The sequence below is a fragment of the Triticum urartu genome, chromosome 5A (genome assembly GCF_056163025.1).
Source record: "Triticum urartu cultivar PI428250 chromosome 5A, HENAU_Tu73, whole genome shotgun sequence".
Taxonomy (NCBI): domain Eukaryota; kingdom Viridiplantae; phylum Streptophyta; class Magnoliopsida; order Poales; family Poaceae; genus Triticum; species Triticum urartu.
The window spans coordinates 494,155,590-494,299,768 of NC_141877.1; positions in this window are offsets into that span (position 1 = coordinate 494,155,590).

The window sequence follows — 144,179 nt, forward strand, 5'->3', positions numbered from 1 at the left end:
TTTTCTTCGAAACCCTAAAATAGGCAAAAAAAACAACAATTCTAGGTTGGGCCTCCGGTTAATAGGTTAGTCCCAAAAATAATATAAAAGTGGATAATAAAGCTCAATAATGTCCAAAACAGTAGATAATATAGCATGGAGCAATCAAAAATTATAGATATTGGAGATGTATCAGATTATTAAACTCGTAAGCAACAAAACGTAAGCTTAACTCATTCACTTATCGGTGTTCTCAAGTGACTAATAACTCGGAACTCGGGGGAAATCTGAAATCGGTGAGAGGCAATACTAGATGAAGACTCATAGGAAGCAACACAGCTCTTTGATATTCTCGAGATACCGGAGGGTAATACCCGAGGAAGATCAGAAATAGAGGTTGTGGTGATGTATTGATCTGGAAAAGACAGAGGCTTTTACTTGTCTGAGAAATGAAAACAAGGGAGAAAATATGATCGGAACCACGATTGCAAAGGATCAATTCACAGATACCAAATGATATTATATCAAGGGAATAGTTATTATTACAAGAAGCTTCCATGATAGGATATACATCATGTCCATGGGCATGAACACAAAGTTCAAGGTCGACTCCCACTTCTTCAATGTATAACCTTCCATTCACCTCTCGTATTTCGAAAATGATATTAGTTGTTGAAAGTTTTTACCTGGCGCAATACAAGATAAGTATGACCCATGAAATCTTTCGTGTTCACACGGATTAGGGAAGGCGTAGGTTCAACCCATCAGGGCATCTTAGGAACATATACTACAAACTTTGGAGTAGATAGTACAAGTTCGAAAGTAGAGCATGGTTTACAAAGCAGAGGATACAATTTACCAAAGGCATTATATATCCAAGGAGAGGCTCACAAGTTTAATGAATATGAAGGACGGTGTCGGACAAAATCCAACAAAGGATCTGGTGGTCCATAAGGGATCTGATGTGAGCATCGGTACTCAACCAGAGGAAGAAAGAATGCAAGGAGATCAGATTATAGAAACAACTGACTAACTCCAAGCTCAAAGGCAAATGAATTATGAATTCCAAGACAAAGGATCAGAAGCAATGCTCTGATTAGGAACGGATAAGTTGAATAGCCTTAGAGGTACAATCGATGGCAATTTAGTTGGTCGAGATCCAGCTCATGTTCACAATGGTGTCTGAGTCGGAAGGATGAATTCTAGCATCTGGTTGTGGATTGCGAGCATTCGCACTTATTGAATCAATGGGATCAAAATGATAGTGGCAAAGAATGCAAATAAGATTATACTATACTTATGGGATTAACCATAATGCAAGCAAGCAAGAATTTCAAGAGCAGTAAGCTGCTGAGGATTTTCGGAAGATCAAATAGTATTTCGAAGACTTTGGTGAAACACATGAACAACTGGGGAGAAACAAATCCTCGGTGTGTGTGAGTATTAATTTGTAGGTGTATTTAGGTGACAAGGAACTGCAAGGCAGTAGGCACAAGGATTCTCGGAACAACAACGTGTATTTCGGGGTATCTTGTAATAACAAGAGCAACTGGGTACGAAGGTACAAGTGACAAGCGTAAGTAGTTATCCTTAAGGGTTTATCGGTGGTCGAGAATAGCAAAAGCGGTGGTCACAAAGTCTCGATATAACACCAGAGAGTATCTTTAAAATCTTATGGTGCAGTAGGCGATCATCTGTGATAAGGGGCTCCCCGAGAGAAAGTAGTTACGAGAACCTAGAGTCAGAGTTAGTAAATTCATTTTAACCCGAATAGAAGAGAGATCAGAGTGCCAGAGTATAGTTCGAGGAATAAAAGATCCTAATACCACCCAATGGCGACGTGGGCCCATGGGCCGCACAGCCATGTTAGTAAAACAATTTTCATCGACTAGACTCAACTTCGGCCAAGGAGTGTGGAAAGGGGATTCCTACAGGCAGTCGGCTCTGATACCAACTTGTGACACACCCGATTCAATCGTATACTAATCATACACGCAAACGTATACGATCAAGATCAGGGACTCACGGGAAGATATCACAACACAACTCTACAAAAAAAATAAGTCATACAAGCATCATATTACAAGCCAGGGGCCTTGAAGGCTCGATTCAAGAGCTCGATCATAGACGAGTCAGCGGAAGCAACAATATCTGAGTACAAACATAAGTTAAACAAGTTTGCCTTAAGAAGGCTAGCACAAACTGGGATGCAGATCGAAAGAGGTGCATGCCTCCTGCCTGGGATCCTCCTAAACTACTCCTGGTCGTCGTCAGCGGCCTGCACGTAGTAGTAGGCACCTCCCGAGTAGTAGGAGTCATCGTCGACAGTGGCGTCTGGCTCCTGGACTCCAACGTCTGGTTGCGACAACCGGATATAGAAAGGGGGAAAAGTGGGAGCAAAGCAACCATGAGTACTCATGCAAAGTACTCGCAAGCAAGGAGCTACACTACATACGTATGCATTGGTATCAAATGGAAAAGGGTAGCATATGTGGACTGAATTGCAGAATGCCAGAATAAGAGGGGGATAGCTAGTCCTATCGAAGACTACGCTTTTGGCCACATCCATCTTGCAGCATGTAGAAGAGAGTAGATGATAAGTTCACCAAGTAACATCGCATAGCATAACCCTACACGGTGATCCTCCCCTCGTCGCCCTGTGAGAGAGCGACCACCAGTTGTATCTGGCACTTGGAAGGGTGTGTTTTATTAAGTATCCGGTTCTAGTTGTCATAAGGTCAAGGTACAACTTTGGGTCATCCTTTTACCGAGGGACACGACTATTCAAATAGGTCAACTTCCCTACAAGGGTGCACCACATTTCTCAACACGCTCGATCCCCTTTGTCCGGACACACTTTCCTGGGTCATGCCCGACCTAGGAAGATCAACACGTCGCAGCCCCACCTAGGCACAATAGAGAGGTCAGCACGCCAATCTAAATCCTATGGCGCAGGGGTCTGGAGCCATCGCCCATTGCACACCTGCACGTTGCGTACGCGGCCGGCGAGCAGACCTAGCCTCCCTTATACAAGAGCAGGCATTCCAGTCCAACCCGGCGCGCGCCGCTCAGTCGCTGACGTCACGAAGGCTTCGGCTGATACCACGACGTCAAGTGCCCATAACTGTTCCCGCGTAGTTGGTTAGTGCGTATAGGCCAGTGGCCAGACTCAGATCATATACCAAGATCTCGTTAAGCGTGTTATTTTGAAGTAACCACGAACGCCGACCAGGGCCAGGCCCACCTCTCTCCTGGGTGGTCTCAACCTGCCCTGTCGCTCCGCCACAAAAATCCACCCAGAGGGCCGTCGGGACAAAGGTCCTTTGAGCCCCCAATCCGTGAATCACTCGCGGGTACTCCACGAGCCGACCCGACTTTAGTCACCACATGTATCATGTGTAATATGTATAGTATATACCCGTGATCAACACCCGACGTGATCACGACCCGATAGTATAGCATGGCAGACTGACAAGAATGTAGGGCCACTTATGATAAACTAGCATCCTATGCTAAGCATTTAGGATGCAGGTAAGGTATCAACAACTGTAGCAACAATGACATGCTATGCAACAGAATAGGATTAACGGTAAGCAGTAACATGCTACACTACTCTAATGCAAGCAGTAAGGAGAAGAATAGGTGATATCTGGTGATCAAGGGGGGGGGGGCTTGCCTGGTTGCTCTGGCAAGAAGGGTTCGTCGTTGATGTAGTCGATCACAAGGGTACCGACAACCAAGGTTGTCAGAATCGCGATTTTGAATCGAATCGGACCTTCGATGGTAGGATCGCAAATCGTAGAATCTTCACTATCAGAATCGTAGAAACGTAGATTATAAGAACTAAAATCATAGAATCATAGTGGTTAGTTTGGATCGTAAAGTCGTAGAATCTTATAACAGAATCGCGATTCTGACAACCTTGTCGACAGCGGTCTCGGGGTTTACCGGAAAGAAGTAACGGAGGGGGAACACAATAAATAATAGAGCAATCAAATGTAACACAAAGTAAGACGTGGGAATATGTTGTGCTAGGGGTGACCTAACGTAGGTATAGGTGATACCGGTGAAGGGGAAATATCCGGGAAATTATTCCCGGTGTTTCGTGTTTTCGGACATATGGACCGGAGGGGGGAAGGTTGCAGGTTTTGTAAGTGCATCTAGTGCCACCCCTAGTTGGTTTTGGAGTATTGACGACAAACCTAGTTGAGGGACTAATGTGTTTGTGAGAATTGCAGGATAACACAGGTAGAAGTCCCTCATGATTCGGTTTTACTACCAGAGATGACCCCTAAAAATGTATGAAGACATTGAAGTCAAAGGTGGTATATGAAGATATTCACATTGAAGACTATGACAAGAGAAGACACGATATGAAGCCTATGGAGCTCGAAGACTTAGATCTTTCGTAGGTCCTTTTCTTTTGTGTTGAGTCATAGGAACCACCGTACTGTTAAGTGGGGTCCAAGAGAACCAGTCAGAATGACTGAAGTGATGCCTAAACCAAAAACCTATGTCTTCGAGTGAAGACTATGAGAGCGAATCTTGTCCAGAGTCGGACAAGTCAGTTTTGCTTGTAGCCCAAGTAAAGTTGTCGTGTGAGTTTGAAATCTAACCGTTGGAACATGTGTCAGTTCCTTAGTGACCCAGGGTCATTTCGGACAAATCAGGTCGGGTTGCCAAGTGGCTATAAATAGCCCACCCCCTACAACCATAAACGGTTGGCTGCTCAGATTGGAAGTACGGCTTTTGTCGTTTGAGAGCAACCCACCTCGAAGCCTTTGAGAGAGAATTCCTTGCGAGGATAAAAGCCCTAACCACCAGAGCCAGAGAGAATTGGGCATCACTTAAGTCTTCTTGTCTGTGTGATCTGAAGACTTATTACACTTGAGGACTGTGCATCCTCCAGCCGGTTAGGCGTCGCGTTCTGAGCATCCAAGAGACATTGTGGATTGCCGGTGAACGAAGTCTGTGAAGGTTTGGGAGTCTACCTTGAAGACTTACCAGAGTGATTGGGCAAGGTCTATGTGACCTTAGCTCAAGGAGAATACGGTGAGGACTGGGTGTCCTGAGCTGCGTGTTCAGGACTGGGTGTCTGGGACTGTGTGTCCTAAGGTTTAAATACCTAGCCGCTCCAACTAGACGTACAGTTGTCACAGCAACTGGAACTGGTTCAACAAATCATTGTCTTCAACGAGTCACTGGTTTCATCTTCACTTCACTTTACTTACTGTTCCTCCTTGTGAAGTCATTGTATGCTTGCTCTATCATTTGTCTTCACTGAGTGACTGCGTGTTCTGTTTGGCTTCACAATATCTTCCTACCTGATCCTTACTACCTAGCTGCTATTAGTCTTTGTGCTTTCACTTCATTGAATACTTGACTATGGTTTGCCTAGTGTAGTCTACCTTCCGCTGCATGGTAATAGGTTTAATTTTATCGTTTGTCTTCAAAACTCCCATGTTCTGAAGACTTTCATAAAAATCGCCTATTCACCCCCCTCTAGTCGATATAATGCACTTTCAATTGGTAGCAGAGCAAGGTGCTCCCTTGTTCTATGTGATTCGGTTTAACCACCTGAAGTTTTAGCTATGTCGACTGCAGGGATAATTAAAGTCTCCGCTGCGTGCCCCGTCTTCGATGGAACTGAATATCCCTACTGGAAGAATAAGATGCGCATGCATCTTGAAGCCATTGACGTCGACCTATGGTATGTCGTCGAGAACGGCGTTCCCAAGGCTGGAGAAGGTGTCACTGCTGCTGATGTCAAGAAATTCGTTCAACTGGACTCTACTGCCAAGAATATCATCTGTGGTCATCTGACCAAAGGACAGTATGGCCGTGTGAGTGCTTTGAAGACATCCAAGCTGGTCTGGGACTGGATCTCCAAGGTCAATGAAGGCATCTCAACCCAGAGAGATCAGAGAATCAGTGTCCTTCGCAACCTCTTCAATCGCTTCAAGCGAAATGACAATGAGAATGTCCAGCACACATTTGACCGACTCACTGACATCACAAATGAGCTTCAAGCCCTCGGCGCCACTGAGATTACCAAACACGAAGTCGTCAAGACGCTGCTGAGATCACTTGATAGTTCGTTTGACATCCTGGCCCTAATGATTCAAGAACGTTCTGATTTCAAGACACTCGATCCGTCTGACATACTTGAGAGGCTCAACACACATGAGTTTCAGCTTTCGGAGAAAAGAGATATCTACGGTCCAAACTATGGGCGAACTCGTGCCTTGAAGGCAAAAGCTGTCTCCTCATCTGAAGAAGAATCAGACAGCAGTTCTGATGATCCCGAAGACATTGGAAGGGAACTTGCTATGCTTGTCAAGAAGTTCCAAAAATTCACCAAGAAGAAAGGCTTCAGAAAGTCTTCCCGATCAAGTTCAAGGAATGATGAAGCTCCTGCTCATGACTAAAAGAGGAAAACATGTCACAAGTGCAAGAAACTTGGCCACTTCATCTCTGAGTGTCCACAGTGGGACAATGAGAACAAAAAGAAGAAGAAGAGCAAGGAATATGACTCTGACGACAAGAAAAAGAAGAAGAAATACTCAAAGTCTTCTTCCAAGTCTTCCTCAAAGTCTTCATCACACAAGAAGAGTTCATCTGGCAAGGCACGTGCGTCGGTTGGCAAGGAAATGGATTCAGAGGAGGAGTCTGCTTCTGAGGAGGCGGAGGTGGAGTCTGAGGAGGAATCCGACTCAGGCGTCGCAAGTCTGGCTACAGCATATGTTGCCAAGTCCATCTTCAACGCTGAAGACAATGACTTCATCACCGACACCGATGCAAATGACAAGGACTACTCCGCTTCTACCTACTGCTTCATGGCACGCGGTGCCAAGGGTACGACACCAGCGTCTTCAGAATGGATTATTGACAGTGGGTGTACAAATCACATGACTGGCAAAAGAAGTCTTCTTATGGAGTCAACCTTACGTCCATCCGACAAGAGCCACATCACATTTGCTGACACTGGTAAAGTAAGGTATTGGGTCTAGTTAGAGTTGCAATCTCAAGGGATCAACACATGGATAAATTCATGCTTGTTGAATCCCTTGGCTTCAACTTAATGTTTGTCTCAATGCTTTGCGGTTTGAACATGATCGTAATGTTTGGAAAATATCGTTGCCTTGTACTAATGGAATCTGACAAGTCTCTAGTGTTTGAAGGGTATCGAAAAGATGATTTGTACGTGGTAGATTTCTCAGCAGGGCCACAGCTTGCAGTATGTCTTCTAGCAAAGGCTTCAGAATGCTGGCTCTGGCATCGGAGGCTTGGACATGCTGGCATGAGAAACCTCCACACCCTTCCGAAGAAGAAGCATGTCATAGGCATCGAGGGTGTCAAGTTCAAGAAAGACCACTTATGCGGTGCCTGTGAAGCAGGGAAGATGACGAGGGCCAAACATCCCTCGAAGACAATCATGGCCACTACTCGACCCTTCGAACTGCTTCACATGGATCTTTTCGGTCCCACTCATTACTCAACTCTAACTACTACTGCTTGCCTCTATGGCTTCGTTATTGTTGATGATTATTCTAGATATACTTGGGTGCACATAATCCTTTACAAGACTGAAGTGCAGGATGTCTTCAGACGCTTCGTCAATCGAGCTATGAACAATTTTGGCGCCAAGATAAAGCACATCAGAAGTGACAATGGCACTGAATTCAAGAACACTGGCCTTGATACATATCTTGATACCTTGGGCATCACACATGAATTCTCAGCCCCGTACACGCCACAGCAGAATGGCGTCATCGAACGCAAGAACAGAACACTAATTGAGATGGCCAGAACGATGCTAGATGAATACAAAACCCCAAGAAAATTCTGGCCCGAAGCCATTGATACTGCATGCCATACAATCAATCGTGTTTATCTTCACAAGCTACTAAACAAGACATCTTATGAGCTCCTTACTGGCAAGAAGCCAAATGTCAGTTACTTCAGAGTATTTGGCGCAAGGTGCTGGATCAAGGACCCACATCACACCTCAAAATTTGCACCAAAAGCACATGAGGGTTTTATGCTCGGATATGGAAAGGATTCGCACTCCTACAGAGTCTTCAATCTCTTTCATTACAAAGTGGTTGAAACAGTGGATGTGCGGTTCGATGAGACCAACGGTTCACAAAGAGAGCAGCTGCCAAATGTGCTAGATGAAGTTCCATCCAGTGAATCAATCAAGCTAATGGGAACTGGAGAAATTATACCTTCTGAAGCTCATCCTGAAAAAGAACTTATCATTTCAGCACCTGATCAACATGAAGACAATGCTCAGCCTGAAGACATTCCTTCCAACAACGACAATGAACAGCAAGAGCAAAGTCTTCGCCCTGTACATCCTCGCATTGCCAATGAAGTGCAGATTGAAAGAATAATTGATAGCATCAATGCACCTGGTCCACTCACTCGTTCAAGGGCAACTCAGCTAGCAAATTTCTATGGGCACTTCGCATTCGTCTCAATAGCAGAACCCAAGAAAGTTGAAGAAGTCTTCATGGAACCTGAATGGATTCAAGTTATGCAAGAAGAGCTTCAACAGTTTGAGCTGAATAATGTATGGGAACTGGTTAAGCGTCCTGATCCACAGAAGCACAATATAATAGGCACCAAATGGATATACCGCAACAAGCAAGATGAGCATGGTCAAGTTGTCAGAAACAAAGCTCGTCTCGTTGCTCAAGGATATACTCAAGTGGAAGGCATTGACTTCGATGAAACATTTGCTCCTGTGACTAGACTTGAAGCCATACGCATACTGCTGGCCTATGCAAATCATCATAACATACTTCTATATCAAATGGATGTGAAGAGTGCCTTTCTCAATGGCAAGATTGAAGAAGAAGTGTATGTTGCACAACCACCTGACTTTGAAAATCCAAAACATCCTGACATGGTATACAAGCTCAACAAGGCACTGTATGGCCTCAAACAAGCCCCTCGGGCCTGGTATGACACACTCAAATACTTCCTGAAGAGCAAAGGCTTCATACCTGGTTCCCTAGATCCCACTCTTTTCACGAAGACATATGATGGTGAACTGTTTGTGTGCCAAATATATGTGGATGACATTATCTTCGGCTGCACCAATGAGAAGTACAGTGAAGAGTTTGGATATATGATGCAAGAGCAATATCAGATGTCCATGATGGGGGAGCTGAAGTTCTTCCTTGGTCTTCAAATACGACAACAACGCAATGGCATCTTCATATCTCAAGAGAAGTATCTCAAAGATTGCCTGAAGAAGTTCGGTATGCAAGACTGCAAAGGCTTCACAACACCAATGCCAGCCAAACATCATCTGGGTCCTGACGACAATGGTAAAGAGTTCGATCAAAAGGTATACCGCTCCATGATTGGTTCTTTACTTTATCTATGTGCATCTAGGCCAGATATTATGCTTAGTATTTGCATGTGTGCTCGATTTCAAGCGGCACCAAAGGAGTCGCATCACTTAGCTGTGAAGCGAATTCTTCGATATTTGGCTCACACCCCAACTCTAGGATTATGGTATCCAAAGGGTTCAGAGTTTGATCTGGTTGGATTCTCGGATGCTGATTATGCTGGTGACAAAGTTGATCGCAAGTCTACATCAGGCACATGTCACTTTCTGGGACGATCACTTGTATGTTGGTCTTCAAAGAAGCAGAACTGTGTATCTCTCTCCACTGCTGAATCTGAATACATTGCTGCTGGATCTTGCTGCGCTCAGCTTCTGTGGATGAAGCAAACACTCAAGGACTATGGCATTCATCTGAAGCAAGTGCCACTTTACTGCGACAATGAAAGCGCCATCAAGATTGCGAACAACCCAGTTCAACACTCGAAGACAAAGCACATTGAAATTCGTCATCACTTTCTCAGAGATCATGTTGTGAAGGAAGACATTGATATCATACACGTCAACACTGAAGAGCAATTGGCAGATATCTTCACCAAGCCCTTGGATGAGAAGAGGTTTTGCAAGTTACGGTGTGAGCTAAATATTCTGGAATCCTCAAATGTCCTGTGATCAGGCACACATCCTAACCCTTATGCATATTGATGACTTAGATGTGCAACACACAAAATAAAGTATATCTTCAATCAATGAAGACATACATTCTAAGTGTGAATACATTAATGTGGAATTTGACTTCGGAGCGCCACGATAATTGTGCGCCATGTCTGGGTCTAATACTTCCTATACGGTGGGTAACGCCACCACCAAACGTTCTATTTTGAAGTGTTTCACTCACGGCGTTACCTTGCAATGTCTTCACATTTGGTTTGGCTTCGATCTCAACATATTTTCATGATTATCTTCACTATGTTGATTATATATATATATATATATATATATACTAGTGTCCTGTCCTCTACAACATTCACTTATAGCTATGTCTTCGTGTTGAATCTTTTGAACTAAGTGAATGTGATCGGACCCTAATCTCTCTATGCTTTCTATCTCAAACTCTATCTCTCCAAGTCATATGCATTCTATTGAAACTGTCGAATGTCTTCTCTGCGTCCTTGTCAGCAGAAGATACAGAGACAACCATTAAGTCCGTTTTCAATGCTCATTCCTCCACATGAAATCCGGAGAAGTAGGAACGACCACCCGACAATCCAGGCGTGCGTGGGACGTGGAACAAACCGCAAAATTCCGCATAATGGCCACGTGTTCCTCAGATGCGAATTGCCAGGGGCACCTGTGTAATAGCACAGTGCCGCCTCTGTACCTATAAATACACACTCACAGCGGTCATTATCTCTTCTTCCACCCTCGCACGAACCCTAGCGCCACCGCTAGCTCTCGACGACGTCGGCGACGAAGCGCTTCGCTGCTGCAACCTCTCCGACGCCGTCTTCACGCCGACCGCGGACATCGTCCTCTCCGCCGTCGCCGTAGGTGTCCTTCGTCGCCAAGTTAGGGCACGGAAGAGTGAACTGCTCGGCCTCATCTCCCACTCCATCTAGCAGTTCTCAGTGTGGTAAATAAAACTCCCTTTTTACAACACCATTGATCCTATTGATCTATCACTTTCTACCACAAGCAGTTTCTGTTCACACAAGCTAGATCTCTCTCATACTGCATCTCATAACATGCCTAGTATATTCACTTGTGCTTCACAAATTAGTTAGATTCCTCACTTGTACTGATCTGTGGATTCGTACAAATCTGGAACCAACTTCTTATCTATGAGTGAATGTCTTCGCACGATGAGGTCAATGTCTTCTAAACTGATTTATCTTCAAAATCTTCTGAGAATGCATATGACCTCTTCCCCTTCCCTCGCACCTTAATGCTGTCACAGGTACATGTCCGTGGGAGAATCCTTTGGTTCTCATAGTCTGCATTCATTTGCAGAATTCTTACAGCATCACATAAATTCTTTCGAAGCCAGTTCCTGTTGGTCCAGCAAACGAAAACCTTTGAAGCCTTTGAACGTCTTGAAGCCTTTCAAGTTAAAGTTTATGGCTTCAAAGAAAGCAGCAAGGAAGGGTGGCAGAAAGCGTCGTGGTGAGACCTCTAGATATCTGCCAGATGAACTCTCAGAAATGTACAAGACAGATCCTGAAGAGGATTACAGTCAGCGCAAGACCCGAATCCAATGGATTCGAAGATATTGGGCAGAACAATGGTTCAAATACAGATTTGTGACCCAGGAGTATGCTGAGAAAAATGCCATCAAGAGACCGTGGGGAGACATCCTATTCAAGAATCTTCTACCCAGGTCCAGAGATGAAGCCATTGCTCAAGGCTTCTATCCATGCATGGTCCGTGGACCACAGCCTGCTGATGCGCACTCGTCGTCACTGCTATGGTGTCGTGACGACAATCTGTTCAAGCGCAACTTCCAGTTTGCTCAGAACTCAGCGAAGCAGAACAAGAAGACTTTTGGGTTAGACTTCAACCCTGGTCCCTCATCTCCAAGGGCAGATGGCACACGACATGCAGAACCCAATGTCATCGGTCCTTTCGCCAACCTTGAAGGCCTCATCACCTACATCTTGGTTCAAGGGACTGCAGTGAATGAGCCTGCAGCTGACACTGAGTCTGATGACGCGCCTGCAGTGCCGAAGCCAAAGCAGTTGAAGAAGCCAAAAGCTTCAAAGCCGGCCCCTTCACCAAAAATCTCAAGGGCGAAGCCATTGGCAACTGCACCTCCTGAAGACAGTGTGCAGTCTGAAGACTTATCACGCGTCTCCAAACCCCAGAAGGCCAAGATGCCTCTGTCTCACACTGGCAAAGAGCTAACAGCTGCTGCCATTCTGCGCAATGACGACATTGATCTGTCAAGTGATGAAGATCTTGCAGATGACGCTCTTGAGCAACTCATCAAGAGCAAAGAAGAAGCAGAAATCTTCAATGATCTGCCTCTCTTTGATGTCACTATCATCCACAACTTCATTGACGAGTGGTTTGACACACCAAACATTAGCTTTGAAGATCTGCAGCTACCCATTGGCCTCAATGTCGCCTTCCAAGGCATCATTGCTTCAGAACTTGCAATTGCCCAGCGCATTGTTGAACTGAAGCAGAAGATTGACTATGAAAAGGCTCAGTTCAAGAAGCATATGGCCAAGCTCAGCGTGCAAGAAGTGAAGAACTTCAAGACAATGATGCACGAGCTCAAGGAAGCCTTTGTGAAGAAGCGTGCAGAAGCTCAGGGTTCGCGTGAGCGCATGAAGACTCTGGCTGACAGATGTGTGCAAGCCTATAATGAGGCTGAGAAGCGCAAGGCACTTGGGCGTCCTGGCATCGACCCCAGGATGGCCGCAAAGAAGAAGAAGAAGCCTGCTACGGCTGAATCTGATGCACCAAGGCAAGAAGCAGTTCCGATTGTCTTCCCAACAAGAATGACTGACTCAAAGCCAAGGAGCCGATCAACAGCTTCAGAGCTCAAGAAGACAAGAACTGCTGAGGCTGAAGCCAGGAAGAGGAAACACTCTGAAGACTCTCCTACTGCCCCCACCAAGAAAAAGCAAAAGACCAAGAAAGCTCGGGCTGCTCCCACAGAGCCCTTGATAGTTGAACCAATTTCTATGGTTCATCCTGACGCAGAACGTCAACTGACAGTTCATGAGCCTGCTTCCACAGAGGCTCCTGAAGCTGAAGACATTCCAGCAGCTGATCCCATCGCTGCTGAAAACATTGGTCATCATGACAATGTAGAAGATGATGCAGTTCTTCCTCAGTTAGAAAACAGCGAACTCATCAGAATTGGTCGTCCACTGACGCCAATTGCACAGGATGCTTCATGGGCGGATCGCCCACAAGAGGAAGAAGACTATGAGGCCCAGCCCACTCCAACTCCACAGGCGTCGTCTGCGTTCCGCAGGCTTCGTAAAGGTCCAAGGCCTCAAGTCTCTGCTGAAGACATTCCGGCTGCATCAGCCGCAGAAGAAGAAGTACCACAAGATCCCACTCCCCTGCTCCACCAAGAAGCAGTTCTCCAGGAGAACGTGCCCGTGACCAACCCTCCAGCTATTCAAGTGGAGGATGAAAATCTTGAGGCTGCCACAATCAACAACGAAGCTAATGTGGAGCCCTCCCCAGCAAAAGCTTCAGAAGACAGCAAAGCCACTGATCCCGCCACTTCTGTTCCTGAGTCTGCTGCCGGTCCCCAATTCAACTATCATGTTGAGCACAGGCCTCAGGTCCAGAAGCCAATCCCAAGACTGCCAAGGTTTTCAGGTCCTGCATCAGCACCTGGCTCCTTCAACATCAATGGCTTCAGGGCAGACAACACGTTCTTCAATAGCTCCAGGAACCCCTACTCAAGGGAAAGGATATCATCTGATCGGTTATGGAGCTATCCTCAGCGAAGCTATTACTCTTGCATTCTTTACAACCAAGGTCGCATCTTCCCACACAAGCGCCTTGACGTTGAAGCTATAGCTGGTCTGCCCTGTCTAGAAGAAGCGTTGGATTGCTTCAAGCAAGTGGGTCTGTTGCAGTTTGTTACAGATGAAGAGCATTGGAATGAAGAGCTGTTGCTACAATTCTATGCCACACTTCACATCAAAGGGTACATCAGAGATCCGAAGACTTGGGTCCTGGAGTGGATGACTGGCAACGTTCATCACGAAGCCAATGCATTTGACATCATTGAGCTCACTAGCTTGCCCACTCCTGGCGATCTCTTCGAGCAAGGCTGTCAGCTGCATGCTGAAGCTATTGAGAGCATCTTTCAGCGGCCAGAACCTGATATGAGTCAAATGCTCAGCATGATGAAGCCATTGCCCCAAGATGCTGCATATCCCACAGAGTTCTTCGTTGAAGACCTTGAGTACCTTCCCAGAATCATCTATCACATCATCAGGCGAACTCTCTGGCCTATCAAAGAGCACTCTCCAAATGCCAAGCTTCAGGGTGCAATGAAGACTTTGGTCTTCTATATACTTCATGGCAAATGCTTCAATGCACATGACTTCTTCATACGCCAACTTGCTGCATCAGGCATTGATCTGTTTGGTTTGAAGTTCTACGCCCCTTGGGTCATGCGGCTTATCAAGCTACACTCCGCCATCTCTTATCAGCCCTCAGCTCGCAACCATTGGATCTTCTTGCCTGACGTGGACATGTCTACTGAAGCCATATATTCTGAGCCTGCCAAGCAACCTCTAAGTCTTCAGAATGCATAATATCAGAGTTTTACACAGAACGTTGAAGGCGTTGAAGCAGTTTCTCGGGTGTATCCTTTGGCTGGCACTACACGTGCACCACACCCTGCTTCCACTGAAGCCACTGACAGTGCCACTGCTCCAAGACCCAAGAAGCGCGCTCGTGTTCTCAACGACCAAGAGCTTCTTGTGGCTCTACATCAGAAACAAGATAGGCATCATAACTGGCTGAAGCGTCAGATGAAAAGCCTCTTGGTGGATGTTAATCGCACTCGAAATCTTGCCACCAAGAATGCTTTCATTGTCCATGAAACCTGTCGCCGCACATGGAAAGGGCTAACGATGATGCTTTCTGAAGCTGATCTTCAAGAGGATGGCTTCACTGAGAGATTCAAGTTTGACTCCACACCTCCTCGAAGGGCTGTGCTGCTAGGAACTCCATCCCTTGAAGACTCTGAGTTCTCTTCCTCTGCTGCCACAGTGACTGCCAGAATTATTGAGGAAGAAAGACGATGCTACTTCACCGCCACCTCCTTCAGCACCTCCGAGCTCTTCTGCACCGCCAAACAACACCAACAACCCTGCTACTTCACCTACTCCTCATGGGAACGAGTAGAGGCTCCATGTCTTCAAACCTTTTTGGTCATTACTGACAAAAGGGGGAGAAGCATATGAGATTGATAGTCTTCAAGCGGGTCCATATGGGCGGGTGCCTTATATTTTGCTTCGTGCTTAAAACTCTCGTGTTTTGATACATTTGGTTCTTATGAGTTGTAACACTTAAACTAGATGGTCGTCTGCTACTTATTTGCCACCTTGTTTTGCGAAGATAAATTCCGCATGTGCGACGATAAATTCCGCACTTAGCTCATTCTGCAGACGTCCATTTTCCATTATGCATGGCATTATCTTCATATACTTTCACATGCATAGTGGATTGTCATCATAAGTTGAAGTGGATCTCCACAAGTACCACCTGCCATGTGCATTTGCATTCCAAAAGCAAATTAACTTATATGCACATCTTCAGGGGGAGCCCTTGCAACTTATGAAGACAATTCCTTATCCTTTACAATTTCACAAATTACATTCCCCGTTGAAAACTTCAACTAGTTTGTCATCAATCACCAAAAAGGGGGAGATTGTAAGTGCATCTAGTGCCACCTCTAGTTGGTTTTGGAGTATTGACGACAAACCTAGTTGTGGGACTAATGTGTTTGTGAGAATTGCGGGATAACACAGGTAGAAGTCCCTCATGATTCGGTTTTATTACCAGAAATGACCCCTAAAAATGTATGAAGACATTGAAGTCAAAGGTGGTATATGAAGATATTCACATTGAAGACTATGACAAGAAAAGACACGATATGAAGCCTATGGAGCTCGAAGACTTAGATCTTTCGTAGGTCTTTTTCTTTTGTGTTGAGTCATAGGAACCACCGTACTGTTAAGTGGGGTCCAAGAGAACCAGTCAGAATGACTGAAGTGATGCCTAAACCAAAAATCTATGTCTTCGAGTGAAGACTATGAGAGCGAATCTTGTCCAGAGTCGGACAAGTCAGCTTTGCTTGTAGCCCAAGTAAAGTTGCCGTGTGAGTTTGAAATCTGACCGTTGGAACGCGTGTCAGTTCCTTAGTGACCCAGGGTCATTTCGGACAAATCAGGTCGGGTTGCCAAGTGGCTATAAATAGCCCACCCCCTACAATCATAAACGGTTGGCTGCTCAGATTGAAAGTACGGCTTTTGTCATTTGAGAGCAACCCACCTCGAAGCCTTTGAGAGAGAATTCCTTGCGAGGATAAAAGCCCTAACCACCAGAGCCAGAGAGAAATTGGGCATCACTTAAGTCTTCTTGTCTGTGTGATCTGAAGACTTATTACACTTGAGGACTGTGCATCCTCCAGCCGGTTAGGCATCGCGTTCTGAGCATCCAAGAGACATTGTGGATTGCCGGTGAACGAAGTCTGTGAAGGTTTGGGAGTCTACCTTGAAGACTTACCAGAGTGATTGGGCAAGGTCTATGTGACCTTAGCTCAAGGAGAATACGGTGAGGACTGGGTGTCCTGAGCTGCGTGTTCAGGACTGGGTGTCCGGGACTGTGTGTCCTAAGGTTTAAATACCTAGCCGCTCCAACCAGACGTACAGTTGTCACAGCAATTGGAACTGGTTCAACAAATCATTGTCTTCAACGAGTCACTAGTTTCATCTTCACTTCACTTTACTTACTGTTCCTCCTTGTGAAGTCATTGTATATTTGCTCTATCATTTGTCTTCACTGAGTGACTGCGTGTTCTGTTTGGCTTCACAATATCTTCCTACCTGATCCTTACTACCTAGCTGCTATTAGTCTTTGTGCTTTCACTTCATTGAATACTTGACTATGGTTTGCCTAGTGTAGTCTACCTTCCGCTACATGGTAATAGGTTTAATTTTATCGTTTTTCTTCAAAACTCCCATGTTCTGAAGACTTTCATAAAATTCGCCTATTCACCCCCCCTCTAGTCGATATAACGCACTTTCAGGTTTGCTATGATAGGGACGCGTGGCGAACGAACGGACTGCGTATTCGGATTCGCCTCGAAATTCTGAGCAACTTTCATGTACAAAGTATTTTCATCCGAGTTATAGATTATTTTATATTAATTTTTAAAGCTTTAAACATTTTCAAAAATTCTTTGAAATTTTGCTAAGTTTGAGAATTCGACAGTTTTAAACATCACTTAGCTGTTTTTCAAAGGGAGGTAAATATACTAGAAGTCACATAACTTGCGCGTAGCGGTCAGTTTGGTATTTAAATTTGCAAAATACGTGTTTTTAGTCCGTGAACTTGCATGAAAGTGCAAATATGGTCATGTTTCACGTACGCACATGTATCCGTTGCCTGCATGGCATGTCAGCTTGGCCAGGACCTGCTGTCAACCACTGTGATAGTTTTCGCATGGTAGATTTGCACAAAAGGCATGGGCTTTTTATTCACGTACTGAGCTCCTCAAATAAAATTAAAACACATTGGCTCTGATGGGTTTCGAACACAAGACCTTCGGCTAAATAACTAGAAAGGTAATGATACAACATTGGCTCTGGTGTGGACAGCCACCAGAAAGGTAATGATACAACAAGACTAGATAGCATGACTATAACTTATATTCTATTAAGACAGACCAATTTTTTTTAAAAAAAAAACAATCTATCCGAACCTATGACCTCCTAATAAAGAGATAAACATTATTTATGTTGTTACTTCTGTAGTTCTATGTATAAGAAAACAACTTATATAATAGTGTTTCTGACATTTAAAAAAAAGTTCATGTGTTAGAAAAAAACATGTGACATTTAAAATAATATTTAAACATTGTTAAAAAACATACGTTGCATTTAAAAATGTTTACACATTTCAAAACAATTTTCATGAATTTTTTTAAATATTTATAAAATGTAAAATAATGCTCGTGTAGTTTACAAAATACTTCCTACCATCCCAAAAATGTTTAACATGTATTTGGACTTTTTTAACCTGTATTTGAAAAAAAGTTAATAATATGTTTAAAAAATATTAAACATGTATAAAAATGTTTTTAGATATATACCTAAAACGGATAATGTGCATGAAAAAATACATCAAAACATATATTTTTAAAACTGTCAATCATGTATTTGGGAAATGTGAAAGGTGAATAAAATTGTTTCTGCTGTATACAAAAGATGTAGAATGTGTATGTAAAAGTAGACATCAAAACATATATGAAAAAAATTAATTATGTATTTGAAAAATGCTAAACATCTATAGAAATAATGTTTGGCTATATAGTATTGTACTACCTCCGCCCTAGTTTATTGGTCTTTTTGTATTTTGTGGCAAAATTTGGCCATAGATTTAACTGATAAAATGCTAATACATGTCATCATGAATTGTATCGTTGGATTCATATTTGAACATAGTTTCCAATGATACTATTTTTTGTGACATGCATTAACATTTCATTAATTTATAATCAAATTTTAGCACAAAATACTAAGAGGACCAGTAAATCAGGACGGAGGTAGTAGTACGTACTGGTGGACTGGGCCCGTATATATACTTACGTAATTAAGTACGTCGCCATCATTATATACTTAGAAATGTAAGTATATACCCTCCATTCCTTGATATAAGGTGTATAGATTTTTAAGAAAAACCCGAAATATAAGGTGTATTGCGTTGCACCACTCGTATGGATAAGTTTTTTAGGAATTTGATTACATTTCCTTATATTAGGCAAGCTCCTTTATTTTCTCATGCCAATTAATCAGGTGTAATCTCACCCAAAACTTATGAAATTTTCCTTTCATGTGCGTTCTTTAATTTCCATGCCAAAAACTGTACACCCTATATTTAGGAACGGAGGGAGTATTATAACTATGTTGGTTAGTACATTGGCTGACAATCACATGTAGGGCGCACTGTAAAGCTGGCACGATGTTGCTAAAAAGGATAAGAAAGGTTATCATCAGAAACTAAAATTAACCAAAGCCATTGTTTTTAAATTTTATATTTGAGGGGGCCAATACATGAATAAAAAAAGGCAAGGGCTTTTCTGCAAATCTACGATGCGGGAACTGTCACAATGGCTGACCGCGGGCCCCGGACACGCTGGCATGCCATACAGGCAACAGATACGTCGGCATACGCAAAATGTGACCGTATTTGCACCTCTTTGCAAGTTCGGGGACCAGAAACACGTATTTTACAAGTTTGTGCATTAAACTGACCGTCACGCGCAAGTTTTATGACTCCTTGTGTATTTACCTCTTTCAAAGGCTATAACTATTGATCTGCCCATCCTATAGATTAGTGCTTTATATCAATATTGACCACCTTCTTGATATCTATAAGAAGGTAACAATTGCATCACTGTTAGAGTTCATTTGCTTAATCAAAACTTTGCTTGAAAAGTGCCACTTGTTGTTAATTCCAGAAACTGTTAAAATATACGAACATAGGATTTTGTGATTTTCACATGATTTTTTTTTGAACGTTGGCAGTAGAGCTGCTAAATTCATTGATCAAAAGAAGCGTTACAAGAACCCTCCGAGAAGGAAAGCACAGCGAAAGGCTAGTGCAAAAAGAAAAGAAAGAAAAAAGGTCCAATGGGGTAACTTTGAGCTTGTCAAGTGTACTAACTGCCCATATTATTCTTACCCATGTTAACACTTGTTTAGCAGCAGATTAGGGGCTGCCTAGGGGGTTAGTCAATGTAGAATTAGAAAAGCTAGCTACTGCTACAGTAACATTCAGTTACTGTAGCACAGCAGCAGTGGGCGCGCACACACTACACACACTGCACGGACACACTACACAGGGCCGGCCAGAGGCACACAGCCGTGCCACAGCCGGCCACACACGGCGCACACACACACACTGGACACACTCACACACACATCACACGCCACACATGGCCATGGCCAGGCAGCAGCCGGCATAGCAAGAAGCAGTAGCAGTACGGGGCATGCGGGGGTGATAGCGGCAGCGGCTCTAGGCAGCAGCAGAGCAGCGGTAGCAAGCAGCAAGCAGACAGCATGCAACGACAGGCACGCGGGCAACGGGCAGCAGTAGCAGCAAGCATCAGCGCAGCGGCATGCACACAAGATGGACGCGGGGCGCGGCGCTGCACGGCGTGCGCGTGGGCGCGGCCAAATGCAGAGAGCCGGGAGCGCGGGAGAGCAGTGCCGCGGCCGGTAGCGGTGGGCAAGTGCGGTGCACGGCGAAAGTAAGTTGAGCGGCGGCGGCGCTCGGATGCAAGCGGCAGCGGCGCTACGGTGCACTAGCGGGAGGGAAAAAGAGCGCTACGGCCTCCTGCGAGCTCCAGGATGTCGTGCGCATCATTGCCGAGGTCTGGGCAGCACGGCAACATCGGGTTCAATTAACATGATGGACGGCAAGCTACGGTGGTTGCAGAGGAACACGCTCGAGCTCGAATTTGGGTACAAGGCAAGAGGGGTTCGATGCGGGTGCTCACAACGGTCACGACGGAGTGGTCGGTGGGGCCGGGGACGGTCGAAGTGGCGGCAATCGACGGCGGCGACGATGATGTACGCAGTGACGACGAGCTCGATGGCGAGCGTACGGGCCTTCCCGGCTTGATTCACTGGTCGAGGACGAAGGATACGACAACGAGGATGCTTCTGGACATCTTGGCGCGACGAAGGGAGGCTGGTGGCCGCGGGATCGACGCGACGATGGTGGCGTCGGGTGGGTGTGGGGGAGAGAGCAACGGCACGGGGAAGGGGAGGAAAAAGGGCTAGGGTTTGTCCCGGGGTCACGGGGGTCGGTCTTATAACCCAAGGGAGCCGGGGGATGGTGGACACGGCGCCATCGTTGGCCGATGGCCGCCATGATCTCTTCTCTGTAGCAAGGGATGGCTGGTTGTGGGTTGGGCCTTGTACTGTAGGAGTAGGCCAAGTGCATAATAGCTTTTTAGGCCTTTTCTCTTATCTCTTTTTCTTTTCTGTCAAATATTTGAGTCATTGTTTTGCATTTCCTTTTAGTACCAAATGAGTTTTTTTCTGAACATAGCTTCACACATAGTTCTAACACAAAATCTTGAGATGGAACAAAAAGTTTGGGGTCAATTGGAACAGTTCAAATTAGTTTTGAATTTAAATGGGCTTACTTAACGCTGTTGGTCCACTGTTTTAATATCCAGGAGCATTTTATATTTTGAAAAAGATGTCACTTCATACATGACAATTAGCTAGTGATTATTTTCAACCCATTGAACATTTTAGTTTTTACATTTGAAAAATTTTACCGCTTGACTTTATTTTAAATTTGAATTTTGACAGGGTTTCGAAGTAACGCGAGATTAGCAACAGTAATTGAGATGACGTGACATCATTAGTGGAGGGTTACTGTAGCTTAATTATCCGGGCATCACACGTCAAGCCGGAGCCGAGGCTCCCCGTCGTGAAGACGGAGCCCGTCAAGGAGGAGGCGCTCGACGACGAAGCGGCCCTCAAATGGGCGCGCGACGACTAGGTGCAGACGGAGAAGGAGCGCCAGCGCGCTGCCTTCGCGTGGTTCGAAGCTCGTCGCCGTGGCCGGGACGAGGGAGGCATTGTCGTCCTCGACGACAGCGACGACGACGATGACGCGCCACCACCGCCTGTCCACCATGGAGACGTCGGGCAGGGGTCCAGCAGGGGCGGCCGCGCCATCAGGAAGGAGAAGGCCGATGACGACGAGGAGGACGGCGGCGACGTCGGCGACTTCGCTGCGCTGATCGAGTTCTTCGCCCCGTAGATTTTTTTTAAAATAATTTATGTAAAACGCCGAACATGTTGAATATGAATATCAAATTTGCCGAATTTTAGCCGAACTTTACCGAATTCAGTTTTTTTAAATAAAAAAACACGTCTGGGGCGACCCTGGGGCGAGCGGCTGGGAACCCGCTCGCCCCGGCGCCGATTTTAGCGCCGGCTCGCCCCCGGGGCGCGTAAAATCGCCGCCTAGGGGACCAACGGCTGGAGATGCTCTTAGCAGGTGGCACCCATTGCATATAGCATGTTTCACGGATATATAATTCCTTCGTTTTCTATTTTATTTTTATTTTTTAACGCATTACATACGCAAGCACACTTATCCCTATAAATGCACGCACACATACCTATCCCTATAAGCACCTGCGAGAGACTGACCCGGCACATCACCTTGAAATTGATGAATTTGTCACACATGCCTTCGTAGTCGATTGAACGTCTCCTCCCACTGAATGCACATCACTGGAAGGTCTGGAATAAATCCAGAAAAATGCAAGCACTGATTTCAAGTCTAGGACTTGAACTCTAGTGAGTTGGGAGATATCATTGTCCTCTTAATCATCCAACCATCGATTGGTCTGTTTCTTCTGGAAAATTATTAATTACTACAAAGATAGTATATATCTGATGTACTCCTTTCGTAAAGATATTAGTGGTCTAAAGGCTCTTACATTTCTTTATAGACGGAGTACAGTGATACATGCACTTGTAGTTAATTTTTTTTGTATGTTTTATCGTTGAAAGGCATATGTTCACTCGTGTTATGTTTCATTTAAGGGTTATTTTGATAAATATCACTCGAATTCTGACATTCTGAGAAACGCCTGCAATTTTCAAACTTTGAATAATACCATTTTCAGTGGCATTTTTCAAAGTATTGCCGTGGTGTTTCTCGGAATCGCCAGAATTCGAGTGTCATTTCTCCAATTAACCCTTCATTTAAACTTTTCTTTGACTTACTCGAGTTGTGATTCTTTGTTCTCTCTATCTATAATAACTAGATGATGCCCCGCACACTGTTGCGGGAAAGTTTGCAATATTTTAATGAGATTTTAATTATATGGAACATGAATTCTTGAAACAATAGTTTCTGAAAGTATATAAAAATTAAATGTAAATAGCATAATAAAATGGAATTTTACATGCATGCATGTTGTAGTTGATTTTTAATGTACATAGTTGCATGTTGAGGTGAGTCTTTTCTTATGCATGTTAAATGATGAGGTGTCATACTTGCATATTGAAAGAAATATTTTAATGGAAGCTAGCTATTTAGATATAGAAGATAGAAGATTTCAGACCTATGAGGCTTTTACGGGTTTGTCACGGGCTCGTGTCTCACCTTCACAAATCAGGCCCCCTGAATTTCTCTCGTGGGTCCCCTCTTCCTCTGTTTTCGACACCTCGCCCTGTAAGCTAATTCCTGTACCATTTAGTAGTAAGTCTAGCAAAGCTCCTCTATCTAACCGCTGTCTAATTCTCTTCTGCCTTCTAAACGGGAAAGTTCTATGAGAGGTCGAGCTTCATAGTACCCTGTATAATGGTCACCTGTTTTCTTGGATATGCGTTGTGGACCGCAGCATCTTCGGGCCACTGTCAGATGTTTTTTCCTCCAATTTCGCTGGTCTGTCTAGCAAGAGCATATTCAACGCTCTTGCTAATTTTTTTTGACTTAGGCATGTGCAAAATAAAAGTGAAAACTGGTCAGCATAATTATTGAAATCATGTGCCCACATTCTACTTCCTCCATCCCAAAATTCTTGTCTTAGATTTATCTAAATACGGATGTATCTAGTTACGTTTTAGTGTTAGATACATCCGTATCTTGACAAATTTAAGACAAGAATTTTGGGACGCGGGGAGTACTAGTCAGCGGGTGGATGCAAAATTCCACACACACCAACCAAACCACGAGCCTCCATTGCAACACTATTCACATGCCTTTCCGCAAAAAAAACATTATTCACATGCCACTGGCCATAGAAATACGGTTATGCCAGAAGGAAATAAATAAATTTGCACACCATTTTAGCACGATGAACTCTCAAATTGCTTCATTGACAATCTCAAAACAATGTTTAATGATTTATTCTTTGTTTTCCATTTGTACAAAGGATGAGAAATATATTTGAATCACACAATAGGGTACGAAAGGCTCTGAGATTGCTATTACCGCCCCCCCCCCCACACACACCACCACCACCCAAAAAGATAGTACATATCTTAAAGCAGCCTAATGAAGGATAGTTTTGTATTTACGTAATTAACGAAGAGTGGTTAGTCTTACCCCAATGCCCAAGGTACAGAATTGAGCATGAAGACATCCAGCATACCCTGTTCAGTTGTAAGCATGCAGAGGAGGTTTCAAAAGAAATTGCACTCAATGCTACTAACATCAGACGGTGGCTCGTGATCGTTGTAGTTCTGTTACATTGGATATTTTATTGAAAACTAGGCGAGACTAGACGATCTACCTACGGCCGAACTAATCTTGATTGCTATGTGGTACATCAGATGGCAATGGCGACAAGTTTCTAAAGGAGAAAATATACAATCACCAACCCATACAACTATTTCAATTCGTGTTTTGGCAACTGATTTTATTCGAGCAGCAACACCGAACTACCCTATTCGTAAGAAAATTCATACCTGGATGAAACTGATGAAGGGGACTATAAAAATCAATGTTGATGCGTCTTTTCATGCTGACACACTATCGGGCTCTAGCGTAGCGGTGGTGCGAGACTACAAAGGAAACTTCATAGCTTCTGCGACCTGGGTCTTGCCACACATTAGTAATGGAGAATCAGCTGAAATGAGTGCAATCTTGAACGGTCTATTTTTGGCAGGAAACATTGGATGTAATAATGTGATCACTGAATCTGATAGTATGTGGCAGTGGAAGCAATTACACATTGCGATGATTATTTGGGGCCTGATGAATGTATCCTCCTTGCTATAGATTTCGCAAGTGTTAGCTATTGTTATTGCTGCAAGAAGCCAATCAGGTTGCCGACTTGTTAGCTAAATATTCTTTTAGGTCTAGATCATCTGATTTTTGGGATTCTAATATCCCAGACTTTATCCTCCCCCAAATTGTAACTGTATGTCTATCATATGAGGAATAAAGTCATTTAATGTTCAAAAAAATATGAAGGGTGGTCAATCTAATTTCGGCCGGATTGAGGCTCATGAAAATCCTAGTGTAATTAAAGTTAACTCTATTGGGAGGTCAAATTGATTGATTTGATTTCATCTCAGCCGCACTCTGGTCCTAGGATCGCCAGATGAGGTCATTGCACATACCTTGGCATGAATTCAACTAAACTAAGGACCGGCCTTATTGCTTAAATTGTGTTTGAATCCACCTTATGTGATTACATACCAAATTAGTTTCCTCGGGTTCCACCTGTTACATTATAGTACCAAATTTGCTCAATGACCGCCCACCTATGGGGTGGGCCCAAGTATACATAACACTCTCTTACACTTCCACCGCCCTCTCATACAAAAGCATTAACCCAAAAGTGGCTCTTTGGATCACAAGGTATATATGTCAGTCAATCTCTTCCCAAACTCTCCATGTACGAGTAAGACTAAGCCCACTACAGAACTAAACATGGTCCGCATGGGTCTCCACTAATGGATTGGGGCATCAAATAGTGCTTCGTTTCTGTTATTAGTTTACATGTGTTGTTGTTTCTTCTTTGATTTCTGGGTGAAGCAAAATTCAGATTGTTCCCATAATTGACGATGTGTCATCCGAGGAATGGGAGACATCAAAATAAATGAGGGATGGTCTCTAGAAGAAGAATAGATAAGGCTATCAAAGAATACATATGTCCAAATTGATTCTAGGGTACCACAAAAATAAATAAAGAATAATTAATATTCATCATCATGTATTATGACTAATTGGACTTGTTTGGATACCTCTACATATCAAACAGACTAAACTACTCTTTGTCACTAAAGGAGTACTTTATTGTCTCCGCCATAGATTTTTTATTCAAAGTTGTAAGCTTCTCAAAACATGGTGTGTTGAAGCAAGCCTCACAGAAACCATCCATTCGCTTTTGCACTTTTCACACATGCAACAAAAGTACTATCTAAGACTCACCACATCCACCTAACCAAGCACATCATGGAACATAAATAAACTTGAAGAGTCAGATAAGAAACATCGTTCAATCTTTACAAGGCCTAGTTTGGAAATTCCAACATATCAGTTGCAAATGTCCCTAGTGATCTCCCACAATAAAATGACAACCCAACATGTTAATCTGAGCCCTTCGAGTGCTACAACACGGGCTAAAGATGGATGGAATTGCAAAGCTGAGAACATAGCTTGCAATGGAATAGAATTTTCTTTTACCTTTCTTTTTTGTTTCAACAAATAAGACCAAAATTGATCCTCAAATAACAACATAACAAAATATTATTTGTGATTACTATTGGTTAATTTAGAACCACAGATAAGACAATATAGAATTATACTTTTGCATGTATTTATTCAAATTGCGGGTCAAACCTAGGAAAAACCAAGACAAATAATATTGTGACCTTATATTTTATAATAAATTCTCTTGTGCTTGTTGCTGATGAATTTTTTATATCACGTACTAAGCATCATGCCTTGCGTGATAACTATATGAACATTGTGGCACATTAATGTCATATTTTAAAAATATTGGAAGACCAAGAAACAAGCTAATGTTTCATATATGGACAAATTACTTATAGGCTCATCATACATTGAGATTTTGTATAACCAACCATAAACTCTAGAAAACCCTATCAAGATATTTTGTTCAAAATGTACTCTCATTTCTATACCATAAAATATTTCGAGATCATCAAATGCACCTGCATACGTACCAGTGCAATTTATGTACTCACATCTACGTAAATTCAAACAATTGATGATTCTATTAATAGGCAATGTATCAAACTAAACTAAATAAAAATGATAAATAACATAAATATAGTTGCAAAATATGGTTTGGCCAATGATAAATAACATAAATCTAGTTGCAAAAAACCTTGTTGAAAAATATGGTTCCAATATAATTAAATGAAAATGTATTAGCATTTGATAAAAACTAGTTTTATAAGACTAATATTATATCTTAATAAATAATCACATTTATATGCGGTTCATGTAAATATATATGAAAATATATAATAATTAAGTAATAGTTTTAGGGAAATGTGTTATGCACAAGTAAAAAAGTTTAATATAAATAAATGTAAGTCGCCATTTGATTTTAATAGATAATATGATGCGATGTGGTAGATAGTTTTTTGGAGATACCTATCAAGTTTTTAAAATAGGATTGACGATTCTCATATGACATGAAAATGCTCCAAAGTCTTGTTCATAGCTTACTCATATGATGATTGCATTAATTCACAAAAAAATGAAAAAAAAACAAGTTATGCTCAAAAGACAGAACTGATGCCACAGATGACTTAGTTGATTTTTTCTACCCCAATTTCATATATAATATGCACATGGTCATGTATGAAAATGCTCACAAATGCACAAAACAATATACTGCCTAAAATAAAAAATGACAGAAATGGCAAACTGCTAGAAATGGAATGTCTAGATTTGGACTTGCCTGATTTGGAAAACATCTCCTGGGGGTATGTTTGCGTGGTTGACCAGTGGGCTATCACATGGTTTGTGTTAAACTAGGACAAAAACCTCATATGTACATAATCAAAGCCCGAGCCTTGGTTTGCCATGAATGCACATTGTGCTTGCCGGCAGCAATGGTGACAAGCCAGGCAGCAACCGCGGGGGATGCAGACGTACGCCGGGGGTGCCGAAACTGCATGGGAGCATGTGAGCGAGCGGCTTCTCCTCATGGACATCGCGCACGTGCGGTTGCTCAAGTACGAGCTCGAAACGAGCTTGCCCCGAGCACGAGTAGTGAAGCAAAGCAGGTCTACGGTGATGCCGTCAGCGCGGGAGTAGGAGCGTGTGCAGGGCCGCAGGTGTGCGTGATAGCATGCGGGAGCGCGGCGAGCGATGCAAGATCTGATCAACAACACACAAAACAACAAACAAAAAGATGCTGCTTGCCGGTGCACCGAGAGCATGATGTTTGCAGGGACAGAACGACTTGTACCGGACGAGACCAACGGCAAGGAAGGGCAACGAGTAGGCGCGGCTCACCTAGTATGCACTAGACATGAAGATGTGGTCGGAGTGACGATGGAGACGGCGCGATGAGGAATGAGAACTTGCCGGTCTTCGAGTCTAGGAAGAAGAGAAAAAACATGGTCGAGGCGCTCGATGCAGAGGCCCTAGAGGTGTGTGCGTGCTCGTAGGCGAAGGAGGGGGTCATATGGGCTCTCTCCATGGTGGCCAGAGGGTCAGAGGCGCGGCGAGGAGCTACCCCGAGCTCGAGCTCTTGCTCGGCCGGAGCATGGTGGACATGGCGATGGCGAGGCTGTCGGGGAACATAGTAATTTCAAAAAATTTCCTACGCACACGCAAGATCATGGAGATGCATAGCAACGAGAGGGAATAGTATCGTCCACGTACCCTCGTAGACCGTAAGCGGAAGCGTTATGAGAACATGGTTGATGTAGTCCAACGTCTTCACGATCCGACCGATACAAGTGCCGAACGCACGGCACCTCCGAGTTCAGCACACGTTCAGCTCGATGACGCCCCATGAACTCCGATCCAGCAAAGCTTCACGGGAGAGTTCCGTCTGCACGACGGCGTGTTGACGGTGATGATGTTGCTATCGACGCAGGGCTTCGCCTAAGCACCGCTATGATATGATCGAGGTGGATTATGGTGGAGGAGGGCACCGCACACGGCTAAGGGATCAATGATCAACTTGTGTGTCCATGGGGTGCCCCCTCCCCCGTATATAAAGGAGCGGAGGAGGGGGATGGCCGGCCCTCTACTATGGCGCGCCCTCGGGAGTCCTACTCCCACCGGGAGTAGGATTCCCCCCTTCCATGTAGTAGGAGTAGGAGAGAAGGAAAGGGAAAAGAGAAGAGAAGGAAGGAGGGGGCACCGCCCCTCCCCCTAGTCCAATTCGGGCTAGGCCTTGGGGGGAGCGCAGCCTGCCCTAGGCAGCCCCTCTCTCTTTCCCCTAAAGCCCAATAAGGCACATATACTCCCCGGCGAATTCCAGTAACTCTCTGGTACTCCGATAAATAGCCGAACCACTCAGAACCTTTCCGATGTCCGAATATAGCCCTCCAATATATCGATCTTTACGTCTCGAACATTTCGAGACTCCTCGCCATGTCCCTGATATCATCCGCGACTCCGAACAACCTTCGGTACATCAAAACACATAAACTCATAATACAAATCGTCACCAAACTTTAAGCATGCGGACCCTACGGGTTCGAGAACTATGTAGACATGACCGAGACACGTCTCAGGTCAATAACCAATAGCGGAACCTGGATGTTCATATTGGCTCCCACATATTCTACGAAGATCTTTATCGGTCAAACCGCATAGCAACATACGTTGTTCCCTTTGTCATCGGTATGTTACTTGCCCGAGATTCGATCGTCGGTATCTCAATACCTAGTTCAATCTCGTTACCGGCAAGTCTCTTTACTCGTTCCGTAATACATCATCCCTCAACTAACTCATTAGTTACATGCTTGCAAGGCTTATAGTGATGTGCATTATCGAGTGGGCCCAGAGATACCTCTCCGACAATCGGAGTGACAAATCCTAATCTTGATTTATGCCAACTCAACAAGTACCATCGGAGACACCTGTAGAGCACCTTTATAATCATCCAGTTACGTTGTGACGTTTGGTAGCACACAAAGTGTTCCTCCGGTATTCGGGAGTTGCATAATCTCATAGTCATAGGAACATGTATAAGTCATGAAGAAAGCAATAGCAACAAACTAAACGATCAGTGTGCTAAGCTAACGGATGGGTCAAGTCAATCACATCATTCTCTAATGATGTGATCCCGTTAATCAAATGACAACTCATGTCTATGGTTAGGAAACATAACCATCATTGATTCAACGAGCTAGGCAAGTAGAGGCAAACTAGTGACACTCTGTTTGTCTATGTATTCACACATGTATTATGTTTCCGGTTAATACAATTATAGCATGAATAATAAACATTTAGCATGAAATAAGGAAATAAATAATAACTTTATTATTGCCTCTAGTACATATTTCCTTCAATCTCCCACTTGCACTCGAGTCAATAATCTAGTTCACATCTTTATGTGATTAGTTCACATCTCCATGTGACTAATACCCGAAGGGTTTACTAGAGTCAATAATTTAGTTCACATCGCTGTGTGATTAACACCCAAGGAGTGATCATGTTTTGCTTGTGAGAGAAGTTTAGTCTACGGGTCTGCAGCATTCAGATCCGTATGTATTTCCCAAATTTCTATGTCTACAATGCTTTGCACGGAGCTACTCTAGCTAATTGCTCCCACTTTCAATATGTATCCAGATCGAGACTTAGAGTCATCTAGATCGATGTAAAAGCTTGCATCGACGTAAATCTTTACGACGAACTCTTTTATCACCTCCATAACCGAGAAATATTTTCTTAGTCCTCTAAGGATAATTTTGACCGCTGTCCAGTGATCTACTCCTAGATCACTATTGTACTCCCTTGCCAGAAAGATGCTAAGGTATAGAATAGGACTGGTAAATGCTACCTCTTGAGCGCTGCGTTGGATTTCCCTGAAGAGGAAAGGATGATGCAACAAAGTAGCGTAAGTATTTCCCTCAGTTTTTGAGAACCAAGGTATCAATCCAGTACGAGGTTGCGCGTGCGTCCCCTAGTACCTGCACAAAGCAAATAACTCCTCGCAACCAACACGATAAGGGGTTGTCAATCCCTTCACGGTCACTTACGAGAGCGAGATCTGATAGATATGATAAGATAATATTTTTGGTATTTTTATGATAAAGATGCAAAGTAAAATAAAGGCAAAGTAAAAAGCAAAGGAAATAACTAAGAATTGGAAGATTAATATGATGAAGATAGACCCGGGGGCCATAGGTTTCACTAGTGGCTTTTATCAAGAGCATAAGTATTCTACGATGGGTGAACGAATTACTGTTGAGCAATTGACAGAATTGAGCATAGTTATGAGAATATCTAGGTATGATCATGTATATAGGCATCACGTCCGAGACAAGTAGACCGACTCCTGCCTGCATCTACTACTATTACTCCACTCATCGACCGCTATCCAGCATGCATCTAGAGTATTAAGTTCATGAAAACAGAGTAACGCCTTAAGCAAGATGACATGATGTAGAGGGATAAATTCATGCAATATGATAAAAACCCCATCTTGTTATCCTCGATGGCAACAATACAATACGTGCCTTACTGCCCCTACTGTCACTGGGAAAGGACATCGCAAGATTGAACCCAAAGCTAAGCACTTCTCCCATTGCAAGAAAGATCAATCTAGTAGGCCAAACCAAACTGATAATTCGAAGAGACTTGCAAAGATAACCAATCATACATAAAAGAATTTAGAGAAGATTCAAATATTGTTCATAGATAAACTTGATCATAAACCCACAATTCATCGGTCTCAACAAACACACTGCAAAAAGAAGATTACATCAAATAGTTCTCCACAAGAGAGGGGGAGAACATTGTATTGAGATCCAAAAAGAGAGAAGAAGCCATCTAGCTAATAACTATGGACCCGAACGTCTGAGGTAAACTACTCACACTTCATCGGAGAGGCTATGGTGTTGATGTAGAAGACCTCCGTGATGGATACCCCCTCCGGAGGAGCTCCGGAACAGGCCCCAAGATGGGATCTCGTGGATACAGGAAGTTACGACGGTGAAATTAGGGTTTTGGCTCCATCTCTAATCGTTTGGGGGTACGTAGGTATATATAGGAGGAAGGAGTACGTCGGTGGAGCAACAGGGGCCCCACGAGGGTGGAGGGCGCGCCTCGGGGGGGGGGGGGTAGGCGCGCCCCCTACCTCGTGGCCTCCTCCTTTGTTTCTTGACGTAGGGTCAAGTCTCCTAGATCATGTTCGGTGAGAAAGTCACGTTCCCGAAGGTTTCATTCCGTTTGGACTCCGTTTGATATTCCTTTTATTCGAAACCCTAAAATAGGCAAAAAAAACAGCAATTCTAGGTTAGGCCTCCGGTTAATAGGTTAGTCCCAAAAATAATATAAAAGTGGAAAATAAAGCCCAATAATGTCCAAAACAGTAGATAATATAGCATGGAGCAATCAAAAATTATAGATACATTGGAGACGTATCAAGCATCCCCAAGCTTAATTCTTGCTCGTCCTCGAGTAGGTAAATGATAAAAACAGAATTTTTGATGTGAAATGCTACTTGGCATAATTTTAAGGTAATTCTTCTTAATTGTGGTATGAATATTCAGCTCCAAAAGATTCAAGATAAAAGTTCATATTGACATAAAAATAATAATACTTCAAGCATACTAACAAAACAATCATGTCTTCTCAAAATAACATGGCCAAAGAAAGTTATCCCTACAAAATCATATAGTCTGGCTATGCTCTATCTTCACCACACAAAGTATTTAAATCATGCACAACCCCGATGACAAGCCAAGCAATTGTTTCATACTTTTGACATTCTCAAAACTTTTTCAATCTTCATGCAATACATGAGCGTGAGCCATGTATATAGCACTATAAGTGGAATAGAATGGTGGTTGTGGAGAAGACAAAAAGGGAGAAGATAGTCTCACATCAACTAGGCATATCAACGGGCTATGGAGATGCCCATCAATAGATATCAATGTGAGTGAGTAGGGATTGCCATGCAACGGATGCACTAGAGCTATAAGTATATGAAAGCTCAACAAAAGAAACTAAGTAGGTGTGCATCCAACTTTCTTGCTCACGAAGACCTCGGGCAATTCGAGGAAGCCCATCATTGGAATATACAAGCCAAGTTCTATAATGAAAAATTCCCACTAGTATATGAAAGTGACGAAATGAGAGACTCTCTACTATGAATATCATGGTGCTACTTTGAAGCACAAGTGTGGTAAAAGGATAGTAGCATTGTCCCTTCTCTCTTTTTCTCTCATTTTTTTATTTGGGCCTCTTCTCTTTTTTTATGGCCTCTTTTCTTTCCCCTTTTTTAATTTTTCATCCGGAGTCTCATCCCGACTTGTGGGGGAATCATAGTCTCCATCATCCTTTCCTCACTTGGGACAATGCTCTAATAATGATGATCATCACACTTTTATTTTCTTACAACTCGATACTTAGAACAAAATATGTCTCTATATGAATGCCTCCGGTGGTGTACCGGGATATGCAATGACTCATGAGTGACATGTATGAAAGAATTATGAACGGTTGCTTTGCCAAAAATACGATGTCAACTACATGATCATGCTAAGCAATATGACAATGATGGAGTGTGTCATAATGGAAAGTTGCATGGCAATATATCTCGGAATGACTATGGAAATGCCATAATAGGTAGGTATGGTGGCTGTTTTGAGGAAGGTATATGGTGGGTGTATGATACCGGCGAAAGGTGCGCGATATTAGAGAGGCTAGCAATGGTGGAAGTGAGAGTGCGTATAATCCATGGACTCAACATTAGTCATAAAGAACTCATATACTTATTGCAAAAATCTACAAGTTATCAAAGCAAAGTATTACGCGCATGCTCCTAGGGGGGATAGATTGGTAGGAAAAGACCATCGCTCGTCCCTGACCGCCACTCATAAGGAAGACAATCAATAAATAAATCATGCTCCGACTTCATCACATAACGGTTCACCATACGTGCATGCTACGGGAATCACAAACTTTAACACAAGTATTTTCTCAAATTCACAACTACTCAACTAGCACAACTTTAATATCACCATCTTCATATCTCAAAACAATTATCAAGCATCAAACTTCTCATAGTATTCAACACACTCATAAGAAAGTTTTATTATTCTTGAATACCAAGCATATTAGGACTATTTATTATTAATCTTGTATACCTAGCATATTAGGACTATTTAAGAAAATTACCATGCTATTTAAGACTCTCAAAATAATCTAAGTGAATCATGAGAGATCAATAGTTTCTATAAAACAAATCCACCACCGTGTTCTAAAAGATATAAGTGAAGTACTAGAGCAAAACTATATAACTCAAAAGATATAGGTGAAGCACATAGAGTATTCTAACAAACTCCAAATCTTGTACAGCTCTCTCAAAAGGTGTGTACAGAAAGGATGATTGTGGTAAACTAACAAATAAAGACTCAAATAATACAAGACGCTCCAAGCAAAACACATATCATGTGGTGAATAAAAATATAGCTCCAAGTAAAGTTACCGATAGAAGTAGACGAAAGAGGGGATGCCTTCCGGGGCATCCCCAAGCTTTGGCTTTTAGGTGTCCTTAGATTATCTTGGGAGTTCCATGGGCATCCCCAAGCTTATGCTCTTGCAACTCCTTGTTCCATAATCCATCAAATCTTTACCCAAAACTTGAAAACTTCACAACACAAAACTTAAAGTAGAAAATCTCGTGAGCTCCGTTAGCGAAAGAAAACAAAAGACAACTTCAAGGTACTGTAATGAACTCATTATTTATTTATATTGGTGTTAAACCTACTGTATTGCAACTTCTCTATGGTTTATAAACTATTTTACTAGCCATAGATTCATCAAAATAAGCAAACAACACACGAAAAACAGAATCTGTCAAAAACAGAACAGTCTGTAGTAATCTGTAGCTAGCGCAAGATATGTAACCCCAAAAATTCTAAAATAAATTTCTGGACGTGAGGAATTTATCTATTAATCATCTGCAAAAATAATTAACTAAATAGCACTTTCCAAATAAAAATGACAGCATTTCTCGTGAGCGCTAAAGTTTCTGTTTTTTACAGCAAGATATCAAGACTTTCCCCAAGTCTTCCCAACGGTTCTACTTGGCACAAACACTAATTAAACACAAAAAACACAACCAAAGAGGCTAGATAAATTATTTATTACTAAAAAGGAGCAAAAATCAAGGAATAAAAATAAAATTGGGTTGCCTCCCAAGAAGCGCTATCGTTTAACGCCCCTAGCTAGGCATAAAAAGCAAGGATAGATCTAGGTATTGCCGTATTTGGTTGGTAATTCTGCAATGAGGCATCTACCATCCTTAGGAATTTCTTTATTTTTAGTTATTATCAAACTTTTAGGCACAATATCAAAAAATTCATTTGTAACAAATGGTTCCTTAATGATAGCAACAAGATTGGGATGAATACTTATAGATTTTAGATCCGAAGTTTCCTTACTAGAGGATTCACCCTTATTTTTAGGAACATACATAAGCTTGGCAATTTTAGTAGGAGGACTTGGAGTATTCTTTACGGAAGAAAAAGCGGTTCCGAAGTTGGTGATGACACCCTCAAGTTTATCGATTCTAGTGGAATCATGATTTATTTTCTCATTAACTATGGGTTCCTTCTCTTTAATATTTTTCAAAGTGACTCATACTTTAGATCCATATTGAGAGATTCGGTTGTGGATATTTTTATCCAAATTTTCAATTGACTCTATGGTAGCAACCTTATTTTCAATAATTTCGAGCCTTTGCATTACATGCTCCAAAGTTAATACAGTTCCATTAACCAAAAGAGGTGGTGAGCCAAATAAATCTATCATAGCATTATAAGAATCAAAAGTGTGGCTACCCAAGAAATTCCCTCCGATAATGGTATCAAGGACATATCTGTACCAAGGAGAAACGCCTACATAAAAAATGCGAAGAAGAACGGAAGTAGATTGCTTCCTGGTAGATCTATTTTGAGCATTGCAAATTCTATACCAAGCGTATTTTAGATTTTCTCCCTCCCTTTGCTTAAAATTTAGAACTTCATTCTCGGGAGACAACGGAGAAGATAGAGGACTCGCCATAACAAGAAGCAAATGGAAAAGAGGCAAACGGAAAAAGAAAGGGGGGATAGAGAGAGAGGGCGGATAAAATGGCAAGGGTGAAATGGGGGAGAGGAAAACGAGAGGCAAATGGCAAATAATGTAATGCGGGAGATAAGGATTGTGATGGGTACTTGGTATGTTGACTTTTGCGTAGGTGCCAGAATGGCTCGTTGTTGGAAGTCAAATCTTGACTTGCACGAACCTCCCCGGCAGCGGTGCCAGAAATTCTTCTTGCTACCTCTTGAGCACTGCGTTGGATTTCCTCGAAGAGGAAAGGATGATGCAGCAAAGTAGCGTAAGTATTTCCCTCAGTTTTTGAGAACCAAGGTATCAATCCAGTAGGAGGTTGCGCGCGCGTCCCCTAGTACCTGCACAAAGCAAATAACTCCTCGCAACCAACGCGATAAGGGGTTGTCAATCCCTTCACGGTCACTTACGAGAGTGAGATCTGATAGATATGATAAGATAATATTTTTGGTATTTTTATGATAAAGATGCAAAGTAAAATAAAGGCAAAGTAAAAAGCAAAGGAAATAACTAAGCATTGGAAGATTAATATGATGAAGATAGACCCGGGGGCCATAGGTTTCACTACTGGCTTCTCTCAAGAGCATAAGTATTCTACAGCGGGTGAACGAATTACTGTTGAGCAATTGATAGAATTGAGCATAGTTATGAGAATATCTAGGTATGATCATTGATGACACACAAGTATAGGGGATCTATCGTAGTCCTTTCGATAAGTAAGAGTGTCGAACCCAACGAGGAGCAGAAGGAAATGATAAGCGGTTTTCAGCAAGGTATTCTCTGCAAGTACTGAAACAAGTGGTAACATATAGTTTTGTGATAAGATAGATTGTAACGAGTAACAAGTAACAAAAGTAAATAAAGTGCAGTAAGGTGGCCCAATCCTTTTGTAGCAAAGGACAAGCCGGAACAAACTCTTATAATAGGAAAAACGCTCCCGAGGACACATGGGAATATCGTCAAGCTAGTTTTCATCACGTTCATATGATTCGCGTTTGATACTTTGATAATTTGATATGTGGGTGGACCGGTGCTTGGGTGCTGTTCTTACTTGAACAAGCATCCCACTTATGATTAACCTCTATTTCAAGCATCCGCAACTACAAAAAAAGTATTAAGGTAAACCTAACCATAGCATGAAACACGTGGATCCAAATCAGCCCCTTACGAAGCAACGCATATACTAGGGTTTAAGCTTCTGTCACTCTAGCAACCCATCATCTACTTATTACTTCCCAATGCCTTCCTCTAGGCCCAAATAATGGTGAAGTGTTATGTAGTCGACGTTCACATAACACCACTAGAGGCTAGACAACATACATCTTATCAAAATATCAAACGAATACCAAATTCACATGACTACTAATAGCAAGACTTCTCCCTTGTCCTCAGGAACAAACGCAATTACTCACAAAGCATATTCATGTTCCTAATCAGAGGGGTAATAATATGCATATAGGATCTGAACATATGATCTTTCACCAAATAAACCAACTAGCATCAACTACAAGGAGTAATCAACACTACTAGCAACCTACTAGCACCAATCACGGACTTTGAGACAAGAATTGGATACAAGAGATGAACTAGGGTTTGGAGATGAGATGGTGCTGGTGAAGATGTTGATGGAGATTGCCCTCTCCCGATGAGAGGAGTGTTGGTGATGACGATGGTGATGATTTACCCCTCCCGGAGGGAAGTATCCCCGGCAGAACAGCTCTGCCAGAGCTCTAGATTGGTTCCACCAAGGTTCCGCGTCGTGGCGGCGGAGTCTCGTCCTGAAAAGTTCCTTCTTATTTTTTTCTCATCGAAAGACTTCATATAGGATAAGATGGATGTCGGAGAGCCACCAGGGGGCCAACAAGGTAGGGGGCGCGCCCTAGGGGGGGGGGGGCGCCCCCCACCCTCGTAAGCAGGGTGTGGGCCCCCTGGCCTTCATCTTTGGCGAGGATCTTTCTTTATTTATTTTAAGATGTTCCGTGGAGTTTCAGGACTTTTGGAGTTGCGCAGAATAGGTCTCTAATATTTGCTCCTTTTCCAGCCCAGAATTCCAGCTGCCAGCATTCTCCCTCCTTATGTAAACCTTGTAAAATAAGAGAGAATAGCCATAAGTATTGTGACATAAAGTGAAATAACAGTCCATAATGCAATAAATATCGATGTAAAAGCATGATGCAAAATGGACGTATCAACTCCCCCAAGCTTAGACCTCGCTTGTCCTCAAGCGAAAAGCCGATAACAATAAATATGTCCTCATGTTTAGAGGTAGAGGCGTCGATAAAAATAAAATACGGACATGAAGGCATCATGATTATTCTCATAACAGCAACATATATAGCTTTTGTCATATGATTACTTATGTTCAAGTGATGATCTATTCACAATGCAAAAGTATAAATCATAAACCTTATTGGGCTTCGACAAACTATAATCTCAATCATTGAAGCAATTGCAATTTATCATAACATCGGAAAGAGTCTATGTCAGAGCTAAAAAGCAGGTCCACATACTCAACTATCATTTAGTCCTCCATAATTGCTAACATTCACGCAATACTTGTGGTTATGGAGTTTTAATCGGACACAGAGAAAGATAGGGGCTTATAGTTTTTCCCCACAACCTTTTACCTCAAGGGTAATGTCAACAATAATGGTTCATGCTCCCCTACATCCAATTAGATATATATATCATGTTCTTTCCAACATGCTGAGCTTGCCAAAGGATAAAATGAAAAAGGAAAGGTGAAGATCACCATGACTCTTGCATAAGGTAGAAGGTAATAATAAAGGATAGGCCCTTCGCAGAGGGAAGCAGAGGTTGCCATGCGCTTTTATGGTTGGATGCATAAAATCTCAATGCGAAAGAACGTCACTTTATATTGCCCCTTGTGATATGAACCTTTATTATGCAGTCCGTCGCTTTTATTACTTCCACATCACAAGATCGTATAAAGCTTATTTATCCCACACCAATCAATCATACATATTTAGAGCAATTTTTATTGCTTTGCACCGATGACAACTTACTTGAAGGATCTTACTCAATCCATAGGTAGATATGGTGGACTCTCATGGCAAAACTGGTTTAAGGGTATTTGGAAGCACAAGTAGTATTTCTACTTGGTGCTGAGAATTTGGCTAGCATGAGGGGGAAAGGCAAGCTCAACAAGTTAGAGGATCCATGACAACATACTTTATCTCAGATATAAGAAAGACATAACTCATTACGTTGTCTTCCTTGTCCAACATCAACTCTTTAGCATGTCATATTTTAATGAGTGCCCCCAATCATAAAAGATGTCGATGATAATATATCTATATGTGAAAACCTCTCTTTCCTTATTACTTCCTATTAATTGCAACAATGACCAAAGCTATGTTTGCCAACTCCGAACAACTTTTAATCATCATACTCTTTCTATGTGAAGTCATTACTCTCAATAAGATCAATATGAACTTTTTGTTTCTTTTTATTCGCCCAAGATCATGGCAAAGTAATCAAGCCCTTGACTCAACACTAATCTTTATTATATATAGCTCACGAACTCGATTACAAAGAAAGATCATAAAGCAAAACTCAAAACTAGATCATGCCATAAACTTTATTCTACTAGATCAAGATACTACTAATAGGATCGAACTAAGAAAACGATAAAGATAGGAGTTGTGATTGTCATACGATACCGGGGCACCTCCCCCAAGCTTGGCAGTTGCCAAGGGGAGTGCCCATACCCATGTGATTATATCTCCTTGGTTGGTGAAGAAGGTGGAGGTGTTGTTGATGATGCAGGCTTGTCATCCATCTTCCAAGGCATAGGTTCACCATCATAGAAGGATGATCGAGTCTCCGGAATCCTCGAATCTTCAGCCAAACTCATTCTTTTGAATCTATATTCATACTCACAGTTTTGGTTTTGCAGGTCATAGATTTGGGCTTGGAGGTGCTCGATCTTCTCATATAGCTTGAAGATGGCCTCCTCGGTGTTCTTGGCATCCGGCTTGTAGTTGTTAGTGAACTCCGCGAGCATCGTGTGGCTAGTGTTGATTCCATGCTCCACCATCCCCTGGCACTTGAAAACTTGTTGCTCCATTGCTTCGAGCCTCGTCTCCACGCTTCCGGTTCCCTTTGGTCCCTCAACATCGCGGATGTGCAACAACCCATCACGCATCTCAATGGTTTGAGGGTGTCGCAGCACCTCCGCGAGGTAAGGGTTGATGACCTTCTCGAGGAACTTGTCCTTGGAAGCACTTGGGGACGTCATGATAATCTAGATCTGACAGAAAAACAGCTTGAAACAAGAACAGAGAATAATTGCGTGATACAGGAGTCAAAACCTCCGGGAGAATATATAATGAATTTTACCGACCAAAATACGTATCGTGCAAGAAAACAGAGTCCGGAAGGCACACGAGGTGCTCACGAGATAGGGGGGCGTGCCCTAGGGGGGCGCGCGCCCACCACCCTCGTGGGGCCCTCGTGTCCTTCCCGGACTGCTACTTATTTTCCTATTTTTCTAAATATTCCAAAACAGAGAAATATTGCCTTAAAAATTGTTTTGGAGTCGGTTTACTTACTGTACCACATACCTATTCCTTTTCAGAGTCTGAAACGTTCCGGAAAGTGTCTCTTATGTATTCCTCCCGGGTTACGGTTTCAATAATATTTGTTTCAACATTTATGGGATTGCCTGAGATATAATGTTTGATTCTTTGACCGTTTACCACCTTCGGATTTGTGCCCTCGAAGTTGTTGATTTTTATGGCACCGGAATGATAGAACTCTTCGATAACATAGGGGCCTTCCCATTTAGAGAGAAGTTTTCCTGCAAAAAATCTTAAATGAGAATTGTATAGCAATACATAATCACCTACATTAAACACACGCTTTTGTATCCTTTTATCATGCCATCTTTTAACTTTCTCTTTAAACAACTTGGCATTTTCATAAGCTTGGGTTCTCCATTCATCAAGTGAACTAATATCAAATAACCTCTTCTCACCGGCAAGTTTAAAATCATAATTAAGCTCTTTAATAGCCCAATATGCCTTATGTTCTAGTTCGAGAGGTAAGTGACATGCTTTTCCATAAACCATTTTATACGGAGACATACCCATAGGATTTTTATATGCAGTTCTATAAGCCCATAATGCATCATCAAGTTTCTTGGACCAATTCTTTCTAGACCTATTAACAGTCTTTTGAAAAATTGATTTGAGCTCTCTATTGCTCAACTCTACTTGACCACTAGACTGTGGGTGATAAGGAGATGCAATTCTATGATTAACATCATATTTTGCAAGCATTTTATGGAAATCACCATGAATAAAGTGTGAACCACCATCAGTCATTAAATATCTAGGGACTCCAAACCTCGGGAAAATAACTTCCTTAAGCATTTTAATAGAAGTGTTATGATCAACACTACTAGTTGGAATAGCTTCTACCCACTTAGTAACGTAATCAACAACAACTAAAATATGTGTGTATCCATTAGAGGCGGGAAAAGGTCCCATATAATCAAAGCCCCAAACATCAAACAGTTCAATAACAAGTGAATAATTCATAGGCATTTCTTGACGTCTACTAATATTACCAATTCTTTGACATTCATCACAAGATAAGACAAACTTACGGGCATCCTTGAAGAGAGTAGGCCAATAAAAACTAGATTGCGATACCTTATGTGCAGTTCTATCTCTAGCGTGGTGTCCTCCATAAGCCTCGGAATGACACTTGCGTAGGATCTGTTCCTGTTCATGCTTAGGTACACAACGTCTAATAACACCATCTACTCCTTCTTTATAAAGATGTGGGTCATCCCAAAAGTAATGTCTTAAATCATAGAAAAACTTTTCTTTTGTTGGTATGTGAAGCTAGGTGGTATAAATTTAGCAACAATATAATTAGCATAATCAGCATACCATGGAGTACTACGAGAAGTACTTATAACATTTAATTGTTCATCAGGAAAGCTATCATTAATAGGTAGTGGGTCATCAAGAATATTTTCTAACCTAGACAAGTTGTCTGCAACGGGGTTCTCAGCTCCCTTTCTATCAACAATATGCAAATCAAATTCTTGTAGCAAGAGAACCCATCTAATAAGTCTAGGTTTAGCATCTTTCTTTTTCCATAAGGTATTTAACAACAGCATGATTAGTTTGAATAGTTACTTTAGAATCAACAATATAAGATCTGAACTTATCACAAGCAAATACAACTGCTAAAAGCTCTTTTTCAGTAGTAGCATAATTTCTTTGAGCATTGTCTAGAGTCTTACTAGCATAATGAATAACATTTAATTTCTTATCAACTCTTTGCCCTAGAACAGCACCTACAGTATAATCACTAGCATCACACATAATTTTAAAGGGTAAATTCCAATCAGGTGGCTGAACAACAGGTACAGAGACTAATGCTTTCTTAAGTATTTCAAATGCTTCTACACAATCATCATCAAAGACAAATGGTATATCTTTTTGCAATAAATTAGTCAGAGGCCGAGAAATTTTTGAGAAGTCCTTAATGAACCTCCTATAAAATCCAGCGTGACCAAGGAAACTTCTTATACCTTTGATGTCCTTGGGACATGGCATCTTTTCAATAACATCAACCTTGGCTTTATCAACTTCAATACCTCTTTCAGAAACTTTGTGCCCCAAGACAATACCTTCATTAACCATAAAGTGGCACTTTTCCCAATTCAAGACAAGATTAGTTTCTTCACATCTCTGCAAAACTTGATCAAGATTGCTCAAGCAATCATCAAAAGAGGAACCATAGACGAAAAATTCGTCCATGAAAACCTCACAAATCTTTTCACAAAAGTCAGAGAATATAGCCATCATGCATCTTTGAAAGGTAGCAGGTGCATTACATAAACCAAAAGGCATACGTCTATAAGCAAAAGTACCAAAAGGGCATGTAAAATTAGTCTTTGATTGATCTCTAGCCGACACAGGTATTTGAGAGAAACCAGAATAACCATCTAGAAAGCAATAGTGTGTATGTTTGCATAATATTTCTAGCATTTGATCAATAAAAGGTAAGGGGTAATGATCTTTCTTAGTAGCTTTATTTAATTTGCGGAAATCAATTACCATCCTATAACCTGTGATAATTCTTTGTGGAATCAACTCATCTTTATCATTAGGAATAACAGTAATACCTCCCTTCTTAGGGACACAATGGACAGGACTTACCCACTCACTATCAGCAACGGGATAGATTATATCTGCCTCCAGAAGCTTTAGTATTTCTTTTCTTACCACTTCTTTCATTTTAGGATTCAGACGTCGTTGAGGATCACGAACTAGTTTGGCCTCTGCTTCCAAATTTATTTTATGTTGACATAGAGTGGGACTAATGCCCTTAAGATCATCAAGAGTATATCCAATAGCAGCACGATGCTTCTTCAGAGTTTTCAATAATCTTTCTTCTTCATGCTCTGAAATGTTAGCACTAATAATAACAGGATATATCTTCTTTTCATCAAGATAAGCATATTTAAGATTATCAGGCAACGGTTTAAGCTCAAACACGGGATCACCCTTGGGTGGAGGAGGATCCCCTAAAATTTCAACAGGCAAGTTGTGTTGCAGAATAGGTTCCTGTTTAAAGAATACTTCATCTATTTCCCTTCTTTCATTCGTGAACATATCATTCTCATGGTCTAGCAAATAGTGTTCTAAAGGATCACTAGGAGGTACGGCAATAGAAGCAAGACCAATAATTTCATCCTTACTAGGTAATTCTTCCTCACGATGTTGTTTACTAAATTTAGAGAAATTAAACTCATGAACCATATCATCCAAGCCAACAGTAACAACATTCTTTGTGCAATCTATGGTAGCATTAACAGTGTTCAAGAAGGGCCTACCGAATATAATGGGACAAAAGCTATCTTGCGGAGAAGTAAGAACAAGAAAATCAGCGGGATATTTAGTTTTCCCACACAAGACTTCAACATCTCTAACAATTCCAATGGGTGAAATAGTATCTCTATTGGCAAGTTTAATTGTGACATCAATACCTTCTAACTCAGCAGGTGCAATTTCATTCTTAATTTCTTCGTATAAAGTATGCGGTATAACACTAGCACTTGCACCCATATCACATAAGCCATGATAACAATGATCTCCTATTTTAGCAGAAATAACAGGCATGCCTACCACAGGTCTATGTTTATCTTTAGCACAAGGTTTAGCAATTCTAGCAGTTTCGCCTTTGAACTGAATAACATGCCCATCAATATTATCAGACAAGAGATCTTTAACAATAGCAATATTAGGTTCTACTTTAACTTGCTCAGGAGGTGTATAAGTTCTAATATTGCTTTTACGAACAACGGTTGAAGCTTTAGCATGATCCTTTATTCTAGTAGGGAAAGGTGGTTTCTCAACATAAGAAGTAGGAACAATAGGATCATTATAAGTGATAGTCTTTTCTTCAACAGGTGCAGCTACTTTTACTTCTATGGGAGGATGATATTTAAACCACTTCTCCTTAGGGAGATCAACATAAGTAGCAAAAGATTCACAGAAAGAAGCTACTATCTCAGAGTCAAGTCCATATTTAGTGCTAAACTTACGGAAAATATCGGTGTCCATAAAAGATTTAACACAATCAAACTTAGGTGTCATACCTGACTCCCTACCTTCGTCGAGGTCCCAATCTTCAGAGTTGCGTTTAATTCTATCCAATAAATTCCATCTGAATTCAATAGTCTTCATCATAAAAGAGCCAGCACAGGAAGTATCGAGCATGGTGCGATTGTTTTCAGAAAGCCGATCATATAAATTTTGAATAATCATTTCTCTTGAGAGCTCATGATTGGGGCACGAATATAACATTGATTTAATCCTCCCCCAAGCTTGAGCGATGCTTTCTCCTTCGGAGGCCAAAAATTATATATATAATTGCGATCACGATGAACAAGATGCATAGGATAGAACTTCTGATGAAATTCCAATTTCAATCATTTGTAGTTCCATGACCCCGTATCATCACATAGCCTATACCATGTCAATGCATCTTCGTTCAAAGATAAAGGGAAGACCTTCTTCTTAGCAACATCATCGGGTATACCTGCAAGCTTAAATAATCCACAAACTTCATCCACATATATTAAGTGCTCATCAGGATGCTTTGTTCCATCTCCTGTAAAAGGGTTAGCTAGCAGTTTTCCATCATACCCGAAGGAAATTCAAAAGGAGTTTCATTTTCAATAGGTTTAGTAGGTTGAGGAGCAACTCTTTGCTCTATTGGACGGGGTGAAGATACCCCGAACAAGCCCCTCAGAGAATTACTTTCCATAGTAACAAGTGACAGTAAATTTCAGCACACTATATAAATTTTTCCTTACCAAATTCCACCTACCAAAAGCGCTACACTCCCCGGCAACGGCGCCAGAAAAGAGTCTTGATGACCCACAAGTATAGGGGATCTATCGTAGTCCTTTCGATAAGTAAGAGTGTCGAACCCAATGAGGAGCAGAAGGAAATGATAAGCGGTTTCCAGCAAGGTATTCTCTGCAAGTACTGAAACAAGTGGTAACTGATAGTTTTGTGATAAGATAGATTGTAACGAGCAACAAGTAAAAAAGTAAATGAAGTGCAGCAAGGTGGCCCAATCCTTTTGTAGCAAAGGACAAGCCGGAACAAACTCTTATAATAGGAAAAACGCTCCCGAGGACACATGGGAATATCGTCAAGCTAGTTTTCATCACGTTCATATGATTCGCGTTCGATACTTTGATAATTTGATATGTGGGTGGACTGGTGCTTGGGTGCTGTTCTTACTTGAACAAGCATCCCACTTATGATTAACCTCTATTGCAAGCATCCGCAACTACAACAAAAGTATTAAGGTAAACCTAACCATAGCATGAAACATGTGGATCCAAATCAGCCCCTTACGAAGCAACGCATAAACTAGGGTTTAAGCTTCTGTCACTCTAGCAACCCATCATCTACTTATTACTTCCCAATGCCTTCCTCTAGGCCCAAATAATGGTGAAGTGTTATGTAGTCAACGTTCACATAACACCACTAGAGGCTAGACAACATACATCTTATCAAAATATCAAACGAATACCAAATTCACATGACTACTAATAACAAGACTTCTCCCTTGTCCTCAGGAACAAACGTAATTACTCACAAAGCATATTCATGTTCATAATTAGAGGGGTAATAATATTGTAACGCCCAGATAATCGTGCTACAGTAATCCAACGCTAATCATGCCACGTCACCACGGTTACTGTTGATAATCTACCGTTAGTTCAAAACCGAGTGAGATTCAAATTTAAAATAAAGTTAAATTATGAAAGTTTTCAAAAGTTAAAACAAAAATGTTTGGGCAGTGCCATAATTTGCATATTTAATTATGGTGTAATAAACACATTTTTATATAGTGCCAAAGTATTTTAAAATAGATTAAAACAGAAAAGGAAATAAAAGAAAGAGAGGAAATACAAAAGAGGAAACAAACTAACAAAAGCTAACAAAACAAAGAAAGAGGGAACCCCCTCCCATGGCCCACTCGCCCAGCTGGCCGGCCAGCCCACCTGGCCCAGCCGGCCCAACCCCGCCGCCTTAACCCCCCCACTCCCCCCAGTCCAACCCTAGCCACCACCCACTTCCCCCCTACTCGCACCTCCACTCTCCCCCTCTCCCCGAGCCAGATCGGATCGGGGCACGACCCCGCCGCCTCGTCGACACCCGTCGTCGCCGCCGCCCGGAGCTCCTCGGGCCTCGCCGGAGCGTTCCCCCCCGCCGGGCTGCCTCCTCCTCCTCCTCAACGGACTGCGTCCCCTACGTCTGCGTCGTCCCCAGCTCCCGCCTCGAACCTCGCTGCCCGTGCCCTGTGACCTGCCGTGAGCCTCGCTCCCTCCCCTCTCCCTCGCGCTACACCAACTGCCAGTGCTACACGCACGCCTCACGCTCGTCGCCACGGCCACCGCGCCACTCTGGCCCCCCACCCGCACATGCCCCGCTCGCCCACGCCTGCTACTACCCAGGGCCGCGCCCGGTTCGCTCCCTCGACCTAGCACGCGCCGCGCCTCGTCTGTCAGCGCCGGCTCCCAACTGCGCCGTGCGCATCCGCCACAGCCCACCTCCAACTGCCACCGCGACCACCCCTGCCCGCTCGCGCCGTGGCCGTCGCCCCCGCGGCTGCGTCCGGCGCCCGCTCCCCGCGCCCTCCCTGCCGCGCATCGCCTTGCTGCCTCACCGGCAACACCCAACGCATCGGCCCCACCTGTCGCGCTCGCCACAGCCCCTTCCCCGCGCCGCACCGGGGCCTGTCCTCGGCTCCGCCCAGCTCTGCTCGCTGCCAAGCCGCGCCCGCGTGCGAACCGCGCCACCCCGCGCGCACCTCGTGGCCTCTGCTGGCCGCCCCACTGCATCCTGCAGCCTACGCACAGCCGCGCCCGTTCGGGTGCCCGTGCCCATAACTGGCAGCCCGCGCGCCCGCTAAGGCTACCCCCTGGGCCAATGACAGTGGGGGCCCATGCCCCCCAGAACGTTAAAAGAAGGGTTTATAAAAAATTAATAATTAATTAATTAACTTAATCAATTAATTAAAGAATTATTTAACTTAATTAATCCTCCTATGATTAACCTAATCACTAATTAAACTCATTAAACATTAATTAATTTGTTTAATTAAAATGTGTCACTGACCAGTGGGACCCACTGGTCAGGTTGACCAGTCAACCCCTGTTGACTGCTGACGTCAGCATGACATCATGCTGATGTCATAAATCCATTTTCGGAATTAATTTAAATAATTAATTAAATTCTAGAAATTAATAAAATCTTTAGAAAATCATATCTTTTAATCCGTAACTTGGATTAAAATATTTTCAACATGAAAGTTGCTCAGAACGACGAGACGAACCCGGATACTCAGCCCGTTCATCCGCCACGCATCCCTAGCATAGCAAACACGCAACTTTCCCCCTCCTGTTTATCTGTCCGAAAACGCGAAAAACCAGGAATACTTTCCCGGAGGTTTTCCCCCTTCACCGGTACCACCTCATACCGCGTTAGGGCACACCTAGCATCACGCTTTGTCATGTCATGCATCGTCATGCTTTTGTTTGCATTATATTTATTGTTTCTTCCCCCTCTTCTCTCGCTAGACACCGAGACCGACGCCGCTGCTACCCAGTACGACTATGGTGTTGACGACCCCTCTCTCTTGCCAGAGTAACCAGGCAAGCCCCCCCTTGATCACCAGATATCGCCTACTCTCCTCTATACTGCTTGCATTAGAGTAGTGTAGCATGTTACTGCTTTCCGTTAATCCTATCCTGATGCATAGCCTGTCCTTGCTACTACTGTTGTTACCTTTGCCTACAATCCTAATGCTTAGTATAGGATGCTAGTTTATCATCAGTGGCCATACATTCTTGTCCGTCTGCCATGCTATACTATCGAGCCGTGATCACTCGGGAGGTGATCACGGGTATATACTTATACATAATATATGATACTTGTGATGACTAAAGACGGGTCGGCTCATAGGAGTACCCACGAGTGATTCACGGATTGGGTCTAAAAGGACGTTCGTCCCGATGGCCCTCTGAGTGGATCTTTGTGGCGAAGTGACAGGGCAGGTTGAGACCACCTAGGAGAGAGGTGGGCCTGGCCCTGGTCGGCGTTCGCGGTTATTTCAAAATAACATGTTTAACGAGATCTTGGTATTTGATCTGAGTCTGGCTACTGGCCTATACGCACTAACCATCTACGCGGGGACAATTATGGGCACTCGACGTCGTGGTATCAACCGAAGCCTTCGTGATGTCAGCGACTGAGCGGCGTGCGCCGGATTGGACTGGAACGCCTGCTAGGCTAGGTCTGCTTTCGGCCGCGTTCGCAACGTGCAGGTGTGCAATGGGCGATGGGCCCAGACCCCTGCGCCATAGGATTTAGACCGGCGTGCTGACCTCTCTGTTGTGCCTAGGTAGGGCTACGACGTGTTGATATTTTGAGACCGGGCATGACCCAGGAAAGTGTGTCCGGCCAAATGGGATCGAGCGTGTTGGGTTATGTGGTGCACCCCTCTAGGGAAGTTAATCTATTCGAATAGCCGTGATCTTTGGTCCGTGATCTTTGGTAATAGGACGACTTGGAGTTGTACCTTGACCTTAGGACAACTAGAACCGGATACTTAATAAAACACACCCTTCCAAGTGCCAGATACAACCCGGTGGTCGCTCTCTAACAGGGCGACGAGGAGAGGATCACCGGGTAGGATTATGCTACACGATGCTACTTGGTGAACTTAGCATCTACCCTCTTCTCTTGCTGCAAGATGGAGGTTACCAGAAGCGTAGTCGTCGATAGGACTAGCTATCCCCCTCTTATTCCGGCATTCTGCAGTTCAGTCCACATATGATACCCCCTTTTCCATTTGATACCAATGCATACATTTGTAGAGTAGCTCCTTGCTTGCGATACTTTGGATGAGTACTCACGGTTGCTTTTCTCCCCCTTTTCCCCTTTCCTATACCCGATTGCTGCGACCAGACATTAGAGCCTAGGAGCCAGACGTCACCGTCGACGACGACTACTACTACTCGGGAGGTGCCTACTACTACGTGCAGCCCGCTGACGACGACCGGGAGTAGTTTAGGAGGATCCTAGGCAGGAGGTCTGCGCCTCTTTCGATCTGTATCCCAGTTTGTGCTAGCCTTCTTAAGGCAAACTTGTTTAATTTATGTCTGTACTCAGATATTGTTGCTTCCGCTGACTCGTCTATGATCGAGCTCTTGTATTCGAGCCTTCGAGGCCCTTGGCTTGTATTATGATGCTTGTATGACTTATTTTATTTGTAGAGTTGTGTTGTGATATCTTCCCGTGAGTCCCTGATCTTGATCGTACACGTTTGCGTGTATGATTAGTGTACGGTCAAATCGGGGGCGTCACAAGTTGGTATCAGAGCCGACTGCCTGTAGGAATCCCCCTTCCAAACTCCTTGGCCGAAGTTGAGTCTAGACATTACAAAAACTTTTACTAACATGGCTGTGTGCCTTACGGGCCCACGTCGCCATCTGGGTGGTATTAGGATCTTTTACTCCTCGATCCTTACTCTGGGACTCTGAACTCTCTCCTACTCGGGTTAAACGATTTTACTAACTCTAACACTAGGATCCCGTGACCACGTTCACCCCAAAGTTGGATAAGCCCTAGCTATTCATTAGAGTAGTATATTGAACATTATCCACACTGTCAGTTGACTCCTTTGAAACATCTTTGTTTTCAGATGGAACCCACGAGACAGGTCGTGCACCACACGACGGCCGTTGGTGCCTCAGGATCATCTGCTGTGTTGGTTGAGATGATGACCTATCTGGGTTATCACTGGCACCCTGAGTACACCGTCTATGAGGAGTATCAGGACTTCAACCAGGAGCAGTACCGTGCCATCGTCCACCTCTACTCTCGGGAGTATGACTCCACTACCGTGCTGCACACTGCTCATGGTGTTGGAGTGACTATCGACATGGCGGTCCACGATGCTGCTTATGCTGCTCTGACACGTCTTCGTGGAGAGTATCAGGAGTTGGACACCTCCCCCTTCAGGCACATTGCTATCGCATCCAATGTTGGTGCGGAGGGATACTACACTGCTGCCTACTCCACTGTCACCCGAGAGCCCTTCTACCATCAGAACCTGGTTCTGCATGCTGATGGGCTGGATAGAGCTAACCAAGCTCTTTGCCATGAGTTGTACACCACCCGTCAGCACCTGTATCATGCTCTGACGCTGTTGCACCCCTCTGTCCGATCTGGTGATCTATCGCGTTCTGCGATCTACCCTGCCAGGACCGTGATGCCCCAGGGCGTCGACTGGCCAGATGTGGGAGGCTACTCTCCTGCACTTGGTCCTCTCCTGCCACCTGCACATCGGGTTCCGCACCAGAGTATCCGCGGACCCCAGGCTACTCGCGTGGAGGTCTTCCCTTCGCTTCACTACCAGCTGTCAGGCTACACCTACCTCCACAGTTCTTCCTGGGACTGATGTAGGCTTGCTTGTTAGTGTTAGATGCATTCGCCGCGAGCCTGCGTGCCGCCTATGATGTTCTTAGTCTGTGTACTGAACTCTGTGTGCCGAACTCTATGCATGATCACTTTTGTAAGATGTGCCAACTACTATGTAGTATCTATCGTGTTCCTTTCATTATGCATGTTTCATCATGAATGATTCTTGTCCTCGCAATTTCTCAATGCTGAACTACTCTTGTTATATATTAGCAGGATGGTTAGACCAGGTGGTCGTGGTCGTGGTAACCCTCCCCCACCCCCGCCTGAGTACATGGCTGGGATGATGCAACAGTTTGAGCTGAATCGCCAATATTATGGCTCAGTTTCCTCGCCCCAATATGAGCTAGCAGCCAACCCAAGTGACTCTGCAGGATTTCATGCGTCTCAACCCAACCGTGTACCGTAGCTCAACTCAGCCTCTAGATGCTGATGACTGGCTCCGTGACATCACCTATGAGATGGAGTCTGTTGATGTAGCCCCTGCCAGCTATGTCACCTTTGCTTCCTTCTTCCTGAAAGTACCCGCTGCTCAATGGTGGGACAGCCACAGGCGTACTCTGCCGGTTGGAACAATCATCACCTGGCTAGACTTCCAAGCTGCCTTCCGTGCTCGCTTCATTCCTCAGGGAGTCATGGACCGGAAGAAGCGCGACTTTCGCAACCTCACTCAGGGCAACAAAACTGTGGAAGATTATCAGCAGGAGTTTCTAGATCTGTCTCGCTATGCTGAAGAAGACATTGCAACTGATGTGCGCAGACAGGAGAAGTTCCGTGATGGCCTTCAAGCTGATATCAAGCTCGCACTTGTAGCGCATGACTTCGCTGATTTCGCCACCCTGGTGAACAAGGCCATCAATGTCAAGACTGGTCTGCAGGAATACCAGAGCTCTCACAGGCGCAACCGTGACACGGGCTCATCTTCGGGCCCGTCTTCGCAGAAGCGTAAGATATGGATTCCCAACAGCATGTACCAGCCAACTGCACCTGCCCCAAGGCAGTCCTATGCTGCACCTCATCTGCCTGCTCCTCCAACTAGGCAGCCAAGGCTTCCAGTTCCACCACCCCAAGCTCCTGTTCCCACTCCCAATAATGGTTTGTGCTTCAGGTGTGGTCAACCAGGGCACCGGGCTAGGGAATGCAACCAGAACCAGAATCAACTGGCCCTCCCAGCAACTGGCCGTGGAAGCAACCAGCCCCGCAACAACAATGCCAAGTCTTATGGTCGTGTACATGCCAATCATGTTGATCTCAATGAAGTTCTAGACCAGCCTACTACCGTGATGGGTACACTCCTCGTAAATTCAGTACCAGCATCTGTTTTATTTGATACAGGAGCATCGCATTCATTTATATCAGCTGAGTTTGCATTCATGCATGGCATTAAATACGAAGATATGAAAACTGCGATTGTGGTACACACTCCTGCGGGCCAGTGTCAAACCTCTATGGTTAGTCACAATGTTCCCGTTGAAATTGAAGGACTGGAATTCCTTGCCTCTCCCATCGTACTGAAGTCCTGTAGCATTGACCTCATTATGGGAATGGATTGGTTAAAAGCGCATACTTCTTCTATAGTTTGCGCCACTAAGGTCGTCCATCTGCTACACCCTTGTGATGAAATAATTGCTTACCAAGCTCATCTAGTTCAAAACGCCGAGGCACGTCTTTATGCCTTGAATGCATTGAACGCTGCACCAATCGAGGGCATTGAAAACATTCCCGTCGTTCATGAATTCCAAGACATCTTCCCAGAAGAACTTCTAGGGATTCCCCCTGCTAGAGCTGTCGAATTCATCATCGACTTGAAACCCGGCACCACCCCTATAGCTAAACGACCCTACAAGATGCCGCCGCGTGAACTCATTGAGATTAAGGAGGAAATCAACAAATCTCTTGTCAAGGGTTTCATTCGCCCAAGTTGCTCTCCTTGGGGAGCACCTTCTCTTTTTGTTAAGAAGAAGGATGGGACAAATAGATTAGTCCAAGACTACCGTGCTATAAACTAAGCTACCATTTAGAATAAATATCCTCTTCCTCGGATCAATGATCTTTATGATCAACTGGCTAGCTCATTAGTGTTCTCCAAACTTGACTTGAGGTTGGGTTACCACCAGATCCGTGTTCGTGAAGAGGATATCCCAAAAACCGCCGTCGTGACTCGGTATGGATCATACGAGTACACCGTCATGTCATTCGGCTTAACGAATGCTCCAGCCACCTTCTCTCGTCTGATGAACTATATATTCATGGATTACCTCGACAAGTTCGTCGTGGTTTATTTGGACGATATCCTTGTATTTTCCAAGAACAAGGAAGAACATGCTAAACATCTTCGTCTTATGCTGGAAAAGCTTCGAGAGCATCAACTGTATGCTAAGTATTCCAAGTGTGAATTCTGGCTCCCCGAAGTAACCTATCTTGGGCATGTCATCTCCAAGGATGGTATTGCCGTCAACCCCGAACGAGTTCAGGCTATTCTCGATTGGACTCCTCTGAAGAATGTCAAGCAAGTCCGAAGTTTTCTCGGTCTCGCCAGCTACCGCCGTCGATTCGTCGAGAACTTCTCCAAGATTGTCAGGCCTCTGACTTATCTGTTACATAAGGGTGTCAAGTTCGACTGGACAGACAAGTGTCAGGAAAGTTTCCAGGCGCTCAAAGACAAGTTGACTTCCGCCCCAGTGCTTCTCCACCTGATACTAAGAAGGACTTCATCATTTACTGCGACGCTTCCCGTCAAGGATTAGGCTGTGCCCTAATGCAAGAGCGCAGAGTGATTGCTTATGCCTCTCGTCAACTGCGCCCTCATGAAGAAAACTACCCAGTTCACAACCTCGAGCTTCCTGCTGTCATTCATGCACTGAAGCAATGGCGACATTACCTTCTTGGTAATCGTTGTGAGATCTTCACCGACCACCAAAGTCTGAAGTATTTGTTTACTCAGCCAGATCTGAACCTCCGTCAGCAGAGATGGATGGAGACTGTTGCAGACTTTGACGTGGGTATATCCTATACCCCTGGCAAGGCCAATGTAATGGCTGATGCCTTGAGCCGCAAGTCTTACTGCAACCACCTCTAGGTTCACAAAGTTCAGCCCTCGCTTGTCGAAGAATTTAGAAAGCTAAACCTTCATATTGTTCCTCCTGGAGCACTAGCTCCCCTCCCCCAGAGTTCGGAAAGATGAATCTTCTTGTTGTTACTAAGGGTTCTCTAAATACCCTGGATGTCGTACCAGATCTCGTAGCTGGTATAAAGACTATTCAAGGTTATGACTCCGAAGTCCATAAGATTAAACACCATCTAGCAGAAGGAAAGCCCTCATTCTTCACTATCGCCGATGATGGCGCCTTGTACTTCAAAGGCCGCCTAGTGGTACCATGTTCGAAGAAAAACCTGGATAAGACTAAAAGGGTTATTCAAGAAGCTCATGATACGCCTCTGTCCATCCATCCTGGTAGTACAAAGATGTATCAGGATATTCGTCAAAGATTCTGGTGGTCTAATATGAAGCAGGATGTTGCTCGTTATGTTGCTGAGTGTGACGTTTGTTGCCGTATCAAAGCAGAGCATCAAAGGCCTGTTGGAACTCTGCAACCTATCTCTATTCCTGAATGGAAATGGGACCATGTTGAAATGGACTTTGTCACTGGGTTTCCCAAATCGCAGAAAGGTAATGATGCTATTCTTGTCGTCATTGACCGACTTTCTAAAGTTGCACATTTTCTGGCGGTCAAAGAGACAATCACTGCTAGTCAGCTTGCTACTCTCTATATGGCCAGAATTGTTTCACTTCACGGTATTCCACTGGTTATCAGTTCAGACCGTGGCAGTTTATTCACTTCAAGATTTTGGGCAAGTTTCCAAGAAGCTATGGGAACTCATCTGTCGTTCAGTACGGCGTTTCATCCTCAGTCGCAAGGACAGGTTGAACGTGTCAACCAAGTTCTCGAAGACATGCTTCGAGCTTGTGTAATTTCCTTCGGCAAGAAATGGGAGGAACCTCTTCCATATGCCGAGTTCTCTTATAATAATAGCTATCAAGCTAGTCTGAAGATGTCACCCTTCGAAGTGCTATATGGACGGAAGTGTCGAACCCCTCTGAACTAGTCAGAAACTGGGGAACGTCCACTCTTCGGTCCGGATATTATCCAACAGGCCGAAGAACAAGTTCGCATTATTCGCGAGAATCTCAAGACTGCTCAGTCACATCAGAAAAGTCAGTATGACCGTCATCACCAAGACATGGTCTATCAACCTGGCGAAAAGGCCTATCTTCGAGTTACACCAATGAAGGGTGCTCACCGCTTCGGGATCAAGGGCAAGCTAGCTCCTCGCTATATCGGTCCCTTCACTATTCTCGAAAGGCGTGGGAAAGTAGCATATCAACTAGAGCTTCCGCCGAACCTTTCTCAGGTTCACGATGTGTTCCACGTGTCACAGCTCCGCCGTTGCTTCAAGGATCCAATCTGAGCAGTGGATCATGAAGTGCTCGAATTGCAACAGGACCTCTCCTATAAAGAGCATCCGGTAGGCATTCTCGACCAAGCTGAACGCCGCACACGTCAGAAGGCGATCAAGTTCCTCAAAGTCCAGTGGTCGAATCACTCTGAAGACGAAGCCACATGGGAACGCGAGGACCGCCTGCGTGATGAATACCCCGCACTGTTTCCTTCTACCGCCTAAATCTCGGGACGAGATTTCTTGTAGTGGAGGAGATTTGTAACGCCTGGATAATCGTGCTACAGTAATCCAATGCTAATCATGCCACGTCACCACGGTTACTGTTGATAATATACCGTTAGTTCAAAACCGAGTCAGATTCAAATTTAAAATAAAGTTAAATTATGAAAGTTTTCAAAAGTTAAAACAAAAATTTTCGGGCAGTGCCATAATTTGCATATATAATTATGGTGTAATAAACACATTTTTATATAGTGCCAAAGTATTTTAAAGTAGATTAAAACAGAAAAGGAAATAAAAGAAAGAGAGGAAATACAAAAGAGGAAACAAACTAACAAAAGCTAACAAAAAAAGAGGGAACCCCCTCCCACGGCCCACTGGCCCAGCTAGCCGGCCAGCCCACCTGGCCGAGCTGGCCCAACCGCGCCGCCTTAACCCCCACTCCCCCCAGTCCAACACTAGCCACCACCCACTCCCCCCCCACTCGCGCCCCCGCTCTCCCCCTCTCCCCGATCCAGATCGGATCGGGGCACGACCCCGCCGCCTCGTCAACACTCGCTGTCGCCGCCGCCCGGAGCTCCTCGGGCCTCGCCGGAGCGTTTCCCCCCGCTGGGCTGCCTCCTCCTCCTCAACGGACTGCGTCCCCTACGTCCGCGTCGTCCCCAGCCCCCGCCTCGAACCCCGCTGCTCGTGCCCTGCGACCCGCTGTGAGCCTCGCTCCCTCCCCTCTCCCTCGCGCGGCACCGACTGCCAGCGCTACGCGCGCGCACCGCGCCACTCTGGCCCCCCTCCCGCACATGCCCCGCTCGCCCACGCCTGCTACTACCCAGGGCCGCGCCCGGTTCGCTCCCTCGACCTAGCGCGCGCCGCGCCTCGTCAGTCAGCGCCGGCTCCCAACTGCGCCGCGCGCATCCGCCACAGCCCGCCTCCAACTGCCACCGTGACCACCCCTGCCCACTCGCGCCGTGGCCGTCGCCCCCGCGGCCGCGTCCGGTGCCCGCTCCCCGCGCCCTCCCTGCCGCGCATCGCCTTGCTGCCTCGCCGGCAACACCGAACGCGTCGGCCCCACCTGTTGCGCTCGCCACAGCCCCTTCCCCGCCGAGGGAGTCCTGGATTAGGGGGTGTCCGGATGGCCAGACTATACCTTCAGCCAGACTCCTGGACTATGAAGATACAAGATTGAAGACTTTGTCCCGTGTCCGGAAGGGACTTTCCTTGGCGTGGAAGGCAAGCTTGGCGATACGGATATGTAGATCTCCTACCATTGTAACCGACTTTGTGTAACCCTAACCCTCTCCGGTGTCTATATAATCCGAAGGGTTTTAGTCCGTAGGACAACATACAGAAGAACAATCATACCATAGGCTAACTTCTAGGGTTTAGCCTCTCTGATCTCGTGGTAGATCTACTCTTGTACTACCCATATCATCAATATTAATCAAGCAGGACGTAGGGTTTTGCCTCCATCAAGAGGGCCCGAACCTGGGTAAAACTTCGTGTCCCTTGCCTCCTATTACCATCCGGCCTAGACGCACAGTTCGGGACCCCCCACCCGAGATCCGCCGGTTTTGACACCGACATTGGTGCTTTCATTGAGAGTTCCTCTGTGTCGTCGCCGTCAGGCTTGATGGCTCCTACGATCATCAATAGCGATGCAGTCCTGGGTGAGACCTTCCTGCCTGGACAGATCTTCGTCTTTGGTGGCTTCGCACTGCGGGCCAATTCACTTGGCCATCTGGAGCAGATCGAAAGCTATGCCCCTGGCCGTCAGGTCAGATTTGGAAGTTTAAACTACACGACTGACATCCGCGGGGACTTGATCTTCGACGGATTCGAGCCACTACCGAGCGCGCCGCACTGTCACGACGAGCATGATCTAGCTCTACCGCCGAAAGTGCTCTGGAGGCCACACCCGCATCGGCTTTGACCCTTAATTCGGAGCCAACTGCGCCGATCGAGGATGGGTGGTTGGACGCCGCCTCGGGGGCTGCGATCCCAACGGCGATCGAGCCGAATGCCAGCCCCGCACTCCGCGAGACTCGTGACTCCAAGGAGCCGGACTCCTCTTTGGACTCCGAACCCTCCGCGCCCCTGCCGATCGAATCCGATTGGGCGCCGATCATGGAGTTTACTGCCGCGGACATCTTTCAGCACTCGCCTTTCGGCGATATTCTGAAGACACTAAAGTCTCTCTCTTTATCAGGAGAGCCCTGGCCGGACTACGGTCGGCCAGGTTGGGATACGGACGATGAAGAAATTCAAAGCCCACCCACCACCCACTTTGTAGCCACTGTCGACAATTTAACCAACATGCTCGACTTCGACTCCGAAGACATCGACGGTATGGATGCCGATGAAGGAGACGATGAAGAACCAGCGCCTATTGGGCCCCAGAAAGCCACCCCGTCATATGACGTATACATGGTGGACGCACCAAAAGATGACGAGGAGGAGCGGAAGGACGCACCGAAGGCTCGTTCCCTCGAGAAGCAGTCAAAGCGGCGACGCAAGCGCCGCCCCAAACCCCACCTCGACAGAAATAACGATCACACAGACCCAGCGCTGGAGCAAGGTGAACCGCTGCCGGACAACGGCAATCCGGATAATCAAACCGAACAAACAAATTCTATCAAGGATAATGGTCCAGACGACATAACGCCGGACAGGCCCCCGGAGCAGCAGTATGCCCGTAAAAGGCTTGTTGCCACTGCGAGGAGTCTTAAAAAGCAGAAGCAAAGGCTCAAGGCTGCGCAAGACACACTCTAAATCAAATGGAGTAAAATACTCAACGCAGCAGCGAGGTACGGCGACAATCGCCCCTCCAAGAGCTACCCAAAGCGGAAGCTGCTACCTGAATTCGATGAGGAGGCCTCAGACCCCCCACAACCAAATATCAAAGCAGCCACCTGGCCGGATAGACGACCCCTCTGCCAACACAGAGCGGCATACAACGCCACTCACAATACAACACGCGACCCATGCGAGGGCTCGCACCCAAAGGACGGCGCAACAAGATCCATCTATGGACCACGCAAGCGCGCCCCAGCATACAATGCAACACAACAAACATCCGAACAACGCGGTACACCTAGCTACAGGGGTGCCGCACACTCTCTATGTTTCACCGATGAGGTGCTGGACCTTGAATTTCCAGAGGGATTCAAACCCGTAAACATAGAGACATACGACGGAACAACAGACCCTGGGGTCTGGATTGAGGACTACATCCTTCATATCCATATGGCTCGAGGAGATGATCTCCATGCCATCAAGTACTTACCCCTCAAGCTCAAAGGGCCAGCTCGTCACTGGCTTAAAAGCCTCCCCGAAAGCTCCATTGGAAGCTCGGAAGAGCTCGAAGACGCCTTTCGGGCAAATTTTCAAGGGACTTATGTCTGACCTCCGGATGCGGATGATTTGAGTCATATAACTCAACAGCCTGGAGAGTCATCCCGAAAGCTTTGGAACAGGTTTCTTACTAAAAAGAACCAGATTGTTGACTGTCCGGACGCCGAAGCCTTGGCAGCTTTTAAGCATAGCGTCTGTGACGAATGGCTCGCCAGACATCTCGGCCAAAACAAGCCGAGAACGATGGCCGCATTAACAAGCCTCATGACCCGCTTTTGCATGGGCGAGGATAGCTGGCTAGTCAGATGCAGCACCAGCGACCCCAGTACATCTGAAGTTAGAGATGGAAACGGGAAATCACGGCGCAACAGCAATAATAAACACCGGAATAAACAAGAAAGCACGAAGAGCATGGCAGTAAACGCCGGATTCAAAAGCTCTCGGCCAGGTCAAAAGCCGCCCTCTAAAGGCACCAGGGATGAACTGTCCAGCCTCAACAAAATTCTGGACCAGGTATGTCAGATCCATAGTACCCCTGGTAAACCTGCTAATCATACCCACAGAGAATGTTGGGTCTTCAAGCAGTCCGACAAGCTCAACACCGTACACAAAGGGGAGGATACACCAAGTGAAGACGAGGACGAGCCTCCCAAGCAAGACACTGGGGAACAAAAGAAATTTCCACCAGAAGTCAAAACAGTAAACATGTTACACGTGATCAAGGGAAAAAACAACGCGGCACTCCCAGGAAAACATACCCAAGTGCCTGTCACCGCGAAGTCCTGCCACTGGTCGTCTCAACCGATCACTTTCGACCATCGCGATTACTCAGCAAGTATCCGACACGCAGGATGGGCTGCCCTGGTATTAGACCCAGTAATTGACGGATATTACTTCACACGAGTCTTGATGGACGGTGGCAGCAATCTAAACCTAATATATCAGGATACAATCCGTGAGATGGGGCTAGACCCAACAAAAATTCGCCATAGCAATACTACCTTTAAAGGAGTAACGCCAGGCCCAGGGGCTCGTTGTACGGGCTCCCTCCTACTACAAGTTATATTCGGCTCCCCCGATAACTTTCGCCGCGAGCATTTAACCTTCCATATCGCTCCGTTCCAAAGTGGCTATCAAGCACTGCTCGGACGTGAAGCTTTTGCTCGCTTTAATGCAATACCACACTACACCTCCCTCACACTCAAGATGACTGGTCCACGTGGCATCATCTTAGTGAACGGAAATATCAAGCGACCTCTGCGCGCCGAAGAGAGTGCGGCTGCCTTGGCAGCCGCACACTAAAGGCATCCGGACCAGTGAATGCATCCAATAGGTCGTCAAGACCTCAGACACAACTAATCAAGTCCGGCGCCGCTATTTATACCGAATAAATGGTCACACCCCTATTTATCAATGCAAGGGTCTCAACGCGCGCAGACAAGTGGCAATTTCTTCTCATCTTGAATTATACATGGTTTCTTTAAAAACTATCTTTTTGCACGACAACTTTTTTCACCTAAATTCCTCTCTTTTACAAATGATCATCGTGCTACACCCGTCCAGGATACGGCACAACGGAGACACAGGCGCAGACGTGCAGCAGGGACCCGCTCCAAGGATTCTTTTTAGATTAAGACCCTACGTAAACCTTTTTTACTGTCTTTTGTTGATACATATCCATCGTCGAGAAGGATGCTGACGTCTTGGCATGTGGCCACGCCAGAACAATGCACGTACCTGGACACAAGGGGCTTCTTACAAAGGCCATTATTTAGGCCCAGTTTATACCACAAAGACCGAATACCTTAGGGAGTGTTCGGCGTCGTGAGTTTGGCCCTATATGCATCAGCTCCGAATCATTGTCTTTGGTCAAATGTTGGGTTTGCTCGGCTCCTGTGTTTTGGTGCCTTACGTTCCGCTTTACCGGCTAAGGTAGCACCAGGAGAACTACTGCGATTGTGCCCTGGTTCATCCGGGTGAGCACCTTAGTAGAGAAAGCCGGAAACTGACTGTCATGATATAGCGTGAGACTGGTCAACCACTCGATGACCTATCGGAATGTTAGAATTCCTCCGCCTTAACGAAGGGCTGTTTTCCAGCCAGGCATGTACGCACCCCGAGATCGGGAGAGTGCGGAGCCACCAGGGGCTATCTAGTAGCCCCACTGTCAAACTCCTATGGCTAAGTGAAAGTGTTAAAGCATTATAGTCCGGTTGCCTCGTTCGATGCGCTATCACCTCCTTAATAGGACCAAGACGTTGGGTTAAGTGTGAACACACGTTTTTTGCGAGCACCTCCGCATTATATGCGTGGGGGTTGAAGCCGACGACTGCAATCTTTCAGGTTATATAGATATATACGCAAACGGCCGCACAGGAGGCATCACATTACTTTCCGGCAAAATTATAAATATAGCCTTACTATATTTTATAAAAACATTGTGTTTACAATGGGAATACATGTCATTCAAACATAATATTCTTCGAGCACTGGGACTCTATCAAACGAGCACCCTCAAGAACCTCTTCAAAATAGTGCTCGGCAGCTACTCGGCCTATGGTCGAACCTTGCGCCGCAATAGTGGTAGCATCCATCTCCGCCCAGTATGCCTTGACACGGGCAAAGGCCATCGGCGAGCCTTCTATGCACACCGACCTCTTCATCGCGTTGATGCGCGGCACCGCACCAAGGAACTGCTACACTAAGCTGAAATAGCTGTTCGGCTTCGGCTTCTCCGGCCACAGATGATCTACAACAGACCTCATGGCGAGTCCGGACAACCTATTAATTTCGGCCCATTCGGCTAGCTGATCAGTCAAGGGAAGCGAACGCTCTGGAATGTTGAATTGCGACCAGAATAGCTTGTCCACTTCACGATCTGATTGATCTTGGAAGTATTCGACCGCATCGACAACGCTCGCCGCCAAGTCCATATATGCATCTGCCGAACTCCACAGCCGATCTAGAGGGGCATACCGCGGATATCCGAACTTCCTCCGCAGCAGAAAGGGATTCCCAGCCACAATATCCCCGGCTTCGCGCAGCTCCTCCTTCTTCGCCCTCATAGCAGAGCGACTGTCTTTGGTCGCCATAGTGGCCTCCTCAAGGTCCGCTGCCTTCACTCGGTTCTCTTCTTCAAGGAACTGGCAATGGTCGGCAGTGCCTTTTAACTCTACGACAATCTTGGCCATCTTTCCTTTGCTTTCGCAATGGGCAGCCTTCTCGGCTCTTAACTCTTCAGCCGCCTTCAAAGCAGCCGCATTACTAACCCTCGCTTGTTCCTTGGCTCGGGTGAGTTCCGCCCGAAGGGTCTCCACGGTGGCAGCTCCGTCTGCAGTCACAACATATTAAAGATACTGGCATCATGCCGCTCTTACTGTGTGACATTCACCAGAAAACATTACTTACCCTGTGATTCGTCAAGCCGCATGTTAACAAGCTCGATGTCGGCGTCTGCCGCATCCAGTTGCCGTTTTAATTCGGCAAACTCACTAGTCCGGCTAGCCACTGGAGCTTCCACCACCTGCACATAAAGGCAGTCTCGTTATTTCCTGGGAGTATGATCCTCTGTTCGTTGCCGTTCCCGATGACAACCAGAGTCTCAGGTGCTACTATCTACACAGGGCACACCTAATATGTGCGGTACTATCACATATTATCTCACGTACCTCAAAGCCTGTCAGTAGACTCATAAAGGCTTCATGTAATCCACTTTCGGCGGACGAAATTCTTTCCATCACCGTACCCATCAGTGTACGGTGTTCTTCTGAGATGGCCGCTCGCCCCAACAGCTCCCTCAGAACATCCGACTGCATACCAGACGGTGCCGGACTCTTTTGTTTGCTCTCTTCGAGAGCCGGACGCTGGGGACTTCGGGGGTCTATGGGATTATCTTCTGGCTTCACCGGATCCGGAGAGGCCCTCCGTGACGACACTTCGGAGCGCCCGCTTCTTGAGCGGAGGAGTCCGGGGGAGGCATTTCGCTCTCCATCATCTCCGGAAGAAGATGCCCCGAAGACGAGCTCAGCTGAGAAGGGCTAGGACCCGAACTGCAAGATATATGCGGCGGCTATTTTCTCAGAAGAAAGATAGTATACCTTCACTATTAAAACATTTTTTGGATCACTTACGACTCGTTGGAGGGCTGATCCCCCCGCGTACTTTGTGCGGCAAGAGCACCCCCCGAGGCAGGACCCTTTGTTGGAGACTTCTTCTCTCGTTTGGAGGCCTCGGCTTCCGGATCCTCGGAAGCAGTCCTCTTCCTCCCCGGGTTAGCCTCCTTTAAGGAGGCGCTCATTCCCTCGGTTGGAACTGGCAGCGATGGGGGCCCGCTTCTGCCCATATTATTCCCCCCTGTATCTTCCTTCGAGGGCTCTGGGCAAGATGCGAGCTCAAGCATCTTTTCCAATACTGGATTTTCCAAACCCTCAGGGAGGGGGGCCGAACACCGAATCATCTTCGCCTTTGTTAGCCAGTCCTGGTCAAAGAGCGATCTCTCAGAAATAACTTCATAATGAATAAAGGACAGTGTGTTCGGCTAGAGGATTTCTTACTTGTTCGGCGGCGCGGTTACTAATCAGGCCCACGTCCTCAGTAGCGTCTGGACACTCTATTTGAGGTCCAAAGAATGACTTGTACATCTCCTCGTGCGTCAGGCTGAGGAAACTTTGAATGGCACGCGGTCCTTCTGGGTTGAACTCCCACAAGCGAAGGGGCCAGCGTTTGCAAGGCTGGACTTGACAAACCAGCATAACTTGTATTACCACGACCAAATTAAAATCTCCCTCGAAGAGATCTCGAATGCGGCTTTGCAGTATAGGCACGTCCTTGGCTGGACCCCAGCTCAGACCTCTGGTAATCCATGACATTAATCGTGGTGGGGGCCCGAGCGGAAAGCGGGGGCAGCCGCCCACTTGGCACTTCTGGGAGCTGTGACGTAAAACCACTCCCGTTGCCATAATTCAGACACCTCTAGAGAGGAACATTTCAGCCAGGGAGCTCCTGCCATCTTTCCTATTGATGCACCTCCGCACGCTGCATGTTGCCCCTCGATCATCTTCGGCTTCACTTCAAAGGTCTTGTGCCACAGGCCGAAGTGAGGGGTAATGCGGAGGAAGGCCTCACACACGATAATAAATGTCGAGATGTGGAGAAAGGAGTCCGGAGCTAGATCGTGGAAATCTAGCCCGTAATAGAACATCAAACCCCTGCCGAAGGGATCCAGAGTGAGGCCTAGGCCTCGGAGGAAGTGGGAGACGAACACGACGTTCTCGTTGGGTTCGGGAGTAGGGACGACCTGCCCTCGAGCAGGAAGCCGATGCGAAACCTCGGCGGTTAGGTATCGGGCCTCCCTCAACTTCTTGATGTCCTCTTCCGTCATGGAGGAGGGCATCCATCGGCCTTGAAGGCTGGATCCGGACATGATTGAAGATCCGGAGCACCTAACCTGGGCTTTGGGTGTTGGAACTCGAGGCGGGGGAAGGGTTTGATTGAGCACGAGAGGGAAAAAGCGAAAACCTTGTCCCTTTATAAAAAGGGTGAATATCAAGCGTCCTCTCCGTGGCCGTTTAGGACTTGCCTATAATCTAGGACTCCTAGACACGGTTGGGTTACCCACGACTGTCGTGGTTCTAAGTCTGACAGTAGTGTAGGGGGGTAAGTATGGAGAGGCAAGATCTTAGCTATGGAGAAGTTGTAAGCACGCAAGGTTTACGAGTTCAGGCCCTTCTCGGAGGAAGTAATAGCCCTACGTCTCGGATCCCGGAGGCGGTCGACTGGATTATGTGAGTATGAGTTACAGAGGTGAGAACCCTTGTCTCGGAGGAGGGGGGTGGCTTATATAGAGTGCGCCAGGACCCCGGCCAGCCCATGTTACAAAGGGTTCAATGTACATTAAGGCAGGGTGTTACTGGTAACGCTAGTAATAAAGTGCTATGATGACCATAAAAGCTACTTAATGACCGACCGTTAGCGTGCGGAGTGACTTCAGGTCTCCTGGCCGTCGAGTGGTTGGATCTTGGTCGAGTGATTGCTTCTTGGTCGAGCGTCTTCGAGTCTGTCGAGTGGAACACCTCCAAGTTGATTGAAAGGTGGTTTCTTCTAGAGATGTCCTTGGGTAGGGCAGTTAGGACAGGTCCATGACCCTACCCTAGGTACATAGCTTCATCATTAGCCCCCGAATGGATCGAGGTTTGAGTGGCGAAGGAGTTGAGAACCTCTCCGACTCGTTTTTCATGCCGTGAGCATATCTTGTTCCGGATCAATGGACCTGAGTGATGACAGCAACTTCCTTTTCAGTCGCCTTGATCCATTCTTAATTCTTCGTTGAGTGAGTTTCTTCACTTGTAAGGCTCCGAGTGACGGTGCGGAGGAGATCTTTTAGTCTGACAAGTTTGTTTGCTGCCCGCAGATTTCGTAGGATCCGAATTTTGGGAAGCGCGCAGGACGGGGGAGGCCGCAGTAATCGGATGGGATAGAGCGGAGATGCCTCGATCCCCGCGCTGCCTTTTTCGCGACGTACCGCGCGCGTGATCGTTACGGGATTTGACAGAGCCACCTGGGCCTACCCGTCAGCCACTCGAAAGCGCCCTCATATAAGGCGTTGGACCGGGGTCTCCCGAATAGTGCGTTCCCATTTCCTCTTCTCCTCTTCACGCCCCTCCGCTGCGCTCGCTCTCGCCCCAGCATCACCGCTGCGTACGCGTCTCGCCGGCGACAATGGGGAAGGAGAAGACGACGGCTCTGGAGCCGGCAAAGAATGCGACGGTGAGGTCGAAGGGGAATGCGACCAGCCGGGGCGGATCTTCCTCGCGGACCGGCCTGCCGAGGGGATGGATCCAGGGCGACTGGATCCACTCGAGGATCACCCAAGAAGACCTCGACGACCTGGCTGAAGGGGGGCTGATCCCCTATGACTCGGCGCGGCTTCCGGGGAAGGAATCCGAGCCGCAACCTCGGGAGGGTGAGCGTGTTCTTCTTGCCACCCACGTCGACCGTGGATTTTCCTTGCCTCCTCACCCTTTCTTTCGAGGGTTTCTGAACTTCTTTATGTGAGAATTTCCTGGGTTGCCGGCCTCACTGGGGTCTTTTCAAGCATATTTTCACTTGTCGCTCCCAGACAGTGAAAAAGGCTAATCCGAGTGATGAGAGGACCCAAGTGATCCAGATGTGTGGGGGTCATGGCATCCAGACGAGAGGGAAAAGCTCCTTCCTGGCCATGATTCTTGCTGACTCGGTTTGCGGATGGCAGTCGGCCTGGTTTTATTGTAAAGACTAGTCAACGCCAGGGCAATCGACTGGCCTCCCTCCCTTTACCATGGACTGAGTGGAGAAACTCTCCCCTTTGAAGGTGCTCCCGGAGGAGCAGGCGCACGTGAAGCTGTTGGTCGATCGAGTGGTCCAGCTTATTCATGACGGGGTCACTGGTATGGATCTCTTGGAGGTCTTCCTTCAGCGGCGCATCCAGCCTCTTCAAGCTCGAGACCATCCGATGTGGATGTATTCGGGTCTTGAAGACTCCACTTGGATCCACCCGGAGGAGGTCGATGACGACACACTAGAGAAGTGGCTGTCGGGCATTACCGGGAACAAGGACAATCCCAGGGGAGCTAGGAGAGTTCCCCCATTCGACCAATCTCATGCACCAGAGCAGGTCTGATTCTGAGTTTTTGCTTGTAATCTGAATTCACTCGCGCAGCTGCCTATATTGCGCCGACTGACTTTGTTCTCCCTGCTTCCTTTCAGGCTATTATTGAAATGTATTCAATGCCCAACGGGGAGCAAGAGCAAGCACTCGAAGGCGAGGCGAGTGGCGGCGACAGTGGCGAGTGGACTTCCGATGGTGAAGGGGATGGAGGAAGCGATGGCTCAAGTGGTGGAGAAGAAGTCGAGTCGCCCCCTCGCAGGGAGAGGCGATCCAAGCTCGACCAAGAACGTCCGAGTGCCCGCGACAAGGCAACTACTCAGGCTGGTCAGTCTTTGAAGCGTCCTCGGATCTCTTCACCAACCCCGACTGAGAAGGCGCCAAAGCACCCAAAAGTTGCAGAGCCGAGGACTCGGAAGGCGTTGCCGAAGATCAAGATTGATATCCCCGTCGCCTCCGCGTGAGTGTCTCTCTTTGTATTCACTCGACGCTCCGCGCTGTTTGTTTTTCTTGTTTTGACTGGACGAACTTTGGAATTGTCAGCGCTGCCACTTCCGGGACCTCAGCTTACAGGGATGATGATGAGGTGATGGAGGATGCGGTCACTTCTAATCCGGGTATGATTTCTGCCATACTATCTTTACTTGGTCGATTCAACTGCAATGTGAATCATTGGGTGACGTGATTTTGGCAATTAAACTTTGCACAGCTCCCAATATTATTGACCTCCCTGATGATGATGAAGAGTCCGAGAGGCCTTTGACAAGGAAGAATAGGCGAGCTCCTATAAGTGAGGCGCTACAGTTGACGCCGAGGGCGGATCCAGTCGTTCAGGACACTGGCGATGTCAATCGGGGTTCTGTTACCTTCGCCGAGCCACTGTCGAGTGCCTTGCCTTCTTCATCGTCTGCTCGAGCCCCTGTCGACCCGCCTTCACTTTTTGCGACCTATCATGTCCCAGAGGACGAGGTGAATGCTGCTAGGGAAGCCATACGCCAGGCGGGCATTATGATGGAGAAGATGAAGACGGTGCGGGACGCCAGCCAAGCCGCCTATGATGCCAGCTCGGCTCTCCAGAGCAACGTTCAGGTTAGTTGGTCGCCGCTTGTTCTGTTAGGATATGCTAACTGAAGATTCTTTCCGAAAACCTTTGCATCTGTACACCCACTGGGTGCGTCGATTGAATTTTTGGACTAGTGGGGGCACGCTGAGTGCACCCACTAGGTGTAGTCCCCGAGACTACGGTGGACTGCTGGCAGTCCATTGTAGTCTTTGTATTTTGTCGAATGTATAAACCAAACTGGTAGTTTGTCTCTTCCACTCGTTCTGGTCAAGTGGGATCAGAACCGGTGGGGGCACGCTAAGTGCACCCACTGGGTGTAGTCCCCGAGACTACGGTGGACTGCTGGCAGTCGTCTGTAGTCTGAGTTCTACTTTCTCTCTTTCTGCCCCCCTTTTTTTTTGGACTCGACTTCGGCGGGCCGGTCGAGTGGGATCAGAACCGGTAGGGGCACGCTAAGTGCACCCACTGGGTGTAGTCCCCGAGACTATGGTGGACTGCGGGCAGTCGACCGTAGTCTTAATATTTATTGCCTTTGTTGTTTTTTGCTGTAAAAATAACTTCTCCCCTTTGATTTCAGAAATCTTGTGATCTTGGAGCTCTCTTTGCTGACTAGGAGAAGCAGCAGATTCAACTGAACCTTGACTTGGAGCTGGCCAGGACAGAGCTGCAAAAGGTCAGAGACGATGCCGCAGGTAAGACGAGTCTATCGACTGGTCAGTTTTAGGCTTGAGTACCCTTCTGCTATTTCTGAATCAATCATCATTTCTTTGCAGAAAAACTGAGAGAAGCTCTGGCGAAGAAGGATCAGGATTTGGCCGCTGCTCGTAAGGAGGCTGACGACAAGACCGCTCTGGCCGAACAGAAGCTAGCTTCGGTCGGCCAGTTGGAAGAAGAGAATACCAGGCTGAAGACCGCTCTGAATGACTCCAACAAGGAGTGCTCGCACTGGACGAAGGCGAATCTCATCCAGGGCGAGAAAATGGAAGGCATTGCTCGCAGGAGGGATGATCTGGAGAGCTATCTGAGAAGTGTTGCCAAGAAGTTGTTCATCAAGCTTGAAGCTGCACATTCTGTTCCGACTGATTTTTTTTGTGTCGACTCAGTGTACGAAAATTGACTTATCCTTGGATCGTGAATGCAGAGTTTTGCCAAAACTTTGAAGAGGAGACTGGGCGGATTGAACCAGGTTTGGATCCAATCAACTCTCCCGTGAAAGATGAAACTGCCATGAATCTGCTCCGTCTGGAATCTCGCATCGACAGTGCCGTGGACTACTTGGCTCGACTGAAGGTTGCCATGTTGCGGATTGACCCAGCACTTTGGCCAGAGGCTGTGCTCCAAAATGATATTGAGTCCCTGATGACTCGACTAAATGAAATCCCTGACCGAGTGCAGGAGTGGAAGATGTCTGCTGCTCGGTGTGGCGCTGACGTGGCTCTGTCTTTGGTTCGTGTCCACTTCAAGGAGGTGCGACAGGACAAACTGGCAGCAATCAAGGTCGCCAACACCCAGAAGCATGACTTCCGAACCTTTATGGATACTTTCATCGCTGCAGCCACTCGGATAGCCGACGGCGTCGGCCTGGATGAGTTCGTCGAGCCTGCCAGCCCTCCTCCCGCGGAGTGAACAAACTCTTATGTCCCACCTTAAATTTGCCTCGGAATGCCGAGTGGTTTTTGTAACCGTTAAACTTTTTTGGGCTGCATGCCCGAGTACTTCGATCTGTAATCTGGAACCTTTGGAATTTACCCGAACTTGGTTTACCATTGAATATCTTTATGAATCTCCTGCTGAGTGAACCCATTCTTCATTAGAGACAACTTTTGCATTCGCAGCGCAGCTCTGAAGGAGAGGGAAGCAGTCGACCCATGTCTTGTATTTGTGGCGAAGCTCTCCAGGAGAAGGTGGCAGTCGACCCACACTTCGTTACTGTAGAGCGGGATGAATCGCGCATTGTATTTGTGGTGAAGCTCCCCAGGAGAAGGTGGCAGTCGACCCGCCCCTCGTCGTCCTTGAGGAATGAGATGTGTTTCGTACTTAGGCGAGTTATGGACTGCAGCTAAGCCCCCGAGTGGGAGGATTGCTTTCCACTCGGTAGGATTTTTTTTCAAACTTAGGTGAGTGCCGGACTGCAGCTAAGTCTCTAAGTGAGAGAACTTTAGGCGAGTACTGGACTGCAGCTAAGCCCCCGAGTGGGAGGATTGCTCTCCACTCGGTAGGATTTCAAACTTAGGCGAGTGCCGGACTGTAGCTAAGTCTCTAAGTGAGAGAACTCAGGCGAGTACTGGACTGCAGCTAAGCCTTCGAGTGGGAGGATTGCTCTCCACTCGGTAGGATTTTTTCAAACTTAGGCGAGTGCCGGACTGCAGCTAAGTCTCTAAGTGAGAGAACTTAGGCGAGTACTAGACTGCAGCTAAGCTCCCGAGTGGGAGGATTGCTCTCCACTCGGTAGGATTTTTTCAAACTTAGGCGAGTGCTGGACTGCAGCTAAGCCCCCGAGTGGGAGAACTTAGGCGAGTACTGGACTGCAGCTAAGCCCCCGAGTGGGAGGATGGCTCTCCACTCGGTAGGATTTTTTCAAACTTAGGCGAGTGCTAGACTGCAGCTAAGACCCCGAGTGGGAGAACTTAGGCGAGCACTGGACTGAAGCTAAGCCCCCGAGTGGGAAGATTGCTCTCCACTCGGTAGGATTTTTTCAAACTTAGGCGAGTGCTGGACTGCAGCTAAGCCCCCTAGTGGGAGAACTTAGGTGAGTACTGGACTGCAGCTAAGCCCCCGAGTGGGAGGATTGCTCTCCACTCGGTAGGATTTTTTTCAAACTTAGGCGAGTGTTGGACTGCAGCTAAGCCCCCGAGTGGGAGAACTTAGGCGAGTACTGGACTGCAGCTAAGCCCCCGAGTGGGAGGATTGCTCTCCACTCGGTAGGATTTTTTCAAACTTAGGCGAGTGCTGGACTGCATCTAAGCCCCCGAGTGGGAGAACTTAGGCGAGTACTGGACTGCAGCTAAGCCCCTGAGTAGGAGGATTGCTCTCCACTCGGTAGGATTTTTTCAAACTTAGGCGAGTGCCGGACTACAGCTAAGTCTCCAAGTGAGAGAACTTTAGGCGAGTACTGGACTGCAGCTAAGCCCCCGAGTGGGAGGATTGCTCTCCGCTCGGTAGGATTTTTTCAAACTTAGGCGAAATGGATTCGCAGCTAAGCCCCTGAGTGGGAGGCTCGCTCGCCACTCGGTAGGAAACTGTTTTTACAAACTTAGGCGAAGCGGATTCGCAGCTAAGCCACCCACTGGGGGATTTCTTACGCAAACAAAAACAATAATAATCACCGGGAAGATTATAACGCTCTTGTCTTTGATAAATAAACTACATGAGTTTTTTCTTATTACATCCCATCCGAGTGAGAATTCAAGTAAAAAGGGGCGAAGTAGCTCCGCATTCCAGGCTCGTAGCTCATCAATCTGGCGATCGACATTGTAGAGGTGGTATGCTCCATTGTGGAGGACTCTGGTGACTACGAAGGGGCCTTCCCAAGTAGGAGCGAGCTTGTGTGGTTTCTGCTGATCCACTCGGAGGACTAAGTCTCCTTCTTGGAAGGTTCGGCTCTTCAAGTTTCTGGCATGGAATCGATGCAAGTCTTGCTGATAGATGGTCGATCGAATCAAGGCCATTTCCCTTTCTTCTTCTAGGAGGTCGACTGCGTCCTGCCGGGCTTGTTCTGCTTCATCTTCTGAGTAGAGCTCGACTCTGGGAGCATTGTGAAGCAGGTCACTCGGTAAGACTGCCTCGGCCCCGTAGACCAGAAAGAATGGGGTTCTTCCAGTCGATCGATTTGGGGTTGTCCTCAATCCCCAAAGGACTGATGGAAGCTTGTCGACCCATGCACCTGCTGCGTGCTTGAGATCGTGCATCAATCGGGGTTTCAGTCCTTTGAGAATTAGGCTGTTTGCCCTTTCTGCTTGCCCATTCGACTGGGGGTGAGCGACCGAAGCATAGTCGACCCGAGTGCCCTGAGAGGCGCAAAAGGCCCTGAATTTGTCGGAATCGAAGTTTGACCTGTTGTCGGTGATGATGCTGTGTGGAACTCCATATCTGAATATCAACTCTCTGATGAAACTGATAGCGGTGCAAGCATCAAGATTCTTGATAGGCTTGGCTTTAATCCATTTGGTGAACTTGTCGACTGCTACCAGCACATGAGTGAAGCCGCTCCTGCCTGTTCTCAGTGGTCCAACCATGTCCAACCCCCAAACAGCAAAAGGCTAGATGAGTGGAATGGTTTTCAGGGCTGACGCGGGCTTGTGTGGCATATTGGAGTAATACTGACATCCTTCACATTTGTCGACTATCTCTTTGGCCATCTCATTGGCTCTTGGCCAGTAGAACCCCGCTCGGTATGCTTTAGCCACAATGGTCTGAGAGGACGCATGATGACCACAGGTCCCCGAGTGGATATCGTTAAGGATCATCTGACCTTCTTCTGGTGTAATACACTTCTGGCCGACCCCAGTCACGCTTTCTCTATATAACTGACCCTTTATGACTGTAAAGGCCTTGGATCGACGGACGATCTGTCGAGCCTCTTCTTCGTCTTCTGGGAGTTCTTTCCTTAGGATGTACGCGATGTACGGTTCTGTCCAGACGGGAGTGATAACCAAGACTTCCATGATCAGGTCGACCACAGCTGGAACTTCAACTTCAGTCGGACCCGTGGCACTTTTTGGCTGCGGGGCCTCTTCAGTGAAGGGATCCTCCTGGACTTATGGTGTGTGGATGTGTTCCAAAAACACATTGCTGGGAATGGCTTCTCTTTTGGAACCTATTTTTGCTAGATCATCAGCTGCTTGATTTTTCAGTCGGGGTATGTGATGAAGCTCCAACCCCTCGAATTTCTTCTCCAGCTTTCTCACTGCATTGCAATAACCAGTCATGGCTGGACTTTTGATGTCCCATTCCTTCATCACTTGATTGACCACCAAATCTGAGTCACCATAGACCATGAGGCAACGGACGCCGAGTGAAATGGCCATGCGCAACCCATATAAAAGTGCTTCGTATTCTGCCTCGTTGTTAGAGGAATCAAAGTGGATTTGAAGAACATATCTGAGTTTATCTCCTCTGGGGGAGACCAACACCACTCCGGCTCCGGAACCATTTAGCATCTTGGAACCGTCAAAGAACATGGTCCAATGCTCTGAGTGAACCTGAGTCGGCAGTTGCTGTTCAATCCACTCGGCGACGAAATCCGCCATTGCCTGGGACTTGATAGCTTTCTTTGCCTCAAACTTGATATCTAGAGGAAGGAGTTCAATCGCCCATTTTGCCACTCAACCAGTTGCGTCCCTGTTATGCAAGATCTCTGACAATGGAGCGTAGCTGACGACTGTAATGGAATGATCAGAGACGTAGTGGGCAACTTTCTTTGTGGTCATATAAATCCCATATATGAGCTTCTGATAATGAGGATATCTTTGCTTTGATGGGGTCAAGACTTCAGAAATATAATACACTGGGCGCTGAACTTTGAAGGTTTTCCCTCCTTCTTCCCGCTCGACCGTAAGTACCGGACTGACGACTTGTCCTGTGGCTGCAATGTAAAGCAGCAAAGGCTCCTTGCTGATTGGGGCAGCAAGCACCGGCTGGGTGGAGAGCAGAGCTTTGAGCTCTGCGAACGCTGCGTCAGCTTCAGGAGTCCACTTGAACTTGTCAGACTTCTTCATCAATCGGTAAAGAGGTAATGCCTTTTGTCTGCGTTCTGGGAACGGGGGTCCCCAGACTTGCCTGCCTGTGGCCTGCGGCGTGGCTCAAAGGGGGGCCCAGCACGGCCCATCTTCATCAACACAGACCCAAGACCCTCGCGAGGGGCCAAGCCTCGCGGGGCGGACGACACGGAGCTTCCTCAGGCACAGCCTCATCAGGCTGGCTCGCGAGGAGGCGGAGAAATCAAGGCGGGGTACCTCACGAGGTGCCCGTGACGCAAGCCATGACGACCAAGGGCGCCAGGCGGGTGCCAGCCCGCGCAGTGTCCTCCTTTCCTCTTTGGTGCAAAGGGGGCAAGCGCGGCCGCGGAGTACCGAGGCATCAGGCAAAGGTTGCCATTTTGGTGCAACAAGACCAAGACCAGGAGGACTGCAAGACGGAGGTCACCGTGGAGCCCAGGACGGCGTCACCACCTGAGCTTTGTGCAGGCAAAGACTACTTTTGTCAAGGTAGCTAGGACTAGCTATCCCCCTTCAAATTAGCCCGCCATTATTGGCTCCCTTCCCGCTCGATATTTGGGAAGAGGACTAGGGCCTCTATAAATAGGACTAGCCACCCACAGAGGAGAGTGGGTGGTTCGATCAGAAAGAGAGAGAGAGAGAGAAGGGTGGCTGAACTCATCCCAGCAGTTCATTGCCCCAGCCAAGAATAGACCCTCGCGAGGCTATTCTTCCTTGTATCATCCATCATCATCAGTCCAAGAGGCAATCCACCACGCCACACATTGGAGTAGGGTATTACACCACAACGGTGGCCCGAACCAGTATAAACCCTGTGTCCCTTGTGTTGTTCTTTCCATAGCTAAGATCTTAGCGAGGTGGAGGGGTGCAGGTAGGTAGGAAGCAAAATCTCCGCGCGCACCCCAGTGTTCGAACCTCAAGGGTCTGCTGGAACCCGAAATCCGACAATTGGCGCGCCAGGTAGGGGTGCGCCGGAATTCGTCTTCCACCACCCCGTTCTCCTCCAACCATCGCACCCATGTCTGACGCTCGTCGGGCCCGCGCCGAGCGCCGGGCCGCTCTCGCTTCCCACGTCGCCCAGACGGCTCCTGTCGGCGGGCGTCCTCACCGTTACCCGTCACCTGCCGTCAACGCCGCCACCGGCCCGGCGGGGGACGAGCAGCAAGCATCGTCTCAGCATCCGTCCGTGCGGCAAGACGGCCGCACCGCAACTCCCTCGCTCCCCCCAGCTGGTTCTTCTTCCCGCGTGCTCCTCGTCCCATGGAGGCTCGAGCTGCACTCATCGCGGCAAACGAGCTCCTGCGCTACCGCCCCGTCGACGACGTCTACGAAGAATGGCTCGACCGCGTCGCCGAGCTCGTCCGCGCCGCAGGGGGCTCTCCTGCGCCGTCCGTTCCGCTGCACCGCACCCCGCCCCGCACGGGCGACGAAGCTCCGGCGACGCCCCGGCCACCTCCTCCTCAAGAAGGCGCCATGGCTCCAAGGCGCGTGGCCCCTGGGCGGAACACGCTCCGTCAGGTGCCAGTGCAGCAAGAGCAGAGCTGCCAGGAAGTCCCTCGCCCGCAAGAAGCTGCCCGGGCGCTCCCTGCTCTAGCACGTCGCGACCATGCTCCTGCTCCCGCATGTCAAGACGCAGCTGCAGCGCGTGGGGACATGCAAGACCAAGCTCTCCGTCACCCAAGGCCTCCCGTGGCCACAGCAGGCTGTCGTGCCTTCGCCGCCGAGCTACACAGTGTCGCGTGGCCCGGCAAGTTCAAGCCAGACCTGCCTCCTCGCTACGACGGCACGGCTGAACCTGCGGAGTTCCTCCAGCTCTACTAGCTGGGCATCGAAGCTGCCAACGGAGACGAGAAGGTCATGGCGAACTTGTTTCCCATGGCGCTCAAGGACGGGGCCCGCACCTGGCTCCAGGCACGATCTCCTCCTGGGACGAGATGCGCACCCGCTTCATCGCCAACTTCCAAGGTACTTGCGACCGGCCACCCGCCGTGAGTGACATATGCCGCATCAAGCAACAACCCGGGGAGACCCTGCAGAAGTACATCCAGTGCTTCAACAACGCACGCCTCAAGATTCCCAGGGTGACTGAGGAGGCCATCATCTCAGCCTTCTCCGACGGCATGCACGATGTCAAGATGAAGGAGGAGTTGGCGATGCATGAAGACCTGTGCACTTCTTTGGAGCTGTTCAACTTGGCGACCAAGTGCGCCAGGGCTGAGGAAGGGCGTCTGTCCCTCCTCGAGCTGCTTGCCGCGGACCCGGAAGAGAAGAAGCCCAAGGCCAAGGATGTGAAGCGCAAGGGGGCTGCCGTGCTCGCGGCAGAACCAGACACCAAGCGGGGCAGAGATCAGCCCAAGCCTTCCAAGGGCAGCCGGTACTGCGTGTACCACGACCTCCACACCCACAACACCAACGAATGTCAAGAGCTCTGAGCCGTGCGAGAAGGAAGGATCGGTCATCGCCCCGACTGCTGTGACCGGGGTTACGGTCGAGGAGGAGGAAGGAACGCAGGACGCTGGGAAGACCATGGCCCGCGCCAAGGATGGCGCGATCAACCTCACGAGGATCACTGGCAAGACCCGCCTCGCGAGGGAGACTGGAGGGGTCGGCCTCGCGAGGATCGCCCGCAAGGCAACGCAGGCCTCCCTCCGCTGCCGCTGCAACCAAGGAGAAACGAGGACCGCCACCAGGACGAGGAGGCTAGGGGCTTCCAGGAGCCGCGCGCGATCGCCTGCATCCTGGGTGGGGCTCAAGCCCCAGCCTCTCAACGCATCTTCAAGCAGTTCGCCCGCGACGTGAATGTAGTCCTCCCCAGGCTTGAAGCCACGCGCCCTCTCAGGTGGTCGGCGTGCGCCATCACGTTCAGCTCAGCAGATCAGCTCAAGTGTGCGGCTACAGCCGGAGTCCTCCCAATGCTTTGTTCCCCAATCATCAGCAACATGGTGGTCACCAGGACCCTCATCGATGGCGGGGCGGGGCTCAACGTCCTGTCCGTGGAAACATTCAACAATCTCCAAGTGCCCTACAGCCAGCTTCAGCCAACCAAGCCTTTCTCTGGAGTCACCGACGGCTCCACGGTCCCGATTGGGCAGGTCCGCCTCCCTTTCACCTTCAGGGCACGCGACAACTACCGCACCGAGCTCATCGACTTTGACGTCGCTCACATTCGCCTGCCGTACAACTCCATCCTCGGGTACCCAGCGCTGGCCAAGTTCATGGCCATAACCCACCACGGCTACAACGTCCTCAAGATGCCAGGAAGTGGCGGAGTCATCACGGTGCCCTGTGAAGAGAAGGATGCGGTGTGTTCCCTGGAATGAGCCTTTCAGGCCGCGTCACTTGAAGACCCGGATCGCGGAAGCAGGAGGCTTCCCAAGACCGCCCCCAAGAAGAAGAAGACATCGTCCGGCCCGGCTCCTCAGGAGGCAGGCCCCTCAGGGCCCGTGCCTGCCCAGGGGTAACCTCCTTCCATCGCATAGGAAAGCGCGCCCGGCGCCCTCCTTAGGCAGGGCTCGGGGGCTCTCCCCTGGAGGGCCACCGACCTGGCTAGGGTCACGAGGGAGGCGCTTGGGCACCACATGGAGGCGTGTTTCGAAGCACGTTTCCCTCAAGAAGGAGTAAGGCAAGGAGGGCCAGACCCTCAGGAGTTCGTCAGCAAGGCCATTCAGGAGCTACAGGAGTCAAGAGTCATGAAAGGCGGCCGCCGTCTACCAGCAGTGGCCCCCCATCCAGGCGAGGATGGTGGGCTGCGCGTCTGCATCGACATGCCAGGGCTCAACCGAGTCGCCTCCCTGGAGCGCCTCTGGCCCTCGCGAGTGGGGCGCTGTGGAGGTCCACCCCACAGCTACGTTCGCATGCCTTACGGCTTGCCGAACGTGGCTGCCACGTACCAGCGCCTCATAAGGGGCATCATGGAGGCACAAGAGGCCAGGCGTTCCACGGCCCTGGCGGAGATGGAGATGGTCCGCGGGGAGCCGCCAGCACCTCCGGAGCCTCCCGAGGCCCCGGGCCTGGGGGCTCGTGAGGATCGGCTTCCGCAGCCCACCGAGTCTGCTACACCAACACCCCTTCGTCCTCAATGTCATCAGGTGACATCTTTCAAGTTTCACTTCCAGCTGGGAGCGCCTCCCAGGGCTGCATTATTCCCAGGCCGCGTGGGTCCGTCCCTGCGGCATGTATCCCTTTTATTTCATGTTGTTAGCTTACCTTATTGGGGACGCCCCTCGGGCTGCATGATCCCCAAGTCGCTTGGGCCAGACCCAGCGGCATGTATCCCACTTGCGTTTATTCCCGGTTATGCGTTATACCCACCATGCTAGATTATTTGATGTCGTTCCACGGCACCTCTTCTTCTCCATGCCGACCACTTGCACGTTAAAGGGGGGGTACCTGAGCATCGCGACTCAGGGCTCTTCCTGGCTCTCCAGCCCTCACCCTCTGGCCTTGTCCACGGCATTGCGACCTGGCATACCAGCGACGGCTGAGACCAGCTCGAGGGCCGGGACCCGAGGACGTAGAGTGCCGACATCTAACCGAATTTGCAGGGACACATCACAAGATAAGGCCCAGTGCCAGGCGCAACCCGCCTAGAGGTAGGGCCCCGTGAGTCCCGCGCTGGCTCACGGGTGCCCAGATACACCTCGCCAGGCCCTACTGTGCCAGCCACGTGTCAGGGCGGGGCTGTACACGCCCCGGGGGCTCCTCCCGGAGGGAGGCCCCCTCCCACATACCAGTGGAAGCACCATGCTCCGCGCTGGCTGACGACACTGCCGAGGAGCGGCTATGCCCGTACACATACGGAAGCGCTATGCTCCGCGCTGGTGATAAACAACTGAGGGTGGCCCCCGGGCCGCATCAACCTCAGGGAGCCCAGAGCTCAGTGTCTAGCCTCATCGTAACGCCTCCCCTCGGGAGTGCCGCGCGAGGGGGCTGGGCACGGCGGCTGCGCCTAGGTCACGCCCAGACGCACGCCGCCCAGCCGCCCCCCCGGGGGCCTGGTTCGTCGCGCGTCTCTCCCCGAGCGGAGCCAAGGTACGAAAGCCGTTTGAGCATCAAGGGGGATTCCTGAGCATCGCGACTCAGGAGCCTAACTGGTCACGTAGCCCCTCACTCCTTAGTTCCGAAAGGTTAACGCTGGGTGAGGTATGCGCGCGGCCGGGCTCTGCAGACGTTGAACGGTAGATCCACCCACATCACACCGCCCTACTTGCTGTTCGTGCGCCAAGGGGGACTCCTGAGCATCGTGACTCAGGAGCCTAACTGGTCACGTAGCCCCTCACTCCTTAGTTCTGAAAGGCTAACGCTGGGTGAGGTATGCGCGCGGCCGGGCTCTGCAGACGTAGAACGGTAGATCCACCCAGATCACACCTCCCTACTTGCTGTTCATGCGCCAAGGGGGACTCCTGAGCATCGCGACTCATGAGCCTAACTTGTCACGTAGCCCCTCACTCCTTGGCACCGTCCTGGTTTCTGGTCGGGACTAACGCTGGGTGAGGTATGCGCGGGGCTGGGCTCTGCCGGCGTAGAACATAAGCAAGTAGGAAGGAAAAGTGCAAATTTCGAGGAATTCAAAAGCAAATATTACAGTCCACACTGTTATCTCAATGCCAAACGCAAGTTTAAACGCCTCCCCGAGGCATGATACATGTGTAGGAATTAAAGGCAGGACAGGAGCCACGACGGAGTCACCTGTCGGCGGAGGAGCAATGCAGAATGGGTTCGCCTTACGGAGCAGTGGGGTCGGCAGCGCCTTGCTTCGGCTTGGTGCTGAAGGCCCGGAACTTCCCCAGCAGAGCCTCCGCGCGACCCTTCACGGCCTCGGCAGCGGCAGCGGCACGCTCGCCGCTTACTGGCTCCAGCAGGCTGTCGAGGTCGACGCCGGGATCACGAAAGTAGATGTGGGTGAGGACCTGCGTCAGTGCTGCAGAAGACAGGACACGTGCCTCGGCCTCAGCGGTGGGGCCAAGGCCAAGGGCGACATCTTCGAGAGCACGAACCAGGAAGGGAAGCAGCTTGGTGGGGCCGTCCTCGGCGCCAGCCAGCGGGCTCTCCAGGCCGCTGTCGTAAAGCGTCCTCAGCGAGGAGCGAGCCTTCGCCTCCATCTCCGTGAAGGCCACGCGGTCCTCAGCAAGAACCAGGGCCTTGTCGTCCAGCTCGGCCATCCTCGCCCCAACTCCTGCTCCAGCACGCCTAGGCGGTCGCGGTGCTTCCTGAGCTTGACCTCCCTCTCCTTGACGGCCGCCTCGCGAGCCTTCACGCCTTCTTCCTGCTCTTGGCGAAGGCGGGCCTCTTTCGCGAGCTGGTCCCGCAGGCCTTGCAGCTCGTCCTCAAGCGCCTTGCAGCGACCACGGGCGTCGACTACCTCCCCTAGGGCTGCGTCACGAGCAGCCTTCGCCTCAAGGACGACCTGTTTCTCCTCATCGCAAGCCGTCGAGGCCTAGACCAGTGCCGCCCGAATCGAAGCGTCGGAGCGAACCCATCCTGAAGCCAGCTCCAAGCGCTCAGCCACCAAGCGAGGGTCGGCGCCGAGAAGATCCAGCCACAGTTGGTCCAGCCCAGCAGCAGCATGTTCCAGAACGGCAGAAGGAGTCGGAGAGACAACAGCCGGTGGAGTAGGAGGAGAAGGCGGCAGCGCGGCCATAGCGTCCTGAGGCGGAGTCTGTTGTGCCCCAACGGCTGTAGTGGCGACGGCAGGCAAGGACACCTCGGGAGTCACATGGGCCGTGGGGGCTGAGTTCGCCCCAGCCGGCTCCGCCTGGCCTCGCGAGGATGACCGGGTAGGAGAGGCCCGTGCCTCGGGGTCACCCTCCTTCGCGGGCAGAGGCGCTGCCATGGGTGGAACCTCAGGAGCTCCCTTCGGCTTCTTTGCTGCGGGCGTTAGCCTATCCAAGAGATGTGGACGTCAAGCCTCAGAAGCAGGACAAGAAATAAATACAAGGATCAAACGCTTATGGGTCGTCGCCGCTGAGCTCGAGCGGCCTCCGGCCAAATTTGAAGCCTGAAAGCCGGCTGGAAGGGTCAACCTCGGGAAGCTTGGAAGCGGAAGGTGCGCCTGCGGTCCGCCTCGGGGCCGGGGTAGACCCGCGGGAGATCAGCCCGGTCCTGTCCTTCTTCGGGATCGGGGGCAAGCTCCCGCCGTCCTGCTCGTCGTCATCCTCGTCGTCATCCTCGTCGTCATCGCTCGGAGAGAGGCGGAGAACGCGGGACCTGTGCCGGGGAAGGGGAGCCCTCGACTCTCCATCAGTCGCCTCAGAGTCAGGCCCTCTTTCCCGCTCCCCTCCTTCCTCCTCTTCGCTGGAATCCTCGGAGGGCACGTCCACCGGTTCCTCGGGAGTTTCCATGGGCACGGGCCCATCCCCGTTGAAGACGGGCATGGACTCCACTACCTGCTCCCAGTCATCGCGGAGGAACAAGGGCGTAGGAGCACCCTCCAACCTCGCCACATCGCCCCCAACCAGAGATTGGGGGACTGCAGCCAGATCTCCGTCGGCCCAGGCCGCGGGGCTCGGATGGGGCCTCCACATCGGAAGTGAGTACCGCCGAAGCGGAGCCAGCTAGTGCTCCAGGAATTCCCTCAGCAGCGACGCGCCGTTCAGCTTCGCCGCCGCCATGTTGGCCGGCCTCAGATCCGCGTCCATCTTCTCCAGCACCAGCTTCGCGCGGGGGTCCGTGAGCTCCGGTCGACCCCAATCGCTGGAGCTCGTGGGCTACTCCGTGGGCAAGATCAGCCGAGGGTGGATGCTCCCAGCATCCGCCAAGACCCACTTGCTCCTGAAGCCCTCAATCCTTTTTCCGGGGTTCGAGATGGCAATGGCGCCACCGTACGCGATGAAGCTCGCGCACGCGGAAGCAGGACCGCGAGAGGTCCGGAGGTAGAAGTAGTGGCGCAGCAAGGCCACTGAGGGCTGCACCTCTACGTGAGCCTCGTAGTAATAGGCGAAGATTGATAGGAGAAGGATGGAGTTGGGGTGGAGATGCAGAGCCTGTAGCTTGTAATGGCGGAGGACAGAGAAGGACTCAGAGAAGGGAGGCACCAGGCCAGCGGCAATGGCACTTACGAAGAACGGATAGAAGGTGCTCCCTTGGCCCTCCGGGGTGGCAGAGCCGGCCTTGAGCACCTTCGCCCCGTTAATGCCCTGCGCCGCCGCCATCCGGCGCAACCGGGCAAGGCTCGCCTCCGACACGTTTGGCGAGTCCCGGGCAGACAAGTACCAAGCTCCGGCCCGGGACTAATGAGGCGCCATGGCTTCCTAGGTCACGCGGTCGGAGTAGATCTGGAAATTTTGGAGGAAGGAAGGAGAGGCGTAAGAAAGGGGATATGAGTAGCAACCAGAGAAACAAAAAAGAAAAGCCTGGGCAGATGCCGCTCCCTTATCAACTCGCGCGGTTGCTGAGGCGCCCACGTCCAGTCAACCGCCACACGGCGCCCAAGGCCGCAGGCTGTTAGGGCCCGCGGCGCTTCGCTCTTGCCCTTCCGCCTCCCTGCACGGCCAAGTCCGGGCGCGCCTTGGGCCCGGGGGCTACTGTCGGCGTTCTGGGAACGGGGTCCCCAGACTTGCCTACCTGCGGCGTGGCTCAAAGGGGGGCCCAGCACGGCCCATCTTCATCAACACAGACCCAAGACCCTCGCGAGGGGCCAAGCCTCGCGGGGCGGACGACACGGAGCTTCCTCAGGCACGGCCTCATCAGGCTGGCTCGCGAGGAGGCGGAGAAATCAAGGCGGGGTACCTCACAAGGTGCCCATGACGCAAGCCATGACGACCAAGGGCGCCAGGCGGGTGCCAGCCCGCGCAGTGTTCTCCTTTCCTCTTTGGTGCAAAGGGGGCAAGCGCGGCCGCGGAGTACCGAGGCATCAGGCAAAGGTTGCCATTTTGGTGCAACAAGACCAAGACCAGGAGGACTGCAAGACGGAGGTCACCGTGGAGCCCAGGACGGCGTCACCACCAGAGCTTTGTGCAGGCGAAGACTACTTTTGTCAGGGTAGCTAGGACTAGCTGTCCCCCTTCAAATTAGCCCGCCATTGTTGGCTCCCTTCCCGCTCGATATTTGGGAAGAGGACCAGGGCCTCTATAAATAGGACCAGCCACCCACAGAGGAGAGTGGGTGGTTCGATCAGAGAGAGAGAGAGAAGGGTGGCTGAACTCCTCCCAGCAGTTCATCGCCCAGCCAAGAACAGACCCTCGCGAGGTTGTTCTTCCTTGTATCATCCATCATCATCAGCCCAAGAGGCAATCCACCACGCCACACACTGGAGTAGGGTATTACACCACAACGGTGGCCCGAACCAGTATAAACCCTGTGTCCCTTGTGTTGTTCTTTCCATAGCTAAGATCTTAGCGAGGCGGAGGGGTGCAGGTAGGTAGGAAGCGAAATCTCCGCGCGCACCCCAGTGTTCGAACCTCAAGGGTCTGCCTGAACCTGAAATCCGACACCTTATCATCGAGACGAGATATGAATCGACTTAGGGCGGCCAAGCAACCAGTAAACTTCTGAACATCGTGCACTCGCACAGGACTTTTCATTCGGAGTATAGTACCGACTTTTTCTGGATTGGCGTCGATTCCCCGTTCGGAAACGAGAAAACCAAGTAACTTTCTGCCAGGAACCCAGAATGTGCATTTTGATGGGTTAAGCTTGATATCAAACCTTCTGAGGTTGGCAAAGGTTTCAGCAAGGTCAGTCAGCAGGTCGGAACCCTTCCGTGACTTGACCACAATATCATCCATGTACGCCTCCACATTCCGACTGATTTGGGTGAGCAAACACTTCTGAATCATCCTCATGAATGTGGCTCCGGCATTCTTGAAGCCGAATGGCATGGTATCATAACAGAAGCACCCGAAGAGTGATGAAAGTTGTTTTGATCTCGTCAGGTCCATACAGACGGATCTGATCGTACCCGGAATAGGCGTCTAAAAAGACAGTCGCTCACATCCCGCAGTCGAGTCGACTTTCTGGTCGATGCGGGGGAGAGGAAAATGATCTTTCGGGCAGGCCCGATTGATATGTTTAAAGTCAATGCACATGCGAAGTGACTTGTCCTTCTTGGGGACCATGACAACATTGGCGAGCCACTCGGAGTGGTAGATTTCTCGGATGAACTCTGCCGCTAAGAGCCGAGCTACCTCTTCGCCAATGGCCTTTCTCTTCTGGACGGCGGACCGTCGGAGATGTTCCTTGACAGGTTTTATTTTTGAGTCAACTCTTAGGCGGTGCTCAGCCAGCTCCCTGGGAACACCCGGCATGTCAGAGGGCTTCCACGCGAAAATGTCCCAGTTCTCACGGAGGAACTGGATGAGCGCTTCTTCCTATTTGGAGTCGAGTGTTGTCAAGATATGAGTTGGAGCAGCGCTGGGGTCGGTCGGGTGGATATGAGCTGTCATTGTATCGCCAGTCGACTGAAAAGCTGACTCCGTAGCGGGCTTCTTGGCTCGCAACAAATCACTCGGGTCTGCAGTCTTCTGTTATTCCTGCAACTCCACCACTACCATCTGAGCGTCGGCGATCTTCGAACCTTTTTGAAAACATTCTTCCGCTTTCTTCCGATTGCCCGTAATAGTGATCACACCTTTGGGGCCAGGCATCTTCAATTTGAGATACACATAACACAGTCGGGCCATGAAGCGTGCATAAGCCGGCCTGCCCAAAATAGCGTGGTAGGCACTCTGGAAGTCTACAACTTAAAATGTCAACTTCTCTTTGCGGTAATTCTTGGAATCACCGAAAACCACATCAAGAGCAATCTGGCCGAGTGATTCAGCCTTCTTCCCAGGAATGACTCCATGGAAATTCATGTTGCTGGCACTGAGTCTGGACATCGGAATGCCCATCCTTTCAACGTCTCAGCATACAATATGTTCAAACCACTGCCACCATCCATCAAGACTTTGGTCAGTCGAGTGCCTTCAACCACTGGGTCGACCACCAGAGCTTGCCTCCCAGGGGTGGCAATATGCGTTGGGTGATCGGACTGGTCGAACGTGATGGCAGTCTGGGACCATTTCAAATAACTTGGTGTCGCCGGAGCAACCATATTCACCTCTCGGTTGATGACTTTCAGTCGACTTTTGCTCTTAACATCAGCAAAAATCATCAAGGTGGAATTGACTTGAGGGTATCCGTCGTCACTGTCCTCTTTGTCCTCGACCTTGTCCGGCTCCTTTTCCTTACCTTTGGTCTGCTTGCCCTGGTACTGCTGGATCAAGAGTCGACACTGTCGAGTGGTATGTTTCGGGTAAATGAAATTACCCTCTTCATCTTTCTTTGTGTGGACGAGACATGGCAAGTCCAACACATCATTTCCGTCCTGGTCTTTAACCTTTTTGGGGTTCCAAGGCCCTTTAGGTTTCCCTTTAAACTTTCCTTGGGTTAAAGCCAAGGCTTCCCCGGGAGCCACTGGCTCGGCTTTCCGCTTCTGTTTCCGATTGGAATTGCCTCCGGGTTCTTGGGCGACTGACTTGAGTTTGCCACTCCTGAGTCGATCCTCATCTTCGCCATTAGCGTACTTGGTGGCAATCTCCATCATCCGATTCAGGGACATATCCCCGGTTCGACCGAATTTCAAATTCAGTTCTCTGTACTTGACGCCTTCCTTGAAGGCACAAACTGCTTGGTGGTCAGGCACATTCTCCACTGAGTGATGTAACGCGATCCTCCTCTGGATGTAATCCCTCAAAGTTTCATTCGGCTTCTGTACACAAGACCGCAGTTCCGTCAGCCCTGCCAGTCGCTTGCACGTGCCTTCAAATGTGGTGACAAACACTCGGGAGAGATCCTCCCAAGTGTAAATGCTGCTAGGTGCTAACTGGTTTAGCCACGCTCTGGCCGAGCCCTCCAACATGAGAGGCAGGTGCTTCATGGCCACTTCATCATTGCCGCCGCCGATCTGGACGACCACTTGGTAATCTTCAAGCCAAGTATCGGGCTTGGACTCGCCAGTGAACTTACTGACTCCAGTCACCAACCTGAAGTTGGGAGGAATCACAGCGGCCCTGATGGCTCTACTAAAGCACTCTGGCCCCGAAACATGTACTCTGCTGCTAGTAGGTGCATCTCTGTCGTGACCTTCTCGGTGAGCCCTATTCCTGTCGACCAAACCCTGGACGAGAATGGATCTCGCGTCAAAGCCTGGACCTCGGGGGTTGACTGGAATCCTTCGCCCACCACTATGAGGGCGCCTGTCATCCTGCTGGCGAGGCACATAGGACCCGCTCCTCGAGGGAGGCGTGGGCACTCGACGTCGACCGTCACGATCGACTCAGTGATCATACTGCTCATGGTTCCCATACTGGTCACGCCGGTCTCCACGTCCCTCACGCCTCAGGGGCGATCTCGGGCTGTGAGCCGACTGGACTGTGTCTACGGCAACGGATCTGCTGTGAATCCTGTTCCACGACTGAGAAACAGCGAAATTCTGATCTCCTGCTGCCCAGAGTAATGCTCTGATCTGCAGCAAGCCTCTGCCAGCCTCCGACTGGGAAGGCTGAATCGACTCCGCTATACGGGCCGCAGCTGCTAAATTCTGAATCGGAGTTCGATATACCTACGGGGGCGGGAAGAGGTGACATCGACTGGATTCGGGAACCCGTTGTCGCGCACGCTCATCGAGTGTTCGCTGGAGGTTCTCCAGTCGAGTGCGCTCGGCCAAGTTTGCCAGGCGCGCGTCCTCCAAGGCGCGAGCCTCGGGGGTTTCTCCAACGATAGGAGTGTGCAGTGCATCCATGTTCCGACGGCGAAGTTCTTCTCTCTGCAGCGACGTGAGAGGCTCGGGAAGATACTCCTCATGGAGACGCGACGGGTCGCCTCCACCTGCGCCTCCGTCGGTGCGGGGAAAACCGGGAGGACTGGGTGGTCCATCGACCATCAGAACCTCCGCCGCCGGATCGCTGCTGTCGCACTCGGATGCGGTCTCTGCGGAGCCAGTCGAACAGGCCGTAGAGGGATTCGTCGGGCTCGATTGCCGCGACTTGAGGGGTGGACGACTGACGTGCCACCGCGTGCCTCACCCACCGCTGAAGTCTCGACCGACCGGAGCGCTTGCGCCGGCGGGAATCGGGGAGGGAGGACAACACAGGAGCCGACCGGTAGGGGGTCGACGGTTGCCGCAGGAGAACGCCGTAGACGCACGCGCTAAAGTGCGTTGCCCCGCGAGCAGGGAGTGCGTCCACGTCGAGCGGAGCCTCCTGGAGCCAAGCAGAGTCGTCGACGATGAACGTGAGCGCGCCGAGACGGATCTCGTGGCCCTCCACCAAAACTCCGCCGAAAACCATGATGATTCGGGTCGGAAAAGGTCGCAACTCCTCCAACAAACGCTAAAACACCTGCCCCATGGTGGGCGCCAACTGTCGTGGTTCTAAGTCTGGCAGTAGTGTAGGGGGTAAGTATGGAGAGGCAAGATCTTAGCTATGGAGAAGTTGTAAGCACGCAAGGTTTATGAGTTCAGGCCCTTCTCGGAGGAAGTAATAGCCCTACATCTCGGAGCCCGGAGGCGGTCGACTAGATTATGTGAGTATGAGTTACAGAGGTGCGAACCCTTGTGTCGGAGGAGGGGGTGGCTTATATAGAGTGCGCCAGGACCCCGGCCAGCCCACGTTACAAAGGGTTCAATGTACATTAAGGCAGGGCGTTATTGGTAATGCTAGTAATAAAGTGCTATGATGACCATAAAAGCTACTTAATGACCGACCATTAGCGTGCGGAGTGACTTCAGGTCTCCTGGCCGTCGAGTGGTTGGATCTTGGTCGAGTGATTGCTTCTTGGTCGAGGGTCTTCGAGTCTGTCGAGTGGAACACCTCCAAGTCGATTGAAAGGTGGTTTCTTCTAGAGATGTCCTTGGGTAGGGCAGTTAGGACAGGTCCATGACCCTACCCTAGGTACATAGCTTCATCAACGACCGCATTAATGAGAATCCCGTAATTGGGGGAACACGATCTCGGCTTTGACAAGACGTGTCAAGAAACCGCTTCGCGTTATGTGTGGAGCTGGTTGAAGAAAAACGGTTCGAATAATCACTGGGCCATGACATAATGTCATGCTGCCAAAACAAGTCAGCAAATTGGAATTGCGAAAATATTATTCTCTCTATGGCGGTATGTGGAACTTATTTTGCAGGGTCGGACACTATCCTTGTATTCAAATTCTGTTGTGATGTATTCGGAGAAGGAACCCGCCTTGCAATGCCGAAGACAATACTGCACGCCGGACTCATCGTCATTGAAGCCTGGTTCAGGGGCTACTGAGGGAGTCCTGGATTAGGGGGTCTCCGGACAGCCGGACTATCTCCATTGTCCGGACTGTTAGACTATGAAGATACAAGATTGAAGACTTCGTCTCGTGTCCGGATGGGACTCTACTTGGCGTGGAAGGCAAGCTAGGCAATACGGATATGGATATCTCCTCCTTTGTAACCGACCTTGTGTAACCCTAACCCTCTCCGGTGTCAATATAAACCGAAGGGTTTTAGTCCATAGGACAACAATCACAACAGACAATCATAACATAGGCTAGCTTCTAGGGTTTAGCCTCTCTGATCTCGTGGTAGATCTACTCTTGTACTACCCATATCATCAATATTAATCAATCAGGACGTAGGGTTTTACCTCCATCAAGAGGGCCCGAACCTGGGTAAAACATCGTGCCCCCTGCCTCCTGTTACCATCCGGCCTAGACGCACAGTTCGGGACCCCCTACCCGAGATCCGCCGGTTTTGACACCGACACTAAGCACTAATCCCATTGCAAGAAAGATCAATCTAGTAGGCTAAACCAAACTGATAATTCGAAGAGACTTGCAAAGATAACCAATCATACATAAAAGAATTCAGAGAAGATTCAAATATTGTTCATAGATAGACTTGATCATAAACCCACAATTCATCGGTCTCAACAAACACACCGCAAAAAGAAGATTACATCGAATAGTTCTCCACAAGAGAGGGGGATAACATTGTATTGAGATCCAAAAAGAGAGAAGAAGCCATCTAGCTAATAACTATGGACCCGAAGGTCTGAGGTAAACTACTCACACTTCATCGGAGAGGCTATGGTGTTGATGTAGAAGCCCTCCGTGATGGATACCCCCTCCGGCGGAGCTCCGGAACAGGCCCCAAGATGGGATCTCATGGATACAAGAAGTTACGGTGGTGGAATTAGGATTTTGGCTCCGTCTCTAATCGTTTGGGGGTACGTAGGTATATATAGGAGGAAGGAGTATGTCGGTGGAGCAACAGGGGGCCCATGAGGGTGGAGGGCACGCCTGGGGGGTAGGCGCGCCCCCCTACCTCGTGGCCTCCTCCTTTGTTTCTTGATGTAGGGTCCAAGTCTCCTGGATCATGTTCGGTGAGAAAATCACGTTCCCGAAGGTTTCATTCCGTTTGGACTCCGTTTGATATTCCTTTTCTTCGAAACCCTAAAATAGGCAAAAAACTGCAATTCTGGGCTGGGCCTCCGGTTAATAGGTTAGTCCCAAAAATAATATAAAAGTGGAAAATAAAGCCCAATAATGTCCAAAACAGTAGATAATATAGCATGGAGCAATCAAATATCATGATACGTTGGAGATGTATCAGTAAACAACATAGCTGAAGGAAATATGCCCTAGAGGCAATAATAAAGTTATTATTTATTTCCTTATATCATGATAAATGTTTATTATTCATGCTAGAATTGTATTAACCGAAAACATAATACATGTGTGAATACATAGACAAACAGAGTGTCACTAGTATGCCTCTACTTGACTAGCTCGTTGATCAAAGATGGTTATGTTTCCTAACCATAGACATGAGTTGTCATTTGATTAACGGGGTCACATCATTAGGAGAATGATGTGATTGACTTGACCCATTCCGTTAGCATAGCACTTGATCGTTTAGTTTGTTGCTATTGCTTTCTTCATGACTTATACATGTTCCAATGACTATGAGATTATGCAACTCCCGTTTACCGGAGGAACACTTTGTGTGCTACCAAACGTCACAACGTAACTGGGTGATTATAAAGGTGCTCTACAGGTGTCTCCGAAGGTGCTTGTTGGGTTGGCGTATTTCGATATTATGATTTGTTACTCCGATTGTCAGAGAGGTATCTCTGGGCCCTCTCGGTAATGCACATCACTCAAGCCTTGCAAGCATTGCAACTAATAAGTTAGTTGCAGGATGATGTATTACGGAACGAGTAAAGAGACTTGCTGGTAACGAGATTGAACTAGGTATTGAGATACCGAAGATCGAATCTCGGGCAAGTAACATACCGATGACAAAGGGAATAACGTATGTTCTTATGTGGTCTGACCGATAAAGATCTTCGTAGAATATGTAGGAGCCAATATGAGCATCCAGGTTTCGCTATTGGTTATTGACCGGAGACGTGTCTCGGTCATGTCTACATAGTTCTCGAATCCGTAGGGTCCGCACGCTTAAAGTTCGGTGACGATCGTAATTAGAGTTTTTGTGTTTTGATGTACCGAAGGTTTTTCGAAGTCCCGGATGTGATCACGGACATGACGAGGAGTCTCAAAATGGTCGAGACATAAAGATTGATATATTAGAAGCCTATATTTGGATATCGGAAACGTTCCGGGTGAAATCGGGATTTTACCGGAGTACCGAGGGGTTACCAGAACCCCCCCGGGGGTTAATGGGCCTACATGGGCCCTAAGGGAGAAGAGGAGAGCCGGCCAGGGCAGGCCGCACGCCCCCTCCCCCCTAGTCTGAATAGGACAAGGAAGAAGGGGGGGCGGCGCCCCCCTTTCCTCTTTCCCCTTCCCCTTTCCTTCTCCAACAAGGCAAGAGGGGGGAGTCCTACTCCCGGTGGGAGTAGGACTCCTCCAGGCGCACCCCTAGGGGCCGGCCGCACCTCCCCCTATCCCTCCTTTATATACGGGGGCAGGAGGGCACCCCATGACACAAAAGTTGATCTTCGTGATCGTTCCTTAGCCGTGTGCGGTGCCCCCTTCCACCATATTCCACCTCGGTCATATCGTAGCGGTGCTTAGGCGAAGCCTTGCGTCGGTAGAACATCATCACCGTCATCACGCCGTCGTGCTGACGAAACTCTCCCTCAACACTCGGCTAGATCGGAGCTCGAGGGACGTCACCGAGTTGAACGTGTGCAGAACTCGGAGGTGCTGTACGTTCGGTACTTGGATCGGTCGGATCGGGAAGACGTACAACTACATCCTCTACGTTGTGTCAACGCTTCCGTTGCCGGTCTACGAGGGTACATAGACAACACTCTCCCCTCTCGTTGCTATGCATCACCATGATCTTGCGTGTGCGTAGGAATTTTTTTGAAATTACTACGTTACCCAGCAGTGGCATAAGAGCCAGGTTTTATGCATTGATGTTATGCACGAGTAGAACACAAGTGAGTTGTGGGCGATATAAGTCATACTGCTTACCAGCATGTCATACTTTGGTTCGGTGGTATTGTTGGATGAAGCGGCCCGGACCGACATTACGCGTACACTTATGCGAGACTGGTTCTACCGACGTGCTTTGCAGACAGGTGGCTGGCGGGTGTCAGTTTCTCCAACTTTAGTTGAACAGAGTGTGGCTACGCCCGGTCCTTGCGAAGGTTAAAACAGCACCAACTTGACAAACTATCGTTGTGGTTTTGATGCGTAGGTAAGAACGGTTCTTGCTAAGCCCGTAGCAGCCACGTAGAACTTGCAACAACAAAGTAGAGGACATCTCACTTGTTTTTGCAGGGCATGATGTGATCTGATATGGTCAAGACATGATGCTAAATTTTATTGTATGAGATGATCATGTTTTGTAACCGAGATATCGGCAACTGGCAGGAGCCATATGGTTGTCGCTTTATTGTATGCAATGCAATCGCGCTGTAATGCTTTACTTTATCACTAAGTGGTAGCGATAGTCATGGAAGCATAAGATTGGCGAGACGACAATGATGCTACGATGGAGATCAAGGTGTCGCGCCGGTGACGATGGTGATCATGACGGTACTTCGAAGATGGAGATCACAAGTACAAGATGATGATGGCCATATCATATCACTTATATTGATTGCATGTGATGTTTATCTTTTATGCATCTTATCTTGCTTTGATTGACGGTAGCATTATAAGATGATCTCTCACTAAATTTCAAGATAAAAGTGTTCTCCCTGAGTATGCACCGTTGCCAAAGTTCGTCGTGCCCAGACAACACGTGATGATCAGGTGTGATAAGCTCTACGTCCATCTACAACGGGTCAAGCTAGTTTTGCACACGCAGAATACTCAGGTTAAACTTGACAAGCCTAGCATATGCAGATATGGCCTCGGAACACTAAGACCGAAAGGTCGAGCGTGAATCATATAGTAGATATGATCAACATAGTGATGTTCACCATTGAAAACTACTCCATTTCACGTGATGATCGGTTATGGTTTAGTTGATTTGGATCACGTGATCACTTAGAAGATTAGACGGATGTCTGTCTAAGTGGGAGTTCTTAAGTAATATGATTAATTGAACTTTAATTTATCATGAACTTAGTCCTGGTAGTATTAGCATATCTATGTTGTAGATCAATAGCTCGCGTTTAGCTCCCCTGTTTTATTTTTGATATGTTCCTAGAGAAAATTAAGTTGAAAGATGTTAGTAGCAATGATGCGGATTGGATCCGTGATCTGAGGATTATCCTCATTGCTGCACAGAAGAATTATGTCCTTAATGCACCGCTAGGTGACAGACCTATTGCAGGAGCAGATGCAGACATTACGAACGTTTGGCTAGATCAATATGATGACTACTTGATAGTTTAGTGCACCATGCTTAAACGGCTTAGAATCGGGACTTCAAAGACGTTTTGAACGTCATGGACCATATGAGATGTCCCAGGAGTTGAAGTTAATATTTCAAGCAAATACCCGAGTTGAGAGATATGAAGTCTCCAGCAAGTTCTATAGCTAAAAGATGGAGGAGAATAGCTCAAGCAGTGAGCATGTGCTCAGATTGTCTGGATACTACAATCGCTTGAATCAAGTGGGAGTTAATCTTCCAGATAAGATAGTGATTGACAGAATTCTCTAGTCACCATCACCAAGTTAGTAGAACTTCGTGATGAACTATGATATGCAAGGGATAACGGAAACGATTCCCAAGCTCTTCGTAATGCTGAAATCAACGAAGGAAGAAATAAAGAAAAATACCAAGTGTTGATGGTAGACAAAACCACTAGTTTCAAGAAAAGGGCAAAGGGAAGAAGGGGAACTTCAAGAAGAACGTCAAGCAAGTTGCTGCTCAAGTGAAGAAGCCCAAGTCTGGTCCTAAGCCTGAGACTAAGTGCTTCTACTGCAAAGGGACTGGTCACTGGAAGCGGAACTGCCCCAAGTATTTGGCGGATAAGAAGGATGGCAGAATGAACAAAGGTATATTTGATATACGGATTATTGATGTGTATTTTACTAGTGTTCGTAGCAACCCCCCGGTATTTGATACTGGTTCAGTTTCTAAGAGTAGTAACTCGAAACGGCAGTTGCAGAATGAACAGAGACTAGTTAAGGGTGAAGTGATGATGTGTGTTGGAAGTGGTTCCAAGATTGATATGATCATCATCGCACACTCACTATACTTTCGGGATTAGTGTAGAACCTAAATAAGTGTTATTTGGTGTTTGCATTGAGCATGAATATGATTTGATCATGTTTATTGCAATAAGGTTATTCATTTAAGTAAGAGAATAAATTGTTGTTCTGTTTACATATATGGTTACACACCCAATGAAAATGGTTCGTTGGATCTCGATCGTAGTGATACACATATCCATAATATTGAAACCAAAAGATGCAAATTTAATAATGATAGTGCAACTTATTTGTGGCACTGCCATTTAGGTCATATTGGTGTAAAGCGCATGAAGAAACTCCATGCTGATGGACTTTTGGAATCACTTGATTATGAATCAGTTGATGCTTGCGAACCATGCCTCATGGGCAAGATGACTAAGACTCCGTTCTCCGGAACAATGCAGCAAGCAACAGATTTGTTGGAAATCATGCATACTGATGTATGTGGTCCGATGAATATTGAAGCTCGCGGCAGGTATCATTATTTTCTGATCTTCACAGATGATTTTAGCAGATATGAGTATATCTACTTGATGAAACACAAGTCTGAAACATTTGAAAAGTTCAAAGAATTTCAGCGTAAAGTGGAGAATCATCGTAACAAAATAAAAGTTTCTACGATATGATCGCAAAAGTAAAATATTTGAGTTGCGAGTTTGGCCTTCAGTTAAAACAATGTGAAATAGTTTCACTACTCACGCCACCTGGAACACCATAGTGTAATGGTGTGTCCAAACGTCGTAACCGTGCTTCATTAGATATGGTGCGATCTATGACGTCTCTTACTGATTTACCGCTATCGTTTTGGGGTTATGCATTAGAGACAGCTACATTCACGTTAAATAGGGCACCATCTAAATCCGTTGAGACGACACCGTATGAACTATGGTTTGGCAAGAAACCTAAGCTGTCGTTTCTTAAAGTTTGAGGTTTCAATGCTTATGTGAAAAAGTTTCAACCTGATAAGCTCAAACCCAAATCGGAGAAGTGCGTCTTCATAGGATACCCAAAAGAAAATGTTGGGTTCACCTTCTATCACAGATCCGAAGGCAAGATATTCGTTGCTGAGAATGGATCCTTTCTAGAGAAGGAGTTTCTCTCGAAAGAAGTGAGTGGGAGGAAAGTAGAACTTGATGAGGTAACTGTACCTGCTCCCTTATTGGAAAGTAGTTCATCACAGAAATCTGTTTCTGTGACTCCTACACCAATTAGTGAGGAAGCTAATGATGATGATCATGTAACTTCAGATCAAGTTACTACCGAACCTCGTAGGTAAACCAGGGTGAGATCTGCACCAGAGTGGTATGGTAATCATGTTCTGGAGGTCATGTTACTTCACCATGACAGACCTACGAACTATGAGGAAGCGATGATGAGCCCAGATTCCACGAAATGGCTTGAGTCCATGAAATCTGAGATGAGATCCCAACAATAGCATACTTTATAGAACTTATGACTGAGGCATACGGAATGACTTTTCATTCTCTTTCTATTTTCTGCTGTGGTCGGGTTTTGAGTATTTAATCAACATCACACCTTGCAACACAGGAAAGAACTCTTTCTTTGACTGTTCCATTTTGAACTACTTCAAAATCTTGTCAAGGTATGTACTCACTGAAAAAACTTATCAAGCGTCTTGATCTATCTCTATAGATCTTGATGCTCAATGTGTAAGCAGCTTCATCGAGGTCTTTCTATGAAAAACTCTTTTCAAACACTCCTTTATGCTTTCCAGAAAATTCTACATTATTTCCGATCAACAATATGTCATTCACATATACTTATCAGAAATGCTGTAGTGCTCCCACTCACTTTCTTGTAAATGCAGGCTTCACCGCAAGTCTGTATAAACCATATGCTTTGATCACTTTATCAAAGCATATATTCCAACTCCAAGATGCTTGCACCAGTCCATAGATGGATCGCTGGAGCTTGCTCACTTTGTTAGCACCATTAGGATTGACAAAACCTTCTGGTTGTATCATATACAACTCTTCTTTTAAGAAATCCATGAAGGAATACAGTTTTGACATCCATTTGCCAGATTTCATAAAATGCGGCAACTGCTAACATGATTCGGACAAACTTTTAAGCATCGATATGGGTGAGAAGGTCTCATCGTAGTCAACTCCTTGAACTTGTTGTCGAAAACCTTTCGCAACAAGTCGAGCTTTGTGGACAGTAACATTACCATCAGCGTCTGTCTTCTTCTTGAAGATCCATTTATTCTCGATGGCTTGCCGATCATCGGGCAAGTCAACCAAAGTCCTCACTTTGTTCTCATACATTGATCCCATCTCAGATTTCATGGCCTCTAGCCATTTTTAAGAAGCTAGGCTCATCATCACTTCCTCATAGTTCGTAGGTTCATCATGATCAAGTAACATGACATCCAGAACAGGATTATTGTACCACTCTGGTGTGGATCTCACTCTGGTTGACCTACGAGGTTCGGTAGTAACTTGATCTGAAGTTACATGATCTTCATCATTAGCTTCCTCACTAATTGGTGTAGGAGTCAAAGGAACATATTTGTATGATGAACTACTTTCCAATAAGGGAGCAGGTACAGTTACCTCATCAAGTTCTACTTTCCTCCCACTCACTTCTTTTGAGAGAAACTCCTTCTCTAGAAAGGATCCATTCTTAGCAACGAATGTCTTGCCTTCGGATCTGTGATAGAAGGTATACCCAATTGTCTACTTTGGGTATCCTATGAAGACACATTTCTCCGATTTGGGTTCGAGCTTATCAGGTTGAAACTTTTTCACATAAGCATCGCAGCCCCAAACTTTAAGAAACGACAGCTTAGGTTTCTAGCCAAACCACAGTTCATATGGTGTCGTCTCAATGGATTTAGATGGTGCCCTATTTAACGTGAATGCAGCTATCTCTAATGCATAACCCCAACATGATAGTGATAAATCGGTAAGAGACATCATAGATCGCACCATATCTAATAAAGTATGGTTATGACGTTCGGACACACCATTACGCTGTGGTGTTCCAGGTGGCGTGAGTTGTGAAACTATTTCGCATTGTTTCAAATGAAGACCAAACTCATAACTCAAATATTCTCCTTCACGATCAGATCGCAGAACCTTTATTTTCTTGTTACAATGATTTTCCACTTCACTCTGAAATTCTTTGAACTTTTCAAATGTTTCAGACTTATGTTTCATCAAGTAGATATACCCATATCTACTCAAATCATCTATGTAGGTCAGAAAATAACGATACCCACCGCGAGCCTCAACACTCATCGAACCGCATACATCAGTATGTATTATTTCCAATAAGTCAGTTTCTCGCTCCATTGTTCCGGAGAACGGAGTCTTGGTCATCTTGCCTATGAGGCATGGTTCGCAAGCATCAACTGATTCATAATCAAGTGATTCCAAAAGCCCATCAGTATGGATTTTCTTCATGCGCTTTACACTAATATGACCTAAACGGCAGTGCCACAAATAAGTTGCACTATCATTATTAACTTTGCATCTCTTGGTTTCAATATTATGAATATGTGTATCACTACGATCGAGATTCAATAAACCATTCACCTTGGGTGTATGACCATTGAAGGTTTTATTCATGCAGACAGAACAACAATTATTCTCTGACTTTAAATGAATAAGTGTATTGCAATAAACATGATCAAATCATGTTCATGCTTAACGCAAACACCAAATAACATTTATTTAGGTTCAACACTAATCCCGAAAGTATTGGGAGTGTGTGATGATGATCAGATCAATTTCGGAACCACTTCCAACACACATCGTCACTTTACCCTTAACTAGTCTCTGTTCATTCTGCAACTCCCGTTTTGAGTTACTAATCTTAGCAACTGAACTAGTATCAAATACTGAGGGGTTGCTATAAACACTAGTAAAGTACACATCAATAACATGTATATCAAATATACCTTTGTTCACTTTGCCATCTTTCTTATCCGCCAAATACTTGGGGCAGTTCTGTTTCCAGTGACCAGTCCCTTTGCAGTAGAAGCACTTAGTCTCAGGCTTAGGTCTAGACTTGGGCTTCTTCACTTGAGCAGCAACTTGCTTGCCGTTCTTCTTGAAGTTCCCCTTCTTCCCTTTGCCCTTTTCTTGAAACTAGTGGTCTTGTCAACCATCAACACTTGATGCTTTTCTTGATTTCTACCTTCGTCGATTTCTGCATCACGAAGAGCTTGGGAATCATTTTTGTTATCCCTTGCATATTATAGTTCATCACTAAGTTCTAGTAACTTGGTGATAGTGACTAGAGAACTTTGTCAATTACTATCTTATCTAGAAGATTAACTCCCACTTGATTCAAGCAATTGCAGTACCCAGTCAATCTGAGCACATGCTCACTGGTTGATCTATTCTCCTGCATCTTTGTAGGCAAAGTACTGTCAGAGGTATCCTACCTCTCGACACGGGCATGAGTATAAAATACTAATTTCAACTCTTGGAACATCTTATATGCTCCGTGGCGTTCAAAATATTTTTGGAGTCCTGGTTCTAAGATGTAAAGCATGGTGCACTAAACTATCAAGTAGTCATCATACCGAGCTTTGCCAAACATTCATAACATCTGCATATGCTCCTGCAATAGGTCTGTCACCTCGCGGTGCATCAAGAACATAATTCTTCTGTGCAGCAATGAGGATAATCCTTAGATCAAGGATCCAATCCGCATCATTTCTACTAACATCTTTCAATTCATTTTTCTCTAGGAACATATCAAAAATAAACAGGGAGCTACATCGCAAGCAATTGATCTACAACATAGATATGCAAATACTATCAGGACTAAGTTCATGATAAATTAATGTTCAATTAATCATATTACTTAAGAACTCCCACTTAGATAGACATCCCTCTAGTCATCTAAATGATCACGTGATCCAAATCAACTAAACCATGTCCGATCATCACGTGAGATGGAGTAGTTTTCAATGGTGAACATCACTATGTTGATCATATCTACTATATGATTCACGCTCGACCTTTCGGTCTCCAGTGTTCCGAGGCCATATCTGCATATGCTAGGCTCGTCAAGTTTAACCCGAGTATTCCGTGTGTGCAAAACCGGCTTGCACCCGTTGTATGTGAACGTAGAACTTATCACACTCGATCATCACGTGGTGTCTCGGCACGACGAACTGTCGCAACGGTGCATACTCAGGGAGAACACTTATACCTTGAAATTTAGTGAGAGATCATCTTAAAATGCTACCGTCGATCTAAGCAAAACAAGATGCATAAAGGATAAACATCACATCCAATCAAAATATGTGACATGGTATGGCCATGATCATCTTGCACCTTTGATCTCCATCTCCAAAGTACCGTCATGATCTCTATTGTCACCGGCATGACACCATGATCTCCATCATCCTAATCTCTATCAATGTGTCGTCACATGGTCGTCTCGCCAACTATTGCTCTTGCAACTATTGCTATCGCATAGCGATAAAGTAAAGCAATTGTTTGGCGCTTGCATCTTATGCAATAAAGAGACAACCATAAGGCTTCTGCCAGTTGCCGATAACTTCAATAAAACATGATCATCTCGTACAACAATTTATATATCATCACATCTTGACCATATCACATCACAACATGCCTTGCAAAAATAAGTTAGACGTCCTCTACTTTGTTGTTGCAAGTTTTACATGGCTGCTACGGGCTGAGCAAGAACCATTCTTACCTACGCATCAAAAACCACGACACGGTATAGTGATTGCTTTTTGATCTTCAGAAAGAACCCTGTTCATTGAATACGATTCAACTAAAGCTGAGAAACAGACACCCACTAGCCACCTGTGTGCGAAGCACGTCGGTAGAACCAGTCTCGTGTAAGCATACGCATAATGTCGGTCTGGGCCGCTTCATCCAACAATGCCGCTGAATCAAGAATCAACTAGTGATGGCAAGCAATATGTATATACCCACGCCCACAACTCCTTTGTGTTCTACTCATGCATATAACATCTACACATAGACCTGGCTCGAATGCGACTGTTGGGGAACGTAGTAATTTCAAAAAAATTCCTACGCACATGCAAGATCATGGAGATGCATAGCAACGAGAGGGAAGAGTATCGCCCACGTACCCTCGTAGATCGTAAGCGGAAGCATTATGAGAACACGGTTGATGTAGTCGAACGTCTTCACGATCCGACCGATCCAAGTACCGAACACACGGCACCTTCGAGTTCAACACACGTTCAGCTCGATAACGTCCCACGAACTCCGATCCAGCAGAGCTTCACGGGAGAGTTCCGTCAGCACGACGGCGTGTTGACGGTGATGATGTTGCTACCAACGCAGGGCTTCGCCCAAGCACCGCTACGATACGATCGAGGTGGATTATGGTGGAGGGGGCACCGCACACGGCTAAGGGATCAATGATCAACTTGTGTGTCCATGGGGTGCCCCCTTCCCCCGTATATAAAGGAGTGGAGGAGGGGGATGGCCGGCCCTCTACTATGGCGCGCCTTGGGGAGTCCTACTCCCACCGGGAGTAGGATTCCCCCCTTCCATGTAGTAGGAGTAGGAGAGAAGGAAAGGGAAAAGAGAAGAGAAGGAAGGAGGGGGCGCCGCCCCTCCCCCTAGTCCAATTCGGACTAGGCCTTGGGGGGCGTGCAACCTGCCCTAGGCAGCCCCTCTCTCTTTCCCCTAAAGCCCAATAAGGCCCATATACTCCCCGGTGAATTCCCGTAACTCTCTGGTACTCCGATAAATACCCGAACCACTCAGAACCTTTCCGATGTTCGAATATAGCCTTCCAATATATCGATCTTTACGTCTTGAACATTTAGAGACTCCTCGTCATGTCCCTGATATCATCCGGGACTCCGAACAACCTTCCGTGCATCAAAACACATAAACTCATAATACAAATCGTCACCAAACTTTAAGCGTGCGGACCCTACGGGTTCGAGAACTATGTAGACATGACCGAGACACGTCTCAGGTCAATAACCAATAGCAGAACTTGGATGTTCATATTGGCTCCCACATATTCTACGAAGATCTTTATCGGTTAAACCGCATAACAACATACGTTGTTCCCTTTGTCATCGGTATGTTACTTGCCCGAGATTCGATCGTCGGTTTCTCAATACCTAGTTCAATCTCGTTATCGGCAAGTCTCTTTACATGTTCGGTAATACATCATCCCGCAACTAACTCATTAGTTACATGCTTGCAAGGCTTATAGTGATGTGCATTACCGAGTGGGCCTAGAGATACCTCTCCGACAATCGGAGTGACAAATCCTAATCTTGATTTATACCAACTCAACAAGTACCATTGGAGACACCTGTAGAGCACCTTTATAATAACCCAGTTACGTTGTGACGTTTGGTAGCTGATACGTCTCCAACGTATCTATAATTTTTGATTGCTCCATGCTATATTATCTACTATTTTGGACTATATTGGGCTTTATTTTCCACTTTTATATTATTTTTGGGACTAACCTATTAACCGGAGGCCCAGCCCAGAATTGTTGTTTTTTGCCTATTTCAGTGTTTCGAAAAACGGAATATCAAACGGAGTCCAAACGGAATAAAATCTTCGGGAACGTGATTTTCTCACCGAACGTGATCCAGAAGACTTGGACCCTACTTCAAGGAACAATAGAGGCGGTCATGAGGGTGGCGGCGCCCCCCTAGGGCGCGCCCCCTGCCTCGTGGGCCCCTCGTTGCTCCTCCGGCATACTTCTTCCCCTATATATACACACGTACCCCCAAACGATCAGAACAAGAGCCAAAAACCTAATTCCACCGCAGCAACTTTCTGTATCCACCAGATCCCATCTTGGGGCCTGTTTCGGAGCTCCACCGGAAGAGGGCCGTCATCACGGAGGGCTTCTACATCATCATAGCCTCTCCGATGAAGTGTGAGTAGTTTACCTCAGACCTTCGGGTCCATAGTTAGTAGCTAGATGGATTCTTCTCTCTCTTTGAATCTCAATACAAAGTTCTCCCCCTCTCTTGGGGAGATCTATTCGATGTAATCTTCTTTTTGCGGTGTGTTTCTTGAGACCGATGAATTGTGGGTTTATGATCAAGTCTATCTATGAATAATATTTGAATCTTCTCTGAATTCTTTTATGTATGATTGGTTATCTTTGCAAGTCTCTTCGAATTATCCGTTTGGTTTGGCCAACTAGATTGGTAGTTCTTGCCATGGGAGAAGTGCTTAGCTTTGGGTTCGATCTTGCGGTGTCCTTTCCCAGTGACAGAAGGGGCAGCAAGGCACGTATTGCATCGTTGCCATCGAGGATAACAAGATGGGGTTTATTTCATATTGCATGAATTTATCTCTTTACATCATGTCATCTTGCTTAAGGCGTTACTCTGTTTTTAACTTAATACTCTAGATGCATGCTGGATAGCGGTCAATGAGTGGAGTAATAGTAGTAGATGCAGAATCGTTTCGATCTACTTGTCACGGACGTGATGCCTATATACATGATCGTGCCTAGATATTCTCATAACTATGCTCAATTCTGTCAATTGCTCAACAGTAATTTGTTCACCCACCGTAGAATACTTATGCTCTTGAGAGAAGCCACTAGTGAAACCTATGGCCCCTGGGTCTATTCTCATCATATCAATCTCCATCACTTTAATCTTGTTTTGCTTTTTACTTTGCTTTTACTTTTTACTTTGCATGTTTATACCAAAAATATTATATCTATCAGATCTCACTCTCGTAAGTGACCTGAAGGGATTGACAACCCCTAATCGCGTTGGTTGCGAGTAGCTATCGCTTTGTGCAGGTACGAGGGACTTGAGCGTGGCCTCCTACTGGATTGATACCTTGGTTCTCAAAACTGAGGGAAATACTTATGCTACTCTGCTGCATCATCCCTTCCTCTTCGGGGAAAACCAACGCGAGCTCAAGACGTAGCAAGAAGGATTTCTGGCGCCGTTGCCGGGGACTCTACGCAAAAAGTCAACATACCAAGTACCCATCACAATCCCTATCTCTCGCATTACATTATTTGCCATTTGCCTCTCATATTCCTCTCCCCCCAATTCACCCTTGCCGTTTTATTCGCCCTCTCTCTCTATCCTCCCTCTCTATTTGCCTCTTTTGCCCGCTTGCTTTTTGTTTGCTCGTGTGTTAGATTGCTTGTTTGTCGCGATGGCTCAACCGAGATTTGGTGATCTCCACCTCAAAAGGTTAGAGGAGATTGAAACCAACGTTAGGAAGTTTATGGTTTTGCAATTTGAGCATAATAATTTCTTTAGAACGAGCTTAAGGAAAAAAAAGTTTTATGAGTTATATGAATAAAGAGCTAAATGATATGTCTAAAGAATTTGATGGTATAAGATCCCAAATTGCTCGTCTAGAAAAAATGACTGCTGAAATTTCGGATATGCAAGCCACCTTAGGCAATAAGATGGCCGCTAAACCGAATACATATGAAAATCAAGATGAAGATCTAAAAGTTATTGATGTGTCCCCTATTAAATCTTTGTTTTGCAATATGAATCTTGATGAAACTGAATATGATCTTCCTTTACCTAGAAGGCGTTCTAAAAATTCGGAGTATTTAGATCTTAATGATGAAATTGATGAAAGTGGGATTGAAAGAAATAAAAATCTAGATGTTGCTAAACCCACTATATTGGATTTCAAGGAATTTAATTATGAAAATTGCTCTTTAATTGATTGTATTTCCTTGTTGCAATCCGTGCTAAATTCTCCACATGCTTATAGTCAAAATAAAGCCTTCACCGAACATATTGTTGATGCCTTGATGCAATCTTATGAAGAAAAACTTGAGTTGGAAGTTTCTATCCCTAGAAAACTCTATGATGAGTGGGAACCAACTACTAAAATTAAAATTAAAGATCATGAGTTTTATGCTTTGTGTGATTTGGGTGCTAGTGTCTCTACTATTCCCAAGACTTTGTGTGATTTACTAGATTTCCGTAATTTCGATGATTGCTCTCTAAACTTGCATCTTGCGGATTCCACTATTAAGAAACCTATGGGAAGAATTAATGATGTTCTTATTGTTGCAAATAGGAACTATGTGCCCGTAGATTTCATTGTTCTTGATATAGATTGCAATCCTTCTTGCCCTATTATTCTTGGTAGACCTTTCCTTAGAACGGTTGGTGCGATTATTGATATGAAGGAAGGGAATATTAGATTTCAATTTCCATTAAAAAAGGGCATGGAACACTTTCCAAGAAAGAAAATAAAATTGCCATATGAAACTATCATGAGAGCCACTTATGGATTGCCTACCAAAGATGGCAATACCTAGATCTATCCTCGCTTTTATGCCTAGCTAGGGGCGTTAAACGATAGCACTTGTTGGGAGGCAACCCAATTTTATTTTTATTATTTTCTTTTTGCTCCTGATTAGTAATAAATAAATTATTTAGCCTCTGTTTTGGTTGTTTTTTTTGTGTTTAGTTAGTGTTTGTGCCAAGTAGAACTGTTGGGAAGACTTGGGGAAAGTCTTGTTGAACTTGCTGTAAAAACAGAAACTTTGGCGCTCACGAGAACTGCTGTCATTTTTATTTGGAGACTGATATTTAGTTAATTCTTTTTGAAGATGATTAATAGATAAATTCCTCACGTCCATCAATTTATTTTAGAATTTTTGGGGTTCCAGATCTTGCGCTAGCTACAGATTACTACAGATTGTTCTGTTTTTGACAGATTCTGTTTTTCGTGTGTTGTTTGCTTATTTTGATGAATCTATGGTTAGTAAATTAGTTTATAATCCATAGATAAGTTGGAATACAGTAGGTTTAACACTAATATAAATTAATAATGAGTTCATTACAGTACCTTGAAGTGGTCTTTTGTTTTCTTTCGCTAACGAAGCTCATGAGTTTTCTATTTTGAGTTTTGTGTTGCGAAGTTTTCAAGTTTTGGGTGAATTCTTTTGATGGATCATGGAACAAGGAGTGTCAAGAGCCTAAGCTTGGGGATGCCCATGGCACCCCCAAGATAATCCAAGGACACCAAAAAGTCAAAGCTTGGGGATGCCCCGGAAGGCATCCCCTCTTTCGTCCACTTCCATCGGTAATTTACTTGGAGCTATATTTTTATTCACCAACATGATATGTGTTTTGCTTGGAGCTTCTTGTATTATTTGTGCCTTTGTGTCTTAGTATACCACAATCATCCTTGGTGTACACACATTTTGAGAGAGCCATACATGAATTAAAATTTGATAGAATACTCTATGTGCTTCACTTATATCTTTTGAGCTAAGTAGTTTTGCTCTATGTGCTTCACTTATATCTTTTGAGTTTTATAATTTTGCTCTATGTGCTTCACTTAGATCTTTTAGAGCACGGTGGTGGATTTGTTTTAAAGAAACTATTGATCTCTCATGCTTCACTTAAATTATTTTGAGAGTCTCTTAATAGCATGGTAATTTGCTTAATAATAATATGCTTGGTGTTCAAGATTTGTGAAACTTTCTTTTGAGTGTGTTGAATACTAAGAAAAGATTGAAACAGGATAATTGTTTTGAGATATGGAGGTGATAATATTAAAGTCATGCTAGTTGAGTAGTTGTGAATTTAAAGAATACTTGTGTTAAAGTTTGTGATTCCCGTAGCATGCACGTATGGTGAACCGTTATGTGATGAAGTCGGAGCATGATTTATTTATTGATTGTCTTCCTTATGAGTGGCGGTCGGGGATGAGCGATGGTCTTTTCCTACCAATCTATCCCCCTAGGAGCATGCGCGTAATACTTTTCTTTGATAACTTCTAGATTTTTTCAATAAGTACATGAGTTCTTTATGACAAATGTTGAGTCCATGGATTATACTCACTCTCACCCTTCCACCTTTGCTAGCCTCTCTAATACCGCGCACCTTTCACCGGTATCATACACCTACCATATACGTTCCTCAAAACAGCCACCATACCTACCTATTATGGCATTTCCATAGCCATTCCGAGATATATTGCCATGCAACTTTCCACCATCTAGTTCATCATGACACACTCCATCATTGTCATATTGCATATCCCGGTACACCGTCGGATGCATTCGCATAGAGTCATATTTTATTCTAAGTATCGAGTTGTAATTGTTGAGTTATAAGAAAAATAAAAGTGTGATGATCATCATTATTAGAGCATTGTCCCAAGTGACTAAAGAATGATGGAGACTATGATTCCCCCATAAGTCGGGATGAGACTCCGGGCGAAAAATAAATAAAAGAGGCCAAAGAAGCCCAAATAAAAAGAGGCCATAAAAAAGAGAAAAGGCCCAAATAAAAAAATGAGAGAAAAAGAGAGAAGGGACAATGTTAATATCCTCTTACCACACTTGTGCTTCAAAGTAGCACCATGATCTTCATAGTAGAGAGTCTCTCATGTTATCACTTTCATATACTAGTGGGAATTTTACATTATAGAACTTGGCTTGTATATTCCAATGATGGGCTTCCTCAAATTGCCCTAGGTCTTCATGAGCAAGCAAGTTGGATGCACACCCACTTAGTTTCTTTTTGAGCTTTCATATACTTATAGCTCTAGTGCATCCATTGCATGGCAATCCCTACTCACTCACATTGATATCTATTGATGGTCATCTCCATAGCCCGTTGATACGCCTAGTTGATGTGAGACTATCTTCTCCACAACCACCATTCTATTCCACCTATAGTGCTATATCCATGGCTCACGCTCATGTATTGCGTGAAGATTGAAAAAGTTTTGAAAAAGTTAGAGTATGAAACAATTGCTTGGCTTGTCATCGGGGTTGTGCATGATTTAAATACTTTGTGTGGTGAAGATAGAGCATAGCCAGACTATATGATTTTGTAGGGATAACTTTCTTTGGCCATGTTATTTTGAGAAGACATAATTGATTTGTTAGTATGCTTGAAGTATTATTATTTTTATGTCAATATAAACTTTTGTCTTGAATCTTTTGAATCTGAATATTCATACCACAATTAAGAAGATTTGCATTGAAATTATGCCAAGTAGCACTCGGCATCAAAAATTCTCTTTTTATCATTTACCCACTCGAGGACGAGCAGGAATTAAGCTTGGGGATGCCTGATACATCTCCAACGTATCTATAATTTTTGATTGCTCCATGCTATATTATCTACTGTTTTGGACTATATTGGGCTTTATTTTCCACTTTTATATTATTTTTGGGACTAACCTATTAACCGGAGGCCCAGCCCAGAATTGTTGTTTTTTGCCTATTTCAGTGTTTCGAAAAACGGAATATCAAACGGAGTCCAAACGGAATAAAATCTTCGGGAACGTGATTTTCTCACCGAACGTGATCCAGAAGACTTGGACCCTACTTCAAGGAACAATAGAGGCGGTCATGAGGGTGGCGGCGCCCCCCTAGGGCGCGCCCCCTGCCTCGTGGGCCCCTCGTTGCTCCTCCGGCATACTTCTTCCCCTATATATACACACGTACCCCCAAACGATCAGAACAAGAGCCAAAAACCTAATTCCACCGCAGCAACTTTCTGTATCCACCAGATCCCATCTTGGGGCCTGTTTCGGAGCTCCACCGGAAGAGGGCCGTCATCACGGAGGGCTTCTACATCATCATAGCCTCTCCGATGAAGTGTGAGTAGTTTACCTCAGACCTTCGGGTCCATAGTTAGTAGCTAGATGGATTCTTCTCTCTCTTTGAATCTCAATACAAAGTTCTCCCCCTCTCTTGGGGAGATCTATTCGATGTAATCTTCTTTTTGCGGTGTGTTTCTTGAGACCGATGAATTGTGGGTTTATGATCAAGTCTATCTATGAATAATATTTGAATCTTCTCTGAATTCTTTTATGTATGATTGGTTATCTTTGCAAGTCTCTTCGAATTATCCGTTTGGTTTGGCCAACTAGATTGGTAGTTCTTGCCATGGGAGAAGTGCTTAGCTTTGGGTTCGATCTTGCGGTGTCCTTTCCCAGTGACAGAAGGGGCAGCAAGGCACGTATTGCATCGTTGCCATCGAGGATAACAAGATGGGGTTTATTTCATATTGCATGAATTTATCTCTTTACATCATGTCATCTTGCTTAAGGCGTTACTCTGTTTTTAACTTAATACTCTAGATGCATGCTGGATAGCGGTCAATGAGTGGAGTAATAGTAGTAGATGCAGAATCGTTTCGATCTACTTGTCACGGACGTGATGCCTATATACATGATCGTGCCTAGATATTCTCATAACTATGCTCAATTCTGTCAATTGCTCAACAGTAATTTGTTCACCCACCGTAGAATACTTATGCTCTTGAGAGAAGCCACTAGTGAAACCTATGGCCCCTGGGTCTATTCTCATCATATCAATCTCCATCACTTTAATCTTGTTTTGCTTTTTACTTTGCTTTTACTTTTTACTTTGCATGTTTATACCAAAAATATTATATCTATCAGATCTCACTCTCGTAAGTGACCTGAAGGGATTGACAACCCCTAATCGCGTTGGTTGCGAGTAGCTATCGCTTTGTGCAGGTACGAGGGACTTGAGCGTGGCCTCCTACTGGATTGATACCTTGGTTCTCAAAACTGAGGGAAATACTTACGCTACTCTGCTGCATCATCCCTTCCTCTTCGGGGAAAACCAACGCGAGCTCAAGACGTAGCAAGAAGGATTTCTGGCGCCGTTGCCGGGGACTCTACGCAAAAAGTCAACATACCAAGTACCCATCACAATCCCTATCTCTCGCATTACATTATTTGCCATTTGCCTCTCATATTCCTCTCCCCCCAATTCACCCTTGCCGTTTTATTCGCCCTCTCTCTCTATCCTCCCTCTCTATTTGCCTCTTTTGCCCGCTTGCTTTTTGTTTGCTCGTGTGTTAGATTGCTTGTTTGTCGCGATGGCTCAACCGAGATTTGGTGATCTCCACCTCAAAAGGTTAGAGGAGATTGAAACCAACGTTAGGAAGTTTATGGTTTTGCAATTTGAGCATAATAATTTCTTTAGAACGAGCTTAAGGAAAAAAAAGTTTTATGAGTTATATGAATAAAGAGCTAAATGATATGTCTAAAGAATTTGATGGTATAAGATCCCAAATTGCTCGTCTAGAAAAAATGACTGCTGAAATTTCGGATATGCAAGCCACCTTAGGCAATAAGATGGCCGCTAAACCGAATACATATGAAAATCAAGATGAAGATCTAAAAGTTATTGATGTGTCCCCTATTAAATCTTTGTTTTGCAATATGAATCTTGATGAAACTGAATATGATCTTCCTTTACCTAGAAGGCGTTCTAAAAATTCGGAGTATTTAGATCTTAATGATGAAATTGATGAAAGTGGGATTGAAAGAAATAAAAATCTAGATGTTGCTAAACCCACTATATTGGATTTCAAGGAATTTAATTATGAAAATTTCTCTTTAATTGATTGTATTTCCTTGTTGCAATCCGTGCTAAATTCTCCACATGCTTATAGTCAAAATAAAGCCTTCACCGAACATATTGTTGATGCCTTGATGCAATCTTATGAAGAAAAACTTGAGTTGGAAGTTTCTATCCCTAGAAAACTCTATGATGAGTGGGAACCAACTACTAAAATTAAAATTAAAGATCATGAGTTTTATGCTTTGTGTGATTTGGGTGCTAGTGTCTCTACTATTCCCAAGACTTTGTGTGATTTACTAGATTTCCGTAATTTCGATGATTGCTCTCTAAACTTGCATCTTGCGGATTCCACTATTAAGAAACCTATGGGAAGAATTAATGATGTTCTTATTGTTGCAAATAGGAACTATGTGCCCGTAGATTTCATTGTTCTTGATATAGATTGCAATCCTTCTTGCCCTATTATTCTTGGTAGACCTTTCCTTAGAACGGTTGGTGCGATTATTGATATGAAGGAAGGGAATATTAGATTTCAATTTCCATTAAAAAAGGGCATGGAACACTTTCCAAGAAAGAAAATAAAATTGCCATATGAAACTATCATGAGAGCCACTTATGGATTGCCTACCAAAGATGGCAATACCTAGATCTATCCTCGCTTTTATGCCTAGCTAGGGGCGTTAAACGATAGCACTTGTTGGGAGGCAACCCAATTTTATTTTTATTATTTGCTTTTTGCTCCTGATTAGTAATAAATAAATTATTTAGCCTCTGTTTTGGTTGTGTTTTTTGTGTTTAGTTAGTGTTTGTGCCAAGTAGAACTGTTGGGAAGACTTGGGGAAAGTCTTGTTGAACTTGCTGTAAAAACAGAAACTTTGGCGCTCACGAGAAATGCTGTCATTTTTATTTGGAGACTGATATTTAGTTAATTCTTTTTGAAGATGATTAATAGATAAATTCCTCACGTCCATCAATTTATTTTAGAATTTTTGGGGTTCCAGATCTTGCGCTAGCTACAGATTACTACAGATTGTTCTGTTTTTGACAGATTCTGTTTTTCGTGTGTTGTTTGCTTATTTTGATGAATCTATGGTTAGTAAATTAGTTTATAATCCATAGATAAGTTGGAATACAGTAGTTTTAACACCAATATAAATTAATAATGAGTTCATTACAGTACCTTGAAGTGGTCTTTTGTTTTCTTTCGCTAACGAAGCTCATGAGTTTTCTATTTTGAGTTTTGTGTTGCGAAGTTTTCAAGTTTTGGGTGAATTCTTTTGATGGATCATGGAACAAGGAGTGTCAAGAGCCTAAGCTTGGGGATGCCCATGGCACCCCCAAGATAATCCAAGGACACCAAAAAGTCAAAGCTTGGGGATGCCCCGGAAGGCATCCCCTCTTTCGTCCACTTCCATCGGTAATTTACTTGGAGCTATATTTTTATTCACCAACATGATATGTGTTTTGCTTGGAGCTTCTTGTATTATTTGTGCCTTTGTGTCTTAGTATACCACAATCATCCTTGGTGTACACACATTTTGAGAGAGCCATACATGAATTAAAATTTGATAGAATACTCTATGTGCTTCACTTATATCTTTTGAGCTAAGTAGTTTTGCTCTATGTGCTTCACTTATATCTTTTGAGTTTTATAATTTTGCTCTATGTGCTTCACTTAGATCTTTTAGAGCACGGTGGTGGATTTGTTTTAAAGAAACTATTGATCTCTCATGCTTCACTTAAATTATTTTGAGAGTCTCTTAATAGCATGGTAATTTGCTTAATAATAATATGCTTGGTGTTCAAGATTTGTGAAACTTTCTTTTGAGTGTGTTGAATACTAAGAAAAGATTGAAACAGGATAATTGTTTTGAGATATGGAGGTGATAATATTAAAGTCATGCTAGTTGAGTAGTTGTGAATTTAAAGAATACTTGTGTTAAAGTTTGTGATTCCCGTAGCATGCACGTATGGTGAACCGTTATGTGATGAAGTCGGAGCATGATTTATTTATTGATTGTCTTCCTTATGAGTGGCGGTCGGGGATGAGCGATGGTCTTTTCCTACCAATCTATCCCCCTAGGAGCATGCGCGTAATACTTTTCTTTGATAACTTCTAGATTTTTTCAATAAGTACATGAGTTCTTTATGACAAATGTTGAGTCCATGGATTATACTCACTCTCACCCTTCCACCTTTGCTAGCCTCTCTAATACCGCGCACCTTTCACCGGTATCATACACCTACCATATACGTTCCTCAAAACAGCCACCATACCTACCTATTATGGCATTTCCATAGCCATTCCGAGATATATTGCCATGCAACTTTCCACCATCTAGTTCATCATGACACACTCCATCATTGTCATATTGCATATCCCGGTACACCGTCGGATGCATTCGCATAGAGTCATATTTTATTCTAAGTATCGAGTTGTAATTGTTGAGTTATAAGAAAAATAAAAGTGTGATGATCATCATTATTAGAGCATTGTCCCAAGTGACTAAAGAATGATGGAGACTATGATTCCCCCATAAGTCGGGATGAGACTCCGGGCGAAAAATAAATAAAAGAGGCCAAAGAAGCCCAAATAAAAAGAGGCCATAAAAAAGAGAAAAGGCCCAAATAAAAAAATGAGAGAAAAAGAGAGAAGGGACAATGTTAATATCCTCTTACCACACTTGTGCTTCAAAGTAGCACCATGATCTTCATAGTAGAGAGTCTCTCATGTTATCACTTTCATATACTAGTGGGAATTTTACATTATAGAACTTGGCTTGTATATTCCAATGATGGGCTTCCTCAAATTGCCCTAGGTCTTCATGAGCAAGCAAGTTGGATGCACACCCACTTAGTTTCTTTTTGAGCTTTCATATACTTATAGCTCTAGTGCATCCGTTGCATGGCAATCCCTACTCACTCACATTGATATCTATTGATGGTCATCTCCATAGCCCGTTGATACGCCTAGTTGATGTGAGACTATCTTCTCCACAACCACCATTCTATTCCACCTATAGTGCTATATCCATGGCTCACGCTCATGTATTGCGTGAAGATTGAAAAAGTTTTGAAAAAGTTAGAGTATGAAACAATTGCTTGGCTTGTCATCGGGGTTGTGCATGATTTAAATACTTTGTGTGGTGAAGATAGAGCATAGCCAGACTATATGATTTTGTAGGGATAACTTTCTTTGGCCATGTTATTTTGAGAAGACATAATTGATTTGTTAGTATGCTTGAAGTATTATTATTTTTATGTCAATATAAACTTTTGTCTTGAATCTTTTGAATCTGAATATTCATACCACAATTAAGAAGATTTGCATTGAAATTATGCCAAGTAGCACTCGGCATCAAAAATTCTCTTTTTATCATTTACCCACTCGAGGACGAGCAGGAATTAAGCTTGGGGATGCCTGATACATCTCCAACGTATCTATAATTTTTGATTGCTCCATGCTATATTATCTACTGTTTTGGACTATATTGGGCTTTATTTTCCACTTTTATATTATTTTTGGGACTAACCTATTAACCGGAGGCCCAGCCCAGAATTGCTGTTTTTGCCTATTTTAGTGTTTCGAAGAAACGAAATATCAAACGGAGTCCAAACGGAATAAAATCTTCGGGAACGTGATTTTCTCACCGAACGTGATCCAGGAGACTTGGACCCTGATCCAAGGAACAAAAGAGGCGGTCACGAGGGTGGGGGCGCCCCCCCTAGGGCGCCGCCCCCTGCCTCGTGGGCCCCTCGTTGCTCCTCCAGCGTACTGCTTCCTCCTATATATACACACGTACCCCCAAACGATCAGAACAGGAGCCAAACAACCTAATTCCACCGCCGCAACTTTCTGTATCCACCAGATCCCATCTTGGGGCCTGTTCTGGAGCTCCGCCGGAAGAGGGCCGTCATCACGGAGGGCTTCTACATCATCATAGCCTCTCCGATGAAGTATGAGTAGTTTACCTCAGACCTTCGGGTCCTAGTTAGTAGCTAGATGGCTTCTTCTCTCTCTTTGAATCTCAATACAAAGTTCTCCCCCTCTCTTGTGGAGATCTATTTGATGTAATCTTCTTTTTGCGGTGTGTTTGTTGAGACCGATGAATTGTGGGTTTATGATCAAGTCTATCTATGAATAATATTTGAATCTTCTCTGAATTCTTTTATGTATGATTGGTTATCTTTGCAAGTCTCTTCGAATTACACGTTTGGTTTGGCCAACTAGATTGGTAGTTCTTGCCATGGGAGAAGTGCTTAGCTTTGGGTTCGATCTTGCGGTGTCCTTTCCCAGTGACAGAAGGGGCAGCAAGGCACGTATTGCATCGTTGCCATCGAGGATAACAAGATGGGGTTTATTTCATATTGCATGAATTTATCTCTCTACATCATGTCATCTTGCTTAAGGCGTTACTCTGTTTTTAACTTAATACTCTAGATGCATGCTGGATAGCGGTCGATGAGTGGAGTAATAGTAGTAGATGCAGAATCGTTTCGATCTAATTGTCATGGACGTGATGCCTATATACATGATCATGCCTAGATATTCTCATAACTATGCTCAATTCTGTCAATTGCTCAACAGTAATTTGTTCACCCACAGTAGAATACTTATGCTCTTGAGAGAAGCCACTAGTGAAACCTATGGCCCCCGGGTCTATTCTCATCATATCAATCTCCATCACTTTAATCTTGTTTTACTTTTTACTTTGCTTTTACTTTTTACTTTGCATATTTATACCAAAAATATTATATCTATCAGATCTCACTCTCGTAAGTGACCGTGAAGGGATTGACAACTCCTAATCGTGTTGGTTGCGAGTAGCTATCGCTTTGTGCAGGTACGAGGGACTTGAGCGTGGCCTCCTACTGGATTGATACCTTGGTTCTCAAAAACTGAGGGAAATATTTACGCTACTCTACTGCATCATCCCTTCCTCTTCGGGGAAAACCAACGCAAGCTCAAGACGTAGCAGTAGCACACAAAGTGTTCCTCCGGTATTCGGGAGTTGCAAAATCTCATAGTCATAGGAACATGTATAAGTCATTAATAAAGCAATAGCAACAAACTAAACGATCATTGTGCTAAGCTAACGGATGGGTCAAGTCAATCACATCATTCTCTTATGATGTGATCCCGTTAATCAAATGACAACTCATGTCTATGGTTAGGAAACATAACCATCATTGATTCAAAGAGCTAGTCAAGTAGAGGCAAACTAGTGACACTCTGTTTGTCTATGTATTCACACATGTATTATGTTTCCGGTTAATACAATTCTAGCATGAATAATAAACATTTAGCATGAAATAAGGAAATAAATAATAACTTTATTATTGCCTCTAGGACATATTTCCTTCAATCTCCCACTTGCACTCGAGTCAATAATCTAGTTCACATCTTTATGTGATTAGTTCACATCTCCATGTGACTAATACCCAAAGGGTTTACTAATACCCAAGATGGTTGAGGTTACAAAATAGGACGGACCACACGTGGGCTGTTACAAGGGAGGAGCAGAATATGATGTTGATTATGGCATCAACATCACACAAGCATTTTTTGCTTTCATATGATGCTTGAAAGCAACGAGTACAAGAAAATAAAACAAGATAGTCATCCCTATACACATAATAGTGTGGCTTCCCAATGGCTCAAATGAAACTGATGCCTTTTCCCTTTTTGAATTAGAGGCATCCATCTCCCTCAATAACCACCGAGTAACCAATGTCCTGAGATAAACTTCATAACCAACATTAGTCAGCCTAACCCCATTGTCATCAACACCAAATACCATTTGGGAACAATGTCATCCAACCATCTATGACGACAAGGCCTTCGAATAAGAAGTCATGGTTTTCATTAAGTTTATAATTAATTACATTTACCATTTGAAATAAACTTTTGAAACATTTCATTTTCAATTATTTTTTAAGTTTCCATCAAAATATTCAATGCAAATTTGTTCAATTATTTTGGTGCATTACAAAAAATGACATGGTTTTTCAACCTTTTGTATTATTTTAGTGAGAGCTCATTGTTTGAATATTTTTACAAAGTATTTAAATAGTATTCACAAAAAAATCAATAACTTCACTCTTAATTTCAATATATTTAAAAAATACATAAAATATTTAATTATTTATCTCATTTTCATTAACATCACACCAAGATTTTACACAAATTTCAATTATTATAGTCACACTTGAGTCCTTTTCTAAAAATTTCACGGCGATACCACACAAATTCTAGTTCCTTCTGTCTCTTATTAAACTAAGAAATATTTGAAAAAAAAATTGAACTGTCATTGGAATAATTTTTGCAAGTGAAAACACTTTGTTAATGATTGTGAAACCAAATGAGTGTGAACTGTATTTGAAATGTATGTTGATTGTTTCTAAGAAAACAAATATGAAAAACATAATTGATATTCGTGTGGAATGTCGGTTAAATGTTTCCAAAATTTATTAAATATTTCCGAATGTTCTTAAATTTATTTGAACAGGCACTGAAACTTTGTTGAGACAAAAGGAAATTTCGTTGATATAAAATCTAAAATTGGCAACTAGTTGGAAGAATAATGATATTATAGTTTTAAGCTATTTAAAGAAGAACTTTAGAACTTGTATTTTAATTTTCTAAAAATATTAATGTCACTGGGAAATTATTTTTGTCTTAATTTTCAAGTATTTGATAGTGTTTGAATTCCTAAAGTTGATTTTTATTTTGTGCACAAAGATACTTGAATGTTATTGAAATGTTTTTTTTAATTTACATGTTTGTTAATACAATAAACTTAAATGTTGTAATTTGAAAATGATAGGAATACAGGGTTAAGTGGGAAGATTCCTTGTTTGTTGGTAGCTACCGATTTGTTGAGGACACTCCGCTACCCATAATCGTGGTCCATTAGAACAAATCTAGGAGAGTCATCAAAATGGAAGCTCCATGATCATTGTGTATTGTACTTCAAAAATTATGGAAGCTCGAGAGATAACGCGCAAACTTAGAGTCTCCATATTTTCTACCTCCATAATCCTGGAACCAGTTGACACTGGGTTATCCTTTTTCTCCAACCTATCTACCATCCCGAGTGAAGGGGCACCCAAAGTTTTCTTTTAGCCACATCCAGGCCACATGCATTATGCCACTATCGTATGGAGTGCGATCCAAAAGCAACTCTGTCGTCAAATATAGAGGCTGTGTGACGGGTGCGCCGTAAATTATGGCGATTCTCTTAAATACGATGACTCTACTAAAATGTTATTTCATCAGAATCATTATATTGGCAGTTATTATGACAATTGGGTCAATATAACGACTCTGCTCTAAAATTACTCTTAGAATTATTTGCACACTGTAGTGCAGATAGTTTTCTTAGAGAACCAGGACCACTGCGGAAAAAAGTAGAGAGAGAACCAGGTCCAATCCAAAGGAGGTCGGATGCTCCTACTCTTGTCACACATCTAATATTTTTAAAAAGTTACTTCTCACTTCTACCTATTTTCTCATCATGCACACTGTCCACATTAACTTTATGCCACGTCACCAATTCTCCCTGCACCTAGGCCTCCCACAAGCAACAAGTTATTAGGGAAACATTAATGTCTATCACTTACCACTAAACTCATGCATGCGTTCATAGCTAGCGACGCCCAACATTATTCCGTGCATGCAGTGCTTACGGGGATAGCTATCAATTGGGTAGAAGGGTTGCATGCAGACTTGTTTTTTTCTTTCGAAAATGCTAACGTCCACACGTGTGGCAACATTGCAAATCATCCACACGTTTGAATCACCGTCCAGTTAAGTTTGCATGAATCTTGACACACCGAGACAGTTTTCGCGTGCCATGTAGGACAAGGCCGGTGTGTGGGTGTTGAAGAGGTCGCTCACACGCCCCACAACACATGGTTGCCAACTGCGCTGTGTGGGTGAACTAATTTCTGCCCACACAGGCACCACCTAGTCTACGCGCGTGTGGGCGAACTGCAGTTGTGGATGGCAATTGCAATTGCGTGTACATGACAACTAGGCAAACACACATGGCAACTTTGAATCGTTTGCTAGACGGCAACTGCAGTTGCGCGTATGTGACAATCAGATAAACATACATGGCAACTGTGATTAACCACACATGGCAATTAGGTAAACACACATGGCAACTATTGTTTGACCACGTGTGACAAGTACTTAATCACACACGACAACTATGATTTGATTACACGCGTCAACTACCATAAATTAGACATGACAACTATAGTTAACCAAAACAGAGAGAGTTTTTATGCTTTTACAACCATATTTGCCATCCCGGATAACTACATGCATCTGCCATTCCAGATGGCAACTAAATCGTCATCCCGCGGGTACCTAATGTAGCTGCGCCAGGACGTGTGGACATATTTGCTTCGTGCCACTCGCGCGAAGTAGGGATGAATAGTATTTGTTGGGCGTGTGGCACGAAGTAGCTGCGCCCACACGCGTGGGCAATTCTACTGTTCGCCTACACACAACCCGTGTCGCTTGCCCCCTGCTCATGCCACACACGATGTGTGGGCAAATGCTTTTTAGGCCACACGTGTGGTGGATATAGATGTCCTTTTCTTTTCTTTCAATAATGATTGTCCAGGAGTGCCACGCTGTGTCAACCTCCCCCTCCCCTTTTTGTGAAAGAAGCATCTTTTGGTCCTTCAGTGTTGTAGCAGTTCATCTTCAATTTCCCGTTGTTTAACAATAGGCCTCAGTGACAGAGACAAGCCGCCGGCTCAAAGCAGGGAAAACAGCAACTGAAACCACAGCGTCTCGCTGGTGGCTGCTGCGGCCGGGTCACGCGGGGGCGGCTCAAAGTAGGCCGCTGCCGAAGTGAGCGGTCCGGGCGGCTTGACACTGAGGCGAAGTACGCTACGATAGTGGCGGGTTAGGCAGAACAAGGCCATGGTACGCGGCATGGCCGTCGGAGGCGGATGGCGGCTTGGCGGCGGCAGCTCTCCTGCTGCGACGGCGGCTCTCCCGCCGCAGAGACAGTGGCGGTTTAGGTGATGTACTTGCACCAGTTTTCTCAACCGTAGCTTCCCAGTAAAACGATTTACTTGGGCAACTTGAGAGTCCTTACGCGTATTGTATCACAAGTCTCAAAATAATTCCTTGAGACTGAGCCGGAACTTTTGATATATTGATTAACAAATCAGATGCAATGCTTCCCTTCTCCTCTCTTTCAAATGCCATCTCAATGTAAACAATACAGAATTTGCGACCAATTGACGTGGAAGCAGACTCAGTATAGAACTTCCATAAATCAAGTCTGGGCATATAAATCTCAGGGCTGTGCTTCACACGTTTGTTGATGTGGATGAGTATCTCCATAGCAAGCTTGCGTACGGACGCGGAGGTGGAGGCGAAATGAAGTGATGGAGCAACGGGGCGAAACGAAACGACGAGGTTGCTACCGACTGGTAGTACTCCCTAGCCATGGCTGGGGTATGGAATCGTCGAACTCACAACCAGTGGCGGAGCCATGGAAGTTGAATAAGGGGGGCCAAGCGTTGGTTAGCTTTGTTGGGGAGGGTCGGCCCTTCAAATTACACTATTTTAGCAGGAATTAATCAGCTACTGACATGCATATTAGCTTGAATTTAAGGATGTTAGGGAGGGCCAGGGCCCCTGCTGTGCCCCTGCCTCCGCCACTGCTCACAACACAGAGACGTGGAGAGGAAGAAAGAGCCGAGGAGGAAGACTTGATTCAGAGGAAGGAGAAGATAAGGTTTGTTCAGTTAATCAACAATGCCTCACACAGCTACCTAGCAGCTACTTAACTGTGCAACCCCACAGTACACACGCGCACACCGGCCCATACTGGCCCACTCACACACAGCCCACGTACAAGGACCATAGCAAGCAGCGGGGCGAGGCGGGCATCCGACGAGGGCCAGCCGCATGAGCATCTGGTCCAAGGCGTGCTCCCTCCCCGTGACAGTCCGAGTCGGCGTGGCAGCGACTCGGAGCGGCGGCTCAAGGCGGTGGCGGCGGCTCGGTGGAAACGGTAGGGCCGACGGAGGCGGCTTGGCGCGCAGCCGTAGCTACAGCAACAGGCGGCCCGTGTAAACAGCCAACTGGAGCGGCAGCAGCACACCGGCACCGGCCGGAACAGGGCGGGTGGCGACTGCGGCAGCTCGTGGTGGCAGACGCGGACCCCAGCAGAAACGACAGTTGAAGCGGGTCCGCGGAGACGGATTTCCGCTGTGAAGGAGCTGTCAGCAAGGGGAAACAGCAGTAGTGGGTGGTGCAGGCGGCTTAGACATGACGCTGCAGGCTGCGGCGGTGCGGAGCTACGCGCGCGGGGTCGCACAAGGGCGGCCGAACCCAACGCTGGTGCAAAAGGGAGGCACGAGCTGAACCGGCGTAGAGCGGAGAGGCTCGGCAGGTCAGGCGTGCGCCAGCCAAGTGGTGGCTCAAGTTGATGCAGGTTGTCACGTGGTTGAGGCGACTTACGACAACAGCGGAGGCGGCTCTCGTCGCGAGGCGTGGCGGCTCTGAGATGGCCACGAGGGCGAGCTTGCAGTAAAGACCAACGGAGGCAGCGGCTCAAGGCGCAGCAGCCCGGAGGTGGAGTGAACACGTGCGTCACGGTCCATGTCGGTAGGGTGTAACAGCCTACCGCCAGGGACCTTAACGGTAGGAAACATCCCTATCGTCAAACAGAATGGCGGCGGCATATACAACCCTACCGTCAAGGTGCTCGGCGGTAGGGACGAGCATGCATTGTGTTTAATATTTAGCAATTTTTTGCGGTAGGGCATGCAACCCTACCGTCAGGGACCTTGGCGGTAGGCAGTTATACCCTACCTTCATGAACCCTGGGGTAGCAAAAGGGTCAGATCTCGAAAAAATTTAAACTAGGATCAAATATCGAGTAGGTATTAAAAAAGGGTCAAAACACCAAATTTAGCGGTTAGGCGCCGATGACCGGGTCACAGCCAGCGGGCCGTTCAACGACGGCCACGGGGCGGCCCGATCGCAACTTGTAGAGGAGGCCTGAGGCCACGACGTTGGGCGCGCGAATGCATAGCCGGTGCGGGCGTGAGAAGGCGCGGAGCGGGGGCGTCCGCGAGAAGGCGCTGGCGAAGCAAGCAGGAAGCAGAGGTGGACCGATTCCTCCTCCAGGTCGTGGTCATTGGATAACCCCCGTCCGGGTCGTGGTGATTGGATAACCCACATCCGGGTCACTTGGTTCTTTACTTAAAAAACGGACAAGAACCAGACGTAGCTAGCTGGCTGAGATTTGCTTCCCTCTTTGATCTGCTGTCCTCTTGAGCGGGTGTATAGAGCATATACAATGGTAGGTAAGATAGTTTTATCTTAAGTTCTATATGTAATTTAAAGATGACCAAAAAAAGGTCTACAATAGGTTATCTATTAGCCTTATCTTCAATAACTAGTCATTTCTAAAAATATGATGAGACATATTGTGTTAAGAGATCATCTCTTGTCTTCTCTTAAATAAGAGAAGAAAACCTTTTTCTTTTGAGTTCTCTCTCCTCCACCTCATCATTTATCCTACGTGACATTTCTAAGATAGCATCATTGTACATGCCCTAGCAGCTTGTAGCAGAAACAAATTCGGACCATGAATAATGATAGTAGTATGAACTCGGTGATGACCCACAAGTATAGGGGATCTATCGTAGCCTTTTTGATAAGTAAGAGTGTCGAACCCAACGAGAAGCAGAAGGAAATGATAAGCAGTTTTCAGTAAGGTATTCTCTGCAAGCACTGAAATTATCGATAACAGATAGTTTTTGTGATAAGGTAATTTATAACAAGTGGCAAATAATAAAAGTAAATAAGGTGCAGCAAGATGGTCCAATCTTTTTTGTAGCAAAGAACAAGCCTGGACAAACTCTTATATGAAGTAAAGCGCTCCCGAGGACACATGGGAATTATCGTCAAACTAGTTTTCATCACGTTCATATGATTCGCGTTCAGTACTTTGATAATTTGATATGTGGGTGGACCGGTGCTTGGGTGTTGTCCTTACTTGGACAAGCATCCCACTTATGATTCACCCCCATTGCAAGCATCCGCAATTACAACAGAAGTATTAAGATAAACCTAACCACAGCATGAAACATATGGATCCAAATCAGCCCCTTACGAAGCAACGTGTCGGGTGGTAGGTGCGACATATGCCAACGGGTGGCTTATCATTGTGGGAGCCAGTAAGACATCGCCGGTGCCTGGAAACGGGATAAGGCGAAGACATGCACGCCGTCGGATCTTACCCAGATTCGGGGCTCTCCGTGGAGATAACACCCCTACTGCTGCTCTGCGGGGTCTCCGCATGATCACTAGATGGACAAATAGCTACACAATGCTCCTTGAGCTGTTTTGGTGGGAGGAGGAAGAAGGGCACGGCTAGCCTGCTTCTTCTCCTTGTGTGGTGTCTAGGACTAGCAGGGGATCGAACCCTTTGCATGGGTGCCCCGGGGGGTTTATATAGGCCCACCCCCCGGGGGTACAATGGTAATCCGATTGGGCGCGGGGCCCAGCCGTCTGTGACTGCGCTCGCCGGCTTCTGCACCGGCTGCTGGGGCCCGCCGACTGGTGGGTCCCGCCGGCTGCCAGCCCCTTGGTCGACAGGCAGGCCCCACTGTCCAGGGCCTGGTCGGCGGCTGGTTACTGTGGCTCCATCTTGGTGACGTGGGCTTCGTCGTGGTAGGCGCGGCTACAGTACCGCCGCCCGTTGGGCGATCGCTGTAGCCTCACCGCGTCTTGTCTCCTTAATGGGGCGTCTCCTTCGAGGGAGAGCGACAAGCCGGCTGCGGGGAGCCGGCTCTGTCTTGAGCCGACTGGTTGGAGGCGTGGCCGCCTTCGGGCGTCTCTCTGCCCGAAGGGGCCCACCATCTGTGGGCCACGCTGGCGGCCCGTCGTGGGTGACACCAAGGTCAACATGGCAACAGTGCCGCGCCGGACGGGTCATGCCTACTCCGTACGGCGCACTGTGCCAGGCGTGCTCCGGGATTCGGGGTGGCAGGCTTCACTGTAGCCACGCCCCGTCGCACCGCCGTTAGGTGGGTGCAAACTTTGAGGGTACGGTCTCGACCGCTTTATGGGGCCGGCTTCTTGGAGTCGGCCTTCTCACGGCCGGCTTCCCGAAGTCGGTCCTCCCGTGGCTTTCTTCATGAGGGCTAAAGTCGGGCCGCCTTCCGAAAGCCGGCCTGGATGACAGCCAGCAAGGGGAAGGCGGCCCCATGTCTTGGGTTCTTGAGAGCCGGACGGGCTCGTAATTTTTTCAGAAGGGGCCAGAGGAAGCCGGCTAGGCTACCCATGGTTATTTACTCCAACAGTAGTCCCCAAAGCTGATCGAGCTCCGAGGCGGACAAAGGGACGAGAAGCTTGGTCAGCTTCCCATCCTGAAGAGCCGGCTTTGCGGGTGTATGCCGACTTCAGAGAGCTCCACGTCTTGTAGGCGGGAAAGGGGGGCGACCTGCGTGCCGACCGCGGGCCCTCCCGCGGCCACGTGGCAGCGAGATCCTGCTAGCGCACGCGCGCGACGGGACGCCGCCGCTGGCCCAGGCCCGCCACTCGCAGGCCTTGATCCGAGCGCGGATCTTCCGTGGACCACATGGGCCGCTCGCCTTCCCGCGGCGGTTTTATTTCGCCGTCAAGGCACAATAATCGCGGGACGTGGGGGAGTGGGCACGATCGATCCCCATGTTTCCCCACGCCGCGCCTCCTCGGCTCCGCCACGCGAGCCTATAAGTAGGGGGAGGAGGGGGAGCGGCAGAGGTTCGCACGCTCTCTCTCGCTCCGCCCCTTCTCGTCCTCGTTTCTCCCTCTCGTTGCCGCCGCAGCCTCCCGTCTCAGCGCCGCCGCGCCTCCACATCGTCTCGCTCCCATGGCGCTGTCAAGCTCGTGGGACGGCTCCAACGTCCACGAGGAACACGTTGAGTTCCTCCGCCAGACTCGGCGCCTGCCCGACGCCAACCTTGTGCGGGTCCGCCTGGCGCCAAAGACGGAGATTTCGCCGGCGCCGGAGGAGGGCGAGCGGGTCGTCTTTCGCTCGCACTTCCTGCGCGGCTTCGGCCTTCTGGCGAGCGGATTTCTGCGCTCCTTCCTCGAGTTCTACAACCTTCAGCCGCATCACCTCACGACCAATGCGGTGATGCTGCTGTCGGCCTTCGTCTCCCTCTGCGAAGGTTTCTTGGGGCTGCTCCCCACGCTGGAGCTCTGGGGGGAGTTCTTCCAGAGCAAACTCGGCACCGTCGTCGCGGGCGTGCCCGCCCCCTGCGGGGCCTTCATCGCCATGAGGAGGGCGAGCGAGAACAACCCATTCCCGCCCATCCCCCTGATCCAATCGGTGAAGATCTGGCAGAAATCATACTTCTACGTGAAGAACGTCGCCGAGCAAGGGGACCACGTCAACCTGCCGGATTACGTAGCCGGCCCGCCAGCTGGGAGGCAGCCCTCATGGAGTTTCCGGTCCCGGTCACTGTCTCAGGCCGGGAACGCCGCCGTCTCTCGGCTTCGGGTGATGATCCAGTCGGAAGGCCTAAGCGGGGCCGACTTGGTGGCCGCCTTCGTAGAGCGCCGGATATCTCCTCTCCAAAGCCGGCCCCACATGATGTGCCAGATGAGCGGCCGCTTCGACCCAAGCCGGCTGAGCACCAGGGAGATGCCTCACGCGGAGGTATCGTATATGGTAAACTATATCTCCAACTGCAAGCTCGCCGGGGACTGGCGATACGGCAAGGCGCCATATTCTCGCGCCAACCCTCCGCCCGTGGTAAGCTTTCTTTTCTTTCTTCTTTTCATGGGTAGCCGGCTTTATGATGGCCGGCTTCTAATCAGTCGGTCCTTCTTAGCAGAACCCCCTTCTCCCGCCGACGACCGGGACAGCGGGGATAGAACGCCAGTATGCCCCTGACCGCACGGCGGACGACGTCGACGATCCGGACTTGGGGGCGGCCGCCATGGAAGACGCCGTCGTGGGGGATGACGCCGAGCCCGGGGGCTCAAGGCTCACCGCGAGCTTCGAGGACTGGCCGGATGATGCTGAAGCCGAAGTCGCCCCGCGTCGCCAGCCGGCGGCCGACCATCAGGGCGCGGGCTCGTCCATCGCGCCGGCTGCCGGCGGTGGCGCACAGAAGCGCTGGGCCGCTTCAGGCCTCTTCAGCAGTCGGCCGAAGAAGTCCAAAGCCTCCACCGCGGCGACCAAGCGAGACGAGGCGGCTGCGAAAGCAGCCCGCTTCCGCAAGGCGGTGAAGCAGCCTCAAGCGGTCTCAGCGTAAGTTGTCAATTGCCTTGTCGCATGCTCTTCATCATTCTCTTCTTGTTCGAGCATTCTTCTTAATTTCTTCCGCTTGCTGGACAGGGCGCCGCTTTCCCTTGAGCGTGGTCCGGACGGCTCCGTAGTTGGGCCGACTGGAGGTTCTTCAAGCTCCCGCCGTGTGGACCCCCGCGCTGACCTCAGGGAGGCCACAGAGAGGAATGCCCGTGAAGCGCGGGAGGAGCGCGAGGCGGCGGAGAAAGCGGCCGCCCAGGCGGCGAGGGAGCAGGCCGACGCGGCAGCCAAGGCCCAGGCGGAGGCGGTGACCGCGGAGACGGAGGCGGAGGGTCCGCGCAACCAGCCTCCGCTGCTCGCCATTCCCCTCCGAGCCGTGACCCCCGACACCCCATTGCCCTTGGCGGAGGAGATCGTCCAAGACCCGCCGCTGATGGAGAGGGGGGAGGACCCCGTGGCCTTTGCGAGGAGAGCGCCGCCAGCAGCGCCAACCGGAGCGGGCTAAGGCGGCCAATCGTCAACGGCGCCAGAGGGGCCGGCCGGGGGTGAGCCGAAGGACAGAGCCGGCCTCAAGGTGCAGCCGGTGATGGGCCGGCGCGCAGGGGGAGGCGCCGCTCCGCCGGAGTCGCGCCGAGTCGCGGGCGCAGGCCAGTCAGCGGAAGATCTGGAGGCGGCCAGCACTGCCACGTCCGAGTGGACTCCCAGCGGAGGGACTGGCGAGCTGAATGTGGCGGCTCAAGGGGTCCGGAGCCGGCTGCAAGCTCAGGCCGCCTTGCTGCAACAGTTCACCCAGGAGTTCCTGTCGACGCGAGCCACCATCCGGGTGAGTCCTTCATTCTTGGCCGCTTTGCTCTCTTGATTTCTTCCGTGGGGGCGCGTCAGCGCACCCACTGGGTGTAGTCCCCGAGATTCGGGCCGACTGCTGCGTAGTCAGGTCGGATCTTTCTTGACAGCTACCTTATTTTTGCCTCTTGTCTAAACTTCCAGGAATATCACAACCTCCGTGCTGCCGCCTTCAACTCCCAGGCTCGGGAGTTGAGCCGGAGGACCGACGACCTGGCCGACAGCCGAAGTAAGTACTCGATCTTGTCTGTCTCCTGTGGGGGCGCGTCAGCGCACCCACTGGGTGTAGTCCCCGAGATTCGGGCCGACTGCTGAGCAGTCGGGTCGGATCTTTCTTGACGACTCTTTCCTTATTGGTTTTTCTTTTTCTTTGTCTTCAGGGGCCAACGCCGACTTGAGGAAGGAGCTCGGCGAAGCGAAGGCCGCCCTTCATACCAAGGATGCTGAGTACGCTGCCTTGGTCCAGGAACGTTATCGCCTGGCTAAGAAGCTGGCCGACCAAGAGAAGAGCCACAAGGCGGCCCTGCAGAAGGCGCAGGATAGCGAGGCCGCCCTGAAGGCAGAGTATGAGACCGAGGTGGCGAGCTGGGCTGAGACCCGGCGAGCACTGGATGAAGGCTTCGGCCGGATCGAGGACTTGATCCATGGTAAGCCGCCTTCCTCGCCCCTCTCCTGCCCCTTGCCGCCTGGGTTTTGGCTTAACTTGTGCTGCTGCTTATTTATTTATTTTTTGGTGCAGACTACTTCCCCGGCTACTCCGCCTTCGCCGCCCAAAGCATCGAGGCCCATCGCGAGGCGCGCCGTCAGGCGGGGGCCAACATCGCGCCGGATGCGAACCGGACGCTTGAGGAGCAGCTCTTGGCTGTCCAAGTGCGGTTGCAGCCGGCTCATCGGATGCTTCGCCGGCTCCAACGTGCCGGGGCGCAAGTGTTGGCCGCCCTCTGGCCCGGCGAGACGATCCCCCGCATCCCAAGTCGAACTGCCGACTGGCTGGAGGTCGCAGTCGGTCGCTTTGAGGCTTGGAAGGCGTCGGCGGCCCGCCTCGGAGCCGGGCGGGCGTTGGAGTTCGTTCGGGCTTGGTACCCAGGGCTGAGCCTGGACTAGCTGCACACTTGGCGGATGGAGGCCGACGCGGAGCTGGAAGAGGTGAGGCCGGCTATCGCCCAGCGGGCTTCGACGATCGCCGAGTGCACCGACATCAGCGTTTTTGCACCCGAGATCGATGATGATGGTGTTGCCCAGCCGGAGGAGTGGTTCAGGCTGAACCCGGCGGTGGGCGAGGACTCGGCGGAGGAGATCGCCTCCAGCGACGAGGGCGAGGATGACGAAGAGGAGGACGGCGAAGACGTCGAGCCGGCTGGTGGAGCAACCGGCCGACCCCAGGCCGACCATGCCTCCAGCAACGAGGCGCGTGGAAGCGCGCCCTCTGCGGGAGGCGGTGACCAAGCCGAGGTTCACCAGCCGGCCGCTCCTTCAACCGGCACAACCGTCTCCGCCAACCAGCCCGGCTCGTCGGTCGCTCCGCCAGCTTGACCTGCCGTCTTTATTTTTCCTGCTTGTTGTCTTTTGAAGAATCTTCATTAAGTTTTCGCAGTTCCACCCACTGGGGGTGTATCCAAACTATGTTGAATGCTGGCCTCTCGGAGGTCTTTTATGTAAATATTGTTATGTGCATGTTTGGTTTCCATTCGCGTATGCTTTTTATCCTTATGCCTTTTCCTTTGCTGCCTTCCCTCTTTGGGGAGGCAAGTACTTGAGCTTTCTTGGATTGAAGTGAAGTGAATGGAAACCGGCCGGCCGGCTACTCTGGTAGCCAGTCGGCGGTTGGAGAAAAACCGGCTTTTGTTATATTAGTCCGTTAGTCCCTAGCCGTTTTTCGTGTGGGCGCCCGTTCCTGCCTTTAACTCTTGCCAGCCGGACAGCCGGTTCTTCGAACTGCGACTTTTGGCAAGAGAAGGCTTGGGAGCCGGCACACTACTTGTCTGACTGCTGGTAGATGGCAGACCGGCTGAGGGCTAACAGCCGGCTTTCTTCCAGCAGGTCGACGCCGTCTTCTCGTGCTTCCTTGGCCTCCGCTTCCGTGTACATGGTTACTCGACGCGAGTCGAATTCGATGTCAGTTGGGATGACCGCCTCGGCACCATACACAAGGAAGAAAGGGGTGAAGCCGGTTGACTTGTTTGGTGTAGTGCGCAGACTCCAGAGGACAGCCGGCAGCTCGTCGAGCCAACAGCCGGCTGAGCGCTCCAAAGGCACGACCAGTCGGGGCTTGATGCCGGAGAGGATGAGGCCGTTGGCTCGCTCGACCTGGCCGTTTGACTACGGGTGGGCGACGGATGCTAAGTCTAGCCGGATACCTTGGGCTGCGCAGAAACGTGCCAAGGCTCCTTTGGCAAAATTCGTGCCATTGTCGATGATGATGCTGTGTGGCATGCCGTACCGAGTTGTTATGTCTGCGATGAACATCACAGTAGTCGGCCCATTCAGCTTCTTGATCGGCTTTGCTTCAATCCACTTGGTGAATTTGTCCACGGCGACGAGCAGATGCGTCATGCCGCCGCGCGCCGTCTTGAATGGGCCCACCATGTCCAGTCCCCAAACGGCGAAGGGCCAAGTGAGGGGAATGGTCTTGAGTGCCGAAGCCGGCATGTGTTGCTTGGAGCTGAAGAGTTGGCACCCCTTGCAATGTTTAACTAATTCTTTGGCGTCATCCAAAGCAGTCGGCCAGAAGAAACCATGGCGGAAGGCTTTGGCGACAAGTGATCTTGAGGCCGCATGGTGGCCGCACTCTCCTTGGTGAATGTCTCTGAGGATTGCAATGCCCTTCTCTTGCTCGACGCACCGTTGGAGGATTCCAGTGACACTACGCTTGACTAGTTCTCTGTTGACGATTGTGTATGCTCCGGCTCGACGTTGGACTTGTCTTGCTTCTGTTTCGTCAGCCGGCAGATCTTGGTTTACTAGGAAGTTGAGGATAGACTGAGCCCATGACGAAGCCGCGACTTCTTCTACTGCCAATGTGGCTACTGCCACCAGGGTGGGCGGGCTGGGTGGTGAGATGCTGGAGTCGGCCGCCGGCTGTTGTGCTGGTGCAGTCCCCGGGCCGGCTACCGCAGTCCCCGAGCCGGTTGCCGAAGTCCCCGGGCCGGCTGCGGGAGTCTCGGAGTCGCCTGCTTGGTTCTTCGAGCCGGACCCGGCCGCATTGGAGTCAGGCGGCACGAAGATGGAGTCAGACTCTGGAGACGGCTTGATAGATGGCTTGAGGAGGCGTTGTAGAGCGACGCCGGTTGGTATTGCTTGCCGAGTAGAGCCTATTCGAGCCAGGGCATCGGCTGGCTCGTTGTCGGCTCGCGGTACATGGAGGAACTCGCATCCTTCAAAGTATCCGCTGAGTTGTTGGACCAGGAAGCGGTAGCTCGCCATATTTGCGTCCTTGGCGTCCCAGTCGCCGGATGATTGCTGGACCACCAGGTCCGAGTCGCCATAACATAGGATCCGGCGAATGCCAAGTTCATTGGCAAGCCGGAGCCCGTGTATGAGTGCCTCGTACTCGGCCACGTTGTTGGAGGCGGCAAAGCAGATCTGTAGCGTGTATCTGAGCTTGTCGCCTTTGGGAGAGGTAAGGACGACGCTGGCTCCCAAGCCGGTGCGCATCTTGGATCCGTCGAAGTGCATGCGCCAATGGGTGGAGTCGGGAGCCGGCGGCAGGTACTGGGTCTCGGTCCAGTCGACGAGGAAGTCGGCCAGTGCTTGGGACTTGATGGCGGTGCGAGGCTGGTAGAAGATCGTGTAGGGGGCCAGCTCGATGGCCCATTTCGCCACCCGGCCGGATGCGTCCCGGCTGCCTATGATCTCGGCCAGCGGGGCGGTGCATACGACCGTGACGGGATGCTCTTGAAAGTAGGGCTTCAGCTTCTTGGCGGTGAAGTACACGCCGTAACACATCTTCTGGTAGTGCGGGTAGTTCTGCTTTGAAGCGGACAGCACCTCGCTCAAATAATACACCGGCCTCTGGACCGGCTGGGCTCGGCCTTCTTCTGGGCGTTGGACTACGATGACAGTGCTGACCACCCGGCTGGTTGCGGCGATGTAGAGGAGCATGGGCTCTTTCTCAGTCGGCGCCGCCAGAACGGGCGGCGTGGCCAGCATCTTCTTCAGCTCGTGAAAAGCTTGGTCGGCCTGGTCGTTCCACTCGAAGTGAGTGCTCTTCTTCATGAGGCGGTAGAGGGGGAGAGCTTTCTCTCCGAGCCGGCTGATGAAGCGGTTCAAGGAGGCCAAGCAACCGGTGAACTTTTGAATGTCTCGAAGCTTGGTGGGGATCGACATTCTCTCGATGGCCTTGATCTTCACCGGGTTGCATTCGATGCCGCTTTCGGAGACCAGGAAGCCTAGGAGCTGGCCGGCTGGCACTCCGAACACGCATTTCTCGGGGTTGAGCTTGATTTGGAACCGGCGTAGGTTCTCAAACGTTTCCTTGAGGTCTCCTAGCAAGGTGCCGCGCTTCTCTGTCTTCACCACGATGTTGTCCACGTAAACGTGAGCGTTTCTACCGAGTTGCTTGAGGAGGCACTTCTGCATGCAACGCTGAAAAGTGGCACCGGCATTTCTCAAGCCGAATGTCATAGTCAGGTAGCAGAAGGCTCCAAATGGCGTGATGAAGGCGGTCTTCAGGCGGTCGTCCGGATCCAACTTTATCTGGTGATATCCTGAGTAAGCATCCAAGAAGCTCAACAGCTCGCATCCGGTTGTGGAGTCTATCACTTGGTCAATCCTTGGCAGGGCAAAGGGATCTTTGGGGCAGGCCTTGTTGAGGCTTGTGTAGTCTATGCACATGCGCCACTTGTTATTCTTCTTTAGCACGAGGACCGGGTTGGCGAGCCACTTTGGAAAGAAAACTTCCATAATAAAGCCGGCTGCCAGAAGCCGGGCTATCTCCTCCCCTACAATCCTGCGTTTCTCCTCCGACAGTCGGCGAAGAGGTTGTTTGACCGGCTTTGCGTCTTCTCGGACGTGTAGTTTGTGCTCGTAGAATTTCCTCGGAACACCCGGCATGTCCTTGGGGGACCATGCAAAGATGTCCCGATTCTCACGGAGGAAATCGGCGAGCTCGCCTTCCTATTTGCTGTTCAGGTTTGCCCCGATGACGGCAAACCTCTCTGGGTGCTCGGGGTCAAGAGGTATCTTCTTCGTCTCCTTGGCCGGCTGGAAAGATCCTTGAGCATCGTGCTCCTTGGGGTCGGGGGACACGGCCGACTGCTTGCCGGCTATGGCCACGACTCGGTCCAACATCTTCTTTTCTTCGGCAATCACAAGGGACTCGGCCAGCCGACTGCTGGCTGCTGCGCACTCAGAGGACTTCTTGTAATCGCCGGCTACGGTGATGACGCCTTTGGTGCTTGGTATCTTCATCTTGAGGTATGCATAGTGGGGAACTGCCATGAATTTGGCCAAGGCAGGTCGGCCAAGCAATGCATGGTAAGGGCTCTCCAGGTCCACCACTTCAAATCAGATCGCTTCCCGGCGGAAATGCTCCTTGTCCCCAAAAAGTACATCAATCTTGATCTTGCCAATGGGGGCGCAGGACAGGCCGGGTACGATGCCATGAAACACTGTCCGAGTAGGCATGAGCTGCTTCGTCTTGGCGTTTAGCTTCTCCAGGGTGTCACGATACAGGATGTTGATGCTGCTCCCACCGTCTATCAACACACGGGAGAAGCGGGCGGCGCGTCTGTCTGTTGCAAGGGTGGCTTCCAGGACCAAGGCATAAGAGCCTGGAGACGGCATCACCTCTGGATGGTCGGCCCAGCTCCAGCTGATGGGCTTTTCTGACCAATGCATGTGTCCGGCGGGGTTGGCGGCGACCACGCTGACTTCCTGGAGCTCTCGGCGTCTACCGCGCCGGTCTTCGGGCTGGCTTGTAAAGACGATATAGGTTGCTTGCTCGTCGGGGAATTCGTCGTGCACGGCTCCGACTGCGGGCCGAGCGGCCGGAGGCGGCGGGGCCGGAGGCGGCGGGCCGGCAGGCGGAGGTGGCGCGAGCCCCTCGCCTTTGGAGATTCGGGTGAGCCAATGGCACTTCCGGGTTGTGTGGTTGGACGGCTTCGCGCCGCTGTGGAACTTGCAGGGGGCGTCGAGAGTTTGCTCGTAGGAGAAGGCCGGCTGCCAAGCCGGCCTGCCGCCCTTGGGCTTCTTGGGCGCGGGTCGCCCTTCAAGCGACGCGTCTTCAACTGTGGCCACCTGCCGGCTGGCGGGAGGCGGCGCAGGGCCCTTGCGCTTGTGGTCGTTCGAGTGTGGGCGTCGGCTGGAATCCCCAGCCGGCGTCTTGGGCGCCGGGTTAAGTACTTTCCTGGACGCGTCTACCCGAAGCTCGGTCTTCATCGAGGAGTCGGCGGTGGCGTACTTGTCCGCTATGTCCAGGAGCTCGTCGAGGGTAGTCGGCTCGTCGCAGAGGAGTTTGTGCTTGAGGAGGGTGCCTTCTCGGCATCCGGCTGTGAAGTATTCTATGGCTTGCACCTCGTGCACCCCTTCGCAAGAGTTGCGGAGCTCGGCCCAACGCGTGAGGTAGTCGCGAGTGGACTCGGCGGGGCCTTGTACGCACAAGGAGAGCTGTCTGGGCTTGGGAGCCCACTTGTAGGTGCTGGTGAAGTTGCGGATGAAGGCTTCTGTGAAGTCCAGCTAGCTGTTGATGCTGCGCGGCTTGAGGCTGTTGAGCCAGGTCCGCACCGTGCCTTGCAGCATGAGGGGCATGTACTTCACGGCAACGCGCCGGTTGCCGTTGGCTATGCTAACCGCCCTGGAGTAGTCGATCAACCAATCTTCCGGCTTCACGGAGCCGTTGTACTTGGGCGTGTCTCTTGGGAGCGAGAACCCTTTGGGGAAGGGCTCGTCGCGGATGCGGGGGCCGAAACAAGGCGGGCCGACATCGTCTTCTTCTTCCAACGCCAGGGATCGCGCCAGGCGGTCGATCCGATGGCGGGCGTCGTTCTTGCCGATTCCTTTGCGGCGGCCTAGCCGGCCGCTGAGAGTCGGGTGCGCCACTGGCGGCGGGGCGGGATATCTCTCTCCACGGGGTGGAGGCGGAGGCGGGTTGCCCCGCCATTCCATGGCTCGGGGATGGCCATCCGCGTCTCGCTCGATGGAGATTCGGGTCCGGCTGCGGCTGGCAGCTGGCTCTTTCTCGCGCCGCGCACGGGTGTTGCTCGTAGTCGGTGTCCGGGACGTCGCGCCGTGATCTCAGCGCGGGGGAGGGCTTTCCGCGCGGGCGTCGGCTTCATGTCGCTGCGCGGCTGCGTCAATCAGTTGCTGGATGCGCCGGGTCATGTGGGGGAGGTCTTCGGCCTCCAAGCCGTCCAACTCGTCTACGGCCGCCTGGGCGGCACGCAAGTTCTCGAGCGGAGTGGCATAGACCGGGCGGTCGACACCCAGCATGTCGGCGATGACGGCGCCGCGTTGCTTGACAAGGCCGGCCCAGCTTGGCCCTCCTGGGGCCGGCGTGCTGAAGGCGGCGCGGTCAGCTTCGCGCTGGTAGGCCTCAGTGAGGCATCTTACAGAAGCCAGCCTCCGGCCCTCTGCGAGGAGGGCGAGGCGGCGTGCCTCCAGTGCTTCGTCGTCGGCATTAGCCGGGAGGGGGTGGACAAGTCGTGGGCCGCCGCGTGCGGGGCGTCATGGTCGCTCTCGTCGGCCGGGCCGCCGTGGCCGACAACCATCACTTCGGTGGTGACAGCGTCACAGCCACCGGCTCGGGGAAGCGGGTCGTTGTAGATCGTGACGTTGGTGGGGAAGGTGTCGAACGAGGCCGTGTCGGAGTCGACAGGCATCGGGTCGGTGGAGCCAACCAACTCCAGGTCCACAGCGGGCTCGCTGGAGACATGGAGCTGGCCAAGAAGGTTGGCGAGGTGGTCGGTGCCCGCATCGGAGGCGAGCTCATCGGAGATGAGGGTCTTGTCGAGGAGATCAGCGAGGCTGCTCGCTGCGCAGGCGTTGGTGACGCCTTGCAGCGTGTCGTGGCAAGCGCCATCGGGCGTGCCGGGCTGGCTACGCTCGCGGGGGAGAAAAAGGGTTCCCGTCCAGAACAGGTCTCCGGACGACGGTGCACCTGGCCCCACGGTGGGCGCCAAATGTCGGGTGGTAGGTGCGACATATGCCAACGGGTGGCTTATCATTATGGGAGCCAGTAAGACATCGCCGGTGCCTGGAAACGGGATAAGGCGAAGACATGCACGCCGTCGGATCTTACCCAGCTTCGGGGCTCTCCGTGGAGATAACACCCCTACTGCTGCTCTGCGGGGTCTCCGCATGATTACTAGATGGACAAATAGCTACACAATGCTCCTTGAGCTGTTTTGGTGGGAGGAGGAAGAAGGGCACGGCTAGCCTGCTTCTTCTCCTTGTGTGGTGTCTAGGACTAGCAGGGGGTCGAACCCTTTGCATGGGTGCCCCGGGGGGTTTATATAGGCCCACCCCCAAGGGTACAATGGTAATCCGACTGGGCGCGGGGCCCAGCCATCTGTGACTGCGCTCGCCGGCTTCTGCGCCGGCTGCTGGGGCCCGCCGACTGGTGGGTCCCGCCGGCTACCGGTCCCTTGGTTGACAGGCAGGCCCCACTGTCCAGGGCCTGGTCGGCGGCTGGTTACTGTGGCTCCATCTTGGTGACGTGGGCTTCGTCGTGGTAGGCGCGGCTACAGTACCGCCGCCCATCGGGCGATCGTTGTAGCCTCACCGCGTCTTGTCTCCTTAATGGGGCGTCTCCTTCGAGGGAGGCGGCAAGCCGGCTGCGGGGAGCCGGCTCTGTCTTGGGCCGACTGGTTGGAGGCGTGGCCGCCTTCGGGCGTCTCTCTGCCCGAAGGGGCCCACCATCTGTGGGCCACGCTGGCGGCCCGTCGTGGGTAACACCAATGTCAACATGGCAACAGTGCCGCGCCGGACGGGTCATGCCTACTCCGTACGGCGCACTGTGCCAGGCGTGCTCCGGGATTCGAGGGTGGCAGGCTTCACTGTAGCCACGCCCCGTCGCACCGCCGTTAGGTGGGTGCAAACTTTGAGGGTACGGTCTCGACCGCTTTATGGGGGCCGGCTTCTTGGAGTCGGCCTTCTCACGGCCGGCTTCCCGAAGTCGGCCCTCCCGTGGCTTTCTTCATGAGGGCTAAAGTCGGGCCGCCTTCCGAAAGCCGGCCTGGATGACAGCCAGCAAGGGGAAGGCGGCCCCATGTCTTGGGTTCTTGAGAGCCGGACGGGCTCGTAATTTTTTCAGAAGGGGCCAGGGGAAGCCGGCTAGGCTACCCATGGCTATTTACTCCGACACAACGCATAAACTAGGGTTTAAGCTTCTGTCACTCTAGCAACCCATCATCTACTTATTACTTCACAATGCCTCCCTCTAGGCCCAAACAATGGTGAAGTGTCATGTAGTCGACGTTTACATGACACCACTAGAGGAATGACAACATACATCTCATCAAAATATCGAACGAATACCAAATTCACATAACTACTAATAGCAAGACTTCTCCCATGTCCTCAGGAACAAACGTAACTACTCACAAAGCATATTCATGTTCATAATCAAAGGGGTATTAATATGCATAATGGATCTGAACATATGATCTTCCACCAAGTAAACCAACTAGCATCAACTACAAGGAGTAATCAACACTAATAGCAACCCACAGGTACCAATCTGAGGTTTGGATACAAAGATTGGGTACAAGAGATGAACTAGGGTTTGAGATGAAATGATTTTGATGAAGATGTTGATGGAGATTGACCCCCTCACGATGAGAGGATCGTTGGTGATGACGATGGCGATGATTTCCCCCTCCCGGAGGGAAGTGTCCCCGGCAGAACAGCTCTGCCGGAGCCCTAGATTGGTTCCGCCAAGGTTCCGCCTCGTGGCGGCGGAGTCTCGTCCCGAAAGCTTGCTTTTTTTTCCTCGACGAAAGATTCCATATAGCAGAAGATGGGCTTCGGAGGGCTACCAGGGGGGCCACGAGGCAGGGGGGCGCGCCCAGGGGGTAGGGCGCGCCCCCCACCCTCGTGGCTGGTGGGTGGCCCCCCTCTGGTATTTCTTGCGCTCAGTATTTTTTATATATTCTGAAAATAACTTCTGTGAAGTTTCGGTACTTTTGGAGCTGTGCAGAATAGGTTTCTAATATTTGCTGCTTTTCCAACCCAGAATCCCAGCTGCCGGCATTCTCCCTCTTCATGTAAACCTTGTAAAATAAGAGAGAATAAGCATAAGTATTGTGACATAATGTGTAATAACAACCCATAATGCAATAAATATCGATATAAAAGCATGATGCGAAATGGACGTATCACTCGGCGACTTGCGGAAACGCATCCGACGTCATCTTGATTTCTTTTTGATTGTGAAACTCCTGACTGGCGGATTAGACGTATCTGATCATCAAACAATGAATCAGCCGACTCTATCCAAGTTTGCTCATGCCAGGTCATCCCGCGCGATTTTTTTCTAGTTCTTTTTCATTTAGTCAATCACGAGCTTCTCGAACCCTAAAGAGCTCCCTCCAAAAACTCAACACCATCATGCGCAGGCCCCACGGTGGGCGCCAACTGTCGGGGATTTGTCAGGCAGATGCCTTTAGTGTGAGCACTTAGTCGCGAGGCCAACACATCTATGTGGTAGCTTGAGAGGGGTTGAATGGGACGAGAGGCGAGGTTTTACCCAAGTTTGGCCCCTCACGGTGGAGGTAAAAGCCTACATCCTGCTTCATTGATATTGATAATGATAATGTTCACGATTACAAGGGTGCTCTTTCTCTACCTCTATCTCGAGAGCTATTGACTTATCTGTCTAAACTTGTGAAACTTGTCCCTCTTGGGGTGTCTGCCCCTCCTTATATAAGTTGAAGGGACGGGTTACATGACTAGTCCTAGTAGGATTATGATTACTCTATTACAAGTGAAGTCCTAGTCTTGCTTCCTTTGTAAGGGAATATTCCTTATACTTTCCTCTTAAGCCGGCCTACTATAACATGAGCCGGCCTTCCATGAGCTGCCTTCTAGGCCACCGGGTCTTGTTGCTCCTCTGACCCGCCTGTCGGGCCACCAATGAGTTACCAGGCCCGGGCAGGTCATCAGTGAGTGGAGAGATCCGGATGGGTCACTTAGTGAGTCGCCAAGTCAGGGCGGGTCACTAGTGAATCCCCAAGTCCAGATGGGTCATACTTCCGGTCGGGTCATATCGCGGGGTATATCCCCGACAGGGGTGCCGTGTCCGGGTCGGGGTGTCGGGGTTGGGATGGCAAATCCTCGACCCCTCAGCGACCCTCGATCCTCGACCCCTCGACCACTCGGCGACCCTCGACCCTCGGCGACCCTCTTTTTTTACTTTCCTACTTTTTTCCATCTTCTTCTATTTCTTTTTTCATCATCATCTTCTTCTTCTACTACTACTTATTGTTCTTTTTTTCATCTTCTTCTTCCTCTTCTTCTTTTACTTCTTTTTTTTCATCTTCTTGTTTATTCTTAAAAAACAGAAAAAAAAACTAAACTAAACTAAACTAACCTAAACTAAATCTAAAAAAACACAAGAAAACTGACCTCCGGCGAGGTCGGCCCGTGGATGTAGGCCATGGGGAGGGGTGCGGGTTGAGGAAGGCCGCGGGGAAGGGCGGCGGGGCGCGGTGCAGCGCGGCTCTGACGATGGGGTGGGACAGGGCGGGCGGGCGGGCTGGCTGGCGACGGGGCGGGCTCCGGGGGGCGTGGCTGGCCGACGGCGCCTCGGGCTTTGGGGGTGGCGTGGGCCGGCGGCGGCTCGGGCTACGAGGGCGGCGCAGGTGAGGTGAGGGAAGAGAGAGGGGTGGGGTGGGGCGCTGACTGTTTTAGCTAGGTCAAATTATTTTGCTGTCTGCTGGCAGACGACATAGAAGTTTTGTCGTCTGCTAGCAGACGGCAAAGAGCCTAGCTAGTGGGATGGGGCCGGGGGGAACGGCCGTTAGCTTGGTCACTTTCTTTGTCGTCTGCTAACAGACGACAAAGAACTGGCTAACGGCAAATATGATCTTTGCCATCAGTTTTCTGTAAGCTGACGGCAAAAACCTTCTTTGCGGCAAAAAACTGGCTGACGGCAAAGGCCCTGATTCCAGTAATGTTCCCACTATAACGCATGGGGCATCCTCTAGTTAAGACAGGTCATGGACATAGTCACTAAACGGGTATTCTGATAAAAGTAACAATCAGGTCATTATATTGTACCCTCAAAATTAACTGTTACATGGCCTTGCTAATTTCAAAGCGATTCTTCTGCTTGTAAAAATTGCGTTAAATTAACTTAATCTCACGTACATACATACATACATACATACACACATACATACGTCAATCAAAAGTACAATATGATGTACTCCCTCCGTCCGAGTTTGTTAGGCCTCTCAGCATCACAAGCATGTCCACTTTTATAAAGCCCCGCGTTGGAAAGGTGTATGCATGCAACCATTTCATTGGTTGCATTGAAAGCTATTGTTGTTGGTGCTATGGCTGAAAAATTAATACACTTCATGCGTGTTTTTTCATTGGCTGTATGCATGTGAGAGAGTGCATTAAGAGTGAAGTGAAAGAATTAATGTGAGCAAATTACTATGTGTCTTGGTTTAAGAGAAGTTGTCTTCAGGCCTAATAAACCCGGACGGAGGGAGTACAACGAAAAAGCTACTCTACCTAGCTACTGAACTAGTAATAAATCTCTAGATTAAACGCCTGCCACCTACAACCAGCTGCCTGTCGCTCAACTTCGGCCAAGCTTGATGATCTTTCTTACCGCAGGGTTGATCAGGATCGATCTCACCACACCGCTCGCCCTTCGGCCCTACTGAAATAAACAGGAAATCAGATCAGCTGGGCCGAGAAATGGGCAATTTTACAACGGGCTTGCAAAAAAGAGATGTGATTCAGAGTCCTGGTGTACTTACCTGCCGCTACACTAGCTAGTTGTGCGACGGATTTGCGCGGGTTTTCGGGACCCGACGGCCCCCGAGGTCGGCCCCCGCTCCCCTGAACGGCACCACCGTCCGCCAGCTGCCGACGACCATGTCTTGCTGCTCTTCCGACGACGAGGTTCGGGCCGCGGTCACCAGCAGCTTCCTGGAGGAGCGGTGCGCTGCCGCCGACACCGGCGACACGCTCAGCAGCAGCAGCAGAAGAAGAAGCGTGAAGACTGGCAGGAGAGCTGCAGACTGCAAAGATCGGAATCTGGCCATGACTAGCACTGTGAGCGGTCGATTCGCTGGTCAGGTGGATGTGTGTGCAAGCAAGCAGAGAATGGCAGTGGGCAGTGGTTAAAGACGGAGGTTTGGCTAGGATGGATGGGATTTGGGCTTAATGGTCAGGCCTGCTGCAGTGATCTGGATCCAAGATTAAACTGACGATCGTGTAGATTTATGCGGTTAAGTGTGGCGCCACTTCCATAAAACAAAGTTATCGATGGAACCCCTCTTATGCAAGTTCACATGTAACAGATGTGGCGCCGATCCGATCGCTTGCTTGCCATGTGCAAGTACGCCGCGCGCCTAGCCATAGCCTATAGGTTGATATTAACTAGGTCGACAAGGATCACGGAGTAAAATTCGACTGTTTCAAATAAGCATTCAACCGAACATATAGTAGGTGCAATGAGTGTGTCCATTCAGTCAAAAACCTCTGTTTGTGCAGAAAAAGCCTCTGTTTGCACAAATGGCTGAAGTTTTGCAGAAACTGTGGACAGAGCAAAAACAAATGTGTTGACGCAAAATACAATACAAGAGCAGGATACTTCGCTGATGGATGATGGCACTTTCTTATACTAGGGTAATTTGCATCTCGTAACATGGAGATGCAAAGTGGTGGTGTGTGACGCGAGGCATCTTTGACTGGACTGTGCTGCGATTCAGATTTGTGAAGCATACACCTTGCTGCCGGCAAAACGAGAATTAGTGCGCTAATAGGTCGTGTTAGGAGTATCATGCGTCCACGTGATGGACAGATACAGATCCATGGTGCGGCTTACCATAGCGAGGAGTTCCTTTCCGCCACGCCGGTGCACGGATGAGACAACACTACTCCACTCCTGCTCCCCGGGATTGCCGCGCCGCATCTTGACCGGGCGGCGGGGCTGCGGTTTGTCGTTATTGCTGCTTCGCGTGCTCCTACCCTGGCTAGTTCCATTTTCTGCCGATTGTATACGACCGCTGTAGCATGTCGCACCCACGTTGGTAGTCAAGAGCAAGTACATCTGCACTTAGCAAATCCGACCCCTTAAAAGCAACTTCAACAGGCCGACCAAAACGAACGACGATTTCGTCCGCTTTTTGTCTGTTTGGATCGGCCGCCCGTCCGGCGTCCGTCCTGTTTTTCATATGGGTCGGCTGCGCGCCCAACGCGCCTACCCATATGTACAGGCGTGGCCGGCTGGCCGCCCAATTTTACATTGATTTGCATTCAGACATATTGTGAAATGAAATAACAAGTAAAATAGTTTAGCCGCCCAAAGAAATAGTATAGTTTTACAAGCCAAATACAAATAAAAATGTTTCATATAATTTTGCAAACGAATAAAAGAAGATACATTTATTGGTTGTCAAGATGAGTCCACATATGCTCAACTAAATCATTTTGCAGTTGCACGTGAGTTTCCCAATCACGCATGTCTTCATGAAACTGAATGAACTGCTCAAATGTTGCTGCTACTCCATGCTCAAGCACGACATTCTCACCCTGAAACTAAAAGCCTTGACCGTACAGACGTTCCGGGCGCTCGTCTTCTACTATCATATTGTGCATGATCACACAAGCAGTCATCATCTCCCATAGTTTCCGAGTGCTCCAAGTATTAGCAGGATACCGAACAATGCCTCATCGAGATTGCAAAACACCAAAGGCACGCTCGACATCCTTTTTAGAACTCTCTTGCTCTTGGGCAAATCTTTTTCTTTTCTTTCCGACAGGGTTGGGTATTGTCTTGACAATAATGGTCCACTGAGGATAGATACCATCACCCAAATAGTACCCTTTGTCGTAGTTGTGGCCGTTGACAGGAATGTTCACCGGTGGGCTGTTGCCTTCGGCAAGCCTAGCAAACACCGGCGAGCGCTGAAGCACGTTGATATCATTGTGTGATCCAGCCATGCCAAAAAAAGAGTGCCAGATCCAGAGATCTTGAGACGCCACGACCTCTAGTATGACAGTGCAAGCCCTGACATGTCCCTTATACTACCCTTGCCAAGCAGAAGGGCAGTTCTTCCACTCCCAGTGCATGCAGTCTATGCTGCCAAGCATCCCCGGAAAGCCCCTGCCGGCATTCATCGCCAACAAACGGGTTGTATCTTCAGCTGTCGGCTATCTCAAGTACTCAGGGCCAAACACAGTAATCACAGCCTTGCGGAACTTATACAGGGACTCTAGGCATGTAGACTCGCTCATACAGACGTACTCGTCAATGAGATCACCGAGCACTCCGTATGCAAGCATTCGGATAGCGGCAGTGCATTTCTGATAAAAGGAGAAACCAATCTTGCCGACGGCATCCTCTTTGCACTCGAAGTAGTCATCATAGCCGACCACTCCCCTCTCTAATACGGTTGAAAACATGCCTACTCATACGGAGCCGGTGGCGAAATTTGTGATGTTTGAACAACGGGTTTGTTGTATCAAAATAGTCCTTCTAGAGAAGGAAATGCCCGCTCTCTCGGTTATGATTCAACGCCGGAAGGTGGCCCAGAATGGAGCCACGGAATAACGGCCGCTGGCTGTTGAGGTGGTGATGGACCAATACGGCAGCCAATATCTCCTCCTGGTCGTCGGTCGACGAATCATCGGAGTCGCAAAGGAAATTGTGGAAAAAGAACTCGCCGGCAGAGTCCATTTCCGTACCTTGGCAAACTGTCGAACAATTTGCGGGCGTCGAAGAAGGAGACGGCCGGCGAGGGGAGACGGGGCGCCCACATACCAGCTAGCTGCCCTGCCGTCGTCCGACGAGTGTGACGGTGTCCGACGAGCGTGCCGGTCGGATGTGGCGGGGGCGGAGAGGCGTCTTCTTGGTCGCGAGCGACTGTGTGGTGGGGGAAGCGGCGGCGGGAACCAGTTCGCTCCCCGGCGGCAAAACGGCAACGGTGGGCGACTAGGGGCAGGGGTGGCGTGCTGGGCGGATGTGGAGGCGCCGGCAGCTGGAAGAGTCGCCGGCAAAAATGGGCGGCGGCGTCGGTGCCGGAGGAGGGTTGCTTGTTGGCCGGGGAGTGAGAGGGGAGGCCAATGTGCCACAGACCAGCGGGCCCGGGGACAGGAGTAGGCGAGCGCGCGCGCGTCCGTAGCGTGTCCGCGCCGACGTAAATCAGGCTAAAAAATGGGCCGGGAATGGGTCGCCCGCGGACAAAAAACGGACGCGCGTCCGTTTGAGTCGGCGCGTTGGGCCGCCTTTTCTATCCGCGCCGACCCAAATGGACGACCACGAACGAAATGGGTCGCCCCATTGGAGTTGCTCTAAACATTCACGGGTGCGTCTACAGAGACGACGAATGGCCCCTCAATAGTTTCGTCGAACAGTCGTGCTCCTCATATCTACATTCTCAAATCCATGCACATCCACATACGTCCGCTATACGCATAAATATCACAAGATATTGAGTAGTTCCACAATGTAAACATAGTTCAAACATAAGATTTATTAAAGTGCACAATTCAAACACTAAAATCCTTGGTTTTCATTCTGGGTCTACATATGCTCCACAAAATTATTGAGGAACTGTATGTACACCTCTTCATCTCAGAGATTCTGATGCATTGGCATAAAATTCATAATCTGGTCTGCATCTTGATCCGGGATATGGACTTGTTCTTCGTGTTTCTCAAAATTATGGGTTCAGATTGCCACTTCACCCTTGTCATCGACAGTCACATTGTGCAAAATGACACAACATGTGTCATTAACTACCACAAAGTCTTTGATTAGAGAGCTCCTCGCGTCACTCCCGCGGGCGGCTCGGGGGCAAACCCTAGCCCCCTCCAGCAGCCACAACCACCACCCTTCCCTCCCCTCGCCGCCGCCGGCAGCGGTCGTCGGGCAAAGCCCGGGCGGCTGGGCGGCGGCGGGGCCCTTCTTTCCTCCTTCCGTCCGGAGGTGCTGGAGCGGGCCGGAGATCTGCGGCGGGAGCTCGAGCAACTGCGCGCGCTCGGGACGGCATAGCTGGCCGGCGAGGCAGCGCACGGAGGCGCGGATCTGGCACGGGAGCGCGTCCTCGCGGGCGCGCGGGGCGTGGATCTGGCGTGGGAGCACGGCCTCGCGGGTCGTCAGGCGTGGATTTGGCGCGGGAGTGCGGCATCGCGGGTCGTCAGGCGCGGAGCTGGCGCGGGCGGCATGACAGGGCTGGCGGCGGTGGACGGTGCGCGGCGAGCGGGCGAGCGGGCGCGGAGGTAGCCGGTGCACGGTGGAGGTTCGGGTCTACACATCGCGAGGTGTGCGCAGTGCGCGGCTCGGCGCACGGAAATGGCGTGCGGGGTCAGCGCCGGTGCTGCCTGTCCTGGATCTCGCGAGGCGGTGGCAGCGCGGATCCAGTCTCCAGCGAGATGTGCAGCCAGGAGGGGTCCCGAGGCTGCGTGGAAGGACGGCTACATGTGGCGCTAGGCGGTGCTGGAGCAGAGAGGCTCTGGCTGTGGTCAGATGCGGGGTGCAGGACCGGATCTAGTCTCTGGAGGCCCGCCGTCAGGGAGGATTGGTGGTGGCCCTACACAGCGATGGCGCACTCACTGTGTGGGGGGTGTGCGGTTCAATGGAGGCATGGGTCGTCCTCGGCCTGCTGCGTGGGAGTGGCTGCCCCGGGTGAAAGCCTAGCCAGTGCTGGCCGGTCGACGGCGACGGCACCTGTGGGCATCGCTATTCTCCTTGTAGGCGCCGTCGGGAATATCACAACCAGATCTCCCGGATCAAGTCCTTCAGGTGAAAACCCAGATCCTGCTGCAGGGTCGGGTGGTGGCATCGTCTTCAACGCCGTTCCCCTCTTTAGGGCACCGTCTTGAAGACCTTGATCCCCTTGGTGCTTCCTACAACTTGACGTGCACGGTGGTTTCTGTGGTAACAATGACGGCGATGAGCAATGTTGGAAGCGTGGCCTTGGTCGTGGTAGTCGGCTCTTCTTTTCCGGCGAGTCCGTGGGTGTGCCTGGACTGCCTGTTGTTGTGAAGTCGAAACCGCGGTGGGGGGCCGGCGGTATACGATGACGCGTGACAGATAGCTCGTTCGGTGATCCTCCGTGACGCCAGCCCTTCCTAGTCTTCTTAGTAGTTCACCGTCGGAGTCGGAGCTGCGCTGCCTTAGTATGGTTTATATGGAGTGTTCGGCTGCAGCTTTTAGGGCTGTTGTTTTTCTTTTCTCTTTCTTTGATCTTCGGATCTGGTCCTAGGACCTTCACCACCTTGTTGTTTTTCCGCTGCTTCCTGCTATTATCAATGAAATGCCAGCGATGTTGGATCTTAAAAAAAAGTCTTTGATTCCATCATCATTGCAGCTCCATGAACAATTCCCTAACGAGTTTGGAGCACTCTGAATATCCTTTCTATTCCTAGTTGCTTCTTGCATTGCTACAAAGTGGCTTTGTTTGTTGCCATGAGGATCGGATATGCTTTTCACAAACACCGTCCACTGAGAATGGATACCATCTGCAAGGTAGTACCCAATGTTGTGGTCGTGCTCATTGACAATGTAGTTGCACCATGGCGCTTCCCCATTGCGAAGTATCCTAAACATGTGAGATCGCTGGAGCACTTTGATGTTGTTGTGAGAACCAGACATTGCAAAGAAAACATGTCAAATCCACAATTCTTTTGATGACACCTCTTCATGTATGACGGTGGCGTATTTGGTATGATCTTAGTACATCCCGCACACATCAGGCTCGGTCTTGCGGGATGTAACCTCTGCGCCCGCTGAGGGCCTCATATTTTTTTATGCAAAGTAGTACTCCCTCCGTAAAGAAATATAAGCGCGTTTTGAATTATTGATCGATGGGCCTACCAATCTCTGCTCTGGCAGCTGCTGACTACTCTCATGTCGCGCCTGCACGCATGTCCACCCGATCACAAGGGAGCTCCTATATCGCACGATACGCAGCCAGTGCCGATCAAACGCACACCCCTCGCACCCAAGCACGAACTTAGGCCGGCCCAAGGGCGGGGCAGGGATCCCTGATTTTTTTTCTTCTATTTGTCTTTTGCTTATGTTTTCATTCGTGAATTCAAAAATTGTTCATGAATTGCAAAAATAGTTCACGAATTCAAAAAAATTAAAAATCACAAAAATGATCATGAAATTTTAAAAAATGTTCCTGGTTTTGAATTTTTTTTGAGAAACCATAAACTATTCATAGATTAAAAAATGAACATGATTTTTAAAAAAAACGTTCGCATATTCAAAAAATATTCACAGTTTGGAAAGATGTTCACGTATCCACAAAATGTTCATGAATTTGAAAGAACTTTCATGAATTCAAATAATGTTCATGAATTTTGAAAAAATGTTCACAAAAATTATACAATGTTCCTGAATTTAAAAATTGTTCCCAAATTTGAAAAAAAAACTTCATCGGTACAAGAAATGTTCATGCGTTTCAAAAAATTGTCTGTCAAAACCAAAAAATATGTTCTTGAATTTTAAAAATTGTTCCCAAATTCCAAAATACGTTTGCCGATACAAAAAATGTTCATGATTTTTAAAAGTTCAGAAATTAAAAAAATGTTTGTGAATTTGCAAAATATGTTCATGGTTTTTAAAAATGTAC